Source organism: Trichosurus vulpecula, chromosome 3 (assembly GCF_011100635.1).
Source record: "Trichosurus vulpecula isolate mTriVul1 chromosome 3, mTriVul1.pri, whole genome shotgun sequence".
NCBI classification, from domain to species: Eukaryota; Metazoa; Chordata; class Mammalia; order Diprotodontia; family Phalangeridae; genus Trichosurus; species Trichosurus vulpecula.
Window position 1 is genome coordinate 154,131,816 of NC_050575.1, and position 144,179 is coordinate 154,275,994.

The following is a 144,179-nucleotide window of genomic DNA, read 5'->3' on the forward strand; positions in this document are numbered from 1 at the left end:
AAGACTCATGATAGAAAAATTTATCCACATCCAGAGAAAGAATTATGGAGTCTGAATGCAGATTGAGGCATACTATTTGCTTTCTCTTGACTATTATGTAAATAGGTTTAATGTGAAGGTATATGTAGAGCCTATATCAGATTACATGCCTACTTGGGGGGAAGGCAGGGAGGAGAAAAAGGGGGAGAAAATTTGTAACTCAAAAACTTGTGGAATTGAGTGTTGTAAACTAAAAATAAAAAATGTAATTAAAAATAAGCTAATGAAGAGTTACTAACTACATAAGAGAACCACTCACCAACCAAGGAGTGGGAAAGCTATGGCCTTGAAGCCACATGTGGCCCTCTAAGTCCTCACATGTGGTCTTTTGACTGAATGCAAACTTCACAGGACAAATCCCCATAGTAAAAGTATTTGTTCTGTAAAACTTGGACTCAGTCAAAATGCCACACCCAAGAAACTAGAAGGCCATATGTGGCCTCAAGGTCACAGGTTCTCCACCCCTGCATCAACTGGTATGCAGCATACTATCACTGCAAACACTTGTTGATACTGACAAAAAGAAGGAAATAGTTAATGCACTATGTAATAATTTATGTAATTTGACATTTTTTTTCAATGAAACTTGAGGGAAAAAATTGAAAGACCCCTGGGGCACTTCCTTTTTTGATCAAAGAATTACCATGGAGAATGGCATGACCACTGCCTACTGGTGGATTCTAGAAAATTGATCAAAATATTTTATTGGGCCATTCCATGGACAGGTGGTGATAACCATCAGGATATCATTTCTGGGACCAGAATTCCAAATGTCCCTTTTAAAAGCACCAGAGTGTCTAACCAGCTAATTAGAACTTAGACTGGAGCTAGATACACTAGTCGTAATGCAATATTCTAAGGTTTGGAAAGACACTTCAGTGAAGAGAACACTACACATTGAAAATTGTTAGATATGATCAGCTAAATCTAGGGAGAAAAATTTTTACATGTATGGAAATATTTTATCCCAGTCTCCCCAAATCCCTAACCAAGGAATCAGAGAAGATAATTGGCATGGACAAGTGATAAGCTACACACTAGTTTAGTGCCAGGTGATTTGGCATTGGAAGGAGTTCTGCCTCTAGCTAAAAGAGTAAAGGAATTGACAGATATTGGCCTCAGTCATACAGCAATCTATGCATTCCCAAGGGAGAGAAAACTGTCTCCTATGTGGTTATATTTATCTTACATGGTTGGCCACTCCTGGGAAGAACTTTTGACATAATCTATATTTTGTTCTGGTGGATGGACTTAAGGAATAACTATGCTGACTATCTTGCTTTTAAGGATGTGTCAGAAAAGGTCTCCAAATCCTCAAATTCCTTTGTATCCTTGGGTATGTAGGAGCAGAAACTTGGCACTAGTCTCAGGTATCTTGTACACTGGACTGCTCCCATGTCCCTAAGATAGAAAACAGTCCACAGCAAAACAGTGGTGGTGGTAGACCTCTGCACCGAGTAGGTCCAATTGATGTTAGCAAAGACATACGAAGTGGTTACTACTTCTTGAAAAATGAGAAATTACTTCCATTGGTGGGGAGTATCCCATGCCATTGAGTTGAACCAAGGCCTGGCTTCCATTACAAAAGTGACAGAATTCTTGGTAATGCTGAAAATCAATGAGTAGTTTTATGCAGATACTACCCTATCTAGGCAAGATAAGCTCATGAATTGTACCCAAAAATATGCTTTGTAAGAATTCATTTTATAGCTGGATAGAAATGCTGAATAGAAATCAGGGTAAAGACAGAACAGGAATTATACCTGGTTGGCTAACTGACATGTGCTATTCTAGTTATGGTAGCCATGGCATTAGAATTCAAAAAATGTATCTTTAAGCAAGGAATCAGCTGTAGTGGAACTTCAGAAGTAAATTAAAATTTACTTAAATAGAAATAAAAATAGACAAGGAAACTGTTTGATAGCAAAAGAATGAAACTTGGTGAAACCTAGCTTGGATGATCAAGATAGTAATGGCTAACACACCTGGTTTTGAGTGGAAGCAGTATAAACTATTCTTCTGTTCCCTCTCCAACCTCTGCTTTGTAGAGAAAGTGTCATCATGCTAGGGATTGATTATTTACTGTTTTGGACCAAGATGGACTATTCTAGGTAGAGGAAGAGAAAAAAATAAGTAATAAAGAACAAAGATTGCTACTGCTAGGAGATAAAGTTGGAATCAAGACAGAGAAAGCTCAGCATAAATATACCATAATGACCTTAAGGCTTAATGTACATGTGTGGTATGGCATCTTGCTCCTACACTATAGTATGTGGGTAGGGGGCTTTTTGGCAAAGCATAGTGATGATATAGGGATAGCCTGCATAGGATGATGACTGGTCATCATAGAGAAGGAGAACGTAATAAGTTCTGTACAATCTCTGGACAGTTGAATTACATTGTGAGAAAGAACAGTTCTGTAACTAAGACAAGCCACCTAGAAAAATAAAGCAACCTAGATGTGCCAATGCCAATCAAGCCAGATAGTATAACCCCAGGGATTTAACCTTTTTATTTCCAGATCTCCTATTCTGATTGGTGAATGCCTCATAGGGCCCAACATATCAGGCCAGCTCTAGCCATGGTTCATTTTACTCTCTAGCCATCTACTCAACAGATACCTTGCTGCTGCTTGTATACCTTCCACAGTATGCTTCCTTCTCCTGTCAAATTCTGTAGCCAGGAGAAATGCCAAGAGCAGAACAGAGGTCTGTACGCAACATTTATAGATCCGACCAAGGACTTTGATACTATTAGTCCTGAGGACTTGTGGAAAATTATGTCAAAATTTGGTTGTCTGGAGAAGTTCATCAGCATTGTATGTCAATTTCATGATGGCTTGCTTGCCCACGTTCTGGATAATGGACAATGCTCTTTTGCTTTCCCAGTCACCAGTGGAATGAAATAAGACTGTGTGCTTGCTCCCATTCTTTTTTTAGCCGTGTTGTCAAATGATTTCAATGAGGATGAACACGGCATCAAGGTCAGCTACCACACTAATGGTGAATTTTTCAACTTGAAAAGGCTACAAGCCAAGACCAAAGTGGAAAGAGCGTTTGTGCATGGTTTTCTGTTAGCAGATGATTGTGCACTCAATGTAGTCTCTGAAGATGAGATGAAACAAAGTATGGATTAATTCTCTGTAACCCTAGTTGAATTAATATTACCATTATTTCTGGAAAGATGTGTCATTTTATTCACCTATGCCTCCACTCATCACTCTTGTTACTTTCCAAACCAAAAGACTTCTCCCTTGCCACCATCGCCCCTTTATTTATGTAGTATTAACATGGAAACTTCTTGGGGGGTGTAGCCAAGATGGCCGCGTGAAGGCAGCGTCTTACCGGAGCTCTCTCACAAGGTCTGTCAGATTCCTATAAAAAATTGAATTTGAGCAGAATTGAGAGAGTCAGAAACCACGAGCAGTCTGCGTGGGGCAAATTTCCAAGCTGGGAGAGTCTGAAAGGCCGGAGGCACGAACCTGTAAGCTTGGAGAGTGCTCGGTGCGGAGCTGCTCCAGACCAAGGTGGAAGCGACTGGCCGGGAAATCCACGTGGGAGACGGGCTGGGAGAAAGCTGGGCGCCCGAAACCGGCGGAGATCCCCGGGCCTCCCAACATAGGACGGCAGTCTGTGGAAGCGACAAGAGGCAGCGCGCCACCCATGAAACATCGTCTCCAGAAGTTTTCAGCCCAAACGTATTAAACGCGGCTTCTTGAACTTCTGGGAGTTCTTAATGTCCAGGTAAACAGCTCTAATCCATCCCCTCCCCACCCAGAGAATCCCTCAGGGAAAAAAAAAAGAACGCTGGAACTGAGCAGAAACTAGTGGGGCTTCAGTGGTCAAATAGCAGAAGTTCATTAGTCCCATAGGGGCAGAGTCGGCAGGGGTCAACGCCAGGAGCCCAGACGTAACCTTGCTCCCCCAGGGGAAGTGCCAGACACCAGCTCAAACAATAAACAGCTGAGACCATTGCTGAAAAGCAAGTGCTGGAGAGCACCCATAGGGAGTGAGACATCAGGGAGCCAGACCCCTACCCCGCACCTCAGGAAAATGAAGGTTATAATTCTAGACTCACAACCCCCAGAATAAGAAAGCTGGGACAGAAAGCCCTGAGGCCCACAGATAGAAATTCGTTGTAAAGCCAGCAAAAGGCAAACTAACATGAAGAAGAACACAAAAAACCTGAGGACAATAGATTCTTTTTATGGAGACAGGAAGCATCAAAATACAAATATGCAAGAGGAAAGTAATGATATTCTAGATACATCAGATACCTCAAAAGGTAATATGAACTGGTCTCCAGCCCAAAAAGCCCTGCTGGAAGAGCTAAAAGAGGATTTTAAAAACCAAACTAGGGAGCTAAAAGAAAATATGGAAAAAATGGAAAAAAAATTCACTGATGAAAGATTGGCGAAAAGGATATGGAGATTCAGAATCTAGAGAGAGAAAAGGACACCCTGAGAGGCAAAATCAACCAATTGGAAAAGGAGACTCAAAAGCAAAATGTAAACACTAACTCATTAAAAATTAGACTTGAGCAAGTGGAAGCTAATGAATCTATGAGGCACCAAGAAGTAATAAAACAAAACGTAAAGAATGAAAAAATAGAAAAAAGTGTGAAATAGCTGATTGGCAAAACAACTGACCTGGAAAATAGATCCAGGAGAGACAATTTGAGAGTTATTGGTCTACTGGAAATCCACGATGAAAAAAAGAGCCTTGACAATATCTTCGAAGAAATTATCAAAGACAACTGCCCAGAGGTCCTAGAACCAGAGGGCAAAATAGTCATTGAAAGAATTCATTGATCACCCCCTGAAAGAGATCCCAAACTGAAAACACCAAGAAATATTATAGCCAAATTTCAGAGCTATAAACTCAAGGAGAAAATACTGCAAGCAGCCAAAAAGAAGCAATTCAAATATCGTGGAACTACAGTCAGGATCACGCAAGATCTCTCAGCTTCCACATTAAAAGACAGGAGAAATTGGAATATGATATTCCGAAGGGCAAAGGGGCTGGGACTACAACAAAGGATCAACTACCCACCAAAACTAAGCATAATTTTCCAGGCAAGGTGATGGACATTCAATGAAATAAGGGAATTTCAGACCTTCCTGATGAAAAGGCCAGAACTCAATGGAAAATTTGATCTCCAAAAACAAAACGCAAGAGAGACATAAAAAGGTAACCAGGGGGAAAAACCCCACAAACCTTATTAACCAATAAGGGCAGGTTGTTTACATCTTTATGTGGGATTATATCATCTTATGTATGTTTCATATATATATATATATATATATATATATATATATATATATAATATATATATACATATACATATATAAGTCATTCTTGTGAATGGTACAGCTATTATGACAAATGAAAGGGATATACATAGGTTGTGAATGCCTGTATAAATTAACTGATGTAAAGATATAAAATATAAATAAGAGATATAAGGGGAGGGCTATGAGGGAAGCGGTAAGGAGGTAGTAGAAAAGGGTAAATTACACCAAATGAAGTGGCACAAAAACATATTATAGTAGAGGGAAAGAAGGGAGGGAGAAGAGCAGTATTTGAGCTTTACTGTCATCTGATCTAGTTCAAGAAGGGAATAACATACTCTGATAAGTTTAGAAATCTAACTTGTCCTACGGAAAGTGGGAGGGTAAGGGGGGTAAAAGGGAGGGGGGTGGTCAGAAGGAAGAGGAGAAGTAGCAAGTGGGTAATGGTAAAATAAGGGAGGGGAATAAAGAGGGAGGGGTAACTGAGGAAAGCAGTGGTCAAAAGCAAAACTTTGTTGAGGAGGAGAAGGGGAAAGGGAGAAATGAAAGCATAAACAGGGGAAATTAGGATGGAGAAAAAGACACAGATAGAAATCATAACACTGAACGTGCAGGGGATGAACATTCTCACAAAACATGGAAACTTCTTTAGGGCAGGGACTATGGCTATGATCAGATATATTCACATCTATTAATGGGTATGGCTTTACTTTTGTATTTTTGTCCCTAATGCTTGGCTTGTAGGAAGCACTTAATAAATGCTTTTTAATTATTTCATTCATTAATTTCTTAAAGTCTAGATATATCCATTAAATTGTAACCTCAAAACTCTAAGGTATGTAGCAAAGGCCATGACTCAAACTGGGCATAGGGGCAACTAGGTGGCACATTGGAGATTGCATGGGTCCTAGAGTCAGGAGGACTGAGTGAAAAGCTGACTTCAGACACTTGATACTTACTAGCTGTGTGATGCTGGTCAAGTCACTTAACCCCAATTGCCTCGTAAAAGTAAAAGTAAGACCTGGGCATGAAGGATAATAGCTTTATTTCAGGGAAGGACTTATTCATCTAATTCCCAAGACTAAGACACTCACACAAGTAGCAAAAATTTCAAGTAAAGTGGATTTTATTTAGTATAATCCAAAGCCATCTTCTCCCACTAAAAGCATTCAGAAGTGAAAGTAATCTTAGGCTCTTCATGGCCCCCAGTGCTTACGTTTTGTCTCCATCCCTTCATCAGGCTGATCTATGGCTGTTTCTGTTTCCCCCCACCCCCTGCACCTCCATGCTGAGAAGCTCTCTAATCACCAAAAAGCCAGACATCCTTGCCAAGTAAAACCAAAAATCCTTGCCATTGAGGTCTACTGAGGCTTCCTTACTATCTGGTGGCAGACCTCCCCAGATTAAAGCTCAATGTGTTTCCTCTTCACCCCAACTGGCTCCTTTGACATGACCTTAGTCCAAAATTCCACTTCTTTCTCCTTCAGCTTATTGGCTGCTTTGGGGGCGATGTTAATTTGGAGGTAGCCTTCATTCTGATCATAGGCAGGCCACTTTGGTAATCCTTCTCCATTAGGGTTTCTGAAAAAAATAATCAATATTTTAAAAATAAAAATAATCATTGAATCAGCAGTAGTGGTTACAAAAAGGAGAGGGAGATACCTACTAAACATAGTGAAGAAAAATCACCAGTAATTCCCCTCTGTTACTAGTCTTACCCAGTCTTAGCAAAGTTGACCCAGTATTTCATCACAGTCCTGCTAAGTTTCTTCTCTTCCTCTGGTGAGCCCCCTGAAAATGACAATTAAAGATATTAGAATGTGTATATAATATTTTTAGTAACAAAATTATGAGGAATATACTCAGTGCCCATCTCATGCTCCTTTCACACCCATTCCTACTTGTGAGCTCTCCCATCACTCCTGCACTTTACAATGTCACATACATCCTTGTGTGTCCTCCCCAGGTGATGCTGTGACCCAATACCTCTCTACTTTTTACCTTTATTCACTAATCCTACGAGGAGTTTACTTTCCTTTTCTGTAGAGGTAACGTTAAGAAACAATCAAGTAATACCTAACAAGTGCTGGTCCATGGGCATATATATTCAGAGAGGAAGCACTAACTATAAAGGAATTAAACTCTAATGGCGGGATTTCAGGCATAAGCAATAGCTTTGTGGGAGAGAAATTTTGAAGAGGATAATTACTACTAAATAAATAGTATATAGATCATAAAATTTTACTTATTGGAACCATCTACCCCTTTGACCAACAGTCAAAGGGCTAAACTTGAGGACCTAAAGGGCCACATGTGGCCTTGAGGCTGCAGGTTCCCCACCCTTGGTGTAGATTCTTCCCTCTATTTTACAGTTACGGAAGCTAAGGACTAAGTGACTTGTCCTAGGTAATACAGGTAATAAGTAGCAAAGCTTAGATTTTACTTATTTCTAGGTCTTCTGACACCAAATCCATTTCTCCTATGTTACCCCATTTTTAGGGTGGCATCTAAAGTCTAGGAATCCATTGCATTAAACATTCAACCTCAAAGCCTTTGCTGGGAGTAGCAATTAAAGTGTCAATGTGGTCTGCTTTCAGTTTTTATCTCAGAGTGGGTAATACAAAGAAATCCTCGGGAAGCCAAATAAGGGTGGTCAGAATCAACTGTGCTGTGCTTGAAAGAAAAGGGGCCTCCAGTGCATAGACCAGGAATGTGGAACCTGTGGCCTTCAGGCTACATGTGGCCTTCTAGATCCTTAACAAATCCTTTTGTTCTGTGCAATTTGGATTCAGTCGAAAGGCTATACCTAAGGATGTAGACAGCCACATGTGGCCTGAAGACCACCAATTCCCCTCACCTGGGATAGACCAAAGCCCCTAGATGGAAGGATTGCTGTTATGTGGCCATGATATAAATTAACCTTGAGGACACTGATTAACATTTTGATTCTGTGGTGCAGACTCCTCTAAAGTGCATTTTTGTTATGTTCATGTTAATATAAGGAACCTCTAAAGCAGGGAAAACATCAGTGAAAGCTAGGCCCCAGAAGCACAGCTATCTGAATGCTCCAGTAACAGAATACAATCCCATTTTTGTCTTTATCCCCAACTGTTTACTTTAGTGGCTGGAATGTAATAGGCCTCCACTAAATGCTTGTTGATTGATCAATTCTTCATGATATTCTTTCTCTGAGAATGCTCTCATAATCAGAATTGGAATTCAATGGACTTCAGATGAAAGGCACCTAATCCAATCCATCCTCAACAGGAATCCCTTCTACAACATTCCCTACAAGTGGCCAGTCAGCCTTTGCTTTGTTGTTGTCGTCGTTTCATTTGTACCCAGCTCTTTATGATTCTATTTGGGGTTTTCTTGGCAAATATACGGGAATGATTTGCCATTTCTTTCTCCAGCTCATTTTTCAGATGAGGAAACTGAGGCAAACAGAGTTAAGTGACTTGTCCAGTGTCATACAGCTAGTAAGTGTCTGAGGTGGGATTTGAATTCAGGACTTCATGACTCCAGAGCCAGTGCTCACCTACTGCATCATCTAGCTGCCCTGAGCATTTGATCTCACGAAATAGAAGGACACTTTGGGACATTTCTAATCATTAGGAAATCTTCCTTACACCAAACTGCAGTCCATCTCTCTACAATTTCCCTTCACAGCCTCTAAGTTTACACAAGCAGAAGAAGGTAAATCCTTCTTCAAATACTTGAAAAAGTTGCTATACCCTGTAAAGTCTTCTCCTCTTCAGGTTAGATATTCTGCTTCTTTCCTTCAACCATCCTCATATGACAAAACCTAAATGCCCCTAACTCTCCTGGCTCTTTTTCCCTGGTTGTTCTCCTGCTTGTCAATGTCTTTCAAAAATATGGTACCAGGACCTGAGCACAATAAGCCACATACCATTCAGAACAAAGAACACTATAATAATACTATCATCTCACTTATCCTGTGCACTATGCTTCCATTAATTTATCCCCAGATGCCACTTACTCCTTGTGGCAAGAAGAAACCCTTGTTCAGTGATGACACATAAGGCTTAGGATAGATTGTCCGCTGAGATGAGCTGAGGGTGGGGCGTGCGGAGCCAAAAGACCTTCATTCTAATTCTGGCTTTGCCACTAAATTTAGGGAATGCATTTCTTTTCTCAGGGCCTGTTTCCTTATGTGGAAGGAATGGCTAATAACCATTCCCATTTAAGAAACTCTAGTTGCTCTCCAAGATCAACACAAAAATCCTTTGTTTGGCATTTAAAGGCCTTCATTGCTTAGCCAATCCCTGTCTTTCCAGTCTCCTTTATACCTAAATTTCCACCCCTTCCCCCGTTTTCTCTGTGATCCAGTGACACTGGCCTCTTTGCTGTTCCTTGCACAAGACCTTCCATCTCCCATCAGTGTATTTTCATTGACTGTCCCCTCCATAAGTGGAATTCTCACCCTCTTATTAACTGCCTTGGCCTCACTGGCTTCCTTCAAGTCTCAGCTAAAATTCTACGTTCTGAAAGAGGTCTTTCCTGGTCCTCCTTATTCTTAGTGCCTTCTCTCTGAGATGATTATCTCTAATTTACCTTGTCTATCTATCTATCTAGTTTGTACTTATTTACATATTGTTTTTCCCATTAAACAGTGAGCTTAAGAGAAGGGGCCATCTTTTGCTAACTTTGCATCATTCCTTCTCCATGCACCTCTCAGTGATTAGCACAGTGCTTGGCACATAGTAGGTACTTAACAAATTCTTATTGACTTGACTTAATTTTCTGCTTCATAGGAGATGTTATGAAGAGCAAGTGAGATAGCTGGTAAATTAAAAGGGTTAAGTAATTGTTAAAGTTAAATATTATTTTCCAAATAACCAGGAAGTAATGTTCTGACAAGTTTTTTGTAGCAAGACGAGATCAATCACCTTTCAAAAATGGAGCCCCAAAGACAGAGAAAATTTCATCCCCATGGTCTGCCTTCACTGTTTCTGGTTTCAGGTTGGTTGAGAAGCTTGGCCGATGTTGAAATTCATACATATACGTTGGTGCACCTGATGCTGAAAGAAAGAATAGAAAACTCAGTATAACAGGTTTTCTACCTCAGATGTACTTGCTTACAGGGGAGTCCCTGGGCCCCTCTTGGGAAATATGAAAGAATTTTGCTCTGAGTTAGTTTAATTAATTGGGAACCCTAGGTTGTGGGTATGTAAGAGACCTAGAGGAGCTGACAGAGATATGCAGAGTGATGGCTGGCACTGAAAACTATGTACTTTTCCTAATGTCAAAGACTATCTTCAGTTCACTAAGAGATCTGCAATCTTGTTCAGAGAATTTTAGGTGTCTAGGACCTTAGATGATCATCTAGTTGACTCTTCCCCTCATCTCTATCAGATTGTTCCTTATTCCTAGGCAAATGTAACGTTATTCTACCCCTAGATGAATGAAAGATACACAGAAGTTCAGCACTGAAACAAACCTCAGGAGCTTTCTAGTCCACCCCACACCTGAAAAAAAATTCCACAACAGCCTAACCAACAAGTGAGCAACCATCATCCGCTTGAAGACATCCTGTGAGGGGTAAGCCAGTACTTTTGATGGCAGGCCATTTATTCCACTTATTGATACCTCTCCTTGGTAAGTAGTTTTTCTTTAAATTAAACCTAACTTTGTCTTTTTGTAACTAACCCCTCACTCTCACCTCTTCCCTTTGTAGATTAACAGAACAAACCTAATCATTGCCCCTCCCCCCACAAGATACCCCTTTAAGTACTTGGAGAGAGCTATCATGTCCTTCCTGAACCTTTTCTTCCCCATGATAAAATCAACAGTTCTTGTAAGTGATTTTCATATAGTTAAGACTTTATTTGTTTCACAATGTTCATTGCTATTCCCAGAACACCCTCCAATTTATTAATATCATTCCAAAATGTGGCATCCAGAAGTGAAAAAAAATACTCCACATATGGCATGACCAGGGTTGAGTAAAATGGAACTAAATATTTGTTATCTTTCTTTTTCTAGATTCCATTGATTCACTATCCCAACATTCTCATTTCTCCTTAAGCCCCCCACCCTCTCGTCTGAAGACCTTGACTCTTGCTTTACTGAAAAATATTGACAATCGTCCCTTCTCCATTTCTTAAGTTCACATCATTTGAGTATCTCCTTCAAATTCTCCTTCACTGTGGTCTCAGTTGAAGGAGTGGCTCTTCTTGCCAAGGCAAATTCCTTTATCTTATTAATTCCACCTTCTCCTAGTTTCTCCAGCAAATTGCCCCCACTTTTATCCCCACTCTCATCTTCCAACATGCCGATGTCTCCTCCATCTTTAAAAATGAAAATCTCACATGATCTGATCCTTCCCAGTAGCTATCATCCTGTATCTATCTACCCCTTCATGGCTAAAGTCCTTGAGAAAGAAGACTATGATTAATGCCTCCATTTCCCTTCCTTTCATTCTCTTTGAAAACTTGTACAGTCTGGCTACCAACCTCATAATTCAACTGAAACTGCCCTCTACAAAGTTATGAATGTTCTCTTAACTTCTTACGAGAACTGGTCTTTTCTCATTCCTGATCTTCCTTGTTGTCTTTATAGCATTTGACACTGATGATTGCCTTCTCTTCCTGGATAATATCTTCTCAAGTTTTTTGTGACACTGCTCTCTCCTAGTTCTCAGTATCTGATTGTTCCTTGTTATTCTTCTATGGTGGTCATATTTGCTAGCGATGTGGTCCTGGGCAAGTAACTGTAATATTGGATCCTGGAGTTAATTGGAGGTTACTGCAGTTTACTGAATAGGGAAATTATCTAGTAAAAACTAAATTCTAGGTAGGACAAGCAGAAAATATAACAAAAACAACATATTAGGACATAAAGATGATATGAAAATAAAATGTATCTATGATCTGTTTAAAAAATCTAGAATTTTCAATGAATCAAAACAAACTCATGGGTTCAGAGTCTGAAATTCTAGTTTGGCTTATCTAGGCCAAACATTGTCCTGTGCTCACAAATTGTTCCTCTCTCATCCCCATACATTTTGTATATACATACATACATATATGTGTATGTATGTATGTATATGTATATATATACAAAAATATGTATATGTGTATATATACATATATATATATATACATATATACACATATATATGTGTGTATATATATAAAATTTTTTATGTAATCCCTGGGCTTTAGGCAGGTTGGACTCCAAGTATTTTATATTATTTGAAGATATTTTAAATAAAATTTCTCTTTCTATCTCCTGCTGCTGTTTTTGTTGGTAGTATATCGAAATGCAGTTGATTTGTGTGGGTTTATTTTATAATTTGAAACTTTGCTGAAGGTGTTAATTGTTTCAACTAGGTTTTTCATTTTTTTTAGTTAATTCTCTAGGGTTCTGTAAATATACCATCATGTCATCTGCAAAGAATCATAACTTTGTCTCTTCGTTGCCTGCTTTTATTCCTTCAATTTCTTTTTTTTACTCTTATTTCTATATATAGGATTTCACAATACTGAAGAATAATGGTGATAACGGACTTCCTTGCTTCACTCCTGTAATCTTACTGGAAGAGCTTCAAGTTCATTCTTGTTATAGACAATGCTTGCATTTAGATAGACACTACTTATCATTTTAAGAAAGGTTTCATTGATTCCTATGTTTTCTAGTGTTTTTTTTAAATAGGAATGGGTATTGTATTTTGTCAGTCTTTTTCTCTGTGTATTGATAAAATCATATGACTTTTGCTGCTTTCATTATTGATATAGCAATTTACGTCAATAGTTTTCTGAATACTGAACCAGCCCTGCATCCTTGATATAAATTCCATTTGTTCATAGTACATGCATAATCTTTGTAACACATTGCTACAATCTCTTTCCTAGTATTTTATTTAATATTTCTGCTTCAATATTTATTAAGGAAATTGGTCTATAATTTTCTTTCTCTGTCTTGGCTCTCCTTGGTTTAGATATCAAAACCATATTTGTGTCATAAGGAGAATTTGTAGGGTTCCTTCTTTGCTTTTTTTTTTTCCCAAGTAGTTTATATTGCATTGTGAGTAATTGTTCCTTAAAAGTTAAGGAGAATTCACTTATATATCCATCTATTCCTGGGTATTGATGGCTGGTTCAATTTCTTTTTTTTTTAAGGTAGGGTTTTTAAGATAGCGTTATTTAAATATTCTATTTTCTCTTTCATTAATCTGGCCAGTGTGTGTGTGTGTGTGTGTGTGTGTGTGTGTGTGTGTGTGTGTGTGTGTGTATATACATATATATATATATACAAACACACATACATATATGTACAAATGTATGTATATATACATATGCGTATATATGCACATATATATGCAGACATATATGTATATATATACACATATATGTGCATATATGTTAAATATTTATCCATTTCACATAGATTGTCAGTTTACTAGCATATAATTGGGCAAACAAATCTTAATAATTGCTTTAACTCATCTCCTTTTGTGGTGTATTTACTCTTTTCGTCATTGATAGTAGTGATTTGATTTTCTTTCTTTTTAAAAAATATCAAATTAACCAGTTTATTGATTTAATTTTTTAATAAGCCCAATTTTTAGTTTTATTTATTCATTCTTTTTCTACTTTAAATTTTATTAATCTATTTTCAACATTTCCATTTTGGTGTTTAATTGAGAAATTTTAATTTGTTCTTTTTCTATTTTTTTTTAGTTGCATTCATTTACCTTCTCTTTTCTCTTTTATTGATGTTATTTAGAGACATAAATTTTCCCCTAATTACTGCTGTGACTGCATCACAGAAATTTTGGAATTTTTTCTCATTGTTGTCATTCTCTTTAATGAAATTGTTGATTGCATCTATGATTTGTTTTTTGACCCACTCATTCTTTTTTTTTAATTTTTAATTTTATTATTTATTTAATATTTTAGTTTTCAACATTGATTTCCACAAGATTTTGAATTGCAAATTTTCTCCCCATTTCTACCCTCTGCCCCACTCCAAGATGGCATATGTTCTGATTGCCCATTCCCAGTCACCCCTCATTCTATCACCCCACTGTCCCCCCCCATGCCCTTTCCACTTACTATCTTATAGGGCAGGATAGATTTCTATGCCACAATTACCTATATATCTTATTTCTCAATCGCAAGTAAAAACAACTTTTTCTTTTGAGCATCTGATTTTAAAACTTTGAGTTCCAAATTCTCTCCCCTCCACCCTTCCCACCCACCCTCCCTAAGAAGGCAAGCAATTCAACATAGGCCACACATATATCATTTTGGAAAAAACACTCCCTCAATATTCATGTTGTGAAAGATTAACTGTATTTCCCTCCATCCTATCCTATCCCCATTTGTTCAATTTTCTCCCTTGATCCTGTCCCTTTTCCAAAGAGTTTGCTTTTGATTACCTCCTCCCCCTATCTGCCCTCCCTTCTATCATTCCCCATTTTTTATCCCCTTCCCCATACTTTCCTGTGGGGTAAGATGTTACGGGCCGAGTTAGATCCCAGCCCTACCCTCCTCTGACCCCCACGCCCAGGGGCCTGCTGAGATAAACTCAGGGCTCTGAGATATGGGTGGAGCCAGGAGGAGGGGTCTTGCCTTTGTTGCCTCCCTAGCAATTCCAGGTCTTTGCCCGGACCTGCTTAAGCACATGGAACTTCCAGCTCTCTGGGCTTGCCGGAGCAAATGGAACTTCCGGTTCTTTGTCTGGACTGCCTGACCGCAGGGAGCTTCGGGTTAGCTTGGGAAGAGGAGGGGAGGAGAGTAGGTGGAGTCGGGGCAGTCCTAGTACCCAGGTGTCTTGATTTTACCTGTTCTTTCACCCACGTAACCAAAGGATGTACCTATGTCACTAAAGATATAAAAATGCTGCTTGCTGAAATAAAAATCGGAGTCATTCACCAACTTTCGGCTCCTGAAACAACATATTATTGGATTCTGGTCTATAATCCATTCTGTTATCTATTTCCATTTAATGGGTGAGTTCATCCCATTCACATTCATGGTTATGATTGCTAAGCGTGCATTTCCTTCTATCCTATTTTCTTCTGTTTATCTTTCTCTCTCTTTTTATCCTGTCACTCTTCTAAAGTCTGTTTTGTTTCTGACCACTGTCTTCTTTTATCTCCCTCTTATTAATTCTATTTTTTCTTATCCCCTTCCTCTTCTATTTCTCTGCTGGGTAAGATAAATTTCTAGTACCATGTGTGTGTGTGTATGTGTGTGTGTGTGTGTGTGTGTGTGTGTGTGTGTATCTTTATCTATACACATATAGATATACATATATATGCATATATGTGTGTATATGCCTGAATGTTTGTGTATATACACATACATTCACACATAATCCCTTTTTTTAACCAATTTAGGTGTGAGGTTCAAGTTTGGGCTGCCTTCCCCCACTTTCTCCTTCACTGTAAAAGCACTTCCTTGTGCAACTCTACTGAGATTTTTTTTCCCATTCTGTATATCTTTCTTTCTTTTACCAGGGAATCTATCCTTCCCATCTATACCTTTTATTTTTTACATAATCTCAATGCCATTTACTCAGTCCTTTACCCTCTTTCTATGTAGAATCCTTTTAACTGTCCCAATAATGGTAAAAGTCTTAGAGGATACATGTATCATCTTCCTATCTAAAAAGTAAGCAGTTTAGCCCTATTCATTGCCTTATGATTTCTCTTTCATGTTTATCTTTATATGCTTCTCTTGAGTCTTATATTGAACTTTCAAATTTTCTGTTCCACTCTGATCTTTTCATCAGGAATGCTTGAAAGTCATCTATTTCATTAAATATCCATTTTTTACTTGAAGGATTATACTCAGTTTTTCTGGGTAAGTTATTCTTGCTTGTAATCTCAACTTTTTTGCCTTCCAGGACATCATATTCCAAATCCTCTGCTCCTTTGATGTGGTAGATTTTAAATCTTATATGATCCTGCCTATGGCTTCACAGTGTTTGAATGGTTTCTTTCTTGCTACTTGAAATAGTATTTATTTGATCTGGAAGCTCTGGAATTTGGTTATAATTTTCTTGGAAGTTTTAATTTTTGGATCTCTTTCATGTGATGATTGGTAGATTTTTTTCAATTTCTCTTTTACCCTCTTGTTTTAGGATTTCAAGACTTTTTTCCTTGATAATTTCTTGAAATGTGATGTCTGGGATCTTTCTTTAATGACTTTCAGATAGTTCACTAATTCTTAAATTATCTCCTCTCAATCTATTTTCCAGGTCAGTTGTTTTTCCAAAGAGATATTTCACCTTTTCTTCTATTTTTTTCATTCTTTTAGCTTTGTTTTAAAATTGTTTCTTGATGTCTCATGGAGTTATTGACTGAGATTTTATGCCTCTTTTTCCATTTGACCAATTCTGCTTTTTAAGGAGTTATTTTCATCAGAGAATTTTCATAGCTCTTTTTCACTTGTCCAATTCTATTTGTTTAAGATATTATTTTCTTTAAGTTATTTTTGTGCCTCGTTTACCAAGATGTTAATTGTTCATAATTTTTTAATTTGTTCTAATTTCATTACTTACTTATTTTCTATCACTCTTATTAGATTTTGATTTTTTTTTAGTTTTTTTTTTCCAGGAATTCTTATTGGGCCTGTGTCCAATTTACATTTTTTTCCTCTGAAGCTTTGCTTATAGCTATTTTGATTTCATTGTGTCTTCTAAATTTGTGTCTTGATCTTCCCTGTAACCTTAGTATCTTTTTATAGTCAAGTTATTTCTTGTTATTGTTGTTTGTTCCTTTTTCCACTTTATTTCTTGATTTGGAACTTTATGTTAATGTTGGATACTATTCTTGGCATTAGAGTAGGGAGGGGCTCTGTTTCAAGATTCAGGCTTTTTCCCACTAATGTTTTCAGAGCTAGTTATGGAATTTGGGAAATTTGGTGCTCATAAAGTAGCATGATCTGGGGATAGGTGGGGTAACTGCTGTCTTGGTCTATACCCTAGTTCTTGCCCAGCAATGGCCCCTGATTCCTTGGGATTGCAATAAATACTGATCCTCAGGAAGACTCCATCCTTGGGACCAGAAATGATAGTTTGTTAGGGTCCCTGATCTCTTGGGGCCCCCAATCCCTCAGCTAAAAATGTTCCTGTCTGCCCTTAAACCCTGGCCCAGAAGTGGGTATGAGCAATGAAGTTGCCAAGCAATGTCTGGTCCTGCATCTTGTGCTAGAACAAGGGTACTCTGTAATCTCTTACCATTTGTATGGTCCCCTTACCATCTCAGGCACAGGAGCTCCCAAAGCTGCTGTTGCTTCTGTCTCCACTACCTAGTCCCACCACTAATGTTGCATCCACATGGTCTCCAGGCCAACCTCCTCCCCCATTTCACAGACCTCTCATTCCAATCTCATATGTTGTCTTGGTATGGAAAAATGTCTCACTCTGACCTTTTTTGGCTCTGTCCCTCTATAATTCAATCTGAGTTGTTATTTTAAAGTTGGAGTGGAATATTCACAGAACTCTGCTGAGTGCTTTTCTGCTCCATCATCTTGATTCTCTGCCTCTGAAAGTCCTGATGCTCTTTTTTTACCCAAAAAGCAGTCTCCTATTTATTCTGTCTCTGGCTAGAATTTGGGCTACCATACTGAGTATTCAACCATGTCTAATCATTGAGATGAATAATGTTGACTCCTTGCTGTTACTTAGGAACTCACCCATATGAAAACGAGCCACCCTCACAGATGGAATTCCAAACATCAAGTCTCCTATCAAGTTTATAAACAGGTCTTTCCTTTTGATAGGATCATTTGTCATTCCAAGATATTCCTTAGTTAAAATAGGCGTAAGGTCTTTGGGGATTTTCTGAAATGATAAACAAAGAAGTAAAGGAGGAGAGATAATTGTCTTTTCATCCATTCATTTATTAAATGGTATGCATTACATAAGATTGTACCAATTAACACCTTTTCACCACAACATCATTATATCATAACCCACCTGCACAATAAAGTTATGATACTTTGGTATAGTATCATTTAGCCAATAGCTATTTGTAACACTGCCACTGAACTAAATATCCTTTGGCATATTGTTTCACCTAATATTATGTTTCTGTAGAAACATTTATAAATTTTAGGTGAGGGAACCCTATTCTTAGCACTTAAGTGATAAGTCTCTGTGTTATGAATGTTAGAAGGTATAGAGGTGAGTAAAACAGAATTCCTGTCCTTAAAGAAATTACAGTCAAACATATAAGATGGCAAGTATATAAGAGAGATATGAACAGTGTGATATGGGGCTCCTTCAGAGAAGGGTTAGAGTACTTCCATCTTAGAGGGAGAAAAGGATTAGAGAAGGCTTCATTAATTCACTACATGGCCTCTACCTTATAGTGAGGAAAATCATGCTAAATATTTCTATTTCTTAAGCAAAGGAGGGAAATACAAAGCTTTTACTTTTTAGTAAAATGCTGCCTCTTTGAGTGATTTTTTTCCTGCTTTAGGATTAGAGGCATAATAGTGCATTGAAAAGTATGCAGAATTAAGAATCAGAATACCTTGATTTAAATCCTGGCATGATATATATAATGTTAGGGAAATCAATTCCCTCCTCTGGGCCTCTGATTCTCCTGCCTTTAAAATAAAAGCATTGAACCCGATGGTCTCTAATGCCCCTTGAATAGTTGGATTTTATGTTTTAAGATTCTATATCCTTTCTAGCTCTGGCATTCCAAGGTCTAAGTTCCCTCCCAGCTCTGACATTATAGAATTCTACATGTCTTACAACAAGTGGGTAGGAGCTCCATAGCAGTGCTGTTGCTGTTTCTTGGTCTGGTATGCCTTCGGAGAGAGGGAACTGCATCAACTGCACAAAATAGTCATTTCACATAAAAAAAATGGTTAACATATGAAATAAAGCAGCATTTTCTGAAACAAACAAACAAGGAAAGTATTCCTTTTATTTTGATTCATGTTGAGTTAATCAATGAATTTACCTGGCTTATTAAGCATCATAGGAAATATCTAAAGTGGAAATTAGGAAAATATTCTTTGAAAGTATGAAAAAAGCAAGTGCCCCCTTCTACCCAGCCAATAAGCACATCCATTTATATGAAGATCCCTATGGTGCCCAAATAATCAGAAAATATGAGGCTTCTAGTTTCTTGATCATTAGGGTTTCCTTAGGGAACTAGGTAAGGGGGAAAACTGAACCTGAAGTCCTTTTAGCAATGCCTCTAGAAGTTTCCCATATGCCATTTGTTATTCCAGAAATTCTGGCATTGGAGTTTCCTTTAGATTATAAGATTGTCCTCTAGGAGAATGTAAATAACACTGAGAAATTTAATAAAATGAACTAGTTACTTCTTATTAGCAGTCATTTAAATTTGGGAGGATAATTTCAATAAAGGATTTAGAGCTGGAAGTTACCTTTAAGATCTTCTAGTTCAATGACCTCATTTTAAATAATGCATATACCCCTGTTTAGACTTCAACAAGAAGGAAAATCATTAAAGGCAGAGACACTGAAATGTAAAGAAAAGGACTTTCAGGTGTAAAGGTAACATTCTAAAACTTGGATAGGATGGGAGGTGAAGATAGAATGTGAAGAAGCCATCAAGATGGCAAATTTGCACTTAGAGCACAGAACACTTCCAAAGTTCTTTTATCAGCATTTCATCTGCATGAGATCTAACAGGACTCTGTGAAGTATAATGTGGCTGACCATAAGTAAAGGCAGAGCTCCTTACTGAGAGAAGCCATCTGTTAATCAGAGAAAATGGTCAACCAGAAATGAGTAGACCTCTGTACCTTCTGCCTGGAGGTTGCAAAACTAAGAGCCAAAGTTCTGAAGGAATCAAAGGAAGAGACTTCTGTCAATCCTAGGCTGAGGATTGTGGTCCTTTATGAAAGGAGAACTGTAAAACTTCAGCTGAGAAAAGTGTTGTAACAGAGCCTGAGATTATTGAAGATTGCAAATGTCTAGCAAAAAGCAATCCCAGGGAATATTTAAGGTGGAATACATACAACAGAACCAAACTCTGGGAAGAGTACAGTGGCCTAGGGATTTGCGTTATCCAGACCAGTAGTAGCTGATATTTTATTTACTTACACTGGTGAGTAAATAAAGCATATGTATAAAAATATACAATGCTTGAGGAGGGCACTAACCCCTGGGGAAGTGAGGAAAAAACAGATTGAAGGATGTAGCATTTGAGTAAGAGTCTTTAAGGAAGCTGGGGTCCTTAGAGGTAGAGATGACTAGGGAGAGACAGGAATAAGTAAAACTTTTCAAAGGCACAGAGACAAGAGATGGAATGTTATGCAAGAGAGATAGCAAATTTGGCTTGAGTGTAGAGTGTGTAGAGAATAGTGGGTAGCTAACTTGAAAAGATATGTTGAGCCAGAGTATGAAGGATATAAAATGCTCTAGGAGTTTTTATTTAATCTCAAAGCCACTGGGAAGTCATTGAAACTTGTCAAATAGGGAAATGACATGGTTAGGTCTGCACTTTATAAATATCAATTTGGCAGCTTTGAGGAAGATGGATTAGAAAAGAGAAAAATCTGGATATAGGGAGACCAATCAGGAGGCTATTACATTAGAGTCTAGGACAGACCTGCACAACTTGGCAGTAGGTAGGGTCCAAAATTAAAATAGGCTAAATTTCTTCAGGCTGCAGATAGGTTTTTAGCAGCTCATTTTCTGAGTAAGGTATAATTAATAATTTATTTTGCAAACAAACCATGTTTTTTAAAAAAGGGAAATTTCAATTAATATCAATTAATAACATTTATTACTTAAGATTTTTATTTATCATGAAATTATTCTTCTCAGACTAAAGACAGATTGGTGATGGTTGGTTGCCATGGGTCATGTGACAAACAGGTGAGCATGCACAGTGGCAACCCACCCACTAAGTTACATTATGGGCACAAAAATGACTAGCGGAAGGTGGGTTAAGCAGGGCATGAACAAAGCACTTGTTACATTTTTACTTCCTCTTATATCCTCTCCATTTTTCATGGTCTGCCCAAAATCCTTTGGTGGACCGCAAGTGGTCTGTGGGCTGTATATTATGCAGGCCTGGTCTAGGCAATAGAGTGGTTATGATATCAGTAAGGAGAGATTCTCATGGGAGAACTGTTGGAGAGACTTGAGGCTTGTTATCTTTATCCCTTGGATAAGGGAAGTAAGAGTGAAGAGTCAAGGATGACTCTTAGGTTTTTGATTTATAGGATTGGAAGAATTGTGGTTCTCTTATCAGTGATAGAGGATGAGTGAGTTTAGGGGAAAAGATATAGCTCTGTTTTAGATATGTCAGATTTGAGATGCATATGGGACATTCAGATGCAGATGTATATCAGCCAGTTGAAGATGTTGGATTGTAGTTCAGGAGAGAGGTGAGGGCTGGATATGTGGACTCAGGAGTTGTCTGTAGAGAAATTATAGTTAAATGCATGGGAACTGATAGGATTGCCATGAGTACTGAAAGAAAAGAAGAAGAAAAAACAGTACTAGGATATACCCATGCAGTAGGGCAGGTGATGGATAATGAATCTGTGAAAATAAATAAGAAAGATCAGTTCAACAGGCAGTCCAATGTCACACACACACACACACACACACACACACACACACACACACACACACAAACACACATAATGGGTTGGGGAAAGATATCCAGAAAAAGAGGATTCAGTGGCATCATATTCTACAGAGAGGCCAAAAAATGTAAGTTGCCTTTTGGCTCTAACTCTGAAATACTCTGATCTTTCCCAACTCTTAAAAGGGAATGAATGGAAAAGATAATGAGCTCACTGGATAACTGATTGTTTGTCTGTGTTGGGGGCAGGCAACAGGGCATAACACAAAATAGGAAAAGACATAGGTTTTAATCCCAGTTATGCCACTAACTCACCACTCAATTTTAACATGTGTAAAATAAGAGATTTAGATTAGATGGACTCCAAAGTTTCTTCCAGATTTAATATTCTATTTTATGAGTGAGTGCCAAATACCAGGTTGGCCTTTCCAATGATTTTACTGCTACCTAGAGCAGCTAGTGAAAAATGAAGTTTTATGTTGGGGTGAGGGTAGAGGTGGGGATTGTAATTAGCTCAGAACCAAAAGCAGGTTATCTCTTGATAAAGCTATAGACTCTTTTTCCAGCTTAACTACAAGGAAGTCCTGGTCCCACAGTCTGCGGAAGGAGAAGGAAAAAATGCAATGTTCTCACAGTTGGAAGAAGCCAGCCAAATTCATGATTGTTGATTCCTATGATATGGGGAACACGATTGAACTTCTTTTCAGCCAGGAGCTCTTCAGGACTTTTTGGGAAAAATACTCCATCAATGATTCCAGGTAGGAAAGAAATTTTCTGGAAGAAGATTAAAAAAATAACATCAACTTTCCCTTAGTAGAAGGGAATAAAAATATATGACTTATTATGACTGTGAACTATAACCCAGGTGTTGCTATGTTCTCTATATCCAAGAGTAAGATCAGCAAGGAACAGGATGTACAGCTTTCCTCTGGGCTTCTGAAACACAAGGTTATCTGAAGGCTAGTGTAATTATGGCATAATTAAAGAGAGATACCCAAGGGAAAATTGTTAGGGAGGCAGACTTCTTGAGACTTGTTCACTGATTAGACAAGGGGAGTAAGAGTGAAGAGACAAGGATTACTCTTAGGTTTTGAATTTATGGGATTAGAAAATTGGTAGTTCTCTCATCACTAACAGGATATGTCTCTGACTCACAAATACTCAGTTCATCAGTGAGCTAATTACTTTTATTAAAACCATTTTCAGCACAAAGGCACATTTGGAAAAAATAAATTGGATTAAAATATCAAAATATATTTTTCTGAATTTAAAAACAACCCAAAAGAGCATTTCCATATACAAAGTAGAATTTTTAAAAGGATCATATGTTAAAATGTAAGTTTCTACTACATACAAATTGATTTAAAATTTTTTAACTCATTATTTTCAAAGCTACCTCTTTGAACTTCCTCTTTGCATGTGATTCTATTTTATTCTTTTTCTTTTTTTTTTGCAATACTATCACTAATTCCCCTTTTTCCCCAAATAAAAAGGAAAAAATCATTATAAGAAATAAACAGGAAAGGAAAACAAATCTATGTATTTGACATGTGCAAAAAATAAATGCTTCATTCTGCACCTTGGTTCTATTATCTCTGATAAGAAGTAAGTAGAATGTCTCATCATCATTGCTATGTACTTTTGTTATCATTGATAAGATCTCAAGTATTTTTCCAAGTCAGTTCATTTAACTCTACATATGTTTGTACAAGTCTCCTAAGACTTCCCCGAAACTATTTCATAATGTATTATGAAACAATAATATTCCATAATTTGTTCAGCCATTCCCTAATGTTCTTTTTCTTTGATCCTTAAAAAAAAAAAAACATGTAACTTACACAAGTAATTATTAAGCACTCATGTGCCAGGCACTGTGCTATGCTCTAAGAGTACATATACAAACAGAAAGATGGTCCTTGTCTTCAAGGAGCTTACACTATTTTTTCCATATTTTTATTATTTATTTAATATTTTAGTTTTTAACATTGATTTCCACAAGATTTTAAATTACAAATTTTCTCACCATTTCTACCCTCCCCCCCACTCCAAGATGGCATATATTCTATTTGCTCTGTTCCCCTATCTGCCCTCCCTTCTGTCACTCCACTTCCCCCCATCCCCTATCCCCTTTCCCCTTTCTTTCTTATAGGGCAAGATGGATTTCTATACCCCATTGCCTCTGTAGCTTATTTCCCAGTTGCATGTAAAAACAACTTTTTTTTTGAAAACCTGTTTTTAGAACTTTGAGTTCCAAATTTTCTCCATTCTTCCCTCCCCATCCACCCTCCTTGAGAAGGCAAGCAATTCAACATAGGTTGCACATGTGTCATTATGCAAAACAGTTCCATAATAGTCATGTTCTGAAAGACTAACTACATTTCCCTCCATCCTATCCTTTCCTCCTTTATTCAATTTTTTTCCCTTGACCCTGTCCCTTTCAAAAGTGTTTGCTTTTTATTACCTCCTCACCCAATCTGCCCTCGCTTCTATCATCCCCCCTCTCATCCCCTTCTCCCCTACTTTCCTATAGGGTAAGGTACCCAACTGAGTGTGTATGTTATTCCCTCTTTAAGTCAAATCCAATGGGAGGATGACAGCAAGATTCACTCAATCCCTTTAACCTGCCCCCTCTTCCCTTCCAACAGAACTGCTTTTTCTTCCCACTTTTATGTGAGATAATTACTCCATTCTATCTCTCCCTTTCTCTTTCACCAAATATATTCCTCTTTCACTCCTTAATTTAATTTAATTTTTTTAGATATCATGCCTTCATATTCAACTCACCGTGTGCCCTCTGAATATATATATGTGTGTGTGTGTGTGTATTCTCTTCAACTACCTTAATAATGAGAAAGATCTCATGAATCATACACATCATCTTTCCATCTAGGAATGTAAACAAAATGGTTCAATTTTAGTAAGTCCCTTATGATTTCTCTTTCCTGCTTACCTTTTCATGCTTCTCTTGATTCTTGAGTTTGAAAGTCAAATTTTCTTTTCTTTTCATCAAGAAAACTTGAAAGTCCTCTATTTTATTGAAAATCCATATTTTGCTTTGGAGTATTATACTCAGTTTTTCTGGGTAGTTGATTCTTGGTTTTAATCCTAGCTCCTTGGACCTCCTTAATATCACATTCCAAGCCTTTTGATCCCTTAATGTAGAAGCTGCTAGATCCTGTGTTATCCTGATTGTTTTTCCACAATACTCAAATTGTATATTTCTGTCTGCTTTCAATATTTTCTCCTTGACCTGGGAACTCTGGAATGTGGCTACAATATTCCTAGGAGTTTTCTTTTGGGGATCTTTCTCAAAAGCCAATCGGTGGATTCTTCCAATTTCTATTTTACACTCTTTTTCTAGAATATCAGGGCAGTTCTCCTTCATGATTTCTTGAAACACGATGTCCAGGCTCTTTTTTTGATCATGGCTTTCAGGTAGTCCAATAATTTTTAAATTATCTCTCCTGGATCTATTCCCAGGTGAGTGGTCTTTCCAATGAGATATTTCACATTGTCTTCCATTTTTTCATTCTTTTGGTTCTGTTTTATAGTATCTTGATTTCTCATACAGTCACTAGCTTCCACTTGCTCCAATATCATTTTTAAGGTGTTATTTTCTTCAGTAGTCTTTTGGACCTCCTTTTCCATTTGGCTAATTTTACCTTTTAAGGCATTCTTCTCTTCATAGGCTTTTTGGAGCTCTTTTGACATTTGGGTTAGTCCATGTTTAAGGTGTTATTTTCTTCAGTATTTTGGGGGATCTCCTTTAGCAAGTCATTGACTTGTTTTTCATGATTTTCTTGCATCTCTCTCATTTCTCTTTGCAATTTTTCCTGTACTTCTCTTACTTGCTTTTCCAAATGGCTTTTGAGCTCTTCCATGGCCTGAGACCAATTCATATGTTTCTTGGAGGCTTTTGAGGTAGGCTCTTTGATTTTGTTGACTTCTGGCTGTATGTTTTGGTCTTCTTTGTCACCAAAAAAGATTCTATAGTCTGAGTCTGAGACTGAGTCCTTTTTTCCTGCCTGCTCATCTTCCCAGACAACTACTTAACCCTTGACCTTTTTGTCAGTGTATGACGGCCTTCAGAGTGGCAAATACTTTGTCCCAAGCTTTGGGGGCCTCAAGCTCCTGTTTTCAGAGATACTTCTACTCCTCTGACACTGCAAGGTCTGCCACAACAGGGCTCCTCCTCCTCTAAGAACTGCCAACCAGGACTGCAACTCAGATTGAAGTAGGGCAAAGCAAGAGAACCCTGCCTCTTTGCCAGCAAAGCACTCCCTGTACTCCTGTTCTGATCCATGTCTTGATTCCTCCCACCTGGTGGGCCAGGGACTCTGGAAGCAGCCTCTGCTGGAGTTTTTGAAGCAGCCCCAGGAGCTTTCTGCTGCCACTGCCTCCACTGCACCACCTCTGCTGCCCCCAGGGCTGGGGCTGGACTGTGTACTTCTCTCATCCAGGTCCAGCAGTTTTCCCACTAACCTGCTCTCTTGTTTTTGGCATATGTGGGTTGAGAAGTCTCATAATTGCCACAGCTCAGTGATTCATGGCCCTTTGGTCTGCTCTGCCCTACTCCTGGTCTTGTCTGTCCTAGTGCAGCCCATGCTGGGTTGTGCTTTGCTCCCAACACAGTGTGATAGACCCTTCCAGTGACCATCCAGGCTGTCTTGGGCTAGAGACTTGTTGCTCTCTGTTATTTAATGGGTTCTGCAGTTCTAGAATTTTTTCAGAGCCAATTTTTTTACAGGAGAGGGATATGTGGGAGAGCTTAAATGAGCCCCTGCTGTTTTCCAGCCACCATCTTGGCTCTGCCCCCCCCCCCCAAACAAGGACCTTACATTCCAATGGAAGAAGATAACAAATATAAGTTGAGGCTAAAGGGAGGGGAAAGGAAGGGAGTAGGAATGAAGAGTCCCAGAGCAGAGGCATTGTAGAGAGTCTGAGAGAATAAGTACAGCCTAGAGAGAAATTAAGACATGGCTGTCCTGGGCCTCCTCCTTAAAATGGAAATTCTGTGAGGAACCTGTCAATCAGAGGGAGAGGAAGGTTATGGGTACTTCCAGTGTGTGAAGTCCAGCAGTGGTGGAGATACACTTCTAAGGTAAAGAGGTTTTTTAATAGGAGAGTCTTGGAGTGTCAGGAGTACAGCCTGGAGAAGGTATCTATTTGGGGGTATAGGACTAGTAGTAGTAGCCCTGAGTAAAAAGCATAGGTGCAGTTTAGTGGTTTAGCAGGTATAGTTCCAAACTGATTTATAAAATATCTAGACCAATTGAAAGTTTCACCAAAAATGTAGTAGAGTATCCATCTTCCCCCAGACCCTCCAATGTTGTCATTGTCTTTTTCTGTCATCTTTGCCAATCTGATAGAAATAAGGTAGATCCTCAAGGTTATTTTAATTCTCCTGGCAAAAATAATGTTTTTAAAGATAGGGCATAAAAACAAATCTCTTAGGGTTGGGTTGGCTGTGCAGGATGATGGTCATCTTAGTGTTCAGTGTTTCTCAGATAAAGGTTATCTTTTTCTCATCTTTCCAACATGAAATCAAACCCAGAAAGTCTTTGCTGACTGCCTACACAGAGCTCTCCTTCTTCTAAACATGTATAGCACTGCGTTAGATATGAAAAGAATATTGAATTCGGATCCAGACCCAGATTCTCATTATGGCTCCAATATATCTTAGTCATGTGACTGTGAGCAAGTCACTTATAGTCTAAAGCCAACCCTACTTTCCTTAATTATAAGATAGATACTTCCAACTGCCTACCTCATTGAATTGAGAAGTCAAAATTTAAAAACAAAAGGGGCCTGAATCAAATTAAAATGTAGTTAGGAAATATTTAATAAAATAAATAAAAATACAATAGAACATGGATAATGTTTGGGATTATGCACACACACATGCACATACATATGTATATGTTATATATATATGTACATACATATATAATATGATATATATATACATATATAATCCCATTAACAATATACAGTCAATCCTCAACTTTCACAGGGTTACATTCCAAGACAATGGTGTAGAAGTCATAAACACTAATGTTGATACAATAAATTTATGGGAAATAGGGAGTTAGGCTCCTGGGACCACCAAAAACTATATTTTTTTTGCTAGAGATTGCTGAAAATACACTTTTCTACATGCAACTCTTTCTAATAAAACATAAATTTTGATAAAATTCATTTTTTTCTCACACAGTAACCATGAAATAACCTGTAAAATTCAGTACGCAGAATGAAATTGGTAACATGAAAAACATTTTTTCTCATTAGTAATTCCCTAGAATTCTGTGGCCCTTTGTGCTGACATCTAAATAAAAACAAAACAAAACATTGATTTCAAACAATATTCACTTTTCATAACACATGAGGTCCATAATACCATAAAACTGTACAATAAATAAAATTCTTGGAATAAAACATTTTAAATCAGAATGTTATCTTTCATTGTGTCAGATAGTGATGTGAGACTGTGGTATTGTATACTGTACTACTGTAAACCTCTCTACCTTGACTGCCCTCTGAAAACCAAGGGTGAGGTTGCTGGGACCTCAGTCACTGCTGTTGGAAGACATTGAGACTTCCAAAGTCTCGATATTACCTAAGAGCCTAAGGACTTGCATTACACTTTGGGACAAAAGTGCAGCACAAAACTTGAATTTTAAAGGCAGACAATGAAAATATTCAATGAATGAACGGGAAGCTTTTTACAATGGTAGTGTGAGCAAGAACAGTGAAATGCCTAGTAGGATACCAGTTGTTCCACAAACCTACACATGTCATGCCTCTCTTTTTTTTTCCTCTACTTCACATGGTTTTGAATGTTAAAATGAGGCTACTAATAAAAGCACACTGATGCTTGAAGTTGCAAAAGTTAAACATGTTAATATTAAGGATTTACTCAGTGTGTATAGGTGTGTGTGTGTGTGTGTGTGTGTGTGTTTGTGTGTGTGTGTGTATGCATTATATAGTAGAGAGGACATTTCCTCCCCCAGAAGTGACCTAGATCAATACAATCCTAAGTCTAGTTTCTTTCTGTGTCTCCACCACCCAGCTCAGGACTTTTATTTGTGTTTACTAAATGAGTTTTTAACTATAAATTGATAAGAAAGAGTTTGGAGTCACAAAGAGACAGTCACAGCAAATGGTTTTGCAAAAGGCCCTGAGTTAATACTTGGTCCAAAGCAAAGTAGTTCTGTAGCAGTTACAAGTATTCACCTCACAACATGGTTGGGGATTAACAAAGAATTGATTGTCTGAAGACTTTGCTTTATCTCTGAGAACTTCTGAAAGGATTCATCAGCCCAGCTCAGGTGTTTCCCTAGAGGCCACTATGAAAGCCAACCACAGCCTCAGGAAAGGGCATTTTTAGCAGTGGCTAATTGTATGTGTGTTGGGGAGGAGACAAGGTAAGAGAGGAAGATATGCTGGTACTGGAGAAATGGGATTGAAATAATTCCATTCATACTGGGCTTCCTCCTATCTTTAATCAGCACTTGAAGGAGCCAAGATTTAAAACCCATAATTAAGAAAACAAAGATGCTTTTTTACCTCCAATGGGTCTCCTAGGAAATCCAGGCCAAATAATCCCTGTGAAGACAAACAAAAAAGGTAGGTGAGAGAACTTCACAGTAAGAGCCCATCATACTACTTTACATGCTGATCAGGTTCCTTCTCTCAGTGTTCTTATGTGATTAACTGAACAGTTTCTGAGCCCCACCTTTCACACCAGGAGCAAAATGAAGCTGGGATAGTTACTGAGATAATGACAAGGGCTCTTGGAACAAAACTAGGAATCACCATAGGAACATCTGCAGCCTCTATTTCTTACCTGTCTTTTCTCCACATCCTAGGCTTCTGAAGGAGAAAACAGACCTATGAACAAGGGGTTTCTTTCTTCCTCCCTTCCTTCCTTCCTTCCTCCCTTCCTTCCTCCCTTTCTTTCTTTCTTTCTTTCTTTCTTTCTTTCTTTCTTTCTTTCTTTCACCTTATCCGTGAGCAGTCCTTCCCTGCCCTCCACCCATTCCCTTCCCCAGGATAGAAGCTGTGGAAATGAGAATGCATTGTTCATTTATATAACTCTGCAATCAAGGTTACTTTTGTATTTGGCCAAAACATTGGCAATGGGCCTGGAACTGATCTAGGACCAGCCTCTTCATTGCTGCTGCACAAACTAGCTGGGATTACTTAAGGAACTCTAGTTAGGACCCTCCTCTGCATCACTAGAATTTAGATTCTCCAGACTCCCACACAGCCCCTTACCAACTGAGCCCATATGCACAAAGCAGAGTATTGTTGTTATATCTAAGTTATGTTCTAAGCCCTGAAAACCACTTTGGCTTCAATTTCCCAAATGTATCTTGCTTAGGTTCTAAGGCTGTATTTTACACTGCCCGCATGGATTAAACCTGAATCAGATGACTTCAACTGAGTAGTCCAGAGAAATCCCTGGGAGATTGACTCATTTGGTGGAGAATTCAAGGGTTCAGGCCTCTCTTCCCTCAGGGATGGGGACAAGAGCTCAGTCCCTCCTCAGAGTCAAAGCATATACACACCATTGGCCCTGCCTTTGTCTTCTCCACAAAGAGATTCTCAGGCATATCTGACAATGTGGTTTCCTTGAGTGGGCAAGAACTCAAGAGCTCGTTTGGTCTAGTCCCTCAAGCAGGTGGACAAGACATTAAGTATGAATGCTTGGAAACCATTTCTCTGATCATGACTTAATCAGACAAAGTGAGTTGAAGGACTTTTATGTAAATATTTTTTTTTAAAACATGGCTATCTGTACTTCTATAGATGAGAATTTCACATTCATAGAGAACCATTCATTCTGCCTGAGAGAATTGAAGAGTCTGGAGGGATCATGGGCATTGGCAATGGAAGAAAATCCAAGGTCACCTACCATCTTCAGACCTACATCCAAGAGTTGCTCCTCTGACTTCTGTCGCATACAGTGAACCATGGTAGCTGAAGTGACTGTTTTGCACCCAGAAAAAGTGGCAACTTTCTGCAACAAGATATAACAGGGACAGTTTATACTATCACCCTATCCAGATAGGAAAGCTGTGCCTAAATCCATGTGTTGTTTGAACTGTGACAGTACAGTACAAAGGAAGGAACCCTACATTAGGAGCAGAGGAGCCCTAAACTAGAGAGTTGGGTAAGTCCACGTTGTCATCAATTGGCCCTGAAACCTTCAGCAGGTTACTTTTGAATGGGACGGATAATTGTGAAGACTTCACAGGGTATGTCTAAGGGAGTAGGAGAGGTTTGGGACTTGGCTTTGTGATTCTGTAAGGTCAGGGCCTGGAGCTGTGGGCATGCCCTTCCTCCTCTCTGTCAGATGTTAGTAGATAATGAACTTCCTGTGAGCTATTTGTTCTCTGCTCTAGGAATGTCTCCCCTCCCCATTTCTTCTCCTAGACTTTCATATGCCACCCCAGCAGTTGAGTTCCAATAGGGAAAACCTGAATGGACAGGATCAACCTTGGTCCTCTGTCTAGTTTTCATGCCTAGACTGTAAGCACACCTCCCAGACAATGGTGAGAAGGGATAGAGGTGGGTGGGAATCTTTTCATTAAGAGTATAAGTTAAGGCAGGTTCCCTTTTACCTTGCTTCCTCCATTATGGAGGTGTGCCCAAATCTTCAAGGTTTGTAAAACAAATTTACTTTGTTTCTCCTAAAGATGTCTCTCCTATTATTTGAAAATTCTGTCCCATACAGACTTGGAGGTCCCACCAAGATTTGCACTCTCCATGTGGGCAGGCATGGGATTCAGAGCTTAGCCAGCCTGCAGCACTGGAGACTTCTCCAACTAGCTGAGCACCTGAGGGCAGGGCTGGTCTTGCTGGAGATTCACAAACTCCGAGGAGAGGAACTAGGAGAAGCAAAGTAAAAAGGGGGAAATTTGAGTGCACTATGCACTGAGTGGAAATCTCGGCAGTGAAATTTTCAGTTGCCAAACAGTCATACACCATGCGACCCAGGGTAAGTCCTCAGTGTCCCCTGTCTGTGGGACCCAGGAGTGTCAACTGATGGATTTAAGGACACTGAGAAGACACTGGGGGACTGAGCTAAGATTGTGAGATCTTAGAGAAAACCAAGCCACCTGGCCCTGGAATGCCAGGGGATTGGAATTTGTGGGGTTACTAACCAGGAGATAAGGGTGACCTGTCTGGTGTAAATTGGTTGCAAATCTCAGTGCTTGGATAGCCCTGGTGTGCTGTACCAAAGAAGAAGGAATGGCCATAGAAGGAGATCTTAAAATATTTGACTCAGGTGGGGAAAATGGGTTTTTCCTGGTGCTTTGAGGAAAGGCACTACCCAGGAGGGAAAGAGATTTGTAAAAATTCTCTCTCTGGGTGGGGTAGGTTGATTTACATTTCAACGCATTTCACTGCTTCACGGAAAGGAGGCTTGTGACTGTAAGAGGAGATGTGGTGCAAGAAATGTATTTTTTTAATGTTGGAAGTGGGTCTGAATTCGAATTCTGAATTGTTCGTGTGAAATGTCTGTCTAACAAATGTTGTCTGTGTTTTTTTTTTTTGTGTGCTCTATGTTCAGGTAAAAATGTTTAACTCTAGGAGACTGAAATGGGCTCCTTTGGTATGAAAATTGTTAGATAAGGAATCAGAGCTGAAGCTGCCAGCCAGGAGGGCTGGGGCTCTGAATTAAGGGTTGGTTGGATTCTAAAGGGAAAAAAATCTGTGTATTTTGTATTAAGTCAGTCTATCTAACGTCAAGCAAGTGTTTAAACTGTAGAAGAGAAATAAAGAGGTCTGTATGAAAAATTGGATGACCACTTTAAAGAGGTTCAGTGGTTGGCTTAGGATGTGATTAAAAATTGTTGGTCATTTTAATGTTTTAAGGTAAAAAGAAAGCAGCTGGGAAAAGGAAAAGCTGGGTGAGTATACATTTTATTATTCACTTGAAATGTTCGAGGTAGTTTGGGTCAAGATTAGGGAAGAAAGATTGAAATTGGAATGCAGCGGGCAAAAAGTTTCAGGAAAAGTTGGGGAGAGATAGAAGCTAGAAGTAAAAGGATTTAGGTGGGGGTTGGTGCTCTTAGCTTCCCTGTACTCCTGGCCACACCTTTCCCCCACCCTCCACATTGAAAGACTGTGGGGAGCTGAAGCTAAAATAAACTTGTAACATGATTGGGAAATAGGGCTGATTAGTTAGTGATGAAAGGTTTTATTGAATCCAAGTATTGAGTATGAGAAAGATTTTGATTTGTATAATCATTAAGCTTTGCCCATGTAAGGTATGATTGAATTTTGGTTTCGCAGAGATTATATAAAATCATGATTCGAAGCCATATACTAGTGGCCAGGGATAGGAAATTAAGCTAGCCCCCTGAAAATTAGCATATCTAAAAGGGCTAGCTTCTTTGTTTTTAGAAAGGCAGGCTCCTTAGTTCTCAAGGGGCTGCCAGGCCCAAATGTAATACACCTTAGGGAGGAGTCTTTAGCAACTGAAAGGGATTTTTCTCCTCCATGTTATATGAGGCAGCAGGATGTAGGAGAAACTGAGAAAAATATTTTAGCTTGGTAGAAAGAATGAGTGGGGGAGTTGCAAACCCATGTGCTCTTAAGGCCCACTCCCTCTTATCTTTCTTATGAGTTGAGAAGGTTTTCTTTTTTTGTAAGAGAAGTGCCCGCATTCTTTCCCCCTCAAAATCCTTAGAATCCTTAAGCATTTTGTTAATTGCCAGTATGCATAAGATGAAGCTTGGAGAAAGCAGGATGCCAAATTTAAGTCTGGATGGTTCATAAAAGCAGATAATGATATGAAATAAAGTTTTTCTTTCTTTTATAAGTTCATTCATGTCCAGGAAAATATTCCTAATACTTGGGCCAGAAGTAGTGGGTGCTGAAGAATATACAGCTAAATAAATAAAGTGTATTTAAGATATTAATGTATTACTATATGTTATGCATGTATTTATATATTTATGTATTACTATAGAAATCCCAGAAGTAATAGGATCAACAATTCCTATATGTGCTAATCTGGAAACGCAATTGATGTCATCTGAAATTTATTGTTTCTGTATTTCTAAAATTCTCTTAGATTGTGAAATTTGAGAAGACCATTATGTGATTTTAATCTGAGTTTGATATATGTGAATTATGGAGGTGTGCCCAAATCTTGCAAGATTTGTAAAATAAATTTACTTTGTTTCTCCTAAAGATGTCTCTCCTATTATTTGAAAATTCTGTCCCATACACTTTCCTTTTCTGGAAGTCAGATTGCACTTCTATTAAATGAAGGGTTTGGGCTAGATGATCTCAAATGTCTAGATTCTAAGACTCTATGAATGGAGTCAAGGCTTTGAAATAAAGTATAATGCAAAGGTCTACCTCACTTCCTGCTGTGAAGCTGGAGTTATACAAACAATCCATTATGGATACTCCACTCTGAGAAATAGCCCGGTGGAAAAGGTTCTTGGTCAAAGGAGATAAAACCTAAAAGAAAAAAGAAAGGAAAAAAATTACATTTCAAGAACAGAGTCAGAGCTAGGATGGGGCTCTGTCCATGGGCACTGAAGTTCAGAGGGCACTGATAACTCTAAAATTCCTTTCCCTGCATTCAAAACAAACCAACCAAACAAACCAACCCCCAAACAACTAAGTTCAATACATATACAGCAAGAATAATTCATAAAAATGAGAAGCTACTATTTGATGACTGTTTCCTCCAGCTACCTTACCTCAGTTGAACTCTTTCCCAACCTAGGCCTATCCTGTTCCTGACCATACATTGGCAGTGGTTTCTGCAGCAGCTTTGAAATATTCCCAAGAATTATCCCCACCAGGTCCTTTTCTTCTAAGGAGACCCTCCCCTTCTCAAATGAATTTTTCTGAAATACTTGATTTGAGCAAATCCTGGGAAGGAGGCTAAATGAGAGATTTCCTAGGAGTAGCTCTTCCCCAATTAGATCGAATAATAAAAATAAAGAAGCACAAAAGGCAAAAACAAAAATGTTCAATGACAGTAACAGGGAAAGTAAAGGGCCTCAACAAAAATTCTTAGGGAAAGATAACTGGAGACTAGTTTATCAGCCTCTGATTTCTCCTGGCTTCCTTGTTCCTAGACTTCCCTCATTTTACAACCTGGATGCTAGCCCAGAGTAGAGAACTGCCACACCCATAGATGTGGCAGTTTTAGTCGGTGACTTTGGAGTTAATCCTTTGGCAGTCTACCAAGAGTATTGGTGATCCTAGGGCAGGTGGAAGCTGCCATTCTGGTCCTGGGCTTTCCCACAGCTAAATGTCTTATCCTTAATAAGCTCTTACTATAGTACAAGAAGAAACACAGAGCTAGTAGAAGGAATGAGAAAGAAGTGAAGAAGTTATCCAGTTACAGAGACTTTCCAAGCACCTTTTTCAGCATTGTCCTGGGGGCCCCTCTTATTGGCCCTTTCAAGATCGTTCCTGGGAATCACATGTAAGTCTGAAAAAAGATATGTGTAGAGAGGATAGTAAAAACCAGAAGAGTGAAACTGGTAAAGGGGATGAATAGTGTTCCTTCTGTGGTGTCCCAAAACTTGTTAACTTCCCTTTCTGAGGGAAAGAGACCTCATCCATTTCTTGTAGCTTGAAAGAATAGAGAATATAGAGGGCTAGGCCAGAGGATAACAATGCTGTATCTACATGATGGAAAGCATTGGTTTACTAAGGGGCACACTCTCATCAAGGACATGATTGAAAAATCAGCCCAGTGGTTAATGAAAAAAAAAACTTGTTGAATATGAGAGGTAAATATTAGAAAAAAGGGAGAAAAAGAGCAAGTATTTCGCAACGAAGGAAACTGAGTAAATAACTACGCGAGCAATGTAAAAGTATTAAAGCAACTGTTTAAGAAGCTCACAAATGACAGTTGAACCACTCAAAGAACAAAATGAAAATATAATAGAAATAAGGACAAAAATTAGAGATGTAGAGAAAGAAATCAGTGAGCCCAATCAAAGACAGGAGTGTTAAGAACAAAAGTGAGACATTTTCCCTACAGTATGTTCTTTGAAAAAGAAAATGAAAAGGAATTGGAAAACAAAAATGAAAGAGAAGGAAAAATAATGGAATGAAAACTTTTTTTTTAATCTGGAAAAAAAAAACCACAAGCATTCTACAAACCAGGAATACTGAACATAAGGATAGATATATAAAGAAACAAACTGAAAATCATAGGTTTTCCAGAAAAACAAACACACAGAGAAAGAAAACCTGAAAGCCTGAATATAATTCACTCAATCATTCATAAATATTGGAAGGAGACAGAAAAGTACACATCAAGAGAACCCATAGAGCGCTAATAAAAATACCCCCAACCAACTCTAATCAGGAAATCTTACAATCAAATTTTAGAACTAACATTAATAACTTTTGTATGCAGTATGGTAAAAATGCTTTACATTCCTAGAATAATCAGAATAGCACAAGATTAATCTACGATTATAGGAAATTACAAGAAAAACTGATAGATGATATTGGGAAGAACAAAGAAAATCTGTTGACATCCCCAAAATGGTATATCTTGCAAAGATGAATCTCAATTAAAAAAATCATTCAGTAAAAGGAAAAGAATAAAATTCTTTCCTTCAAAGGAGTACCAAAGTGAGCTAAATATTTTACATGTGAACTGAGCAAACAACAAAGTTAAATACTTTCCTATAATAATGAAAGATTAAGAAATGAAGTGTTTGTTTTCAAGAAACTAGGGCTAGACAAGAATGTGAAAGTAGGTGGGGCAGGTGCTTTAATTATTTGATTTAATTTTTAAAAAGTATCATCTGAGATGCAGGGAAAATGAAACAAGAATATTACATAATGAAGAATAAAAGGTATAATGAGAAAAACAAAAAAAAAGAATAAGTGGAATGAGTATGATGTGAATACAAAACAGTACCCTATGGGTTAAGAAGAATGTTAAGGGTTAGTTTTCCCATACTTTATGAAGCCCCTCCTGAGTTTCATCCCATAATTTGAAAGAGTCCTAAGGTCCTTTCCCCCCTTATCTTGAAATACTATGAACTTCTCCTTAACTTGTATCAAAAACATTGCTCTCATCTCCCTTATCCTGTGTCCCCCTGTACTATCCTTAATCTTTAACTTGTACCCCCTCACCCTGTCCTTAATCTTTAACCATAAAAACCTAAGATTCTTGTCACAAAATTCCCCGTTATCCTGTCCTTAATCTTTAAACACCACAAAATCCTAAAATTACATCCTCATCCTGAACAGGCTGTATAGCTTTCTATCTATATAAACCTAGTCTCCCCCAAATATCAATATCTTTTACTCAGCCCTGTGGCTACCTTAAATAAAGCTCCCTTTTGCTAAAAGAGGAGTCTAAGTGAATTCTTTCACTGTTCTCCCAAATCTGACCTCAATAAATGAATTAAAATTTCAGGGGAAAAATAACATCTCCTTGTTCTAAATGAATATTAAAGGTGGTGAAATAATATAGAAGAAAATGTTTTGACTGTGGAGAGAGAATGGTTAATGACCAATCAGGATTCAAGAGGAGAGATGGAAGATACACTTTGAGTTCCCATTCTCTCAACCATTCATATCATAGAAAACTAAGGATACCTGGCAGTTTTTTGCATACAAGCAACACATTGAAAACAAATACAGAGTAAAATTAAGGGGAAGAAAAAAATCTTTTATGCTTCAGCAAACACTAAAAAAGTAGGAGTTGAAATTGTGGTCTCAAATAAGATAACAACAAAATTTAAAATCAGGAGTGATAAATAGTGAAATAACCTCATACTTGGTCAATGCAGATAAAGCCTGATAGAGGAGTAGTATGACTTCAGAGCAAATACATAACAAGGGTGTGGTGAATATAGCTTTGTTCCAGGGCACCAAAATTCAGAGAGTGCCCATAGCACTTATACTCTTTCATTAACATAGCCTCCATAAATAATGAAAACAATGAAAAGTAACAATTTTCTCTGTCTCCCTCCTGACTGTTTTCCTCTCTCTGTCTCTATCTCTCTCCCTCTCTTTTTCTCTCTGTCTCTCTGCCTCTCTTTTCTCCCTCTTTTCTCTCTCTGTCTCTCTTTCTTTATCTATCTCTGTCTGTCTTTCTCTCTGTCTCTCCGTCTCTGGTAGCTTCTAGGTATTCTGTTTCTGTTGAGCTTTGTTGCCTATCTTCTGGACTCATCTCTGCAATGCTATACAAGCCATATCATAACCTACTAATTAAATCCAGGAAAAGCTGTTCAATACAACTTTTATAACCTATCTACTGGGGAAGAGATCTTTGGTTTCTGTTAAAGATAGCTGTCTAATTTAGGGTTAGATCTGTAACAGCTGAGCATTCTGATGAATTCTAGTCTGAACAAAAGTTAAGCTAAAAAGGTAAATTCCTTGTTTTCCACCTACCTAGCTTGTATTCCTACCTTTATAGTACACATCTATAAGCAGGCTTTGCATAGGAAGATACAGTAAAAGAGATTAAGGAGTGATCACATGAGTAGGAGGAAAACCAGGAGAGAGTAGTGTCATATAAACATAGAGAGAGAGTATCATGAAAAAGATAATTAACAGTATCAAAGGCTGCTGAGATATCAAGAAGGATGAAGACCGAGAACAGGCCATTCGATTTGCAATTAATATATTATTGTTAACCTTGGAAAGAGGAGTTTCAGTTGAACGATAAAATAAAAAGCCAAATTGCAAAGATAGACAGGGATCACAGAAGAAGTAGAGGCATTTATTCCAAATGGCCTCCTGGAGGAATTAGCCACAAAAGTGAGAAGAGATAAGAGATGATAGCTAGCTGTGATGGACAGATCAAATGAAGGATTTTTGAGGATAGGGTAGGCATAAGGGTGTTTGTAGACAGAAGGCAAACACCACTAGACATAAAAGATGGAAGATTAGTGAATTGAGATAATAAAGGGTGCAATCTGCTGGAAACATTGAAATGGAATTGGATCATGTATTCAAGTAGAAGGGTTTCCTCGACCATGAGAAAGGGCCACTTCTTTAGGTGAGATGGGGTGAAGGAAGAGCTGCAGAAGGCATCTGAATGATGAGATGAGAAAGAGGGGATAAGAGGAAGCCCTTAGTGAATGGTCTTAATTATTTCAGTGAAATATGAGGTAATGTTCTCAACTGAGAGGGTGAGGGGAAGGGGAGGCATCAGATGAACCAGGAGGGATCAAAAGATTTGGAAAAGCCACTATATTGAGTAGGATAATGAGTCAATTAGGGAAGTATAAAATGATCACCTTACTACATTGAAGTCCTCATTGAGTTTGTGAAACATAAATTTCTAATGGACTCTGTTGGCACAATTTTAGCAATAGTACCTAAATTAATTTATATACTTGATATTATCCAATCAAATCGCCAAGGGCACAGTTTGGTAGAGTTAGAGATAATAATAACAAAATTCATGCAATAGAGAAGAATTCTAGCCAGTCTAAACCATTTGAACGTGTGAGTCTGTCTGGTTGTCAGTCAGTCTGGTAAAGCTTATGGATTCCTTCTCAGAATCATGTTTATAAATACAATAAGATGCATGGATAGTATAAGAAAAATTGATTCTATTGAAATCCAGAAATCAAAGTGTTTAAAAAAAAACCCCAACAAAACAAGTCCATAAACTCCATGTTAAGAACTTTTGGTTTAGGTACAGGGGTGGGGAACTTGTGGCCTTGAGGCCATATGTGGCCTTCTAGGTCCTTGGGTGAGGCATTTTGACTGAGTCAAATTTTACACAACAAATCCTTTTACTAAGGGGATTTGTTCTGTGAAATTTAGATTCAGTCAAAGGGCCTTACTTGAGGACCTAGAGGGCATGTGACCTTGAGGACATAGGCTCCTCACCACTAGCCAATGTTAGGGGAAATCATGAGAAAGAGAACAAATGAATAGGAAATATTACCAGAACTCAAACTATACAAAGTGCTCCAGAAGTCTTAGTTCAGCTTTAAGTTACTAAAGCTTGATAAGCTTACCTGCTTAAGCCTCTTTAAGCTTTAATAGCTTAAAACCACTCAGAGTTTTGAATACCCTCCACTGTAAAACAGTAGTCTTTCGAACTATTTGATACTATTTTAAAAAATCAAAAAGAAAAGGGGACAACTGGAACAAAGTAGAAAATCAAGACTCAGAAGCAAACAAAAATAGCATCCTTGTGTTTGATTAACCCAACAATAAAAGTTACTTCAGGGAAAGACTCTCTTTTTGACAAGAACTGCCCAGAAAATTGAAAAGAAATTTGGCAGAAATTGAGTTTAGATCAGCAACTTCTACTATATATCATAATATGCACATAATGGAGATAAAAGCCAAACATAAAATGTCATCACACACGCGCACACACACACACACACACACACACACACACACACACAAAGAAGAGAATAAGACTATGAACAGTAGAGTTAAAATTAAAAGAATTATTAGCTAAATTAGGGGTAGAGAAGATCATGAAAGAAAAAAATAGGCCATGATGACTACATAATTTTTTAAGTTATACAAATAATATAAATAAAAATATGATTGGGGGCGGAGCCAAGATGGCAGCTGAAAAGCAGGTACTAGTGTGAGCTCCCCAGCAAGTCCCTCCAAAAACCTATAAAAATGGCTCTGAACCAATTCTAGAACTGCAGAACCCACAAAAGAGCAGAGGGAAGGAGGGCTCCAGCCCAGGACAGCCTGGATGATCTCTGGGTGAGGTCTATCTTGCACAGAGCTTGGAGCTGAGTAGAGCAGAGCCCAGTGTGGGCAGCGCGGACCAACCAGACCAGGAGCCAGGCGGAGCCTGCCCTAGCGCCTGAATCAGTGAGCTGCAGCAGTTACCAGACTTCTCAACCCACAAACACCAAAGACAACAGAGAAGGTTAGTGGAAAAAGCTGTGGGAGTGGAAGGAGTTCACGGTTCAGCTACTGCCCCAGGGCAGAGGTGAGGCAGCTACAGAAGTACAGCTGCAGTTGCTTCTGGCCCCAGGCCCACCTGGTGGGAGGAATTAAGTGGTGGATAAGAGCAGGAGTGAAGAGCCTGCTGAAGATCTAAGTTGAGTCCGGGTTGGGGGCTCTTGGGGAAGGAGGAGTGCTGGTGTGGCAGAGCTGGTGCATAGAACTCTTTAGTCTACAAACAGTCATATGCAGCAGAAAAACACAAGGGTCAAGTTAGTTGGTTGGGAATATGGCCAGGCAGCAAAAACACACCCAGATTCAGTCTCAGACTTTGGAATCTTTCTTGGTGACAAAGAAGACCAAAATATACAGCCAGAAGAAGTCAACAAAGTCAAGGAGCCTACAACAAAAGCCTCCAAGAAAAACATGAACTGGTCTCAGGCCATGGAAGAGCTCAAAAAGGATTTGGAAAAGCAAGTTAGAAAAGTAGAGGAAAAATTGGGAAGAGAAATGAGAAGGATGTGAGAAAACCATGAAAAACAAGTCAATGACTTGCTAAAGGAGACCCAAAAAATGCTGAAAAATACACTGAAGAAAACAACACCTTAAAAAAATAGACTAACTCAAATGGCAAAAGAGCTCCAAAAAGCCAATGAGGAGAAGAATGCCTTGAAAGGCAGAATCAGCCAAATGGAAAAGGAAGTCCAAAAGACCACTGAAGAAAACACTACCTTAAAATTAGATTTGAGCAAGTGGAAGCTAGTGACCCTATGAGAAATAAAGATATTATAAAACAGAACCAAAAGAATGAATAAATGGAAGACAATATAAAATATCTCATTGGAAAAACTACTGACCTGGGAAATAGATGCGGGAGAGATAATTTAAAAATTATTGGATTACCTAAAAGCCACGAGCAATAAAAGAGCCAAGATATCATCTTTCAAGAAATTATAAAGGAGGGAGAACTGCCCTGATATTCTAGAGCCACAGGACAAAATAGAAATTGAAAGAATCCACGGATCACCTCTTCAAATAAATCCCAAAATAAAATCTCCTAGGAATATTGTCGCCAAATTCCAGAGTTTCCAGGTCACGGAGAAAATACTGCAATCAGACAGAAAGAAACAATTTGAGTATTGTGGAAACACAATCAGAATAACTCAAGATCTAGCAGCTTCTACATTAAGAGATCGAAGGGCTTGGAATACAATATTCCGGAGGTCAATGGAGCTAGGATTAAAACCAAGAATCACCTACCCAGCAAAACTGAGTATCATGCTCCAAGGCAAAATATGGACTTTCAATAAAATAGAGGACTTTCAAGCTTTCTCAGTGAAAAGATCAGAGCTGAATAGAAAATTTGACTTTCAAACACAAGAATCAAGAGCAGCATGAAAAGGTAATCAAGAAACAGAAATTGCAAGGGACTTACTAAAGTTGAACTGTTTTGTTTACATTCCTACATGGACAGATGATGTGTATGATTCATGAGACCTCAGTATTAGGGTAGCTGAAGGGAATATTCATATATATATATATATATATATATATATATATACATATACACATATATATGTGTTTATGTGTATATATATATGTTTATGTATATATATGTATATGGGAGTGTGTATGTATGGAGAGAGAGAGAGAGAGAGAGAGAGAGATAGAGAGAGAGAGAGAGAGGGAGAGAGAGAGAGAGTGGGCACAGGGTGAGTTAAAGATGAAGGGAAGATATCTAAAAGAAATAAAATAAAATTAAGGGATGAGAGAGGAATATATTGAGAGAGGGAGATAGGAAGAGACAGAATGGGGTAAATTATCTCACATAAAAGTCACAAGAAAAAGCAGTTCTGTAGGAAGGGAAGAGAAGTCAGGTGAGGGGGAATGAGTGAATCTTGCTCTCATCAGATTTGACCTGAGGAGGGAATACCATACATACTCAATTGGGTAACTTACTGCACAGGAAAAAAGGAGGAAGAAGAAGATAAAAAAGGGGGGATGATAGAAGGGAGGGCAGATGGGGGTCAAGGTAATCAAAAACAAACACTTTCGAAAGGGGACAGGGTCAAGGGAGAAAATTCAATAAAGGGGTATAGGTTAGGAAGGAGCAAAATACAGTGAGTCTTCCACAACATGAGTATTGTGGAAGGGTTATACATAATGATACACATGTGGCCTATGTTGAATTGCTTGACTTGTTAGGGAGGGTGGGTGGGAAGGGAAGAGGGGAGGGAATTTGGAACTCAACATTTTAAAAACAGATGTTCAAATAAAATAAAGTTTTTGCATGCAACTAGAGAATAAGATACACAGGCAATGGGGTGTAGAAATTTATCTTGCCCTACAGGAAAGAAAGGGAAAAGGGGATGGGAGGGGAGTGGGGTGACAGATGGGAGGGCTGACTGGGGAGCAGAGCAACCAGAATATATGCCATCTTGTAGTGGGGGGGAGGGTAGAAATGGGGAGAAAATTTGTAATTCAAACTCTTGTGAAAATCAATGCTTAAAACTAAATATATTAAATAAAAAATAAAAATGGAAAAAAAGAAAGTATGATTAGGAGAGAAATGAGAGAGTGGGGAAATATGTACTTTAAGCATCACTGATAACGAATTTTAAATCAAAGATATTTAGGGAGTTAATAAAAATATAAAGAGGTATTACCCAACAGAAATGTATGTGAACAATCTTCAAAATAACTGAAAACCAATCAATCCATCAATAAGCATTTATTAAGTACCACAAACCTTAGAGGTAAGGGCTGGACTTGAGCAATACAAAGGAAAAAGTTAAATAGTCCCCACCCTCAAGAAGCTTAACAGGAAAGACAATGAACACATATATTGGTGCATATAAAACACATACGAAGCAGATACAACGTAATCTATGTGGAGAGAGAGCTAACATGGGGGATCAGGAAAGGCCTCATGCAGAAAGTGATGCTTTTAATGAATCTTGCTAACAAATATAGATTGTAAAAGGCAAGCCAACATAAGAAGAGGGAGAGTTCCAGGCATGGGGGACAGTCAGTACAAAGGCACAGAGATGGGTGATGGACTGAATCACTAATAACAAGAGAAATATAAAATTACAACAGTGAGCAGACCTGAAACCATAAAGACTGAAAAGATTAAGAAAAGTGGCATCAACATTGGAAATATAGATATGGGAAATACTATACTAATGCTAATATATTTTTGGTGGAGATGTGAAAAGGTCCAGCCATTCCTGATACCAATTTTGAATTATGTAAGAAAACTATCTATATCCTTTGATCCAGACTTTTCTTTAGTGGTCATATAGCCCTAACTGAAATCAAAGACAGAAACAAAAGCCTAGAATGTACCAAAAAAAATTCATAGCATCACTTTGTGGTGGCAAAAAGTCAGGAACAAAGTGCCAGCTGACTGGTGGAAGAAAGGAAAACAAAAACAAAAAAAGATGAACTATGGTATATGGATGTAATAGAATATTGCTGTGTAGTAAGAAATTGCAAAAATTAACAATTCAAAGAAACATAGGAAGAAATATAGGAACTAGTGTACAAAGGAATAAGAACTTTCTTGTGGGACTTATACCTCGCATGAGATCTCTAGACTAAAAAGTTGTTTCAACAATCTGGCTAGCAGCTGCTGTGGGAGATGTAAAATCAACAACAACTAGCTCACAAAACACTGCAAAAGGCCAGGTTCTTTTGATCTGCTTTACTAAGGAAAGCAATGTTAAGGGGTTAACAAGCTTACTTTAATTCAGCATACAAATACTATTCATTTAGGTCAGGGATAAAATCCAGCACCCTGAACTTCAGAGCAAATACAAACAAATTACAAACATCTACTTACAGGCTGAATACAATTCATAGTTACCAACATCTAAGTTCTGCCTGCGATGTCATAACAAGGGCTGGTCCACAGTCACACTTGCCACCACTGCTATGGGTCAGAGCTTCAAAAAAGAGAAAGCCAACCCATGGTTTTATGTCTTTTTCAGGGTCAAGGGTGAGTCACACGTGAGACTCACCCATGTGACCTAAAATCATCACAAAGATGCGACTTATACCCATGTGGTCTAAAAGCCTCTGATGTCCCAAATATATCTCTCAAACCCATGTAAACTAGGCTTTCCCTTGAGACAAGGAGGTCATCAAGGAGTCCTAATTAAATCAAGGAAACAAAGGCCAAACTCTTCAAGGGCACTTGGTTGAACTAAGTGCTAAGAGCCCAATTTGATTGCAAACACAAAAGTATGGATAGTTTGGGGTTACTTTCTTGGCATAATTCCAAATTCCTTTCCCGAATGGGTGGACCATAGCTCTATCAAGAGTAAATCAATGTACCTGTCTTGCTTACCACCTTAGTGATAGGGAAGGAGAGGAAGAGAATTTGGAAGTCAAAATTTAAAAAAAAATGAATGTTAAAATTATTTTTAGGGGGCGGAGCCAAGATGGCCGCATGAAGGCAGCCTCTTACCGGAGCTCTCTCACAAGGTCTGTCAGATTCCCATAAAAAAGTGAATTTGAGCAGATTTGAGAGAGTCAGAAACCGCGAGCAGTCTGCGTGGGGCAAATTTCCGAGCCGGGAGAGTCTGAAAGGCCAGAGGAACGAACCTGCAGGTGCGGAGAGTGCTCGGTGCGGAGCTGCTCCAGACCAAGGCGGAAGCGGCCGGCTGGGAAATCCACGTGGGAGACGAGCTGGGAGAAAGCTGGGCGCCCGAAACCGGCGGAGATCCCCAGGACTCCCAACACAGGACGGCAGTCTCTGGGAGCGACGAGAGGCAGCGCAACACCAACAGCCGCGAAAACACCCAGTTCTGACGCTTGCAAAAACCAGGATCTCGGCCTCTTGAACTTCCGGAAGACTCAATGGCTAGGTAAGCGGCTCTAACCCCTCCCCCCCTCACCCAGAGAATTCCTCGGAAAAAAAAAAAAAAACTGAAACAGAGGAGAGAGTAGCGGGGCTTCACAGGACAAATACTAGAAGCTCATTAGTCCCAGAGGGGAAGAGTCGGCAGGGGGCCAAGCCAGGAGCCCAGACGTAACCTTGCTCACCCAGGGGAAGCGCCAGTCATCAGCTCAAACAACAAACAGCTGAGACCATTGCTGAAAAGCAAGTGCTGGAGAGCTCCCATAGGGAGTGAGACGCCAGGGAGCCAGACCCCTCCCCCACACCTCAGGAAACTGAAGGTTATAATTTTAGACTCACAACCCCCAGAATAAGAAAGCTGGGACAGAAAGCCCTGAGACTCACAGATAGAAATTCGTTCTAACGCCAGCAAAAGGCAATCCAACATGAAGAAGAACACAAAAAAACCGAGGACAATAGATTCTTTTTATGGAGACAGGCAGGATCAAAATATCGACTTAGAAGAAGATAGCAATGACACGGTAGATACATCAGATACCTCAAAAGCTAATATGATCTGGTCTCCAGCCCAAAAAGCACTGCTGGAAGAGCTAAAAGAGGATTTTAAAAACCAAATTAGGGAGCTAAAAGAAAATATGGAAAAAAGGGAGAAAAAATCCACTGACGAAATCAAGTCCCTAAAGAATAAGATTGGCGAAATGGCTATGGAGATTCAGAATCTAGAGAGAGAAAAGGACACCCTGAGAGGTGAAATCAACCAATTGAAAATGGAGGCTCAAAAGCAAAATGTAAACACTAACTCATTTAAAATTAGACTTGAGCAAGTGGAAGCTAATGAATCTATGAGGCATCAAGAAGTAATAAAACAAAATGTAAAGAATGAAAAAATAGAAAAAAAATGTGAAATATCTGATTGGCAAAACAACTGACCTGGAAAATAGATCCAGGAGAGACAATTTGAGAGTTATTGGTCTACCGGAAATCCACGATGAAAAAAGGAGCCTTGACAGTATCTTCGAAGAAATTATCAAAGACAACTGCCCAGAGGTCCTAGAACCAGAGGGCAAAATAGTCATTGAAAGAATTCACCGATCACCCCCTGAAAGAGATCCCAAACTGAAAACACCAAGAAATATTATAGCCAAATTTCAGAGCTATAAACTTAAGGAGAAAATACTGCAAGCAGCCAAAAAGAAGCAATTCAAATATCGTGGAACTACAGTCAGGATCACGCAGGATCTCTCAGCTTCCACATTAAAAGACAGGAGAAATTGGAATATGATATTCCGAAGGGCAAAGGAGTTGGGACTACAACCAAGGATCAACTACCCAGCAAAACTAAGCATAATTTTCCAGGCAAGGCGATGGACATTCAATGAAATAAGGGAATTCCAGACCTTCCTGATGAAAAGGCCAGAACTCAATGGAAAATTTGATCTCCAAATACAAACCTCAAGAGAGACATAAAAAGGTAACCGGGGGAAAAACCCCACAAACTTCATTAACCAATAAGCTTAGGTTGTTTACATCTCTATGTGGGATTATATCATCTTATGTATGTTTTTTATGTATATATATATATATATACATATACATATATAAGTCATTCTTGTGAATGGTACAACTATTGTGACAAATGAAAGGGATATACATAGGTTGTGAATGCCTGTATAAATTAACTGATGTAAAGATATAAAATATAAATAAGAGATATAAAGGGAGGGCTATGAGGGAAGTGGTAAGAAGGTTGTAGAAAAGGGTAAATTACACCAAAGGAAGTGGCAAAAAAACATATTATAGTAGAGGGAAAGAAGGGAGGGAGAAGAGCAGTATTTGAGCTTTACTGTCATCTGATCTAGTTCAAGAAGGGAATAACATACTCTGATAAGTTTAGAAATCTAACTTGTCCTACGGGAAGTGGGAGGGAAAGGGGGGAAAAAGGGAGGGGGGAGGGCAGAAGGAAGAGGAGAAGTAGCAAGTAGGTAACGGTTAGATAAGGGAGGGGAATAAAGAGGGAGGGTTAACTGAGGAAAGCAGCGGTCAAAAGCAAAACTTTGTTGGGGAGGAGAAGGGGAAAGGGAGAAATAAAAGCATAAACAGGGGGAATTAGGATGGAGAAAAAGACACAGATAGAAATCATAACCCTGAACGTGCAGGGGATGAACATTCTCACAAAACAGAAGCAGATAGCAGAATGGATTAAAAACCATAATCCTACAATATGCTGTTTACAAGAAACACATCTGAAACAGGGGGATACACATAGGGTTAAGGTAAAAGGCTGGAGTAAAATATATTGTGCCTCAGCTAAAGTAAAAAAAGCAGGTGTAGCAATCCTAATCTCAGACAAAGCAAAAGTAAAGATAGATCTAATTAGAAGAGATAAGGAAGGACATTATATCCTGCTAAAAGGCACCATAAACAATGAAGCAATATCATTGCTTAACATATATGCACCAAGTGGTAAGGCATACAAATTCTTAGAGGAGAGGTTAAGGGAGTTACAGGAAGAAATAGACAGCAAAACTATAATATTGGGAGACCTCAACCTCCCCCTTTCTGAACTTGATAAATCTAACCTCAAAATAAATAAGAAAAAAGTTAAGGAGGTAAACAGAATTTTAGAAAAGGCACATATGATAGACCTCTGGAGAAAACTGAATGGGGATAAAAAGGAATATACTTTCTTCTCAAAAGTACATGGCACATACTCAAAAATTGACCATGTACTTGGGCATAAAAACCTCACAATCCAGTGCAGAAAAGCAGAAGTAGTCAATGCATCCTTTTCAGATCATGATGCAATAAGAATCATTTTTAATAAAGCACCATGGAAAAATAAGCTAAAAACTAATTGGAAACTAAATAATTTAATTCTAAAGAGTGAGTGGGCCAAAGATCAAATCAGAGAAACAATCAATAATTTCATTCAAGAGAATGACAATAATGAAACAACATACCAAAACTTATGGGATGCAGCAAAAGCTGTTCTTAGGTGAAGTTTTATATCTCTAAATGCCTACATGAATAAAATAGGGAAAGAGGAGATCAATGATATGGGCATACAGCTGAAAAAGCTAGAAAAAGAGCAAATTGAAAACCCCCAATTAAATACCAAATTAGAAATACTGAAAATCAAAGGAGAGATTAATAAAATTGAAACCAAGAAAACTATTGAATTAATAAATAAAACAAAGAGCTGGTTTTATGAAAAAACCAATAAAATTGATAAACCTTTGGCCAATTTGATTAAAAAAAAGAAAGAAGAAAATCAAATTACCAGTATAAAAAATGAAAAGGGTGAGGTCACCTCTAATGAAGAGGAAATCAAAACAATAATTAGGAATTATTTTGCCCAACTGTATGCCCATAAATTTGACAACCTTAGAGATATGGATGAATATCTACAAAAACATAAACTGCCCAGACTAACAGAGAAGGAAGTGAAATTTCTTAATGACCCCATATCAGAAAAAGAAATTGAGCAGGCCATCAACGAACTCCCTAGGAAAAAATCTCCAGGGCCAGATGGTTTTACATGTGAATTCTATCAAACATTTAAAGAACAACTAATTCCAATACTTTGCAGACTATTCGGGAAAATAGGGGAAGAAGGAGTCCTACCAAATTCTTTTTATGACACAAATATGGTACTAATACCTAAACCAGGTAGAGTTAAAACAGAGAAAGAAAATTATAGACCAATTTCTCTAATGAATATTGATGCAAAAATTTTAAATAAAATATTAGCAAAAAGATTGCAGCAACTCATTACGAGAATAATACACCATGACCAGGTAGGATTTATTCCAGGAATGCAAGGCTGGTTCAATATTAGGAAAACTATTAGCATAATTGATCATATCAACAACAAAACTAGCAAAAACCATATGATCATCTCAATAGACGCAGAAAAAGCCTTTGACAAAGTACAACACCCATTCCTATTAAAAACACTAGAAAGCATAGGAATAAGGGGAACCTTCCTCAAAATTATAAATAGCATCTACCTAAAACCATCAACAAGCATTATTTGTAATGGGGACAAACTAGATGCATTCCCAATAAGACCAGGGGTGAAACAAGGATGTCCATTATCACCCCTATTATTCAATTTGGTTCTAGAAACATTAGCTGTAGCAATAAGAGAAGAAAAAGAAATTGAAGGAATTAGAATAGGAAAAGAAGAAACTAAATTATCACTTTTTGCAGATGATATGATGATTTATCTAGAGAATCCTAGAGAATCAAGTACAAAACTACTTGAAATAATAAACAACTTTAGCAAAGTTGCAGGATATAAAATAAACCCACATAAATCCTCAGCATTCCTATACATTACTGACAAAGCCCAACAGCAAGAGATAGAAAGAGAAATTCCATTCAAAGTTACTGAAGGCACTATAAAATATTTGGGAGTCTATTTGCCAAGACAAACCCAGGGCCTATATGAACATAACTACGAAACACTTTTCACGCGAATAAAATCAGATCTAAATAAATGGAGAAATATCAGTTGCTCATGGTTAGGCCGAGCTAATATAATAAAAATGACAATTCTACCTAAATTAATCTATCTATTCAGTGCCATACCAATCGAACTACCAAAATTTTTTTTTACTGAGCTGGACAAAATAATAACAAAATTCATTTGGAAAAACAAGAGGTCTAGAGTATCTAGGATATTAATGAAAAGACATGCTAGGGATGGTGGTTTAGCCACACCAGATATTAAACTGTACTACACAGCAGCAGTCATCAAAACTGCCTGGTACTGGTTAAGAAACAGGGGTGTGGATCAGTGGTATAGAATAGGTACACAAGTAGGTGAAATCAACAAGTTTAGCAATCTACTCTTTGATAAACCCAAAGAAGCCAGTTTCTGGGCTAATAATTCACTATTTCACAAAAACTGTTGGGAAAATTGGAAAATGGTAGGGCAAAAACTGGGCATAGACCAATATCTTACACCATATACCAAAATAAAGTCAAAATGGGTTCATGATTTAGGAGTAAAAGTTGATACTCTAAGTAATTTGGGAAAGCAAGGAATAGTTTACTTATCAGATTTGTGGAAAAGTAAAGAATTCATGACCCAACAAGAGATAGAGAGCATTACAAAATGCAAAGTGGATAATTTTGATTATGTCAAATTGAAATGTTTTTGTACAAAAAAAGCCAATGCAACAAGAATTAGGAGGGAAGCAGAAAATTGGGAGAAAATCTTTGCAACTAGTATCTCTGATAAAGGCCTCATTTCTAAAATATACAGGGAGCTAAGCCAAATATATAGGAATACAAGCCATTCCCCAATTGAGAAATGGTCAAAGGATATGAACAGGCAGTTTTCAGAGGAAGAAATTAAAGCTATCTACAGGCATATGGAAAAATGCTCTGGATCGCTGCTGATTAGAGAAATGCAAATCAAAACAACTCTTAGATACCACATCTCTCCTGTCAGATTGGCTAAAATAACAAATCAGGAGAATGATAAATGCTGGAAAGGATGTGGGGAAATTGGAACATTGTTGCATTGCTGGTGGAGTTGCGAGCTGATCCAGCCATTTTGGAGGGCGGTGTGGAACTATGCCCAAAGGGCTATAGAAATGTTCATACCCTTTGACCCAGTAATACCACTTCTAGGGTTGTATCCCAAAGAATCACGCAAGCGGGAAAAGGACCCATATGTACAAGAATATTTATAGCAGCTCTCTTTGTGGTAGCCAAGAATTGGAAAGCAAAGGGATGCCCATCAATTGGGGAATGGCTGAACAAGCTGTGGTATATGAAGGTGATGGAATACTATTGTGCCATAAGAAATGGGGATGATGCAGACTTCATAACAACCTGGAAAAACCTACACGACATAATGCTGAGTGAGCGGAGCAGAGCCAGGAGAACGTTGTGCACAGCCACAGATATGTGGATTCCGTGAGGACCAACCCTGACATACTGCGCTTCTCTCAGCAACCTAAAGGGGCAAGGACAACTCCAGGGGACTCACGATGGAGAATGCTATCTTCATTCAGAGAAAGAACTGCGAAGTTTGAATACAGACTGAGGCACACTACTACATGCTCGCCTTTTCTGCTTCCCTTTTGTTTTTGGTTTTGGGTTTTTTTTTTGGTTTTTTTTTGGTTCTGTTTCTTCTTTTCTCATGATTCATTCCATTGGTCAAAATTCTTCTCCACGACTTGACTAGAGCATAAATTAATTCAATGCGAAGTTATACATGACAGTTATATGAGACTTCATGCCGTCTTGGGGAGGGAGGGGGGAGGGAGGGGAGAAAAACTGGAACTCAAAACTATGTAGAACCGTGTGTGGTAAACTAAAAATAAATTAAAAAAAAATAATAAAAAAAAATTATTTTTACATGTAATCAGGAAAATATTATTTGAGAAAAAAATATCTTTCCTTATACAATGTGTGATGAGGAAAAGGAACTGGGAAGATTGTCTTTATCCAGCAAATGCCCTTGCCATTCCCACCACCTCCATTGCCAGGCTCAACTTAGAGAAGGACAGAAAAATGGAAAGACAAGAGAAAGAAGAGAAAGAGCCAAGAGGCAGAAAGGAGATAAAAGAGGAGACAAAAGAGAAAACAAGAAGCAACAACAACAATAACAACAAAGAAAATAGAGGAGAAAAAACCTTTTTTATGCCCCCCCCCCCAACTTTTCAAATGTTACCTTGACAATGAAGCCTTTTTAATCTTTCAATTCAGTCAATAGCCTTCCCCTCCCCTTGTACCTCATTGAACTCTTTATTTAGAACCTTTTCGATACACTTAAATGCGATATTCTATATTGTAGGCATCTATGTTTGGGTCTTTCTCCTCTATTCAAGCGTAGCATCCATAAGTTAAATAAATTTTACATTTTTCCCATTACCTCAGTCCTATATACACAGTAGTCACATAAGTGTTTGTTGAATAAATGAGAAAAGGGAAAATAGGTAGTTAAGAGGAAAATAGGAGAGAAGGGATAGGAAAGACCTCACTCCTTGACCAAATAGTCCCTAACCATGGCATAGTACTCTTGAAAGCTCACCAATGATGAAACACTGACACTTCCTGCTGACTCCCCAAAGATGGTGACTGAGCCTGGATCGCCTCCAAAATTGGCGATGTTCTTCTGGACCCACTGGAGTGCAGCCACTTGATCTAAGTAACCCCAGTTTCCCCGGGCATGTTCATCTCCAGTGCTGCAAGGGAGAGGGGGCAACAGGTATACAATGAATTGAAAAGACAGAGAAAGGATTTCAGAGAAACAGCCACAAATCCAGAGAAGGGCCAATAACCATCCAGATAGGACAAACTTATGATATCAGAAATAGTGAGTAATGCTGAGCTTTTCCTTCTAGTGAATCCAGGTCATTTCCCCACTTTTTTTTTAACATATCTACCATATGTGTAAGTCCTGTTCCCTTACTAGCTGTGAGACCTTTGGTAAGTTATTTAGCCTTTGTCTACCTCAGTTTACTTAATTGTAAATAGAGGGAGATAATAGCATTTAGGTTATAGGAAAGATAAAAATCAAATGAGATAACACTTGTAAAAAGCACTTAGCACAGTGCCTGGCCCTTAGTAGATGATTAATAAATGTTTCTTCCTTCCTTTTCTCCCCTTCTATTCCCTTCATTATATGTAAATTTGTTGAGCACAGGGAATATGTGCTTGATTTCCAGTTAACTTCCTACCCACATTGCCCTCTGAGGGCTCTATCAAGATTGTTAACTGAATCCCCTAAAAGGGTGAATATGAAATCTCTACTTCTTTGATGCTCATCTCTTTGTAATCTCTCACCATACCATGCTGAGGCACATAACTCGCATGAGGAACATGACGCTTTGCCTTACTTAGCAAACATCTGGGGCAGGGAGCATATTTTTTCTTTTTGCTGCGTGTGTGTGTATGAAGGGTGAGTATGAGGAGCAATAAGAGAATAACTTGTCCTCCTTTTGGGGAGCACCATAAGCATGCCTTGGCATCTCAAAGCTTCTCTCTTCATGGTGCTCTTCTCCGAAGACTGCTATTCCCCCAGCTCCCTCGGGGTGAAAGCTAGTGATGGTTCTCTTTGCATAACTACACTCAAAGTTAGAGCATTCTCTTAAACACCACTATTGCCCTCCACAGACACAGTGATTTTTGCTCAAGTGAAATGATTCTTACTGGCTCAGAACATGCCTTTTTCTGATGTTGTTTCCATGCCCAAAATGCCTTCTTCTGACCTTTCTGCTCATGTTTCAGATTCTCCAGGAAACCTCTCTTTACTACTCCAATCCAGTGATTTCTCTCTCATTTGAACACCTATAACTCTGGAGCACTGGACTTGGAGTCAGAAGGTCCTAGTTCGTTTAATAACCTATATCTAATAGCTTTGGGCAAGCTGCTTAACTTCTCTGGGCCTCAGTTTCCTTATCCAGAAAATGACAGGGTTGTAGTTGATGACTTCTAAGGTCCTTGTCAGGGATATGACCCCACCTAGCACAAATTTCCTTGTACTGTTAACTTAATTTTTCAAGTGCATCTCATTTTCCCAGGTAAGCGGTGATATGGATATGCCCAAAATTTTTATAGCTGCTTCAGGGCCTAGCACAGAGCTAGATATGAACCTTGTATCTGGTACTTAGATTTCAATATGTCAAAAGGGCAGCTAGGTGGCACAGTGGATAGAGGGTCTGGCCTGGAGTCAGGAAGACTCTTCCTGAGTTCAAATCCACTCTCAGAGACTTACTAGCTGTGTGACCCTGGGCAAGTCACTTAACCCTGTTTGCCTCAGTTTCCTAATCTGTAAAATGAGCTGGAGAAGGAAGAGGCAAAACACTCTAATACCTTTGCCAAGAAAACCCCAAATGGGGTCACAAAGAGTCAAACATGACTGAAGTGATTGAACTGCAAATGTCAAAAGAGCTATGATTTCTACTAACACAGATTACAACTCCTCCACACTTTAATCTTAACTTGAATCTTCACTTGATATCCAACAATAGTGATTATCCTCTCTGAATTTAGTTAAACAACAGCTTGATAGGACCTTCCAGAATTTATATTACACTAGCATTCAAGTAAAAAAATGATTTGTTAAGCAAATACTTCAGGCAGAGATAAACTTTTATTAAGCACCTACTACACTCCAATGTCCTCCCCCAAAAAGTACCTTTTGCTTATTTTGTATTTATTCTGTACATAGATACGTTTTCTCCTACAATAGAATGTCTCCTCCTCTGGGGCAGAGGCTGTTTTGTTTTGTCTTTGTGTCCTCAGGACCTAGCATTGACCTAATAAATACTTATTAATTGATCAATTAATGAATAGCAGGTATTCAATGTAAAACCCTTAATTCAATGATAGTAACTGGTACTCCATACTACATCTCACCAATTTTAAGATGATAAGATTATAAATTTAGGGCTCAAGGACCTTAGAGGCCATTTAATCTGACTACCTCATTTTACATGAGCTAAATAAGCCTAGAGGAGTTAAGTGATTTGCTGAGGGAGTAAATGACTGAGGGAGAATTTGAACTCAGATCCTCCCCAAATTCAATGTTCTTTCTTCACTACTTGATTTCTGAGATAACAGTGACCCTGGCAATAGTTGGATGCTGATAATATGATAGATGTGATGCTACAGTCTGTGACATTAAGACTAAATTAGAAAAGAAGCCAAACAGGACCCATGTGTAGGCCATGTCCCGAAAAAGCACATGGACACATAAAAATGGTCTCTACCAGGATGAGTTCCCCATACTCATGTGTCAAGGTGATGTGGATGCAAATAGTGCCCTAAGAGTTAAAAATAATATTAAGGGTTGACTTTGTGAAGCTCCTAGTTTATTCTCTAACCTGAAGGAGTCCTAAAGTCTCTTCCCCTTATTTTGAAGTACCATAAAGCATCACCCTTATCCTGGACTACAAAATTCCTTGACTCCCTCACCCTGGGTCATAAATTTCCCCCTGTCTCCCTTATCCTTTCCTTACAAAAACAAACTCCTATTCTCTCTGTAAATTGTTAGTCCTTCTTCCAGGACTATCCAGCTTTTTTTGCATCAATAAAGCTCCCAGAGGCTGCAGAGAAGGTCTAAGCAAATTCTTTCACGCCTGAACTAGCTCTAACAACTCTAAACCTTGTCAAAGGGTTTTTGGAGAGTAGTTTCCATGGGAGAATCACAGAATTCCTGATTTGGATAGTGTCTAGTGCAGGTTTATACTGTTCAGTGTTATTTAAGGTGAGTTCTTGAATGGAAGATCTTACCTAAAGAATCCAAAGATTCCCAGGCGATACTGAATGGCCACCACTACGACATTCTCAAGAGCTGAGAGGGCCAGCCCATCATAGGTTGATGCAGCACCCACCAAAAGACCCCCTCCATGGATCCACACCATCACCTGGGTAAGTAAGGAAGAATCACATTGTTTATAGGAGCCCAGAGTTGAGAAAGCTCTCAAGAAGTCAGTTATTCTAGCCCTACTTTCAGAGATATGAAGTAATATCTAAATCACTCAGGCCAAGTGATGTACTCAAAGGTTCACAGTCTTAGAATTGAAAAGGCAGTTTGTCCAACCCCCTCATTTTACAGATAACATAACTGATGCCCTGACAGGTTAAATGACTTACCTGAAGTCACAAAGGTGGCTTTGATTTAAACCTAAATCTCTTGTCTACCAATCTTGTATTATTTCCATTGTCTCCCTCCCAGTGATATCTAGGGAGTCAGTACTGTGTAGTAGAATGGCATAGGTCTAGGAACTAGGAGACTTGGATTCTAGTCCTAGTACTTCCACTAGTTTATTGTAAGAACTTAGACAAATTCCCTTCCCTTTACAAGCCTCATTTTATATCAAAAAGAAAATGAGAATGTTGTACTAAGTAATCAGTGTTTTTATCAGCTCAGACATTCAGATTCTGAGTGTCCTGTGGTTGATAGATGGAACCAAATATGTGCTGGTAAATGTTTCCTTAAATGAAAAAAAAAATGTACACATTATGCTCTCAACTTTAGTTTGTTTGATTAACATTTTTTCCATCACTTGGATCTAGACAATCAACAAAACAGTCAAGTTCTGCTTTGTAGCATTTGTGGATTTCTGAAGTGTATAAAAATGAACAATTGGCTCATACTAGCCAGTCTGAGCAGGCTCCAGCATACTCAGGGATGGAAGGAAGGAAGAAATACCTCCCAGAAGTATTCTACCATAGCCCTGAACCAGTTTGTTCTCTGGGAGCTCTAGTATAAGATTATGCAGAGCAAAAAACAGAGACAAATAATACAGACCTTACCTCTATGGGCCTAATTTATTGGGAACAAGAACCACTGGTGATGAAGGAAAATAGAAAGTAATCCTGATCTTTCCATTCAAGTTTGATAAAAAAAAATGTGATGTTTAAAAAGTTCAAGAGACATAATTTCTGGGTAATTTAATCATTTTTAAAATAATGCCAGAATATTTATTAATAAAAGGATGGTCATTTGGCCATCTCTCCCTCAGATCAAAGACAGTCATGTCAGTGGGCTCATGGCTCACCTCTCTGGAAGATGGGTGCTCCTGAGGGTGACAATCAACTCTGATTGGTTAACAAATAATGAAAGGTGGACTTTACAGAGAAGTGAGCTCACTCCAATAAGAGGCTGAGAGTGACATCATGTCACTCTTGGCCAGAAAGACTATCCCTATATCCAGACCATGCCCAGCCTTGGGCAATCTAGACAAAGAATCTGTACCTCCCACCCAAGCCTGAACTAATTAGGTAGAGTAGCAACACCCAGAATGAAGAGAATGTTAATCCTATCTTGAGAGATTGGACAAGGAAATAGGACAGGGAAATAAAGTTGGGTTCTCCCCAATTTTAACAATGGTCTTCTAATAGGAGAGAGAAATAATAATTTCTCTGAGAAAATAGTGATGTTTGCCTTGGAGAAGACTTGGGGGAGGTGAGACTAGATAGCTGTTATCAATTATATGAAGGGTTGGCATGCCAATAAAATAAAATAAAGTAAAACAAACTTGTTATGTGTATACCCAGAAGACAGAACCAGAAACAATGATTGGAAATTACAGAGAAACAGATTCTAGCTCAATGTCAGAAAAAAAAATTTCCTATGAATTTGATTTCCCTAAAATGTGAATGGGCTGCTTCAGTTAATCTTTCATTTTTCCTCACTGGAGATCTTCAAGCAGTTGTTTGTTTACAGTTTTTTCAGGTATGTTATAGAGGAGTGGCATAGGTTGGTTAGATGATCTCTGAGTTATTTCTAGCTCAGAAATTTTATAATTAAGCTAGAGAACCTCTAGATGATGATGACCATGGAGGAGAAAGGCCTCAAAACTAGGTCCTATAAGAGTTAATTGGATGAAAAGAAGATATCTAACTTGGAGAAGATTCAGGTAGAATATGCTAACTGTTTTCATGTATATAAAAGAATGGAATAGGCTTATTAGTCCTCAAGAACAGAACTAGAACCAGAGAGCAAAACTTTAAAGGAGGCAAGTTTGGTCTCAAGACAAGGAGCAAGCTTCTAACAATTAGAGCTCTCCAACAATATGCTGGACCTTATGGAACACTGAAGTGCTGGGTATTATCTTAAGCAAAACAATTTTGATCTGTATCTCATATATGAGGAGTCAAGGGTTTTCCAACATTCCAAATTAAATAGGAAGCAGGGAGGTAGAAATATCATGGTTCAGGGCTATTCAGGCAACTATCTTCCATACTAAGAATTGGATTCAAGGCTGGTTCCAAGCTACTCTTTTCAGCTTCTAGGAGAAGCCATATACCCCTATATGCCCAGGTGATGCTATTTCCATTCTCGGAGTTGTACAAATCAAAAACAATTAAAGAAGGAGAACAAATTTAGACCTGAAAGGGACCGTAAAGATCATCCAATTCAAGCCCATAATTTTACAGATGAAGAAACTGAGGCCAAGAGAAATTATCTTTAAGAAAGTACTACAGAATACTTTCCAAAATCACTCAGAATTCTTTTAAGTTATCTATGCTACTCTTCCTCTTTCTCACTGATGTGGGTCATTGACAATTCTGGGGGAAGGAAGGAGTTGCTAATCTAATGCAGGAGCCTTAAACAGAACCAGGAGACCAGGTCTGAAGTATTGGTGGAGGAAATGAAAATATGTCCCATGGAGCATATATGACTTAGGATAAGGGTGGGAGTATAATAGCTGTCTTCAAGCATTTAACAACCCATCGTGTGGAATAGATGGAACATAATGTACAGATAGAGAACTGGCCTTCAAGTTAGGAAGATCTGGGTCCAGGTCCTGCCTTTGATATTCTGGTTGTGTGACTCTAGGCAAGCTAAGTCAAAGAGAAAATGATGACCAACAGAGGTAAAGAAAGATACTTTACCTGTAGATTCTCTACACCAGAGGTGTTAAACACTTCAGCTGGACTGAACCAGATTAAAATACAATTGGAAATATTTAACAAGATAACTATAGATACCATAGAACGTAACGTTAACTTTAGGGCAGCTGGTTGGTTCAGTGGCCTGCAGTCAGAAGACTTATCATCCTGAGTTCAAATCTGGCCTCAGAAACTTACTAAATGTGTGACCCTGGGCTAAACTTAATTTAACTCTGTTTGCTTCAGTTTCCTCATCTGTAAAGTGAATTGGAGAAGGAAATGGCAAACCACTCCTTGCTGAAAAAATCCCGAACAGGTTCATGGAGAATCCAATATGACTGAAATGACTGAACAACTATAAAATGTTAATATGTGGTTTTCTAAGTCAATATATGGCCTATACAGATCCTTATGTATGTTTTAGTCCTATTTTCTGAGTTTAACACCACTGTTCTATGCCAAAGCAATCATAATTCTAGTCTTTATCCTTTATTCTATGACAGAGAGGTTAGACTTTTTTCTGTTTTGTCAGAGAAAGCACAACTCATGATATTGGTGAAGGATTACTGAGAGACTTGGCTGCCTCAAGAGGTGGTGGGTTCCTCCTCAATGGAAGATTTTAAATAGAGCCTAGATGACCACATGTTAGAGCTGTAGAAAAAATACTTGTTCAGTCATGTTTTTGTTTTGTTTTGTTTTTGGAGGGGGGAAGGCAGGGCAATTGGGATTAAGTGACTTGCCCAAGGTCACACAGCTAGTAAGTGTATCAAGTGTCTGAGGTCGGATTTGAGCTCAGGTCCTCCTGACTCCAGGGCCAGTGCTCTACTCACTGCGCCACCTAGCTGCCTCCTCAGTCACATTTTTGACTTGATGTTTCATGGGGTACCAGTCAACTCTGAGATTCTATGATATTGTCAGAGTTTCACATCTTCCAGCTGGCAATAAGCAATGATGATGGTGATGATGATGATGATGATGATGATGATGATGATGGTGGTGGCGATGATGATGATGGCAGGTAGGTGACTCACTATACAGAGCACTAAGCCTGGAGTCAGGAAGATCTCAGTTCAAATTTGTTCTCAAACACTTCCTAACTGTGAGACCCTGGACAAGTCACTTAATCTGTTTGTTTTAGTTTTCTCATCTGCAAAATGGTGATAATGATAGCACCTCCCTCCTGGATTTGTTGTGAGGTTTAAATGAGATAATGATTATAAAGTTCTTAGCCTGGTGCCTGCCACTTAGTAAGTGCTATATACGTGTTAGCTATAATAATAACAATAAAAGTTAATATTTACATAGCACTTACCACATTCCAGGCATTGTGCTAAGTTCTGGGAGTATAAAGAAGGGCCATTCTCAAGGAGTTCACAGTCTAATGGATGAGACATGTAAACAGTAATGTATAAACAAGCTATGTGCAGTATAAATTGGAAATGATCAGCAGAAGGAAGTCACTAGAATTAAAGGGGATTGGAAAAGCCTTCCTGTAGAAGGTCAGATTTTACTTGGGACTTGAAGGAAGCCAGGAGACAGAGATGAGGAGGGAGAGCATTTTAGACATGAGGGACAGCTAGTGAACATGCCAGGGGCTGAGAGATGGAGGCCATTGTCTCTGGATCTCAGAGTGAGGGCGGTGGGGTATAAGGTATGATGAAACTGGAAAGGTATCTGTGTGGGGGAGATTATAAAGGGCTTTAAATGGAAAACAGAGGATTTTATATTTGACCGCAGAAGTGATAGAGAGTCATTGGAGTTTATTGTGTAGAGAAATGACACGGTCACTTCTGTGCTTTAGGAAAATCATTTTGCAGCTGAATGGAACATGAAATGGAGTGGGGAGAGACTTGTGACAAGAAGACCAATCAGCAGGCCATGAGTCTACTGCAATAGACTGGGTGTGAAATGATGAGGGCCTTTTCCAGTTTTAGAGGAGAAAAGGGACCTTATGTAAGAAGCGTTGCAAAGTAAAATTGACAAGTCTTAGCAACAGATTGATTATGGGGGATTAGGGGTAGAATAAGGCACCAAGGATGGCACCTAGATTGCAAACCTGAGTGACTAAGAGGATGGTGGTACCCTTGAAAGTAATATGGAAGTTGGGGAGAAGAGTGGTTTTGGGGGCCACAATAATGGATTCGGTTTTGTATATGTTGAGTTTAAGATATCTATGGGATGTCCATTTCAAGATGCCTGAAAATTGGAGATACTATTAACCAGTTGTGTGATCTTTGGACACTCTCTGGACCTCAGTTTCCTTCTCTGTAGAGGGGAAAATAACATTTGTCCCTAGGGTTGAATGAAATAATGTGGATGGAAAGAATTTTGCGAATATAAGGTATGTGTATGTTTTACTCTCACTTACCACTGTGAGTTTCCTATCACCCACCCAGGATATAATTTTAAATAAAGAAAATTGAGGTGAAGAGAGAATAGCTAAGGATCTTTAAAAAGCCATATAGCCTGACTGCTGAGAACCAAGGGGTAAGTCAGCACGCTAAGCCCCTGTGGAAGGGGGCCCTTTCTCTATCCCCTTTTACGGTAGATGCATGTAAAGACAATAAACCACCAACACCAAAGTCACAGCCTCCTTACAGGTAACTTGGTCTTCTTTGACAGGTCAGCAGGGGTATAAATGTTTAGATATAGACAGTCTTCAGACATTTTCAAGGAAATTTTTTCTTCCCGGTTGGTAAAAAGGTCAGAGAGTAATTGTCCAGAAACTAGGCCCTGGGAACACCTGTGCAATGAAACATGACAAAAACGTCATTTGTTTTCAACATCATAGATATGGAACACCAAGAGACCTTAGAGATCATCCAGCTCAACCACTTCATTTTACAGGTGGGTAAATTAAGGTCCAGAGAACACAATTGGCATCCAATAAGTGCTCCTTGGTTAACAAACTGATTGCCAAGTGCATACAAAAAAGTGGCACAGCAGGGACTCCTGGTTTCTGACTCTAAATTCAGTGCTCTTTTCTACAGTCCCACAAAAGCAGCACCTCTGGGAAATTTTACTTGAGGGTATAGACTCAAAGATCACAGATCATAATGGGTTTGGAGCTGGAAGGAACCTTAGAGGCCATCTAGTCCAACCCCTTCATTTTACAGTTGAGGAAATTGAAGCCTAAAGAGGCTAAGTGACTTGTCTAAAGTCACACAGGTTGGAGCAGAGCCAGGATGTTAACCAAGAGTCTTTGACTCCTCTGCCAATTCCTTCTCTGAATTTCTTAATGGAAAGGCTCACTATGATTTGGTTTTAAATGATTTATTTTTTTAAGTTTATAATACGGACTACTTACTTTTAATGTGTCCTTGGGCAGGCCACTCCCTGTCTAGAAACCATTTCTTTCCCTCTGGACCATGAAGGGTTTATATTAGATGATTTCTAATGTCTCTTCCAAATCTAACATTCTATAGACCACTTAGGTTTAGGGACATCGGAATGGTAAGGCTAAAGAGGATTGTAGTGAGAGAGAGGGCCCAAAGACTTTTGGTTCCTTTGGGAAATGTTGAGATATGTCCAGGGCCAGCCAAGAGCATATGTAGTAAAAAGAAGTGTTCATGCCCTTTTACTCCCCATTTTGACTTAGTATCCTCCCAATACCCTTGAACTGCCCCTAATTCCTTGGGGATCTGGAATGTCTCTCCCAGGTGCAACTTGTGCTCTGTAGATGCTGGTGATCAAAGATCAGACCCACCTCCTGCTGACTAAATAACCTCATTTGAAGAGATCAGCAATAATAGAAATTTTATGGCTCAGGAGCAGTCCTGGCATGAGGAAAGAATAGAGGTAAAGGTCATTTGCCATTGTACTTGGCAGTGTTCCCCTTCAGTAGAGAAAATTTCCACATACAAAAGAGGTGAGGGGCAATGCCTTCTAATTCCATGAAGAAAACAAACTGAAGAGCTCTTAGGAATACTAGTGTACTTGGCTGCAGTGCCCCTATCTGTTCATTTGGCTGCCACACCCCAGGGCAGCCTGATCATTTCACAGCTTTAGGGAAACCCACTGTGCAGTCCTGATAGCTTCCCCTACAAGAGACCCTCCAATCCCTGACGGGGCTTAAGCTCTGGGATGAGCAGGTTAAAGGAACAGCAGTGTTTCTCATCAAGTAAAGCAGAGGGTCCTGGCACAAAGTAAATATCATTCAAGGGCAATGGCATGATTCTCCATGTTCTCTTAACTTCTCCCATCCTCAGAAGAATCTGGAGACTGATGGCTTACATGGGTGGGTAAGTAGTGGTGCTCTTCACATAGTCCCAGGGCTCTGCAGGCTGTGGTGGAGTAAATCTCAGGGGTCCAAGAGGAGCTTTGGCAAAAGGGACACCCAGGAAAACATTGACAGTTTTGTCAAATCCTTGTAGGTTCTCAAGTTTGCCTTGGACTTTTCCATACTGAGTGTCCACAACAGGTGTTGAGGACTGTTGCCCTGTGAAAGAATGAGAGAGAGAGAGAGAGAGAGAGAGAGAGAGAGAGAGAGAGAGAGAGAGAGAGAGAGAGAGGTGATTGGATTGGAGAGGTAATATGGTAGAGTGAAAAAATCACTAGACCATGGCTCAGGAAACCTTAGTGCTAGTCCCAAGTCCATTTTTCACGAACCACATGACCTTGGGCAAGTAACTTAATCTCATTGGGTCTCTTTTTCTTCCCATATAAGAACAATATTATACTAATAATTCACACTTCTTTAGTACTTTCTAGTTTATAAAGCATCTTCCACAGCCTTGGAGTCAGGTAGCATAATTATCTCCATTTTGCATATGGAGAAACTGAAAATTCTAAAGGTTAAGTGATTTGCCCAAGGTCACATAGCAGGATAATATCTTCTAAAAACCAAAGCCTGTGCATTTTATACTCTGCCACAGTTTCCTTTACAATGATTGTTGATGGGAATGCATGAATTTTTTGGTATTTCTTCCCATGAAAACTGCATTTCTTCAGTTAATATTTAACAAGGACCTACTATGTGCTGGAAGTTGAGGATTACACAGAAGAAGAAGACCCAGTCACCTTCCTCAATGACCTTATAAGGTACTAGGAGAGATGACATACATAAACAAAATCATTGAGGATGTGTGATTTTCCCAGCTAGGGAACTACCAGGTGGAGCTCCCTCTATTACTCATTTAGGTAAGCCCTAGGATCTAATTTGAGGTACACAGAGGCCAGGTGATATGAATAGGACCACAAAGCTAGTAATTATCAAAGGCAGAGTTTGACCCTAGGTTTTCCAAGCTATAAATGTGTCATTCTCTCCATCATGACACATTGCCTCTGTGTACACAACTAATTAATACAAAATAAAATGAAATATACAAAGAAAGATAGGAACAAAGTGCCTCAGGAATACAAATGAGAGAAATTATTTCTAGCTGGGAGCTTCAGAGAAAGCTGTTGGTGGTACCACATCCTCCTAGTCACTTAGGCACTCCAGAGTTATTTGATTCCTCTCTCCCTTCAGTACCCATGTTAATTAATCCACAAGATCTGTTAGTTCTTGGTAGTGGTTAGATATTTTTATAAAAATATGGGTAAAATACTCTATAGAGAAAAAGCCCCATGAGAGCAGCAACTATGCACCTCCCTCAACACCTTGTATCTCAGCATGAAGAAGACTCATTATGAATGTTTATTAAATTAGGCCTACTTTTTAGAACTGACTTCCCCCATACAACTAGGCCTCCCCTTTTAGAACTTGGCATGTCCTTCTGAAGGACTTCAAAAAGAGAGGAAAAATAAACTTATAAGTGATTATACACAGTCACTTGTGAGCAAGAGGGGCATCTTAGTGGATTGAGGGGAACATGCCAAACGCAACCTTGGTGGAGGGAAAAGTGCTTAGTTGGGATTTTCTGACATTATCTAGAAGGCTAATAGAACATTTGGACAGCAGTCCAGAAGTCTTTGCCTTTGATCCGCGGAAGTTTTTGTACTTTGGGCTATAGAAATAGTTCTTAGGCAAAAATCTTGATTTAGTAAAACTTGTAGTCACACCTGGGATTAGGAACACAGATTTGTGGGGCCTAATTGAGGAGGTTGGGCCGAAGTATGGGATTAAATGAGGTGGCACAAGTTCCAGGTTGCCTGGCCAGTTGGCACCTTTCTGGCTACCTAAAATTGGTAGAAATGCTCCATTGGCATTGAGCCAAGCAAAAGTGATACAAGTGGGTATCAGAAGGTCTAAATTTAGTTAGAAGCCATGAGGATTGACTTGATATGGTCACTCAAGTAAAATGGGCTACAGCTTGGGTTGTCCTGTTGGGTCTTTACCAGCAGAGACCTGGGTCTGGAAGAAAGAAGCAAAAAATGGGCAGCCCTAGTAATAAGTGGCAAGGGCATACTAGATTGGACTATAGGACTCAGGTCCTCCTACAAGAAGTTTGCTACCTGAAATATCAAGTCTGTCAGTTCCTCATCCAGGCTCTAGTCTATACACTCTGCAATGATATGTACAGTAACACCAGTGCTATCAGGTTATCCTGTAGAGACCATTGCTACTGTTTGTATCTTTTAGTGACTCAAGAGATTCTTGAAGAACTTGGCTGTTTAGCTTTCATTCTGGAGAGATGGCTGAGTAATAACTTGAGAGAAACTGTGAGAACACAAAAAGAGAATAAAGGGCATTGCTTTTTTGGAGAGAACTGTTTTAACCATGATCTTGGTAAGAAGATGAAGAAAATTCTTAAAGGACCAGAGGATGTGGAATGGACCTGTGAATTTATTGATAGAAGATACTCCCAGATGAAGAATGGCTTTTTCTTACCAATTTAGTCTTAGAGCAGGGTTGTCCAACCTTAGGTTATCTTAGGGCCACATTAAAATAAAACAATTATTTGAGGGCTGCACTCAGAATAAAAAATACAGCACACTAATAGAAAATAGGGGAACACAGGTCATCAATATGACAGGCGAAAGCACGAAGCACGAAAGCAAACACAAAACAATAAAGTGACAACACAACAGTATGAAGGTAGGTGCATACTGAGTAGTCTTCATTGTACAGACGGAACATATCCCACAGATCAATTGATATGTTCCATCCATAATACTACTTGAAAACACCAAAGAAAATTTATATCCATGAAATTACTTATTAGTGAAGGAATTAAAAAAATCTAATACACATTCCATGCAAATTATTATTTTATTTTTTCACTTGTGAAAATTAAACCCACAGACTGGCTTCATAAAATATCACTGTGGACTACATGCTGCCATATTTTGGACAGCCCTGGTCTTAGAGAGTTGCCCAGAGCAAGGAGAGGATAGTAGTATCCTGAGGGAATTGAATCGCAGACTATGAACAGGATTGTGAAGTGTCCAAGTAGCTGATCAGGATAGATTTAGAATCTTAAGAGACCGTCCAGCTCAAATGCTTCATTTTATAGATGAGGAATCCAACGTCCAGAAAATATAATGGGCATCTAATAAGTACTTGTTGATGTACAGATTGTATGCAAATAAGTAGCATAGATGGACTCCTGATTTCTCTGACTCGAAATTCAATGCTCTTTTCTATTGTCTCACAGAGCAGCACCTCTAAGAAAGTAGTTGTATTTATGGTTAGAGGTGATTGACTGTGAACCTTCTCAGAACATTATTAAGCATTATAAAAATTATGCTTTTAAGTAATTATTTGTCACATTGTTTAAGATGTATAGCCAGTAGTTTTGATGTTTATTTAAGCCTAGAAGTTTGGAGGTTTTGAGAGATAGGGCATAGATAGATAGATAGTAGATAGATACAATGTTTTGGGGAAAATATGTTTCTTTAGCTTACTAAATGAATAACATTTACTGAATGGGGATGAGCTTTAAAGCAAACTGATTAGTTAATGAGAGTCTTCAATTTTAGTAATTATTAAGAAAATTCCCAAGCATACTTACAGATTAACTTAGAACTCAGGATAAGTATCAACTTGTAAGGAGGCAAATAGCAGGCTGAGAGGTGACACAATATATAGGTGGAATGTGGAAGAGTTTACCCCAAAATTCTGCTACACACAGGAGGAAGCTTTATGTCTGAGATTTATATATATATTTCTCTCCCATGCAAAAGTTCTCATAGATTCATAAATGCAAAGTTGCTGACAATCAATGCTGTCAATTGTTGATATTAACTTACTTTTTTACATTTTGATTGGTAATCGCTATAACTATTAGTTTATTCCTTATATAGATTCTTTAGATTTATTATTTTGATAAATTCTTTATTACATGTCATATGTTACATAGATTTCATGTTAAGTAATTGGTTAACCTTATTGGTTTGCTACTTATAACTTTTATATCACCTCTATTTTAAATTGGAATACGTGATGTTTAAAAAGTATTGTGATGTATTTATAAGGGAAATTCATTAAGGGTCCCCTAATTTTAGGAGAGATCTAGAAAATAACAACAGTGTTCTAAGAATATTTAAAAGAAAGGTAAGTAGCAAATAACAACGGTGATATAAGAATATTTAAAAGAAAGGTCAGTAGCATCACAAAAGTGGCAGACTCTGATTTAGGAAAGAGGGACACATTAATGAAGAGTCTTATAGGTCTGGCTTATGGACCTATAGGAAGTATAAGATTTTCTGAGCCTGATATCACATGATGGACTTATTCCTGAAAACCTGAGAAGTATTTGGGGAGTAACAAAATAGTAGGTCATCTATATGCTGCATTCATTGAATCTGGATTTGAAAGCAGAGGGGGAACTCTGTCTTCCTTTGTAAATGCATGTGAAATTCATGTTACAGAAATTCCTATGAGATAGGTAACTAACTACAAAACAGTTTCCATTCTTTCCTCCTTTGGGACTTAGAAGCTTAGTTCTGGGGGATGGTTTGGTGATCACTTTCAGCATAAATAATCAAGATCTTCTGGCCATTCCAGGGTTGAGAGAAGGGGACAGGCCATAATTAAGTCCCCACCAGGGGAAGGAATTGTAGCTAGTGACTGCATCAGGGTGTCAAGTGAGGGAAATTATGGGCACAGTATTGTAAAGGGAGCTTGGCACCTATCTACAATGAATTGTACACTCCAGACCCCATGATATTTCAATGATGGGAGTGACTTCATGTGGTACCACAAACAGAGGTTAAGGAAGAATGGCCCCTCTGTGGGGATATGTGGAGTGTGGCACTCAGATAATAAAACTGATCACTAGGACCTTCTAATCAGGGAGATGGCAATCCAATTTGACTAATCTCCCCAAGAGTTGAGGGGACCAGGACTAATGTATTTTGGTTCTGGAAGCTGGAGGAGAAATTTTCTTTCATTCTGCAAAGCAGAGTATGAAAAGACTAAGTGGCTAGACATGAATTGATTCTCCTCCTACAAGTATGTTGAACAAAAGCCGTAAAAAGGCAATATACGCTAATGAGAACTTAATCTGAAGGCTACCTTAAAAAATGGATAGAGACGCAGATTCCACATGTACCAGTTGGCCGTAAATTGCATTTTGCAAAAGAAATTTGACACTAAGATTCTGATGAAGAAAACTGGCTCGGGATGGTAGCCTGAGATAAAAAAAAAATTGGTGTTGGAGAAGCTAATGCCACTTTTGCTCTCAAAGGGAAAAAATAGAGCTATAGTCTATGCCAGGAGTTTTTCCTATCATATAAGCTAAGAACAGAACTTCCCAAATGTTGTTCCTATCAAGGATCATTCCATTTATAAATCCCCTAGATATAGTCCATGGAAAAGTGATGTTCTCTTCTCTGAACAAAGCCCTTGGTACAATGTTGATTCAAACTTGAACTTTAATGGTTTCTTTAGGTCATACAGGGGATAGAGCATTGGACTTGGAATCAGGTAGACTCATGTTCATGAGTTCAAATCTGGCCTCAGAGGCTTATTAGCTGGGTGACCCTGGGCAAGTCCCTTAACCCTGTTTACCTCACTTTTCTCGTCTGTAAAATGACCTGGAGAAGGAAATGGCAAACGACTCTAGTATCTTTGCCAAGAAAACCCCAAATACAGTCATGAACAGTAAGGCATGACCAAAAAGATCTCAAAAACAACACCAACTTACGAAGTTGATCTTTTCAAGCTATACTTGGTTCAAGTTTTTTTGTGATTTAAAGCTTTATTGATGTTCTATTTTTAGATTATAAACATTTATTTACACATTACTCTCACTTCATGAGAGGTTTCACAACAAAATAAAACAAGTAAAATGATTAATGGAGTGACCTCATCTGAAAGGACAGGTGACATTTCACATTGGTAGCATCTCTGCCTCTCTAAATTCATCACGTCTGTCAGGAGAGTATGTTTCATGTAGAATCATGAATGATCATTGAATGGATCATAGTTCTCATAGCTTTCAGAGTTGTTTACTTTGCACTGTTATATATATTTCTGCTGGTTCTGCTCATTTCCTTCATAAGTTCCTAAGAGTCCTCAAAATTGTTTATATTTTTATAATATTGATGTTATAATATAAATTTTTTTTGTCTGTGCTTCATCTGGCAACAGTTCACATAACCATTTCCATGTATTTTTGAGATAATTTATTTCCTCATTTCTTACAGTACAGTACTATTCCATCACATTTATATACTTATTTAGCAGTATAAACTGCTAAATTTAGCTAGTATAAACTTATTTAGCAGTTCTTCAGTTTATGGGCATCCCTATTGGTTGCTAGTTTTGGGTTTTTTTTTTGCCACAACAAAAAAGTGTCCTAATATTTGCATACATATAGGGCCTTTTCATCTTTCTTTGATCTCTTTTGTGTGTAGGTCTAGAGGTAGTATAGCTGGGTCAAAGGGCATGAACTGCTCAGTAACTTTTGGAGATAATTCCAAATTGCTTTCCAGAATGCTTGTTCCATTCACAGCTTCACCAACAGTGCATCAATATTCTAGTTTTGCACAGCTCTTTGTTCATTTTACTCATATTTTTTTCATTTTAATAATTAACTATTTTCATAATTTTTACTTTATTTCAATTGAGGAAAAACTGAAGTTAAATTAAAATTGCAAACTAGTTCCTCTGAGACTTTGAATGGCAAGAGAACCAGTACCAAAGTATGCCACCAATCAAGGATGAAAGCCTGGCTGCCAAGTTTGCCAGGTACATTGATCTTCACTTGTACTTACCTACAAGTTGTCTATGTCAATTCTATCATTTCATGGCATCAATATTAATTCAAGTTATGACATTAGCTGGTCCAATACCCATAATAGATAGTATTAAACAGTCATAACTAGTATGGAGTGAATGGGGATTTGTCCCAGGGCACCAACGTGGTTTGGGAGAAAGGGAGTGGGGTTCATCTTCCTCCATAGAGTAACTTCTATCCCCGTCCCACTAGACTCTATCCATAATGTACAACCACCTAATACCCTTAGGATCCTAACACCATGAATCCCTTCTCCTGGGATTCTCCCATTGGCCCTTCTCCCCCAACACACTCTGGGAGTCAAATCTCCCACTGAGGATGAACTGTCTTCTCTTTCACCTCCCTCCCATCCCCACATACCTCAGATAGCCTTTCTGTTTATACCATAGGAAAATAAAGATCCCTTGTTATAGCCATTGTGTATACTATAAATTGTTTTCAACCCCATGAGATGCTGCAGAATATTGCCTCTGAAGATGATGGCACCCCCTTCCCAGTCCATGTAGTGCAATATTAGGTTCATGGTCTGAGCCCTAGTAGGTATAATCTCATCTTAAATTCCTTCAAAGGAGACCTCAGAAACTCAGAATGAGCTTTTAAAGTAGTGTTTATTCAATTTGCTGCCCCCCTCTTTCCTGGCAGGCTGGAGGTACCTACCTCACTGAGGGAGTCTGAAGAGCTGAACATATTATTCTTCTGTGGCATCAGCCTTAACAGCCAGCTATACAGTGAGGGAAGGGATGAAAAGGCAAAGAGGGAGTACATAGGATGGCAATAATGATTTGACCAACATCATTTACCTGCTTCCTCATATCAAAATGACAGCCAGGTTCCATAAATATCCTCTTTTGAGTTCTTATTCCAGAAATAAAAGAATAATAGGACTATGTAACCGTACAAGAAGAATGGGAACACTAAGTCTGAGGGAACCCACCTTTACTAAAAGCACAGAAGGTGTAGTCTCTATCCCAGCTGGATACAACTTGCTTTTTTTGTCTGGCCTAGCAACTTAGAAAGAATTACAAACCAATTTTGAAAAAGCCAGGGGAATTAATAACTTCATGAAAATGCATTTATTAAGTACTTACTGTGTGACAGGCACCGCAGATAAAAATACAAAAGTGAAATAGTCCCTTAAGGAATGGACATTCTTTTAAAACATTTTATTATTATCTTTTCTTTTTACATAACTTACATTTCCCACTAATCCTTCCTCCTTCCCCTCTCAGAAGGGGAATCACTACCTTTGTGGTACAGAATTTATAAAAACAACCAAAATTATTTCAGACAAAATAAAGGAATAAATAGAAAGAATATGATATTTTATACAGTGTTCCATTCCTTGGGTCCTTCACTTTTTCAAAGAAATTGGAGAGATGTATTTTCATAGCTATACTCTGGGACCAAACTTGTTATTATAATTTCATAGAATTAAGTTTCAGATACGGGTGGGGCTAGCTTAGAAAATTATCCCACCTCACTTAAAGTTAATGACCGGATAGCAGGGTGTGGTGGTGCATTCTTATAATTCATGTTACTAGGGAAGGCTGAGGTAAGTGGATCATTGGAACTTGTAGGGGAATTCTGAGATGCAGCAGGGCTAAAACTGATTGGATGTCCATACTAAGTCTGGCACCAATATAGGAAGTCCCAAAGAGGAAGGGGCCACCTGGTTGCCTTAGGAAAGACAAACCAGCTCAGGACTAAGAGAACAGCTTGAAATTCCTAGGCATTTCTATGCCTTCTATTCACTCAGCCAGCAGCTGGCATAAATGGCCACTGCACTTCCATCTTGGATTTGTAAGGAAGGTTCAGTATCAAAAAAGGTGACAATTTGCTACTTCTAATGCCTTAACTATATGAGAGTATATATTGATTGATCACTAGATGTGAACAAGGTCTGACACCTCTGTTGAATCAATAAATTAAAAGTCATTGGATGAACTGGAGTGATATTACATAGGAACTCTATTTGTTTGGTTGAAAAACATTGTTATACCTTGTGGGGCTTGTTATAAAATCACTGAGATAGCTAGAATTGGGATTGGAATGTCTGCTGATGGATTGGAAAAAGTAGAGACCTCAACAGATGAGCTAGAAAGAATTAGCAGCACAGGGACAACAAATAAGAAGAAAAAGAAATAGTAGGATTAAATCTTGACAGAGAAAGGAGAAATCAAAGAGGGCTATTGGTCCTACAGGCATTTTGGAGAAGATTTGTTTTTATAAAGCATCTTTTGAATCCACTTCCTCAAGGACTGAAGGACATTCTAAGAAAAGTTCTACTTTTTCCCAATTTTATCCATTTGGTGCCTGTCTATAATATGCTCTATTTACTTCTTTACCCGAATGTTGCATATGAATTTTGTCTCAACAATAAAGAAACTAAGGGTTAGCTAGAGAGAGCAAAATAACCAAACCCCAACACTAAATGTTAGAAATTTTCCTAGCCAGGGATTGTGCAATTGTCATTGTACTCCTGGTTTTTCCTTTAATATAAGTTCCTTTAACCAGCAGAGAGGAGAACAATACCAACCTGAAGGGGCATTATGCTGCCCCTAGTATACATTGTAACTGATTATGGCTGATTAGATCTCTGGAGACAAAGGGAAGAAGGGAGGGAAGGTTGAAAGAACAGAGATGACTATCTTTGGTCTCCAGCAATAACACCCCCCACAGTGATAGCCACGTCTACTGCTATTACAAGCACATTGTGTTCCAGATCTTACATTATATAAATTCGTACAAATCTTGGTATGTTTCAAGGGAAACTCCATGTATTCATGGAGCTAAATTCATAGAAAGAGACAGCAAATATACTGAAATGGTTACTAGAGTATTGAATTTTATTTTGGGGAGTCACAGGGATGAGGAGTTAAAGGGATGATTCTATAGGGCTCCACTGTTACCATCTTTCCAGAAGCAACATTAGCATTAATTTTATTTCTTTTTCAGAACAAAAAGTAAAAACAAAGTGGGTAAGGGTGTAAGAGGAAAGGCTGTTGGGAGTAGGATATATGTTGGGTACCAGTACAGATTGAAAGATATCCAGATGGATATAAAGAATGGTCATGGTCAACCAGGGTGGGAGACATAGTCTAGTCTGGCTGGTACTATTCTAGGCATGTTGAGCAGAGATAAGGGGAAGGAGGCAGTAGAAAGGCAGATTTGCCAATATACAAATATTTTAAAGATGAATGTATTAAAATATGGTCTTGGGCCAGCTAGATACGGTCAGTTAGATGATATTTAACTTATTTTCTAATAAAGCAGTTGGCAATACCCCTACTAAATGAGAAGATGAATAAATTGTCCAGATAGTATGGTTCAGATCCAGGGGACAGGAAAAAAAATAGGAGTAGGCCCAAGCTAGAATTTCCTAACAACTCAAAGCTATCCAAATATTGAATTGTTTGTCTTGAGAGAGGCAATGAGTTCCTTATAATAGGAGTAAAATCCATGGTTCCAAGGTCATCTTTTGGAAGCACAGAGGCATGAGGAAAATGCCAGAGAAAAAACTACTCCTTATCCTGGGACTAAAGTTCATGTTTTGGATTTTCTGTTTGCAAGTCATTCTTATTGGCTCTCTCTAACTTTCTGGACTTTAGAAATATGCAGTCTTGTTCAGGTGGAGGAGCCAAGATGCAGGCTGGAAAGCAGGGACTTGCTTAAGCTGCCCTCCAAATCCCTCCAAACACCTATAAAAATGTCTCTGAACAAATTCTAGAGCTGCAGAACCCACAAAATAGTGGAGGGAAACAGATATCCAGCCCAAGAGAGCCTGGATGGTTGCCGAGAAGGGTCTCTCGGGTGGTGCTGAGAGCTGAGGGCTGGCCCTTGGGCCGGACCAGGCCAGGCCAGGCCAGACGACACCCTGAGTCAGCCAGCCAGAACAGGCCTTGGGGCCATGAAACAGTGAGCTGTGGCAGTTGCCAGACTTCTCAACCCACAAAACCCAAAGAGTCAGTTGGGGGAAACCGTGGGATCAAGTTCAGAGTTGTCAGGCTGCCTACTCTGGGGGTTGAGGAAGTGGTGCAACGGTGGCCATAGCAGCAGCAGGAAGCTGCTGAGGCTGCCCCTAAAGCACCAGCATCAGTAGCTTCCCGAGTCCCTGGCTTACACTGTGGGAGGAATCTAGCAGCAGATCAGAGCAGGAGTACGAGGAGAGCTTTGTGGGCACAAAGGCAGATTCTCTTGCTGTTCCCTGCTTGGATACGTATTGTGGTCCCAGTTAGCGGTTCTTGGGGCAGGAGGAGCACTGCTGGGACAGAGCCTGGGGTGACTGTGGAATAGAAGCAGCTCTGAAAAAAGCAGTGTTTGGACCCTAAAGCTTGGGACAAAGTACTCTCTACTCTACAAGCAGTCATATCCTGACAAAAAGCTCAAGGGTCAAGTAGTTGGCTGGGAACATGAACAGGTAGTGAAAATAACCTCAGACTCAAAATCAGACTCAAATTGAAACTGTAGAGTTCTTTTTTGGTGAAAAAGAAGACCAAAACATACAGCCAGAAGAAGTCAACAAAGTCATGGAGCTTACATCAAAAGCTTCCAAGAAAAATATGAATTGGACTCAGGCCATGGAAGAGCTCAAAAAGAATTTGGAAAAGCAAGTAAGAGAAGTAGAGGAAAAATTGGGATGAGAAATGAGGGTGATGAAAGAAAACCATGAAAAACAAGTCAATGACTTGCTAAAGGAGACCCAAAAAATACTGAAGAAAATAACACCTTAAAAAATAGACTAACCCAAATGTCAAAAAAGCTCCAAAAAGCCAATGAGGAGAAGAATGCCTTGAAAAGCAGAATTAGCCAAATGGAAAAGGAGGTCCAAAAGACCACTGAAGAAAATACCAACTTAAAACTTAGATTGGAGCAAGTGGAAGCTAGTGACTGTATGAGAAAACAAGATATTATAAAACAGAACCAAAGGAATGAAAAAATGGAAGATGATGTGAAATATCTCATTCAAAACACTGGTGACCTGGAGAATAGATCCAGGAGAGACAATTTAAATATTATTTGCCTACCTGAAAGCCATGATTAAAAAAAAAGAGCCTAGATATCAACTTTCAAGATATTATCAAGGAGAACTGCCCTTATATTCTAGAGCCAGAGGGTAAAATAGAAATTGAAAGAATCCACTGATTGCCTCTTGAAAAAGATCCCAAAAAGAAGACTCCTAGGAATATTGTCACCAAATTCCAGAGTTTCCAGATCAAGGAGAAAATACTGCAAGAAGCCAGAAAGAAACAATTTGAAAATTGTGGAAACATAATCAGGATAATACAAGATCTAGCAGCTTCTACACTAAGGGATCAAAGGGCTTGGAATATGATATTCCAGAGATCAAAGGAGCTAGGATTAAAACCAAGAATCACCTACCCAGCTAAACTGAGTATAATTCTCCAATGCAAAATATGGATTTTCAATACAATAGAGGAATTTCAAGCTTTCTCAATAAAAAGACCAGAGCTGAATAGAAAATTTGACTTTCAAACACAAGAATCAAGGGAAGCATGAAAAGGTACAAGAAAGAGAATTCATAAGGGACTTACTAAAGTTGAACTGTTATGTTTAAATTCCTACATGGAAAGATGATGCGTATAATTCATGAGACCTTTCTCAGTTTTAGGGGAGTTGAAGGGAATATAGACAGAGGGTACAGAGTGAGTTGAATATGAAGGGATGATATCTAAAAAAATGAAATAAATTTAAGGGATGAGAGGTACATATTGAAAGAGGGAGAAAGGGAGAGATTGAATGGGATTAATTATCTCACATAAAAGTCGCAAGAAAAAGCAGTTCTGTTGGAAGGGAAGAAGGGGCAGGTGAGGGGGAATGACTGAATCTTACTCTCATCAGATTTGACCTGAGGAGGAATAACATACACACTTAATTGTGTATCTTACTCCACAGGAAAGTAAGGGTAAAGGAATAAAAAAGGGGGGATGATAGAAGGGAGGGCCGATAGGGGGAGGTAATCAAAAGTAAACACCTTTGTAAAGGGACAGGGTGAAGGGAGAAAACCGAATAAAGGGGGGCAGGATAGGATGGAAGGAAATATAATTAGCCTTTCACAACATGAGCATTGCGGAAGTGTTTTACACACTGATACATGTGTGATCTATATTGAGTTGCTTGCCTTCCCTGGGAGGGTGGGTGGGAATGGAAAATGGAAGAGAATTTGCAACTCAAAGTTTTAAAAGAAGATGCTTCAAAAATTTGTTTTTTTGCATGCAACTAGGAAACACCATATATAGGGGATAGGGCATAGAAATCTATCCTGTCCTACAAGAAAGTAAGAGGAAAGGGGATGGGGGAGAGTGTGGTGAAAGAGGGGAGGGCTGACTCAGGAATGAAGCTATCAGAATATATGCCATCTTGGAGTGCGGGGGGAGGGTAGAAATGGGGAGAAGATTTGTAACTTAAAATCTTGTGAAATCTATGTTGAAAACTAAAATATTAAATTAAAAATAGAATATTAAAAAAATGCTTCTTCAATATATAAACTATATCAAATGGGAGGGAAGGGAGGCATAGAATTTAGAACTCAAAACTTTTAAGAAAAGGTTTTAAAATTGTTTTTACATGTAATTAGGGAAAAGACAATATTATATTTAAAACACAAGCCAATAAATAAATGGATGATTAAAAAACAACAACAACAAAATGAAATATGCAATGCTCCTCTCTGTCTTAACTTATTTCCATGAATTTGGCCTATTGTCTGCCTAGATCCTCAATAACTTCTAGTCCTTTCTTGCCAAGTTTTGCCTCCTTGTTACTTACAACACAGTGTGACAAAGGCATTTCAAGTTTTATATTTCAAGATCACCACCGTGGAGAAACAGAGAAGAAAAGAAATATTCATCCTCCTAAGGAAAGGAACTAATAATTGGTCACTATAATTACTTTCAGAAGCTCTATTTATCATTTTAGGTCTTAAAGAACTGTGTAAATAACTTAGCCTAATAAGGCCAAACCATAGGTATCCTTTAGGACATTTCTATCAGGCATAATTAAAAAACACTCTTTGTGTGTATCCATACAACAGGAATCATGGGGGCAAAGCTGGTCTACTCTTCTAACAATCAGGAAAAAAAAATTGGAAAGCTGTCTGATGAATAGAACCAGCATTTAAAATAGATGCCTTTGAATGAGAGCTTATACCTATTTTTCTTCCTATTCTTATTCCTCTCTTTGAAATTCTATTTCAGAGGAATACAAGTGCTCTCTTCATTTCTGTAAAGAGTATCTAAACTGGGAAAAAAAGAAAGCTTCCTTGATCCCACAGGAAGAAGTCACAGAATCACAGAATTTGAGAGTTGAAAAGAATCTCAGAGGCCATCTAGGTCAACTTATGGTTAAGAGGAATGTCTACTGTCACATAACTGAAAAATGGCCACCCTGTCTGTATCTAAAGATCTTTAATGAGGTGGAAGCCACTACTGCCTAAGGCAACCCATTCCACTAATGGATAATTCTAACTGTTAAGAAGTTTTTCCAAACATTGAGATCAAAATCTCCTCTTTGCAGCTTCTGTCCATTGCTACTGACTTGATGCCTTTTCTGCATGACACCCCTTCACATATTTGAACACAATTGCCATGTATTTTTTTCCTTCTCCCATCCCCAATTCTCCTGCAGATAAAACATTCTTTCGAGCAATCATAAAATGACATAGACTCAAGGTCCTCATGATCTCAGTTGCCCTCCTTTGGTCCTTTTCCACCATAAAAATGTTCCTCTTAAAGTGCATTACCTAGAACTGAACACAGAACTCTAGATATGGGATAATTATAAGGACTTTCAGCTAAGATGGCTGAATGGTAGATCACACACAAACACAGTTCTCCTGCTCTTCCTTCAGTAATTGTTTAAAAAGAGAGCCAGATTGAATAACAAACAAAGAATTCAAAGAGAAACATCAGTTTTTTTCTTCATTCTCCCCTCCCCAGCCCCAACCTAGTGCTACACAAAAAAAGTGAGAGAGCATAGATACTAGAAGGAGTATCTTGACAAATAAATCAGTAAGAGAATGGGTAAGCAGACCTGAAACTTTCCTAAAGGAGAGCTGAAGAAAGAATCCTAAGGTAGAACCCATTACTTTGAGTATGGGAGCTCCAAAGGAGACAGAAGATGAAATGCTCTGCCATACAAGAGTGAAGGAGGGGGCAAAGTCTGGTCCTGGCACTATTTCAGTTTAGGAAATAAAGTTTGAAAAATAATTAAGAATAAGAAAGCATTACTGATAAAGAAATCTTATAGGCTAGAGATGTTCCTGAAACAAAGCCATATGAAGAGAATAACTCCATAACATCTATAAGCAAATACTGAATAAAAATCACAAACTTGACATACAGTCTACTGAAGTTTATGGAATAAACATAGTGTATATAAAATGATCATATAATAAAATGAAAGCTCCAGAGGAAAGAATGGGAAAGGAGATGAGAGTTCTGAGGGAAATAATTAGAAGGGAAATAAAGAGAAATTCATTAAAAGCAACAAAGAATTGGATAGGGAGAGAAGTGTTAAGTATGTATTTTAGCACAGTGGCTAAAACTCTGACATTGATCCACACTGCCAAAGAGCAATGGTCCCAATATATTGCATTATCTTGCTACTATTTTTTTAAATCAATGGATTGCTTTAACGGAGTAGGACTCCTAGTGATAGTACTGTTGTTGGAAATAAACAAAGACTATTAGAAAAAAAGTAATTTAAGTAAACAGGATTTAAAGTGATGCCATTTGTATTTTTAAATTATTGCCTTGCTAAAACACATATGCTGTGTAATAAGATAAAATTTTAGAAGAAGAAAAAAAGTTTGACTGAGGCATAGATGGGGGAAGAGAACAGAAGTAGTGGACGGGAAGTACAATCCATAAAATTTAAATCACCAGTATTGAGCATATCTCTCTCAAAATGCTCTCTTGATTGAAGAAAGGGCACATGAAAAAGATGGAAGGGTGAAATAAGGGAAAAGTATATAAGGAAAAGAGAAAAGAAAATGAACAATTAACAAGTATGACTCTATGTGAATGAGATAAATTCAGCCATAAAATAGAGGAGGGTAGTAAAGTGGATTAGAAAACAGAATCTCCAAATACTGGATACATCCAAAAATACTGTGTTTATGAGAAACACACTTAAAACAAAAATTATGCTGGAATATTAATATAAGCATCTAGAAAAAAATCTACCATGCTTCTAGTACACTCAAAAGGTCAATGGTATGATCTTAGACAAGACAATAGTAAGAATAGAGTTAATTAAAAGAAATAAATAGGGAAACCACATTATGACTAAAAGTACCATAGATAATAAATTACTCAATACCTGTGCATCAAATAGCATACCATCTAAAAATATTTAAAAGGAAAATTTAATCAATTTGTAGGAAAATAAAACTTTTAAACCACAATGATTGAGGATCTCAAAGGTATTCTCTTAGGCTTAGACAAATCTAAGAACAACAGGAAATAAGTCAAGGCCCTAAATAGAATTTTAGAAATACTAGGTATGATAGATCTCTGGCAGCTATTGAATAGGAACAGAAATGAGTATACATATTTACCTGTGTGTGGCATTAAAAAAAACCTGACCATATATTAGCTCATGGGAGCTTTATAAAATTATTTTTAATTATGTTTGGTGATCTGTCCACTCGTCTACAAATAAAATCTCAACACATTTCCAAGATTTCCCTTGGTTCTAACTTAATAAACATAAATCACAGAACTATAGAGTTTATAGCTGGAAGGGACTGAAGAGATTATCTCACCTAATCATTTTTTTTACAAAGGAAGATGGTCTGAACTAGAGACTAATATGAGCATAAAATGAACACCCTAGTCTTTTGACTTGCTGCTCTTCATCTTACTAAATTTAAGAGATTTCTTGTCTTGGTCAGAAGATTTCTCACAATCAATCTCCTTCCAGCCAAAACTGAATTATTCCCTTCAATATTAGCTATTTTAATTTATTCCTTGAGGACCTGATAGGCTCACTCACTGTTAGAGCAGTAAGACATCGTGTTCATTATGTAGTCATTAGTCATATTTTTTATTATTATCTAATGATCTAGTTCAGGGGTGAACCTTTTGATGTCATGAACCTCTTATGTAGTTTGGTGAGCTTATGGACCTCTGTTAAGAATAATGTTTTTAAATAGGTAAACTGAAATACATAGAATTACAAAGGAAAGCAATTATATTGAAACAAAGATGTAATTGTTTTTGTATTCAGGTTCATACACCTCTTAAATCTATACATAGACTCCTGGGGTCTCTAGACCCCAGGTTGAAGAACCCCTGTTCTAGTCGAACTCCTTCCTTTCATAATCACTTAGTACACATATTTTTTTCTCAGATTATCAGTGGGATAAATGGTTCTTTTGAACTACAGTCTAGCAGGGACCTGCACACCTAGGTGTTCCCTCTATGATCGCCAACTCCATGTGAACAAATATACAAAGTGAACTGAATCATCCAAGTGATACTCAATATATCCACATAATGGAAAATTACAAGATCTAGAATCTACATAAGGTATGGGTTTGCCATCTCATTTACATTCCTAATCTAGCATGAAAGTTTTTACCTCTTTTGTATTATTAAGCCTGTTCGTAAATACCTACTGCCACCTCCAACTCTGAACTCTGATCACTCCCCAGAAAATGTTTTTGCATATTATCTAGAGCTTATCAATCAGCAGAGGGAATCTCTTCACCACTTATGAATAGCTCACTCTGCTCCCCCATGCCTCTCATACTTCCTACCTATTGAAACCTATTATTTGCTGTGAGCCTCTAGAGTACCCACCCTTGGGCACCTTAATGATCCTATGACTCTACCTTTATTTGCCATACTGATCAAGACTGTTTCAACCTTCAGCTTTAGCACAGACAGGTATTTTTGCTTATGAGAAAGGTATAACTTTGCAACAAAACCTCTAGAATAACAATGTAAAGTTATACTGGACCAGACACTTAACTGTGTCTTTTACTGATTCTGCCGTTGACTAACTTGATGATCTTGAACAAATCATTTCCCCTTTCTCGGGCTCAGTTTCATTCATTGGATGACAGGGTTGACCTAGATGATCTCTAAGGTCCCTCTCAAATTTCAGTATTCTCTGATTTGGACTATCCAAATGATTTGGACAAATGAACAAAATACTGGTATTTAAATTTTCTAGCTATTTTAGAAAGTATTTTTTCTTTTCTCTTTTCTCTGCCATTAATGAGTTGCCTATTTCCCATTGCTTCTGTGCTTGAGATTCCATTAATTTTTTTTAAAGTAGAGACTCGTTTGTTTTTAAGAGGCTCACTTTCTCAGATACTTATTCTGGCTTATCTCAAACAGCACCTTGACCTCCTTAAGTAGGACACCAATCAGCCTAGAAAGAAGTGGCCCACAGTGTCAGCTTTCTCACGCAACTAACTACTACCTTAATAAAATCTCTTCCAGTAGAAAGTCATATAAAGGAAAGTTTCAAGCTGTATCAGGAAAAACAAAACAAACCCCAAAGACATAAAATTTAAAAACCCCAAGCCCAGTCCTCAGTTTTCTACAAAGATAACACTACATCTTTCTTAGATTTATAATTGTTCTTGGTTAGAAATTAAAAGAAAAGAAAAACAAAATAAAATGACCCTTACCCTGCACAGAAATAGCAGCAAGAGAGCAGAGGACCAGGGAAAGCAGCCACATCTCGTTGGGAGCACTGTGTTTCCAACTGCTTGGTTCAGGTATCTGAGCTGTCCTGCAGGGCTCCCTGTGCTGTGAGCTGCACAGGGCTTAGCTGACTAGCTGGCTGGCTGGCTGACTGACAGATCTATAGCCCAAATGGGCAAAAGTCAAATCAGTTAAAAATTATTTACTTTTTTTTTTCCAAAGATATTGGTGAGAGCCAGGGTTGGTTGGTTGAAACTCTACCCACAAATAACTTCCCTTCTTCATTTGTGTGGCTCTAGTCCCAAAAATACTCAGATTACAGTCTCAACACCCACATCAGTACACAATGGCAGGGTTATATAACTATGCACTATAAACCTGAAAACTAGTCTGGATTTTTGATCGTTCTCTGTGGCTCAGCATGAGAGTCAGCAGGGTCTGGAGGAAAAACAGTAAACTAGGAAAAGTCTAGGGCTGATTCCCATGCCCATGTACACTTCCTGTCTGCATGACTTTATGTTATATGAACTCATGAAAAGTGAAGTGAGGAGTGGGACATTTTTCTGTGCAATAACAGCAATGTTTCAATGATGATCAACTTAAAAGATTTGGCTACTCTGATGAATGAAATGATCCAAGACTCTTCCAAAGAGCCCATGATGAAAAAAAATGCTATTTAGAACAAGAGAGAACTACTGAACTTTGAGTGCAAATTGAAGTATAATATTCTCTCTTCATTTTTTGCCTTTTTGTTATATGTTTAATATTTAAAGATATTTTACATGATTTTACACATATAATCAGTGTCATTTTGCTTGCCTTCTCAGTGTTTGGGATAGTAATGGAAGGAAGAAAATTTGTAACTAAAAATTTAAAAAGAAAAGAATACCAAAAATAATAAATATGCAATTTATTTTAAAAAAGCAAATCTCAAGAAATAAACAAAAAAGAAAACAACTTATTGATACGGTAAATATATGAAAGTGAAGAAAGATGTGAAAGAAGAGAATCAAAAAACAATCATGTTGTAAGAAAAGATAATCTCCATATATGTAAAACATGTGGATTTTGAAAGCAGGTTGGGTAGAAAGAACTTAAGGATTTGAGATCTCCAAAAATCACATTTCAAGTGGGAAGAAACTGAAAACCATAATGAAGAAAGATAATACAAGAAATTTTATAGAACTGAACACAGAAGACAAAGGAGCAATTGAGAAAAATCCACATATTGATTTCAGGAAAAGAAAACAAAGAATGCTACAAACTCAAAAGACACCACAATATGAATATGAATAGCTCAAAACTATTTTGCACTTACAAGACACCACAGCAGGTAAAGAAATAATGTGTTGGACCAACTGTCAGGAAAGGCACAGGTGAAATCCAGTCTCAGTCACTTGCTAGTTCTGTTGTACTTGGCAGGTTAATTAACCTTGGCCTCATTTTCTTCATCTTATCTAGAAAAATGTTTAATCCTTTGAATGTGAAAAGCTGGCATTTGAGGATTGCCTAGGGCAAAAAAGTACTTTGCACTGCACTTAATTTCCCTAACAGAAATACCTCATTGACCATTTCCTAAGCCTCTTCTTTCCTACTCTACACTAAGATATTTAATTGTTGAACATGACTCAGAGTTTTGAAACACCTCCTATAGATCAAAGTCTAGAGCCCAGTTGATAATTCATTATCTTATTTGCTATTGTGTTTTATAATCAATATTTTTTGCTCTGCTCCACAAACATGAGAGGAAGAGCTACATTCTTTGACCAGAGTTCTTGTAAAACTGTGGGTCATTCCTTTTCTCTCCTTACTACTTAGAATCATAAAATGTGTAGCTAAGAGGTCCTGAATGAAAGAATGACAGAGTTGAAAGTGACCCCACAAGCCATCTAATTCACCCCAACATGAATATGAATACTGATAACAATATTCCAAACAAGTGATAATTCAGAGTCTTCTCTTTTTTTAATTTAATATTTTTAGTTTTCAGCACTGATTTTCACAAGAGTATGAATTACAAATTTTCTACCCATTTCTAGCCTCCCCCCCACTCCAAGCTGGCATATATTCTGATTGCCTCGTTCCCCGGTCAGCCCTCCCTTCTGTCACCCCACTACCCCATCCCCTTTTCTCTTACTTTCTTCTAGGGCAAGAGAGATTCCTATAACCCCATTGCCTGTATATCTTGTTTCCTAGTTTCATGCAAAAACTTTTTTTTTTGAACATCTGCTTTCAAAACTTTGAATTCCAAATTCTCTCCCCTTTTCCCTCCCCACCCACCCTCCCTAAGAAGGAAAGCAATTCAACATAGGCCACATATCATTAGGCAAAACTCTTCCACAATACTCATGCTGTGAAAGACTAATATTTTGCTCCCTCCTATCCTATTCCCCTTTATTCAATTTTCTCCCTTGACCCTGTCCCTTTTCAAAAGTGTTGGCTTTTGATTACCTCCTCCCCCTATTTGTCCTCCTTTCTATCATACCCCCTTTTTATTTCACTCCTTCTTTCTTTTGGGTTAAGATACCCAATTGAGTGTGTATGTTATTCCCTTGTCAAGTCAAATCCTAGGAGAGCAAGATTCAATCATTCCCCTTCACCTGCCACCTCTTACCTTCCATTTTACTCCTTCCTATCCTATCCTATCCCCCTTTATTCAGTTTTCTCCCTTGATCCTGTTCCTTTTCAAAAGTGTTTGCTTTTGGTTACCTCCTCCCCCTATCTGCCCTCCCTTCTATCATACCCCCTTTTAATCTCGTTCCTCTTTCTTTCCTGTGGGGTAAGATACCCAATTTAGTGTCTATGTTATTCCCTCCCCAGGTCAAATCTAATGAGAGGAAGATTCACTCATTCTCCCTCACCTGCCCCCTCTTCCCTCCCAAAAGAATTGTTATTTCTTGCCACTTTTATGTGAGGTAATTTACCCCATTTTATCTCTCCCTTTCTCCCTCCTCAATATATTCCTCTCTCATCCCTTAATTTGATTTTATTTTTTTAGATATCAACCCTTCATTTTCAACTCACCCTGTGTTCTCTCTCTCTGTCTCTCTGTCTCTCTCTCTCTCTCTCTCTCTCTCTATATATATATATATATATATACATATATATATATATATATATACACATATATGTATATATCCCCTTCAGCTACCCCAATACTGAGTTCTCATGAATTATACACATCATCTTTCCATGTAGGAATGTAAACCAAACAGTCCAACTTAATAGCTTAAGGTAGTAAGTCCCTTGTGATTTCTCTTTCTTGTTTACCTTTTCATGCTTCTCTTGATTTTTGTGTTTGAAAGTCAATTTTTGTATTCAGCTCTGGTCTTTTCATGGACAAAGGAGATCAATGAATTTGGCATGCAACTGAAAAAGCTAGAAAAAGAAGAAATGGAAAATTCACAATTAAATACTAAATTAGGAATAGTGATAATCAAAGGAGAGATTAATAAAATTGAAATCAAGAAAACCATTAAATTAATAAAACCAAGAGGGTGTTTTATGAAAAAACCAATAAAATTGATAAACCTTTGGTCAATTGGATTAAAAAAAAAGAAAGAAAACCAAATTACCAGTATCAAAAATGAAAAGGGTCAATTGACCTCCAATGAAAAGGAAATTTGAACAATAATTAGGGATTATTTTGCCCAGTTGTATGACCACAAATTTGACAACCTTAGGGAAATGGATGAATATTTACAAAAATACAAATTGCCCAGTTTAACAGAAGAGGAAATAAATTACCTAAATAACCCCATCTCAGGCAAAAAAAATGAACAAGCCATCAATAAACTCCATAGGAAAAATTCTCCAGGGCGAGATGGCTTTACATGTGAATTTTATCAAACATTTAAAGAACTATTAATTCCCATACCTTGTAGACTATTTGGGAAAAATATGTGAAGGAGTCTCACCAAATTCTTTTTGTGACAGAAATATAGTACTAATACTTAAACCAGAAAGAGTCAAAACAGAGAAAGAAAATTATAGACCAATTTCACTAATGAATATTGATACAAATACTTTGGATAAAATATTAGCAAAAAGACTGCAGCAACTTATCAGGAGAATAATGCACTATGAACAGATAGGATTTATTCCAGGAATGTAAGGCTGGTTCAGTATTAGGAAATCTATCATCATAATTGATCATATCAATAACAAAACTAGAAGAAACCATATGATTAACTCAATAGATACAGAAAAAGCTTTTGACAAAACACAGAAAGCATAGGAATAAATGGAACCTTCCTTAAAATTATAAATAGCATCTACCTAAAACTATCAGTAAGCATTATATGTAATGGAGATAAGCTAGATGAATTCCCAAAAACATCCAGGGTGAAACAAGTATGCCCATTATCACTGCTACTATTCAATTTGGTACTAGAAATGTTAACTGTAGCATTAAGAGAAGATAAAGAAATTCAAGGAATTAGAATAGGAAAAGAAGAAAATAAGTTATCACTCTTTGCAGATGGTATGATAATTTACTTAGAGAATCCTAGAGAATCAAGTGAAAAACTACTTGGAATAAGAAAAAAATACTTCAGGGATTTTGCAAGATATAAAATTAACCCACATAAATGCTTGCCATTTCTATACATTACCAACAAAATCCAACAGAAAGAGATAGAGAAATTCCATTTAAAGTTACTGTAGACACTATAAAATATTTGGGAGTCTACCTGCCAAGAGAAACCCAGGGCTTATGTGAACATAATTATGAAACACTTTTCCCACAAATAAATTCAGATCTAAATAACTACAATAACATCAGTTGCTAGTGGTTAGGCTGAGCTAATATAATGAAATGACAATTTTACCTAAATTAATTTACTTATTCAGTTCCAAAGCAATCACTCTACCAAAAATTATTTTATAGAGCTGGATAAAATAATAAAAAAAAATCATCTGGAAGAACAAAAGGTACAGAATATCAAGGGAATTAATGGAAAGAAATGCTAGGGAAGGTGGCCTAGCCATACCAGATATCAAACTGTACTATAAAGTAGCAGTCCTCAAAACTACCTGGTACTGCCTAACAAACAGAGTGCTAGGATCAGTGGAATAGTTTAGGTACACCAGATGCAGCAGTCAGTGACTATAGCAATCTAATATTTGATAAACCCAAAGGATCCAGCTTCTGAGCTAAGAATTCACTATTCCACAAAAACTGTTGGGGAAAATGGTATGGCAGGAACTGGGTATAGACCATTATCTTATGCCGTATACCAAAATAAATTCAAAATGGGCTCATGATTTAGAAATAAAGGCTGATACTATAAGCAATTTGGGAGAGCATGAAATACTTTACCTGTCAGATTTATGGGAAAGGGAAGAATTCATGACACAACAAGAGATAGAGAGCATTACAAAAGGCAAAATGGATAATTTTGATTATGTTACACTTAAAAGTTTTTGCATAAAAAAGCCAATGTAAAAAAGATTAGAAGGGAAGCAGAAAATTGGGAGAAAATCTTTACAACCAGTGCCTCTGATACAGGCCTCACATCTAAAATATACAAATTTACAAGAATAAAAGTCATTCCCCAATTGAGAAATGGTCAAAGGATATGAACAGGCAGTTTTCAGGAGAAGAAATTAAAGATATCTATAGGAATATGAAAAAATGCTCTAAAACACTATGGATTAAAGAAATGCAAATCAAAACAGCTCTTAAGTACCACATCTCTCCTGTCAGATTGGCTAACATGATAAAGCAGGAAAATAATAAATACTGGAAAGGATTTGGAAAAAATGGAACATTAATGCATTACTGATGGAGTTGTGAACAGTTCCAGCCATTCTACAGATCAATTTGGAACTATGCCCAAAGGGCTATAAAATGTTCTTACCCTTTGTCCCAGCAATATCACTCCTAGTGTTATATCCCAAAGAGATCACACAAGTGAAAAGGGATCCATATGTACTCTTTTTGTGGTAGCAAAGAATTGGAAATCAAGGGATGCCCATCAATTGGGGAATGGCTGAACAAGTTGTGGTATATGAATATAATGGAATACTATTGTGTTACAAGAAATGGGGAAGATATGGACTTCATAATAACCTGGAAAGACCTGAATGATATGATGCTGAGTGAAAGGAGTAGAACCAGGAGAACACTGTATACAACCACATACATATTGATTCTATGATAACTTACTTTAATATACTTGGCTCTTTTCTGCAATACAAGGCTCAAAGATAGCTCCAAAGGACTCATGATGGAAAAAGCTATCTACATTCAGAGAAAGAAGTATGGAGTCTGAACGCAGATTGAGGCAAATTATTTTCTCTCTTTATTTCTCTTCTTTTTTGGTTTTGTTACTTCTCTCTTATGATTCATTCCATTGGTCATAATTCTTATTTACAACTTGTCTATTGTGTAAATATGTTTAATGCAAAGATATATGTAGAATCCATATGAGACTACATGACGTCTTGGGTGGGAGGCGCAGGGGAATGAAGGGAAGAAAATTTGAAACTGAAGAACATGTAGAACTTAATGTTGTAAACTAAAAATAAAAACTCTAATATAAAAAACAAAAGAATAACCTGAATCTAATCTGGCCCAAGGAGCTTTTATTACACAAATATGTATGTTTGTAAGACACTGGCCTATGCACCAGGGATTCAAAGAGACAATGAAGGGCAAAACTGAGATGGAAGAGAAAATGCTGGAAGTAGTCTGAGCTCTTCTGTTTCTTTGAAACAATGTTAAATCAATAATCTAAATAAACTCTGTAGCAACATAACCCACAGAAAGATGTGGTGAAACAATTTTCCAGACCAAGATAACTTGGAAGGACTGCAGGAAAGGTCTGTCATGCTTGCGTAAAAGGGCAGTGCAGCCCAACATAAACAATGTCTAGGCAAGCCAGCAGGAGGTTCTTAGTCATAGCACAGATCAGCATTCAAGGCCCTACCATACTTGTTCAGCAGGGCAGCAGCACAGCAGGCCAACTGTGAGGTCTCCAACTCCAGTGCAGCATGGAAACTGTCAGTCTCAAAACCTCCAGCAAACAGGTACAATTAGGCCAGTCATTCCAGAACAGGAAGGAAAGTCTCCTGCCCTACAGGCCTTAGTGTAGAAAGCCAGTCACCAGGCTTTTGGTCCCCAGTGCAAGAAACTTTGCACAGTGACCCCTGTACGCCAAGAGCAGAACTCAACTTTAAAAGTTATGAAATGGGTTGAAAAATGAGCAAAAAAAGAGCCTTGAATGTAGAAAGCTACTATGGTGACAGGAAAGATCAAAACATAAACTCAGTAGGCAGCAATGTCAAAATGCCTACATGTGAAGGCTCAAAGAAGAATATGAATTGATATCAAATGCAAAAGGTCCTCTTGGAAGACATAAAAAGGACTTTAAAACTCAGATAAGAGTTGCAGAATCAAGATGGCAGAATAAAGGCAGGGACTCACCAGAGCTCTCCCCCAAATACCTCCAAATCCCTTTAAAAATGACTCCAGATAAATTCTAGAGTAGCAGAACCTACACAAAGATGGAGTGAAACAAATTTCTAGTCTAAGACAACTTGGAAAGTCTGCATGAAAGGTTTGTTGTACCTGGGTGAAGGCGATGCACATTCCCACACAGGCCCCACCAGCACAGCCCCAGCTCTAACAAACCAGGAACAGGGCTTAGGAGTAACTGAATCAGCAGTAGCAGTGGCAGCTGCTATTTTTGGAGCTCTCAAACCACAGATAGTGAGGGGATGGAACAACTGTTCAGAAAGAGATTTCAGGGGTCCTTTTGCTAGCACTGAGGCAGGACTCTGTTTCTTTGCCCATATTCAGATGCAGGTGGCCACCCTGGGTTTCTGTCCCAGGGTGAGGATGAGCACCAACATAACAATGCTTATGGCAGCAGGGGAGAGTAGACCATCCTCACAATTCCAGGGAAGAAAAAAGTCCTTGTCATCACTCATACACTGGAGCACCTTAGATCATACCATCTTGGAAGAAGTGGGAACTTATAGGTCCCTAGAAAATCTCTGAAAACAGCTGCAGAAAACCCTTGAAGGTTTGGACAGTGCACCATCCACCCTGAAAGCAGAGCACGACATTAATAAAGAGTTAAACATCAACTAATAGGCTGGGAAAATGAGAAAACAAAGGAAAAAACTGAATATTGAAAGTTACTGTGGTGACAAGGAAGACAAAAACACAAACTTAGAAGAAGACAAAAAAAGTCAAAGCTTCCACATCTAGAGACTCCAAGGAAAATGTATAAATTGCTCTCAGGCCATGGAAGAGCTCAACAAGGATTTTAAAAATCAAGTAAGAGAGGTAGAGAAAAAATTGGTTAGAGAAATGAGAGTGATGAAAGAAAATCATGAAAAATGAGTCAACAGCTTGGTAAAGGAAACTGCAAAAATACTGAAGAAAATAATACCTTAAAAAACAGACTATGCTAAATGGTGAAAGAAGTCCCAGAAAGCCAGTGCTGAGAAGAATGCCTTAAAAAGAACTGGCCAAAAAGAAAAGGATATCCAAAAGCTCACTGAAGAAAATAATTCCTTAAAATGTTGAATGGAGGAAATGAAAGGTAATGACTTCATGAGAATTAAAAAAAATAAAGCAATGCAAAAGAATGAAAAAAATAGAAGACAATGAGAAATATCCCATTGGAAAAACAATGGACCTAAAAATAGATCCAAGAGAGATAATTTAAAAATTATTGGACTACCTGAAAGCCATGATCAAAAAAAGAGCCTAGACATCATCTTTCAAGAAATTATCAATAAAACTCTCCTGATATTCTAGAACTAGAGGGTAAAATAGAAATTGAAAGAATTCACTAATCACCTCCTGAAAGAGATTCCAAAATGAAAACCTCAAGGGATATTCAGAAGTTCACAGGTTAAGGAGAAAATATTGCAAGCAGCCAGAAACAAACAATTCAAGTATTGTAGAAACACAATCAGGATAATACAAGATTTAGCAGCTTCTACATTAAAGAATTAAAGAGCTTGGAATATGATATTTCAGAGGGCAAAGGAACTAGAATTACAACCAAGAATCACCTACCAAGCAAAACTGAGTATAATCCTTCAGGAAGAAAAAGATATTCAATATGATAGAGGGCTTTCATGTGTTTTTCATGAAAAGACCAGAGGTGAATAGAAAATTTGACTTTCAAGTACAAAACTCAAGAGAATCATAACAAGGTAAACAGGAAAGGGAAATAATAAAAAACTTAATAAGGTTCAAATATTTACATTCCTACATGGGAAGATGGTATTTCTAACACATAAAACTTTCTCAATTTTAAGGTAGTTAGAAGTTATCTGGACAGAGGGCACAGGTGTGAGTTGAATCTGAAAGGATGAAATCTAAAAAATAAGATTAATGGTTGGGATAGGAATATTCTTGGAGAAAGCAGAAGGGAGAGGCAGAATGGGGTATTCTATCTCATATGAAAGAGTCAAGAAAAAGCTTTTACAATGGAGGGTTGGAGGGGGGAGGGAAGGGAGACTGAGTGAACCTTACTCTCATCAGAATTGGATCAAAGAAGGAATAACATACACACTCAATTTGGTACAGAAATCTATCTCATACTATAAAGTATGAGGGGAAGGGGTGGAGGGGTAATGATAGAAAAGAGGGCAAATTGGATGAGTGGGTAGTCAGAAGCAGTACACTTTTGAGGAGGGACAGGTTGGAAGGAGGAAGAGAATAGAATAAATGGGAGGATGGGATGGAAGGAAATACACTCACCAATAGTAACTGTAAAAAACAAAAAAAGTTGAAGTAGGTTTCTCTGATAAATAAGAACCATCCTCCAATTGGAAAATGATCAAAAGATATGATCAGTTTTTAGATGAAGTAATCAAAGCTCTCTATAGCCATATGAAAAAAAAAAATACTCTAACTCACTGTTGGCTGGAGAAATGCAAATTAAAATAATTCTGAAGTAATACCTCATACCTATTAGATTGGCTAATAGGACAGAAAAGATAAATGAAAAATGTTGGAGGAGATGTCAGAAAATGAAACTTTAATGCATTATGGGTGGAGTTGTGAACTGATTTAATCACTCCATAGAGCAATTGGGAATTATGCCCAAAGGGCTATAAAAGTATGCATAGTATTTGATCTAGCAATAGCACTATTAGGTCTGTATATCAAAAGAGATAAACAAACAAACAAACAAAAAAATACAAAAGAAAAGGTCCTATATGTACAAAAATATTTATAGCTGCTATTTTCTGGATGCAAAGAATTAGAAGCTGAGGGGAAGCCCACCAACTGGTGAATGGCTGAAGAAGTTGTGGTATATGATTATGATAGAATATATTGTACTATAAGAAATGATGAGCAGGATCTCTCAGAATAACCTGGAAAGATTTGTATGGACTGATGCAAAGTGTACTATGTACATTGTACTATGCACAAAGTAACAGCAGTATTGTAAGATGATCAGCTGTGAATGATTTTGCTATTCTCAGAAATACAATGATCCAAGACAACTCTGAAGGACTTAAAATTTTTAAAAATGCTGTGCATCTCCAGAGAAACAACTCATGGCATCTGAATACAGACTGAAGCATACTGTTTTTACTTTATTTTTATTGAGTTTTTTTAATGTATGTTTTCTTTCACAACATGATTATTATGGATATGTTTTGCATGACTACACATATATACTCTATATGGAATTGCTTGCATTCTCAATGAGGTATAGGGTGAGAAAGGAGGAAGGGAGAGAATTTTTAAAAATAAATGTTAATTTTTTTTTTACATGTAACTGGGGAAAAATACTAAATAAAAGCTAAAAAAGAAAAAAAATCAACTAAGCAAAGTAGAAGAAATTGGGAAAAGAATGAGAGTGATTCAAGAGAATTCTGAAAAAAGAGTTAACAGCTTGGAAGAAGAAAACAAGTCATTAAAAGTGCAATTGGCCAAATGGAAAAGGAAGTGCAAAAATCCATAAAAGGAAACCACTCCTTAAAAAGTAGAATTCACCCAATGGAAAATTAGGTACAAAAGGTAACTGAAGAAAATTCTTTCAAAATTAGAATTAGGCAAGTGGAAGCTAATGATTCTATGGGACATCAAGAATCAATGAAATGAGATGAAAAGAATGGAAAAAAAAGCAAGAAGAAAATATAAAATACTTCATTGAAAAAACAACTGACCTGGAAATATATGAAGGAGAGATAATTTCAGAATCATTGGACTACCTGAAAGCCATAATAATAAAAAAAGAGCCAGGACATGTGAGAAATAATTCATTTGGACACCTACTTTATTCTCATCAGTATTCACCAATATGATGTGATTCCATAGAGGTTGTGATTATAAATTCTATATATTCAGCCCCAGAATTGTGAGCTGCAGACGGTAAGATTGTAAGATTGCTTAATCATAGGAAGCTAGCTAGAGGCCCTTCACCTTTGTTTTTCCTTGTCATGGTGACAAGCCCAATGTGGCAGAAGTGACTCAATCACATGGAAAGTCTACCAACTTATTTTTGTACTTCCAGAACATTCTCTTTTGTCCTTCATGAGCAGGTGACCATCTTATGACCACTTCCTCAGTGGAGATGCCACATGCTTCACCTAACCTATGACTGCTCCACCCCACTCCCCTGGCCAATATGTCCTTTTATTAATTAAGATTTATTTTTAGTTTACAACACTCAGTTCTGCATGCTTCTGAGTTTCAGATTGTCTTCCCCCCCTCCCCGCCTCCCTTCCCAAGAAGGCAAGGAACCTGATATATCTTCTACACATAACTTCCCATTGAACTTATTTACACAATAGTCAAGTTGTAAAGAAGAATTATGACCAATGGAATGAATCAGGAGAAAGAAGAAACAAAGTCAAAAAAAGAAAGCAAAAAGAAAAGAGAAAAAGAAAAAAAAATGGAAAAAAAAGGAGAGCAAACAGTGTGCCTCAATCTGCATTCAGACTCCATAGTTCTTTCTCTGGATGTAGATAGCTCTCTCCCTCATGAGTCTTTTGGAGTTGTCTTTGAACCTTGTATTGCTGAGAAGAGCCAGGTCTATCAAGGTTAGTCATCACAGAATCAATATGTCTGCTGGTTCTGCTCCGCTCACTCAGCATTGTATCATGTAGGTTTTTCCAGGTTATTATGAAGTCCGTATCTTCCCCATTTCTTATAACACAATAGTATTCCATTACATTCATATACCACAACTTGTTCAGCCATTCCCCAACTGATGGGCATCCCCTTGATTTCCAATTCTTTACTACTACAAAAAGAGCCTCCATAAATATTTTTGTACATATGGGTCCTTTTCCCACTAGAGTGATCTCTTTGGGATACAACCCTAGAAGTGGTATTGCTGGGTCAAAGGGTATGATCATTTTTATAGCCCTTTGAGCATAGTTCCAAATTGATCTTCAGAATATGCTGGATCAGTTCAAAACTCTACCAGCAGTGTAACAGTGTTCCAGTTTTTTCCCATCCTCTCCAGTATTTATTATTTTCCTGTTTTGTCATTTTAGCCAATCTGACAGGAAACATGTGGTACCTAAGAGTTGTTTTGATTTGCATTTCTCTAATCAGTAGTGATTTCAAACATTTTTTCATACGCCTATAGGTATCTTTAATTTCTTCTGAAAACTGCCTGTTCATATCCTCTGACCAGTTCTCAATTGGAGAATGACTTGTTCTTTCAACAATCTTACTAGCAGCTGTTGTGGGGGTGAAAGACCAACACAAGCCCAAATACAAGAATGCTGCCAAAGCCCGTGTTCTTTTGATCTGCTTTACTAAAGAAAGCAATGTTAAGGGGTTGGCAATCTCACTTTATCCGGTGTACAAATACCATTCACTTAGTTCAGGGGAAAAAGGCAGCACCCTGAACTTCAGAGCAAATACAAATACAAAAATACATTAGAAACAGACCAAATTACAATTCATAGTTACCAAAAAGCATAAATAATTGAGTTCATGAGCTGGGGAGCTCGACAAGGGCTGGCCCAGAGTCACGCCCCACTCTTCCTGTGGCTCAGAGCTCTGACAAAGAGAAACCCAACCCCCAACATGCGACTCACCCATGTGACCTAAAATCATCACAAAGAGGTGACAAACTCATGTGGTCTAAAAGCCTCTGATGTCCCAAACATACCACTCAAATCCATGTAAACTAGGCCCTCCCCTGAGACAAGGAGGTCACCAAGGATTCCCAATCTAATCAAGGAAACAAAGGCCAAACTCTTCAAGGGCACTTGGTTGAACTGAGTGCTAAGAGCTGATTTTAATTGCCAACCCACTCGTCTTCCTATAAATTTGACTCAGTTCCCTGTATATTTTAGAGATGAGGCCTTTATCAGAGATACTAGTTGTAAAGATTTTCTCCCAATTTTCTGCTTCCCTCCTAATCTTTGTTGCATTGGCTTTTTTAGGCAAAAACATTTCAATTTAACATAATCAAAATTATCCATTTTGCATTTTGTATTGCTCTCTATCTCTTGTGTCATGAATTCTTTGCTTTTCCATAAATCTGATAGCTAAACTATTCCTTGCTCTCCTAAATTGCTTATAGTATCAGCCTTTATTCCTAAATCATGAACCCATTTTGACTTTATTTTGGTATATGATGTAAGATATTGGTATATGCCCAGTTTCTGCCCTACCATTTTCCAATTTGCCTAGCAGTTTTTGTGAAATAGTGAATTCTTAGCTCAGAAACTGGATTATTTGGGTTTATCAAAGTTTAGATTGCTATAGTCATTGACAACTGCGTCTTGTGAACCCAACCTATTCCACTGATCCTAGCACTCTGTTTGTTAGTCAGTACCAGGTAGTTTTGAGGACTGCTGCTTTATAGTACAGTTTGATATCTGGTATGGCTAGGCCACCTTCCCTAGCATTTCTTTTCATTAATTCCCTTGATATTCTAGACCTCTTGTTCTTCCAGATGAATTTTGTTATTATTTTTCCCATCTCTGTGAAACTGGTTTTTTTGGTAGTTTGATTGGTGTGGCACTGAATAAATAAATTAATTTAGGTAAAATTGTCATTTTTATTATATTAGCTTGATCTAACCATGAGCAACTGATATTTTTTTCCATTTTTTTAGATCTGACTTTATTTGTGTGAAAAGAGTTTAGTAATTATTTTCATATAGGCACTGAGTTTGTCTTGGCAGATAGACTCTCCAATATTTTATAGTGTCTACAGTAACTTTGAATGGAATTTTTCTTTCTATCTCTTGCTGTTGGGCTTTGTTAGTAATGTATAGGAATGCCAAGGATTTTTGTGGATTTATTTTATATCCTGCAACTTTGCTAAAGTTGTTTATTATTTCAAGTAATTTTTCACTTGATTCTCTAGGATTCTCTGAGAAAATCATCATATCATCTACAAAAGTGATGATTTATTTTCTTCTTTGCCTATTCTAATTCCTTCAATTTCTTTTTCTCTTCTTATTGCTACAACTAATGTTTCTAGTACCAAATTGAATAGTAGGGGTGATAATGGACATCCTTGTTTCACCCCTGATTTTATTGGGAATGCATCTAGCTTATCCCCATTACAAATAATGTTTGTTGATGGTTTTAGGTAGATGCTATTTATAATTTTAAGGAAGGCTCCATTTATTCCTTTGTTTTCTCATGTTTTTAATAGGAATGGGTGTTGTATTTTGTCAAAGGTTTTTTCTGCATTCACTGAGATGATCATATGGTTTCTGCCAGTTTTGTTGTTGATACTGTCAATTATGCTAATAGTTTTCTTAATATTGAACCAGCCTTGGATTCCTGGAATAAATCCTACCTGGTCGCAGTGTATCATTCTCTTGAAAAGTTGCTGCAATATTTTTCTAATATTTTATTAAAATTTTTGCATCGATATTCATTAGGTAAATTGATCTACAATTTTCTTTCTCTGATTTGACTCTTCGTGGTTTGGCTATTAGTACCATATTTGGGTCATAAAAAGAATTTGGTAGGACTCCTTTTTTACCTATTTTCCCAATTAGTATATACAGTATAGGAATTAATTGTTCTTTAAGTATGTGACAGAATTCACATGTAAAATCATGTGGCCCTGGAGATTTCTTCCTAGGGAGTTCATTGATTGCTTGCTCAATTTATTTTTCTGAGATGGGGTTTTTAAGGTATTTTACTTCCTCTCCTGCTAACCTGGGCAATTTAAAGTTTTGTAGATATTCATCCATATCTCTAAGGTTGTCAAATTTATGGGCATATAATTGGGCAAAATAATTCCTAATTTTTTTTAATTTCCTCTTCATTGGAGTTGAATTCACCCTTTCCATTTTTAATCAAATTGACCAAAGGTTTATCAATTTTATTGCTTTTTTCATAAAACTAGCTCTTAGTTTTATTTATTTATTTAATAGTTTTCTTCATTTCAATTTTATTAATCTCTCCTTTGATTTTCAGTACTTCTAATTTGGTATTTAATTGAGGATTTTCAATTTGTTCTTTTTCTAGATTTTTCAGTTGCATGCCCAATTCATTCATCTTCTTTTTCTCTATTTTATTCACTTCAGCATTTAGAGATATAAAACTTCACCTAAGACCTGCTTTTGATACATCCCACAAGTTTTGTTATGATGTCACATTATTGGCATTCCCTTGAATGAAGTTATTAATTGCTTCTATGATTTGTTCATTGGCCCTCTCATTCTTTCAAATTACATTATTTAGTTTACAATTAATTTTTAGCTTATTTTTCAGTGGTTCTTTATTAGAAATATTTTTTATTGCATAATGATCTGAAAAGGATGCTTTGACTACTTCTACCTTAGTGCACTAGATTGTGAGGATTTTATGCCCTATTACCTGGTCAATTTTTGAGTATGTGCCATGTACCGGTGAGAAAAAAGTATATTCCTTTTTATCCCCATTCAGTTTTCTCAGAAGTCTATCATATCTGCTTTTTCTAAAATTCTAATAGCCTCCTTACCTTCTTTCTTGTTTATTTTGAGGTTAGATTTATGAAATTCACAGAGGGGGATGTTGAGGTCTGTAATATCAATTGAGCTGGGACTTTCTTACTGTTTTAAAATAATTAATTAAGTGTCTTTGAGTCTTACTAGGTGCTGAGACCCAGGCCCAAACCCCAATGAGATGCTAAATCTATGTGGGTGTGAATTGGTAACCAAGGTGGGGCACCAGGTTGGGCTAACTAAGAGAGGGCCTAGTTTACGTATGAGTTTGAGTGATAGGTTTGGGACATCAGAGGCTCTTAGACCATGTGGGTTTAAGTCGCCTCTTTGTGATGATTTTAGGTCACATGGGTGAGTCGCATGTGTGACTCACCCTTGACCCTGAAATAGATATAAAACCAGGGGTTGGCTTTCTATTTTTTGGAGCTCTTACCCACAGCAGTGGTGGTGCGAGTGACTCTGGGCCAGCCCTGGTTGTGAGCTCCTGGGCTGAACCTAGATATTGGTAACTGTGAATCTGTATTTGGTCTGTCTGTTGATGTTTGTAATTTATTTAGGGCTCTCACTTTTGGTGGCTCACGGAGACTCTGGGCAGCTGTAGCTAAGAGCCCTCCAGCTTGTAAACTCGGATGCTGGGACTTTGTTAAACTCTGGTAACTATTGGGATTTGAATCAGACAAGGTCTGTCTGTTGATGTTTGTACTTTGTTTGTATTTTGCTCTGAAGTTCAGGGTGTTGGTTTTTTTCCCCTGAACTAAGTGATTGATATTTGTATGCTGAATTAAAGTAAGCTTGTCAATCCCTTAACGTTGCTTTTCTTACTAAAGCAGATAAAAGAACCTGCACTTTTGCAGTGTGCTGGTAGCATTCTTGTTGTTGGGCTTATGTTGGTCTTTCACCTCCACAACAGCTGCTAGCTGGATTGTTGAAACAAAGTCCCCTACTAGTATGGTTTTGCTGTCTATTTCTTCCTGTAACACCCTTAACTTCTCCTCTAAGAATTTGCATTCTATACTACTTGGTACATATGTGTTAAATAATGACATCGCTTCATTGTTTATGGTGCCTTTTAGCAGGATGTAGAGTCCTTCCTTATCTCTTCTAATTAAATCTATTTTTGCTTTTCCTTTGTCTGAGATTAGGATTGCTACCCCTGCTTTTATTTTTACTTTAGCTGAAGCACAACATATTCTACTCCAACCTTTCACTTTTACCCTGTGTGTATCCCCTGTTTCAAATGTGTTTCTTGTAAACAGCATTGTAGGATTATGGTTTTTAATCCATTCTGCTATCCACTTCTGTTTTATGGGAGAATTCATCCCATTCACATTCACAGTTATGATTGCAACCTGTCTTTTTCTCCATACTATTTCCCCCGTGTTTATGCTTTTATTTCTCCCTTCTCCCTTCCACTATTTAAAAGAGTTTTGCTTTTGACCACCACCTTCCTCAGTTTACCCCCCTCTTGATTCCTCTCCCTTATCTTACCCTTTTCCCCTTGCTATTTCTTCCATCCCTTCTGACCACCACCCTCATTTTTCCCCTTTCCCCTCCTACTGCCTTTAGGACAAGTGAGATTTCTATACTTATCAGGGCATGTTATTCCCTTCTAGAACCAAAGGCAATGAGAGTAAAGCTCAAATACTGCTCTTCTCCCTCCCTTCTTTCCCTCTACTACAATATGTTTTTGTGCCTCTTCATATGATGTAATTTAGCCTTTTCTACTATCTCCTTACCTCTAAATGCAGAATTAATTTTTTCTCATTATATTGGTTATTTTATACTGGTACCCACAGTCTATGAATGTCCCTTTCAATTGTCATAATAAGTATACCATTCTCAAGATTGACATATCTATATATAAAACATATATAAAACAAAATAATCCTATGTAAGGATGTGACTAATTAGCCTTATTGATTAACTAGGGGTTGTTTTTCCCCAGTTTACCTTTTTATTTCTCTCTTGAGTTTTGTATTTGGAGATCCAATTTTCCATTGAGCTCTGGGCTTTTCTTCAAGAAGGTCTGGAATTCCCTTATTTCATTGAATGTCCATCTCCTTGCCTGGAAAATTATGCTCAATTTTGCTGGGTAGTTGATTCTTGGTTGTATTCCAAGCTCCTTTGCATTTCAGAATATCATATTCCAATTTCTCCTGTCATTTAAGATAGAAGCTGAAGGATCCTGCATGATCCTGACTAGTTCTGTGATATTTGAATAGTTTCTTTCTAGCTGCTTGCAGTATTTTCTCCTTGACCTGGTAGTTTTGGAATTTGGCTGTAACATTTCTTGCTGTTTTCAATTTTGGATCGTTTTCAGGGGGTGATTGATGGATTCTTTCGATGATAATTTTACCCTCTGATTTTAGGACCTCTGGGAAATTTTCCTTAAGGATTTCATGGAAGATACTGTCTAGGCTCTTTTTTCATGGTAGCTTTCAAGTAGGGCAATAATTGTTAGTTCATCGCTCCTGGATCTGCTTTCCAGGTCAGTTGTTTTTCCAATCAGATATTACACATTTTCTTCTATTTTTTATCTCTTTAGATTTTGTTTGACTGATTGTTGATATCTCATAGAGTCATTAGCTTCTACTTGCCCAATTCTAATATTCAATGTTTTTTCTTCTTTTATCTTCTCTACCTCCTTTTCCATTTGGTTGATTTTACTTTTCAATGAGACATTTTCTCCATTTATATTCTGATTTTCCTTAACCATTTGACGAATTTTACCTTTTAAAGATTTGTTTTTCTCATTGAATTTTTTCCATTTTTTCATTTACCTCCCTAATTTATTTATTAAAGTCTTCCTCAAGTTTTTTTTTTTTTTCAGAAATGCTTTTTGGTCTGGAGACCAGTTCACTTTCCCTTTTGAGGCTTCGAGTGTGGGTGTAGTGTCCATGCTGTCCTCTTCTGAATTGGTATTTTGGTCTTCCATGTCTCCATAATACGAATCAATCATCTTTGGCTCTTAGCATGTTCTTTCATGGTGTTTTTTTTTCCTCCTGGCTTCAAAATTGTATCTCTGTTTCTGAGGCTCATATGGCTCTGTCCCAAGTTTTTTTGTGTTGGAATCTGTGGGTCTGCTCACTGGCTTTATGTTCCATGGTCTCTGGTTTCGTGAGGTGTGGAAGAGGGGTGATCTGGCTTCTGGGGGTGTCCTATTCCCTAGGACTGTTCTACAGAATGGGTGATCTCAGCTCTTGTCTGTGCTGGTGTCTGCTACTTCTTCTGGCTGTGCAAAGCCCTGTCTGGGTTCCTAGTGTTGACGTTTTTGTTAGCTGCACCCTCCTGGGGCTTAGTTACTCCCATTCTGCTGAGGTGAGGGCTGCTGGGACACCTCTCTTCCTGCAGTAGTCTCCTTCCACCACCACAGGAAGGGCCCTCTCCCCCACTTCTCTCACTACTGAAGCCCCTCTTCTGGCTCCTCTGTTTCTCCTGGGGTATTATTCTATGGGTTTATTCAAGGAAGGGCTAAGAGCCATTTTACCTGCACATCATGGCTCTTGGAAGTTCAAGAAGGCAAGTTTCAAATCTTTAGACTGTGGCTTGGAGGCCTCCAGGCTAGCTGCTCCCATGGCCACAGGCTTTGCGCTCTGCTCCAACAGATTCCTGTCCTGGGCTGAGAGGCCTGGGGCTCGATCGCAACTGTAGCCAGTACTTCCACCTTTGGCCTGTTCCTGCTCTGGAGTTTTGCTTGCCCAGTGCTCTCCCAGACCCCCGGGCTGTCTGGATTCCTCTGCTATTCCTGTTTGGTTTGGTCTGGTGCCGTTTTTTGTGTCCATTGCTCCTACCCCTCTCAGTCTCCTAGTGGCTTCTAACTCTCTCAAATCTGCTCAGATTCACTTTTTAGATGTATCTGATAGAATTTGTGAGAGAGCTCTGGTAGTTCCTACCTTTCACAGAGCCATCTTGGCTCTCCCCCTGACACCATATGTCATTTTTGATCCTCAAGAGCAAGGTCTATCAACCAATGGGATTCTGTATTTTACCATGCCTCTTTTGCATATTTTGATATTAAACTCTACAAATACAAGCAGGGGGGATTTCAAATTGTGAGGAATATAGGAGATCTTTTTCATTAAAGGGGACTATGGACTCTTTAATAAAGTGCCATTGACTCAGAGATGTGACTCAATCTCTTTTGTTGTAGGTTGGACAATTTTAATCCTCATGTTAATGGCACACTGAGATGGAACTGGTCATGCCTGGATGTCAAAATCTTTAGGCTGGCCCTTGCAAGGGAGCCCAAAAAGAAGTGCACACCAGGTTGAATTTTCACCAACAGCTCCTTCAAGGACACTGACCCTGGGAGGTTGGATTAATGTTGCTATCTGCACCCAAACTCTCTGAGCCAAGCTAAGTCTCTTCATGATTGATGAGTCTACCTTGATTTACCCTAAATTCATTTTCTTTAAGAAGTATCCTCAATTTGGCTAAGATAGACTGTTTGAATTTGTGACTAATCTGTCTAAATTTATAAGCTCCAGAACATTCACATTCTATTTTTATTAAAAACTATGTGGCTATAAGTTTAACTTTTTTTTCCACACAGGAAAACTCCCTTTTCTATACTTTTGTTAAGACCAGGGATTCAGCAGTGGAATTGTTAGTTCTTCATTTTCAGCCACCTAGCTGCTTTTAAAGCTTGCCGTTGGCAGGAATATAGTTTTTTTTGCCTTTAAATTCTTGTAACAAGGTGTAACTCAATCATTTTTGCCATCAGCAGAGAAATCTCTGAAATTGTTTGAGAGGGAACTTTTGGTGGGTCACAATGGGCAAGTAACCTATCAAGAGGACCTTATTACCAGTCCCTGGCTGGGTAGTGGTTGGGGGACTGAGTGTCTGATGCTACTCTGAGAGAGCAATAATTGAGGCCAGACTGATAGTCTTAAGGGAGAAATTCCTAACCTCAACATTATTCTGTCAAAGCTGTCACCATCCTTGGAGCAATTCTGCCCTCTTTTGTCCTGAGAAGAAAGCTCATTTTGGTTTGACAGATATGAGGAAATGAAATAGTTGTATTTGCTTAGTATTAAGTCAGTTATTGACAATCAGGGCTAAATTTTCAGGAATTTTTAAGGGAAAATAGGTATAAATTTTGCTGAATGTTCACTTATAAAGGACTTTTAGGCCCTAGTTGACTGATCTTAGGACCTTCGATGTTAAGCCCAGAAATTAAGAATTGGACATATTGTAGACTTTGCAAAACAAAGCCCTGAATATTACAGGGTTATCTGCAGGAAAGATGTCCTTATAGGCAGAACATTGGTTAGTAGATTACCTCTTTCAATTCATAATTAAGAGGGGTCATCTCTAGCACTTTTGGTTGTGGACCTTCTGAAATGGAATAAGCTGCAAGGTGGGTACCTCAGGGATCTAGTCAAATTCTTTCAGGAGAAGTTCCTTCCAATAGTGCCAACGCTGGTTGGGGATACTCACAGGAGAGATCGGGTCAGACATTACAGGAGAAAGGCATCCTATAGGATCCCCATTGAGACAAGGATGGACTCCCCATTGGGGGATGATTAAAGAAAGAACTATTAAGTTGTGTAAAGTTTGGCTTGATAATACTAAGAGCTTAGGGAATTGTTTTGGCCAAAACACAGAACTATTGATTACTTAGAAAGTTATGGAATTTTATGGAACAACCTTTCAAAACCAGCTTAGAACAAATGAAAAATTGATATTGCTAAGTTCTTCATCATTCTTGGTTTTTCTTACTAGGATTATACTTTAGCAAAAAGTCTAGAAGAATGGAGTTTTAACCAGGTCTTCTATTTGGGATTTGTTCTAAATACCAACTGAATTTTAAATGGGTGAACCCAATTGCTACAATAGGCTACAGCAATTTGTTTTGTTAATAAAGGACATGTTTTATTGGTAAGATTCTTTTTTAATGTAAAATGGTATCTATTTATTTAAAAAGTAAATTTATTTTTATTTTTAATATTCACTTCTATAAGATTTTGAGTTCTAAATTTTCTTCCTCTTCTTCCCCTACCCACTCCCAAAGACATTGTGCAAACTGATATAGTCTCTACATACACATTCATATTAAACCTATTTTCACATAAGTCATTTTGTAAAGAAGAATTAGAACCAGTGGGAGAAGCAATGAGGAAGATTAAGAAGAGAGAGACAAAGAGAGCAAATAGTATTTTTCAGTAGGCCACCATGCTTTGCATTTCTTTTCACTAATTCTCTTGATATTCTGAACCTTTTGTTCTTCCAGATGAATTTTGTTATTATTTTTCCTTGGTCTATAAAATATATTTTTATAGTTTCATTGGTGTGGCAGTAAATAAGTAAATTAGTTTAGGTAGAATTGTCATTTTTATTATTTTAGCTCAGACTACCCAAGACTGAGTGATAGCATTCCAATTATTTAGATCTGACTTGTATGAAAATTGTTTCGTAATTGTGTTCATATAGTTCCTGGGTTTGTCTTGGCAGGTAGAGTCTCAAATATTTTATAATGTCTACAGGAACTTTAAATGGAATTTCCCTTTCTACCTTTTACTGTTAGGCTTTGTTAGTAATATATAGAAAGGCAAATGATTTATGTGTTTTTTTAATATCCTGCAACTTTGCTGAAGTCATTTATTATTTGAAGTGTTTTTTTTACTTGATTCTCTAAGAAAACCATCATATCACCTGGAAAAATGATACCTTTGTTCCTTCTTTGCCTAGTCTAATTCCTTCAATTTCTTTTTCTTCTCTTAATGCTAAAGCTAACATTTTAGTAAAATATTGAATAACAGTGGTGGTAAAAGATATTCTTGTTTCACCCCTGATCTTGTTGGAAATGCTTCTAACTTATCCTTATTACATATAATGCTTGCTGATCATTTTGGATATGTGCTATTTATCATTTTAAGGCAGACTCCATTTATTCCTGTGATCTCTAGGGTTTTTAATAGGAATGGGTGTTGTATTTTGTCAAAAGCTTTTTATATCTATTGAGATAAGCATATGACTCCTGTTAGTTTTGTTGTTGATATGGTCAATTAGTATGATGTTTTCATTATATTATACCAGCCCTACATGCCTGGTATAAATTCTACCTGGTCATAGTGTATTATCTTCATAAGGGACTGTAATTTCTTTGCTAATATTGTATTTAAAATATTTGCTTCTCTATTCAATAGGGAAATTGGTCTATAATTTGCTTTCCCTATTTTGGCTCTTTCGAATTTGGGTATCAGTACCATATTTGTATCATAAAAAGAATTTGGTAGGACTCCTTCTTCACCTATTTTCCCAAATCATTTATGGAGTATTGAAATTAGTTGCTCTTTAAACGTTTGATAGAATCCACTTGTAAATCCCTCTGGCCCTGGAGATTTTTTCCTAGGGAGTACATTGATGGCTTGTTCAGTTTCTTTTTCTAAAATGGGGTTATGTATTTTATTTCTTCCTCTGTTAATCTGGTCAATTTTATTATTTTTAAATATTTTAAAAATATTTACCCTTTTCACTAAGATTATCAAATTTATTGGCATAAAGTTGGGGAAAATAGCACCTAAGTATTGTTTTGATTTCCTCTTCATCAGTGGTGAATTCACTCTTTTTATTTTTATACTGGTGATTTTCTTCTTTTTTTAAAATCAAATTAAGCAACAGTTTAGTAGTGCTTAGTTTTATTTATTTATTAGATCGATACTTTTCTCAATTTCAATTGGTTAATCTCTCCTTTGGTTTTCAGTGTTTCTAACTTGGTATTTATTAGGGATTTTTAAGTTGTTCTTTTTCTAGCTTTTTAATTTCATGCCCAATTCATTGATCTTCTCTTTTTCTATTTTATTCATGTAAGAATTTAGAGATATGGAATTTCCCCTAAGAAGTGCTTTGACCACATCCCATAAATTTTGGTATGTTGTCTCATCATTGCCCATAAATTTGGCAACCTTAGAGATATGGATGAATATCTACAAAAACATAAACTGCCCAGGCTAACAGAAAAGGAAGTGAAATTTCTTAATAACCCTTTACAAAGATTTTGACTCTTTTCATGATTTTTTTGTATCATTCTCATTTCTCTTCCACTTTTTTTCCCTATGTCTCTTACTTGATTTTAAAAATCCTTTTTGAGCTTTTCCATAGCTTGAGACCAATTCTTTTTTTTTCTTTGAGTCTTTGGATGTAGGACTTTTGACTTTGCTGTCTTCTTCTGAGTCTATATTTTGATCTTTCTTGTCACCATAGTTACTTTCTATAGTCAGAATATTTTTTTCAGTTGTTTGCTCATTTTTCTTCCTATCTCTGGACTTTTAACTCTTCACTAAATTGAGAATCTTCTTTTTGGGTGAAGGGTGCATGTCCTAAGATCAATTATTTGCAGTTGTTTTCAGAGATAATTCTAGGGACCAGTAAGTGTTTAGTTTTCTCAAGGTAGTATGATCTAAGGAGAGGTGTGTTTACTGCTTTCCTGTCTTTGCTCTGGCCTGTGAGCAACAGAAATATTTTTAATGCCCTGGAGCTGTGACAAAGGCCCTTGCTCCTCTGTGCCCAAAAGATGTGGTGTGCTAGTGCTCCTTCTTGCCCTGAGACTACTACCCAGGAATATGATCTAGATATGAGTATGGGCAAATCAACAGTTAGGCCCCCAGTGCCAGCAATGAGAATCCTGTAATCTCTTTCTGCCCAATTGTTTGACCCCCTTACCATCTGTAAGTTTAGAGTTTGGGAAGCAACCATTGCTGCTACTGATTCAGTCACTCCCAAGGCTTGCTCCTGATTTTCTGGGCCCTCATCTGTGCTTGTGCAGTCTGCAATGGATTGTGTTTATGCTCCCCTCTCACCCTAGTATGACATACCTTTCCTGCTGAACTGTTAAGCTGTCTTGGGCTGGAAAGCTGTTTCCTTTGGCTTCTGCCTTAGGTTTCTCATTTAGGTTCTGCCACTCCCAAACTTGTTTTAGGGCATTATATATATATAGGTGCTTGTAGGAGTTTGGGGGAGAGCTCAGACAAGTCCCTGCCTTCTCTCCACCATTTGGGCTCTGCAACCAGTCTAATTCATCTGCAAGTTAAGATATCACCTTCATGATGTAATTGGTCCTCTTTGAGAAAGAAAGAAAAACAACAGTGTGTGAATAATAGTATTGGCCCCACTGGCACCTAATTGTCCAGTTCCAGCTGGGTAATGCTTTTCCTTCCTTCCTTCCCTCCTCAACCTTTTCTCCCTTCTTTCCCTCTGGCTACTTAGGGAATGATACCCTTACCTGTGGGTGCTCTGCCAAAAGGAACATAAATTTTGATCATTGAAACCTAGCAAGTTATCTTGGGGTTTATAGGCTAGATTCTTTTTTTGTTCTTCATCCATACTTATTTATTCTATTATTAAAAAAAACTGGGTAAACCACCATCTCTAGCATGTCTTTTCATTAATATCCTAGATACTCTAGACCTCTTGTTTTTCCAAATGAATTTTGTTGTTATTTTGTCCAGCTCAGTAAAAAAATTTTTTGGTAGTTCGATTGGTATGGCACTGAATAGATAGATTAATTTAGGTAGAATTGTCATTTTTATTATATTAGCTCGGCCTAACCATGGGCAACTGATATTTCTCCATTTATTTAGATCTGATTTTATTTGCGTGAAAAGTGTTTCATAGTTATGTTCATATAGGCCCTGGGTTTGTCTTGGCAAATAGACTCCCAAATATTTTATAGTGCCTTCAGTAACTTTGAATGGAATTTCTCTTTCTATCTCTTGCTGTTGGACTTTGTCAGTAATGTATAGGAATGCTGAGGATTTATGTGGGTTTATTTTATATCCTGCAACTTTGCTAAAGTTGTTTATTATTTCAAGTAGTTTTTTACTTGATTCTCTAGGATTCTCTAGATAAATCATCATATCATCTGCAAAAAGTGATAATTTAGTTTCTTCTTTTCCTATTCTAATTCCTTCAATTTCTTTTTCTTCTCTTATTGCTACAGCTAATGTTTCTAGAACCAAATTGAATAATAGGGGTGATAATGGACATCCTTGTTTCACCCCTGATCTTATTGGGAATGCATCTAGTTTATCCCCATTACAAATAATGCTTGTTGATGGTTTTAGGTAGATGCTATTTATAATTTTGAGGAAGGTTCCACTTATTCCTATGCTTTCTAGTGTTTTTAATAGGAATGGGTGTTGTACTTTGTCAAAGGCTTTTTCTGCGTCTATTGAGATGATCATATGGTTTTTGCTAGTTTTGTTGTTGATATGGTCAATTATGCTAATAGTTTTCCTAATATTGAACCAGCCTTGCATTCCTGGAATAAATCCTACCTGGTCATGGTGTATTATTCTCGTAATGAGTTGCTGCAATCTTTTTGCTAATATTTTATTTAAAATTTTTGCATCAATATTCATTAGAGAAATTGGTCTATAATTTTCTTTCTCTGTTTTAACTCTACCTGGTTTGGGTATTAGTACCATATTTGTGTCATAAAAAGAATTTGGTAGGACTCCTTCTTCACCTATTTTCCCAAATAGTCTACAAAGTATTGGAATTAGTTGTTCTTTAAATGTTTGATAGAATTCACATGTAAAACCATCTGGCCCTGGAGATTTTTTCCTAGGGAGTTCGTTGATGGCCTGCTCAATTTCTTTTTCTGATGTGGGGTCATTAAGAAATTTCACTTCCTTCTCTGTTAGTCTGGGCAGTTTATGTTTTTGTAGATATTCATCCATATCTCTAAGGTTGTCAAATTTATGGGCATACAGTTGGGCAAAATAATTCCTAATTATTGTTTTGATTTCCTCTTCATTAGAGGTGACCTCACCCTTTTCATTTTTGATACTGGTAATTTGATTTTCTTCTTTCTTTTTTTTAATCAAATTGGCCAAAGGTTTGTCAATTTTATTGGTTTTTTCATAAAACCAGCTCTTTGTTTTATTTATTAATTCAATAGTTTTCTTGGTTTCAATTTTATTAATCTCTCCTTTGATTTTCAGTATTTCTAATTTGGTATTTAATTGGGGGTTTTCAATTTGCTCTTTTTCTAGCTTTTTCAGCTGTCTGCCCAGATCATTGATCTCCTCTTTCCCTATTTTATTCATGTAGGCATTTAGAGATATAAAACTTCCCCTAAGAACTGCTTTTGCTGCATCCCATAAGTTTTGGTATGTTGTTTCATTATTGTCATTCTCTTGAATGAAATTATTAATTGTTTCTCTGATTTGATCTTTGGCCCACTCACTCTTTAGAATTAAATTATTTAGTTTCCAATTAGTTTTTAGCTTATTTTTCCATGGTACTTTATTAAAAATGATTCTTATTGCATCATGATCTGAAAAGGATGCATTGACTACTTCTGCTTTTCTGCACTGGATTGTGAGGTTTTTATGCCCTAGTACATGGTCAATTTTTGAGTATGTGCCATGTACTTTTGAGAAGAAAGTATATTCCTTTTTATCCCCGTTCAGTTTTCTCCAGAGGTCTATCATATGTGCCTTTTCTAAAATTCTGTTTACCTCCTTAACTTTTTTCTTATTTATTTTGAGGTTAGATTTATCAAGTTCAGAAAGGGGGAGGTTGAGGTCTCCCAATATTATAGTTTTGCTGTCTATTTCTTCCTGTAACTCCCTTAACCTCTCCTCTAAGAATCTGTATGCCTTACCACTTGGTGCATATATGTTAAGCAACCTAAGGGGCAAGGACAACTCCAGGGGACTCACGATGGAGAATGCTATCTTCATTCAGAGAAAGAACTGCGAAGTTTGAATACAGACTGAGGCACACTACATGCTCGCCTTTTCTGCTTCTCTTTTGTTTTTGTTTTTGGGTTTTTTTTTTTTTTTTGGTTCTGTTTCTTTTTTCTCATGATTCATTCCATTGGTCAAAATTCTTCTCCACGACTTGACTAGAGCATAAATTAATTCAATGCGAAGTTATACATGACAGTTATATGAAACTTCATGCCGTCTTGGGGAGGGAGGGAGGAAGGAGGGGAGAAAAACTGGAACTCAAAACTATGTAGAACCATGTGTGGTAAACTAAAAATAAATAAAGAAAAAAAAATTTAAAAAAAAAATAAGTTCTATCTCCATGCCCAAAAAAAAAAAAAAAAACTGGGACAATTAATTCTCTTGCTCATTGTAGTTTCATTTAGGATCTCTTGAAATGCAATATTGGAAACCCAGGCTTTATGAAACCCATTGGGATTTAGATGTAGTTATTGGACCATGCTTTAAACCCAAATATCTGTGGCTCTCTCTGATTGGCCAACAATAGGTCACAGTCCAAGCCTCACTTGCTCAGTGTTTGGGCTTTGATGTCTCAGACTGAGTGTAAATAACAATTATTTCTGTTATGGCCAAAAAATCTGAAAGTCTTCCCCTTCCAGCTTGATTTGTTTTTGACTAGGTAAAAGAAGCCATATTTTGGCCTCATTTCTTACCTAGCCTTATTTGCTGAATGGGCATTGCCTAAGACAAACTAAGACCTGGGAAAGACCTTAGCTTAAAAAGAACAAGGTTTCTCAATGCCTCTATGACCATCTCCAGTTTTCCTTATCTATATCTTGTCACTGGATCCATATGCCTCTGGAGGAGAGAGTGAGGTTGGCAACTTTTCTTTTTTTTTTTTTTTAATAAATTTCTTTATTTATTTTTAGTTTACCACACATGGTTCTACATAGTTTTGAGTTCCAGTTTTTCTCCCCTCCCTCTCCCCTCCCTCCCCAAGATGGCATGAAGTATCATATAACTGTCATGTATAACTTTGCATTGAATTAATTTATGCACTAGTAAAGTCGTGGAGAAGAATTTTGACCAATGGAATGAATCATGAGAAAGAAGAAACAGAACCAAAAAAAAAAACCCAAAAACAAAAACAAAAGAGAAGCAGAAAAGGTGAGCATGTAGTGTGCCTCAGTCTGTATTCAAACTTCGCAGTTCTTTGTCTCAATGAAGATAGCATTCTCCATCGTGAGTCCCCTGGAGTTGTCCTTGCCCCTTAGGTTGCTGAGAAAAGTGCAGTATGTCAGGGTTGGTCCTCACAGAATCCATATATCTGTGGCTGTGCACAACGTTCTCCTGGCTCTGCTCCGCTCACTCAGCATTATGTCGTGTAGGTTTTTCCAGGTTGTTATGAAGTCTGCATCATCCCCATTTCTTATAGCACAATAGTATTCCATCACCTTCATATACCACAGCTTGTTCAGCCATTCCCCAATTGATGGGCATCCCTTTGATTTCCAATTCTTGGCTACCACAAAAAGAGCCGCTGTAAATATCCTTGTACATATGGGTCCTTTTCCCGCTTGTGTGATTTCTTTGGGATACAACCCTAGAAGTGGTATTGCTGGGTCAAAGGGTATGAACATTTCTATAGCCCTTTGGGCATAGTTCCAAACCACCCTCCAAAATGGCTGGATCAGCTCACAACTCCACCAGCAATGCAACAATGTTCCAATTTCCCCACATCCTTTCCAGCATTTATCATTCTCCTGATTTGTTATTTTAGCCAATCTGACAGGAGAGATGTGGTATCTAAGAGTTGTTTTGATTTGCATTTCTCTCATCAGTAGTGATTTCAAGCATTTTTCACATGCCTATAGATGTCTCTAATTTCTTCCTCTGAAAACTGCCTGTTCATATCTTTTGACCATTTCTCAACTGGGGAATGACTTGTATTTCTATATGTTTGGCTCAGTTCCCTGTGTATTTTAGAGATGAGGCCTTTATCAAAGACACTGGTTGTGAAGATATTCTCCCAATCTTCTGCTTCCCTCCTAATCTTTGTTGCATTGGAGTTTTTTATACAAAAACATTTCAATTTAACATAATCAAAATTATCCATTTTGCATTTTGTAATGTTCTCTATCTCTTGCTGTGTCATGAATTCTTTTCTTTTCCATAAATCTGGTAGGTAAACTACTACTTGCTCTCCCAAATTGCTTATAGTATCAGCCTTTATTCCTAAATCATGAACCCATTTTGACTGTATTTTGACATATGGTGTAAGATATTGGTCTATGCCCAGTTTCTGCCCTACTTTGAGTGCAGATCAAAGTATACTTTTTAAAACTTCCTTTATTTTCTTAAAAAAGATTTTGTATTTTCATTTGTATTTTGGCTAATGTGGAAATACATTTCATATGACTTCATATGCACAATTGCTATAAGTTGCTTGTCTTCTCAAGGAAGAGGGAATGGTGGGATGGAGGGAGAAAATTTGGAACTCAATAATTTTTAAAAAATGAATGCTAAAATTTTTACATGTAATTAGGAAATATTTAATGGAATAAATTTTTAAAATTAAAGTCTGTCCAGGGGACATATCAAATAAACATAAGTATAAAACTAAAAAATAGAGGGGAGAGAGTATACTAACAGGGAGGGATCAGTATTTAACATGAAACTTGAAGGGAGATATGGATACTAAAAGGTAAAGGTCAATATTTAATTCCCTTATGCCATTAAAGATTGACTGTTCAAAAGCACAGAAGTGGAGATAGAATAATAAGTTCAAGAACCTGGAATTAGATTGATTTATATGGAAGAGTAGGTACTTAGAGTGGAATGATATGAAATATTCATATAAAAGTAGGCCTAAGGTAAGATTGAGAAGGCCTTTAAACACCAAATTGAGAAGTTTGTACTTTATCCTACAAACCATAGTAAGTCAATGAAAGGTTCTTGAGCAATGTAACCTATCTCTTTGTGAGGCTTATTTTTGATGAGAAAGATGGCTTGTAGATGAGAGAGAAGTGAAGCTAGAAATGTAATGAATGGAATGGGATGGAAATGAAAGGAAGTAAAAGCTTACTCTGTATAAAACATTATGCTAAATCCAGGGGATTCATGTAGATGAGCAAGATAGTCCCTGCTCTAAGGAGCTCACATTTCCAATGGGGGAAAAACAAATACAGGAGATTTAAGCTGCAAGTAAGACAGAAATTCCTTGTGGTTCTTATCAGGAGCAGATGCTGACAGTTCTTTAGTGTCACTACTATTGGTGGAAACCTATCTGTTTCTTATGGTGAAGCATTTGACAGAGAGGTAATGAGTGAATGAACTGGACTGGTGGCCAGGGGAGGGACAAGAAGGAGATCAATGTTAAGAGATGTTTTATGGAAGCAAAATAAAGAGTACTTGGTCACTGATTGGGTGGGAGGGTTAGTAAAGGGAGAAGCTAGTATTAGGGATAATTTAGGGTTTGCAAGTCCAGATGAATGAAATGATGACAGTGACTCTGGGAGGTAAAGAATTTTGTTTTAGGCATGCTGAATTTAGGCCTAAAATAACATCAGACTATCCATCTCTATCCCAAGTCAACTCCATAGACCCTATTCTGTCTGTGATGGAAATATCAAAGGAGAGTTTGGAGGAAAGGCCATTTGGTCAGCTTATCCAAACATATCTAACTTCTTTGATTAAATTATCTGATATTCCTCCGCATTTTCTTTAGTTGTAGCTCTCCCCACATAAAGTTTCAAAAGAGGAGGACTTCCGGGGGCGGAGACAAGATGGCGGCTGGAAAGCAGTGAGCTCCCCGCCAAGTCCCTCCAAAAACCTATAAAAAATGGCTCTGAACCAATTCAAGAACTGTAGAACCCACAAAACAGCAGAGGGAATCAGGGCTCCAGCCCAGGACAGCCTGGATGGTCTCTGAGTGAGGTCTATCCCACATGGAGCTGGGAGCTGGGAGCTGGGAGTGGAGCAGAGCAGAGCCCAGTGTGAGCTGCTCAGACCAACCAGACCAGGAGCCAGCCGGAGTGGGCCCTAGCACCCTGAATCAGTGAGCCCCAGCAGTTACCAGACTTCTCAACCCACAAACACCAAAGACAGTGGAGAAGGGTACTGGGAAAAGCTGCAGGAGTGGAAGTTTGGCCACAGTTTGGCCACCCCCCCCCCGGGGCAGTGGAGGTGGGGCAGCCAAAGCTGCTGTTGCTTCTGGCCCTAGGCCCACCTGGTGGGAGGAATTAAGTGGCGGATCAGAGCAGGAGTGCAACAGCCTGCAGAAGATCTAAGCCCAGTCTGGACTGGGGGTTCTTGGGGAAGGAGTAGTGCGGCTCTGACAGAGCTGGCACCTCCCCCCCAAACATGGAACATAGAACTCGTTAGTCTACAAGCAGTCATACCCCACTGAAAAACTCAAGGGTCAAGTTAGTTGGTTGGGAATATAGCCAGGCAGCGAAACGCGCCCAGATTCAGTCTCAGACTTTGGATTCTTTCTTTGGTGACAACACAAAGAAGACCAAAACATGCAGCCTAAAGAAGACAACCAAGTCATAGAGCCTACAACAAAAGCCTCCAAGAAAAACATGAACTGGCCCCAGGAATCTAGTGACTTTATGAGAAATCAAAATACTATAAAACAGAACCAAAGGAATAAAAGCATGGAAGACAATGTGAAATATCTCATTGGAAAAACCACTGACCTGGAAAATAGATCCAGGAGAGATAATTTAAAAGTTATTGCACTACCTGAAAGCCATGATCAAAAAAAGAGCCTAGATACCATCTTTCAAGAAATTGTCAAAGAGAGAGAATTGCCCTGATATTCTAGAGCCACAGGGTAAAATAGAAATTGAAAGAATCCACAGAACACCTCCTGAAAATGATCCCCAAAAGAAAACTCCTAGAAATATTGTCACCAAATTCCAGAGATCCCAGATCAAGGAGAAAATACTGCAAGATATAATAAATAAATAAGAATGTTAAAAAAAGAAGGTAGAACCCCAAAGTTTAGATAAGTAGGAATTATTTAATTAATTAACCTTTTTTTTTTCATTTCTTTGGGTGTTAGATTTCAGTTTTTTCTCAGGATTTAGTGTTTCAGAAGCCTCTGCCTCATTTTTAAATGGATATACAGTGGATACTCTGAAATTTTATATTATCTGAATCAGATAGGTTTTTACTACCAAAGATAACAGTGAAATTATACTGATGCTACCCATGAATATATTTTCAAATCTGTTAGCAGATTTATTCTTGCTATATTTATTGCATGCAATTATTAATTTGCTAGTAGACTGTTTTGTGATAGTTTTAAAAGTTCCATGTTTGCTGTGTAAATTTCAACAAAATGATTGACTTGCAAAAAAGAAGATTAAGAGGGAAGTAGAAAACTGGGAAATAATTTTTACAGCTAGTGTCTCTGATAAAGGCCTCATTTCTAAAATTTATAGAGAACTGAGTCAAATTTGTAAGAATATATGTCATTCCCCAATTGAGAAATAGTCAAAGGATATGAACAGGTAGTTTTCCAAGGAAAAAATTAAAGCTATCCATAGTCATATTAAAAAAAATGCTCTAAATCACTATTGATTAGAGAGATGCAAATGGAAATAACTCTGAGGTACCACATCACACCTACCAGATTGGGTAACACGACAGAACAAGAAAGTGATAAAATATTGGAGAAGAGGTGGGAAATTTGGAACATTATTTCTTTTTATGTGGAACTATAAGTTGATACAACCATTCTGGAGAGAAATTTGGAAGTATGCCCCAAGGGCTATAAAAATGTGCATACCTTTTGACCAAGCAATATCACCCCTAGGGCTGTATCCCAAAGAGATCATAAAAATGGGAAAAGGACTCACATGTACAAAAATATTTATGCCAGCTTTTTTGTGGTCGCCAAGAAATAGAAATTGAGGGGATGCCCATCAATTGGGGAATGGATGAATAAGCTGTGGTATATGAATGTAATGGGGTACTATCATGCTACAAGAAGTGATGAGCAGGCAGACTTTGGGAAAATCTGGAAAGACTTATATGAACTGATGCTAAATGAAGTGAGCAGAGCAAGGAGAACATTGTATGCAGTAACAGCCATAGTATGTGAGGACTGATTTGGATAGATTTAACCTACTCAGCAATGCAAGAAAGTAAAACCTTTTCAAAACTCATGATGGAAAATGCCATCCACCTCCAGAGAAAGAACTATGGAGTCAGAATGCAAAGCAAAGCAGACTCCTTTCTCTTTTGTTTTGCTTTGTTTCTCATGGTTTCTGCTATTTATTTTGATTCTTCTATACAATATGACTAACATGAAAATGTGTTTAATAGGAATGTATGTGTAGAGCCCATACTGGATTGAGTGTCATCTTGGGAAAGGAGAGGGAAGCAAGTGGGAGAAAATTTAAAACTTAGGGAAGTGGATGTTAAAACCTGAAAGTAAATAAATTAAATACAAAGCAAAAAAACACATCTCAAGCAAGCAGTCACATGGCCTCTTCCTAAAGATATGTGTTGATGTAGAATCCAATCCCTCCTAAGGCAGCCCATGGATAGCTCTAATGACTAGAAAAACATGGAAAAAACTTGCACAAATGAATGAAGAGTGAAATTAGCAGAACCAAGAGAACATTGTTTAAAGTAACATCAATATTGTTTTAACAATAACTGAGTGAATAAGTCATTTTTAATATTATAAATATCCCCCCATACACAGACACAAACACAGACACACACACACACACAAACACAGACACACACACACACACACACACACCCCCTTACACACACACACACACACACACACACACACACACACACACACACACACACATATATACATATACATATATATATACATGGCTTCTTGGAGGCAGGGCTATCTTTCTCCTATGTTAGAATACACAGCACCCAGCACAGTATGTACTTACAAGTAGCAAGTACTTAATAAATGTTGATTAATTGAAAAAATCTGAAACAGAGAAAGTAAAGAAGAATTTTATTTATTTTTATTTTTGGAGGGTGGGTTTGGAGGGGAGAATGCAGGGCAATTGGGGTTAAATGACTTGCCCAAGGTCACACAGCTATTAAGTGTGTTAAGTATCTGAGGCCAGATTTGAACTCAGGTGCTCCTGATTCCAGGGCCAGTGCTCTCCTCACTGTACCACCTAGCTGCCCCAAGAAGAAGAATTTTATTTTATTTTATTTTATTTTATTTTTTGCAGGGGGGAAGGCAGGGCAATTGGGGTTAAGTGACTTGCCCAATGTCAGACAGCTAGTAAGTGTGTCAAGTGTCTGAGGCCAGATATGAATTCAGGTCCTCCTGACTCTAGGGCCAGTGCTCTACCCACTGCACCACCTAGATGCCCTAAGAAAAAGAATTTTAAAAGGAAAACGAGGAAGAAAGAAAGAAGAGGGAAAAGAATCGAGGAAGAAAATATGAAGAAGAAAGGGAGAATAGTAATCCTGAGTACAAATCATGTCACCCACAACTTGATGTAGTTTGTGATATAGTGTGTTTGATTCTCTAAGCAAGAGGCTTCAGAGGGTAGGATAGACAGCTGTTACAAGGCAGGCATAAGAGTAACTATATAGACTCTAGGGATTTCAGTTAGATTGTGAGCAAATGGGTTTCCCTGCTCTTTTTGTAGGCAAAATTCCATGGGAAAACAGATCTCCTTGGATGTAACACTTAAGAATCTCATTTTGTACTGTAACCCCAAACTTCTAGGCACTATTACAGAGAAAAACTGTCATATAATTCAAATATAAGAGCTAATAATAGTTATTTCAAAGGTTAATTTATCCCCACAACAACAACTAAAACTTTGGTATAAGTAGCAAGAATCACAAAAGAAATATTTTATTTAATACCAGCCAATCCAACTATACTCATTGATAGCTAATTCCTTGGAGAATCACGAGAACAAGAAAACATTACAGACTCTGGACCCCTTGTGGGTCAGGGTGTCAAAGCTGTTGAGCCCCTCACCCTCATATTCATGGTGTTGACATATGGCTTTTTTCATTTCTCCCTCGTACCATTCTGTCCCTGCATTTTTCTAATGAGAGCTCCTGAGAAACTAAAGCTAGACACCAATGCCAAGATGAAAATTTCTTCTCATCCAGGTCAACTGAGGCTTTTTTTTGAAGGCCAGGCAGTTGATCTATCCAGAGAATGTCTAAATATCATCTCTCCATTCTTCATGTCGTTCATTTGCAAAGAGTTCAGTGAAAAATGCCGCTTCCTTCTCCTTCAGCTTCTTGCCAATTTTGGAGGTGATGTTAATTTGTAGGTACTCTTCATCCTGATACTACTGAGGCCATTTCAACAGCCCTTCACTATTGGGGTTTCTGGAAATGTAACAATGTTTTTAATGATTTCCATTTAATTATAGGTAGCGGTCATGATAAAATTAAGGGAGGAGTGGGGAATCCACCAAATATGAAGACAAAAATTTTCTAGTATTGGGGCGTTATTAAGTTTCCCACTTGTCAATTAGCACTTCAAGACTCCACATAATACAATAAAGCAATGATTATGAAAAGTATTTTATGTTACAGAAAAAAGAAAAATAAATCAGTGGAACAGACTAGATAAGGAAGAATGACAAGCAAATGAACTCACTAACCCAGTATTTGATAAACTGAAAAATATAAATTACTTGGGTAAGAATGTCATATTTGAAGTCTGATGGAGTGGAGTGGGGGGGTTGGCTCTTTCTCCCATCTCCCAGATAATTCAATAAGATGTAATTAGAGATGACAACTAGTTAACATATTATGGGAACAGCCTGATGACCCATTTCCAAAGTGCAAACATGTGTCTTTGATTGAATTAGAAGAAGCAATCATTTACTGAACAAATATCCTTACAAGGCCCTTTAAAGGTTGAGGTGCTAATTCTGCAGTCCTTTATGCAAGAACCCAATCTTTGAGAGGTATTGACTGGGGACAGGAAGTCATTTCTCCATCCTTTCCATTTTGAACATAGTATCAAACAGGAGGGTTACTTGCCCAGAAGTAGAAACAAATGCAGCAGTTTTAGAGTTACTTGGAGAGAGTTTGAGGCTCAATTGAGGGAGTTAATGCACACAATCTCTAGATGTAAGCAGATCCAGAGAGACAGTCACTTATGTGATAGTACCTCTGAGAGGAAAAAAAAAAGATTTATGTGTGGATTCAAGAGAAATCTAGCCCTGACAATCAAAAGTAATTTGGCAGGGAAGAGTAGACCCTGGGACACCAATTCAGCAATATATCCAACAGAAATTCAGTGCCTAGGGAGAGAAATTTATGAGGACCCCAAATGAGAGAAAAACTGCTAACGCTTAATAATACTGGTTTAATGATCACCCCAGACCATATATTTCTCTATTTTTTTTATCATCATACTCTAAATTTGTGCTGACTCTCCATATATATGCCATATGCATTTTTGAAAGAGTATATCACAAGTTTATGACAATATTTTCTTTCTCAAATATCTCTGATAAATGTTTGATACATAGAAACCTAACACACATATATGACTAAAATTTATTCTCTAACAGATAAGTGGTCAAAGAATATGAATAGTGCTCAAAAAAGGTTGTAAATTATAAATAGTCAAATGAAAGTATTGTAAATCACTTACAATAAGAGAAATTCAAATCAATGCAGTTCTGATGTTTCAGTTCACATCCATAAAACTGACAAATATAACAAAAGAAGAGAATAGACAATGTTAGAGTGGTTGCAGAAGAAAAGGCAAGCTACAGCATTTTTGGTGGAACCGCAGATTACTCCACCCATTCTGGAAAACAATTTGGAATTATACAAATTAAGTCAGCAATACATTGTTATGCTATCACCCAAAGAGGCCATTACTAGCCATTTGACTCAAGTAGGTTAATGACAAAAAATGAAGATCCAAAAGGTCCAAAAATATTTATAGTAAGACATTTTGTAGTAGCAAAGAAGTGGTGGGAAAAGTCCATGTTCCAGCATAGATTGAAGAATGGCTAAATATGTTGAACATGAATGTAATGGAAGAGTATTTAGCTATAAGAAATAATGAATCTGATAGATATACAGAAGCATGAGAAAACATATACTGATGTAAACAGAGGAAGCAGAACCACTAAAAACAACTCTATAGTAATTACAAAAATGTAAACGGAAAGAATGATAAAGACTTAAAAATGAATGCTGTGACATTGAAATGGCCAAGCTTGGTCTCAAAGAAGAGATGTGAGAATTTACCCCGCCCCCTCTGCCCCTTTTCTTATTTTGCAGAGGTCAGGTATCAAGACAGGTGTTTCATCATTTAATGTCAGAGAAGGTTCATGAGTTGGTTAAATTTGGTGAATTGTTCTTTCCCCTCTTTTTTGATTCTTTATTATCAGAGAAAGCTCTTTGGGAGGGGAAGGAAGGAGGGATATATTGGGAAGAATAGATGATATAAAAACAAAAGATATCAATAAAATTTTTAAATATTTTCCTTTTCTATGTTACGAATCTCACCCATTCCAAGCAAAGTTGCCCCAATATCCCATCATCCTCCTACTAAGTTACTTCACCTCTTCTGAGAAACCATCTGAAAATGAGAATTATGGGTATTAGACTAGAACCAGAAGTTGTCAATGAACAGAACTGCAAAGTTATCTTCATTGCCCACTCTCTTTCTTTTCATGTCAGATTGCCCCTTGGGAGCTCTCTCTTCCTCCCAAACTTCTAGGTCTCTCATTTACACAGTGCTTCTTTCCTGTGTTTTGTTACCAGACAGCACCTTAACCTTAACAGTGTTTGACAAATATTGATCTCATGATTTATAAGATTTTAAAACTGGTAGCACTCATCTAGTTAGGCCTCTTTGCTTTACAGTTTGGGAAATTGAGAGCCGAAGAAGAATACATGAACTTCCCAAGATCATGTAAGTAACACAGTTAGGATTTGAACCCAAATTCTGAGACATTAAATCCATTCCTCTTGCCATAATATCAGGTTCTAGCTAGGCATCTACAACATGGGTATCAATAGTATTAGCATTCTACCTGAAGACTATTCATGGCACTCACAGTGGAAAAGGAAAATCTAAAGAAAAAAAATGGCCTCAGTTTTTTTTTTCTGAGTGTGAAATCCTTGGTAATACTTAGATAGCCCCATGAAGCCAATAGATTCTGACACACTTGAACAGAAAATTGGAGAAAAGTATAGAGGCCAAGGCTCTAAAATGGAAGCAGGTGAAACCACAAGGCCAAAGATTGAAACTCTAGAGCACTGATGGTTTTTTCTTATTTTAAAGGACAGAGACTTTTTGCTCTCCTAAACTTATTACCAACATCTCTTAAAGCAGGGCAGCCATTAAAGGAAATCAGATTCCTGGAGCAGAGCTGTCTTGAATGCTTATGGCATTATGCTCAAAATCAGAGAATTTGAGGGGCAGAAGGGACCTCAGATTTCCTGTAATCCAACTTATCCAAAACAAAAACATGATCTACCTTCCTTACAATTGGTCATCTGGACACTGCTTTAAGGCATTTGATGAAGAGCCACAAGTTTGTTCTAGTTCCAGTTCTAACATTAACCTAACTCAAGTCTATTCACTCTCTGCCCTTCAGTTTTCTCATTTATAATTTTGAGAAAATAAATCATGCTTTCTACCCCACATGAGTATTGTGAGGACCAAATGAGATAAAGGACAGGAAGGCATTTTGGTAATCTATAGGGGTTGAACACATGTAAGGACTAAAGGTTATTTTTCAGAAAAGGCCAGAAGGTAATATTTTTGTGAAGCTTATATAGCAAAGAAAGATTCATTACCTCTTAAAAGTGGAGATCCAAACATAAGGAAGTTATCATCTCCATGGTCTGCCTTCACAGTAGCTGGTTTTACATTTCTCCAAATACTTGGCTGATGCTGAAATTCATACAGGTATGTGGGTGCACCTGAAACTGAAAGGAAAGAAAGTGGTGGAAAATTCTAGAGTACTTTATCATACATGGAACTTCTGAAGTTCCTTTTGGAAAGTTAATAAAAAATGTTTTACTCTGTGACATTAAGCCATTTTAAGTATTTGGAAAGCTTAGGTCCAGGGTACATAATAGAACTGGAAGTGTCAATAGAGGCATGTAGAATAATGGCCCACATTGAATAATGTAGGTTATTTCTGAAGTTGTTATTTATCCCAGAGTAATCATTAAAAGCCTGTGACCTGCCTTAATGATATAGAATCTTAGATTTGGTTCTGAGCATTGAGGATATTTCTTCAGACTTATACATCTTGTAGAAATCCCCTTGGTGTCATCTCAACAAAGTCATCTAGTCAGTGCTCGATAAAGGCAGATTGACCTAATTTTTTTTTCCCACAACTGGTGTAATTTTGGGAAGGTCATGTAACCTCCTCTTTGGCTCTCAGCTTCCCAAATTATAAAGGGAAGGTGCTTGACTAGATCATGGGGGTTGGGGCGTGACTCTCCTGTGATCTAGAAAATATCAGCATATAATTTTGAGGCCTTCCCTTCCCACCAGAGAAGAATTTTGATTTTTTTTTCTTTTATGAGATGTTTATAGTACCTTGCTGTAAAATTTGGATTGATATTTTAAATCACTATACATACATTTGTGTTTTTCTGAGTTTCTAAACTTTTCCTGTGTCATCTGCATCTTCTGCAAAACTCTTCACAGTTCCCATTTAATTTCTTACGCCAACCCATGATATAGCAAAACTATGGTCGGGAAAGTTGTGATGTGGAACAGATAACTTTAAACCATATAGTCAATATTTATTAACCATGAATAAAGTTGGACTGCTGTATAGAGTGCTCCTCCTCCCCAGCTGACCAATGTCCCTAATGTAAGTTCAGCACTGCCCCTTTCTCACAGTCTGTTCCTATCTCCTCCATGATAAACTTCATGTCCTTGTACTATACATTTCTTTTGAGGAAATATTCAAGCAAGGATTTGAATTCATGTCTTCAAATCCCAAAACTCCTTTTATTATATAGGCAAGTGTCTACAACGTCTCTGGGTTGGGACTCTCCCAAGCAGTTAGCTAGCATCTTTGACTAAAAGTTGGAAGGGATATATCATGCTGTATCACCATCCTCCTCCTTTATATTTCTCAGAAACTTACCCCTGCAAAGCTGAGCCAAAATCACAGTTGGTATTCCAAACATCAAATCTCCTAGCATGTCCAGAAAAAGTCTTTTGTTTTGACAGGATCATCTGTCACTCCAAGATACTTCTGAGGTACCACAGGAGTAAGCTTTTGGGGGATTTCCTGAAATGGTCAATGAAGTAAGGAGAGAAACGTGGGTAACAATGGATTCATTCATTTCTACCATTTATACATCAATTCATCTCTCCATTGACTTCATATCCTACTAAAAGTTGCTCCACCTCATATCTTTCACAACATCCAAACATTGTAGATGCATTGTAAACAAGTCCATTCATAATGTTAGGAAATCATGTCATAAATTGTTCAAGCCAATAACTCATATGTAACATTGCTTATTATGCTAACTTAATCTGAAATGTCTCATTTAAAATCTTATTTTTGTGGAATACGCTATTGACATTGGGAAGAAGATGTCTCTTTTAAGGACTATTACTTTGTGCTGAGTCCCTGTGCTTGACATTTATCAGAATGGAGAGATGAAAAAGGCAGGTTTCCTACTACATGATGTGGTAAATAGGGAGTTGGACTTGGGGTCAGATCCTACTTCGGGAAACACACTGGCTTTGTGACTTTTCACAAGACACTTAGTGTCTACATGCTAAAGGCTCTTCTCTAAATCTGTAAGTTGCTGAGAATGTGCCACCCCTGAATTAGTAGAAGATTTTTCTTCATCTGGAATTTCCAATGAAATAAAAGGTCAAGTCCTACTCCCATCCTGCCCATCTAGAAGTTATATTCTAAGAGGGAGCTATAACAGCAATACGCAAGTATAACATAAAATTTATATGAATAAATACCTAAAATTCTATAAACAATATGCTATTTCTCTTCTTCTAAGATGGGCAAGAATACTTCCAAACTGAGTAGAGGTATTGGTTAGAGAAGATATGATGAATTCACTACATGAATTCTTTCACTCCTCTCACCTGCAAGGAAAAACCAGTGAAAGAATTCATGTAGTGAATTCATCATATCTTCTCTTCAGAGTAGGAGGGCCAAAACACTGAATGAAGCCTTTTCTCAGCTTAAGCAATGGGGAATTTCTGGTCTTGGAGAGAAAAGGAGAAGAACAAAAGATTCTGGGAAGAAACACAATGTTCTTACATGTGGAATAAGCCAGCCAAATTCATTGGTGAGTCCCATCATGAAGACAATGTCACAAAATTGTTTTCAGTACTGGAGCTCTTCCGGACTTTTGGGGAAAAATACTCCATCCACAATTGTAAATATGTAGATACACTGAACATCAAAGGAGAGATTAATAAAATTGAAATCAATAAAACTATTGAATTAATAAATGAAACCAAGAGCTGGTTTTATGAAAAAATGCATAAAATTGATAAACCTTTTGCAATGTGATTAAAAAAAGAAAAAAGAAAATCAAATTACCAGTATCAAAAATGAAAAAGGTGAACTCATCTCCAATGAAGAGGAAATTAAAACAAGAATTAGGAATTCTTTTTCCAAATTGTATACCCATAAATTTGACAACCTTAGGGATATGGATGAATATCTACAAAAATATAAATTGCCCAGGTGAACACAAGAGGAAGTAAAATTCCTAAATAACCCCATCTCAGGAAAAGAAATTGAGCAAACCATCAATGAACTCCCCAGGAAAACGCCTCCAGGGAGAGATGGTTTTACATGTGAATTCTTCCAAACATTTAAATAACAGTGAATTCCTATACGTTATAGACTATTTGATAGAGAGCATTAAAAATTGCAAAATGGATAATTTTGATTTTGTTAAATTGAATTTTTTTGTACAAAAAAAGCCAATGCAACCAAGATTAGGAGGCAAGCAGAAAATTGGGAGAAAATCTTTACAACTACTGTCTCTGATAAAGGCCTCATTTCTAAAATATACAGGAAACTGAGCCAAATATACAGGAATATAAGTCATTCCTCAATTGGGAAATGGTCAAAGGATGTGAACAGGCAGTTTTCAGAGGAAGAAATTAAAGATATCTATAGGCATATGAAAAAATGCTCGAAATCACTACTGATGAGAGAAATGCAAATCAAAACAACTTTTAGGTACCACATCTCTCCTGTCACATTGGTTGGAATGAGAAAATATTGAAATGATAAATGCTGGAGAGATTGTGGGAAAATTGGAATACTGTTACATTGCTGATGGAATTGGGAACTGATCCAGCCATTTTGGAGAGCAATTTGGAAGTATGCCCAAAGGGCTTTAAAATGTTCATACCCTTTGACCCAGCAATACCACTTCCAGGGTTGGATCCCAAAGAGATCACACAAGTGGGAAAAGGACCCATATTTACAAAAATATTTATACTGGCTCTTTTTGTGGTAGCTAAGAATTGGAAATCAAAGGGATGCCCATCAATTGGGGAATGGCTGAACAAGCTGTGGTATGTGAAGGTAACGGAATACTATTGTGCTATAAGAAATGGGGATGATACGGACTTCATAGCAACATGGAAAAACCTACATGATATAATGCTGAGTGAGCAGAGCAGAGCCAGGAGAATATTATGCACAACCACAGATATGTGGATTCTGTGAGGACTAACCCTGACAGACTTTGCTCTTCTCAGTAAAACAAGGTGCAAAGGCAACTCCAAGAGAGTCATGATGGAGAATGCTATATACATCCAGAGATAGAACTATGAAGTATGAATGCAGATTGAGACACACTTCATCCTCACCTTTTTCCCCTTTTTTTCTCTCTTTTGTTTTTGTTTTTGTTTTTTTTTTGGGGGGGTTCTGTTTCTTCTTTCTCATGATTCATTCCATCGGTCATAATTCTTGCCCGCAATTTGACTAGTGTGTAAATTAATTCAATGAGTAGTTGTACATGGAAGTTATGTGGGATTCCATGGAGTCTTGGTGAGGCAGAGGGGTAGGGAAGAAAATCTGGAACCAAAATTATGTAGAACCAAGTGTTGTAAACCAAAAATTTAAAAAATAAATAATTTTTTAAAAAAAGAAGTGAAAGAAGGATGTCCATTAGCACATTTATTATTTAATTTGGTACTAGAAATGTTAGCCTTAGCAATAAGAGAAGAAAAAGAAATTGAAGGAATTAGAATAGGTAAAAAAGAAACTAAGTTATCTCTCTTTGCAGATGCCATGATGAATTACTTAGAGTATCAAGTAAAAAAAAAAAACCTACTTGGGGGGGGGGAGGGGGCGGAGCCAAGATGGCAGCTGGTAAGCAGGGAATAGCTTGAGCTCTATACCGAGTCCCTCCAAAAACTTATAAAAAATGGCTCTGAACCAATTCTAGAATGGCAGAACCCACAAAACAGCAGAGGAAAGCAGGGCTCCAGCCCAGGACAGCCTGGATGGTCTCTGGGTGAGGTCTATCCCACACGGAGTTTGGGAACGGAGCGGAGCAGAGCCCAGCCTGAGCGGCGTGGACCAACAAGACCAGGAACCAGGCAGAGCATGCCCTAGTGCCCTGAACGAGTGAGCTGTGGCAGTTATGAGACTTCTCAACCCACAAACACCAAAGAGTGCTGAGAAGGTTAGTAGGAAAACCTGCGGAAGTGGAAGGAGTTCGTGGTTTGGCTTCCAGCCCCGGGGGCAGCGGAGGTGGGGCAGCTACGGCTGTTGCTGCTTCCGGCTCCAGGCCCACCTGGTAGGAGGAATTAAGTGGTGGATCAGAGCAGGGGTGCACAGCCTGCCGAAGATCTAAGCCCAGTTCGGGTTGGGGGTTGGGGAAGGAGCAGTGCTGGTGTGGCAGAGCTGGCACCTCCCCCCCAAACGTGGAACATAGAACTCTGTAGTCTACAAGCAGTCATACTGCACTGAAAAACTCAAAGGTCAAGTTAGCTGGATGGGAATATGGCCAGGCAGCGAAAACGCACCAAGATTCAGTCTCAGACTTTGCATTCTTTATTTGCTGACAAAGACCAAAACATACAGACAGAAGAAATTAATAAAGTCAACTAGCCTACAACAGAAACTTCCAAGAAAAACATGAACTGGTCCCAGGCCATGGAAGAGCTCAAAAAGGATTTGTAAAAGCAAGTTAGAGAAGTAGAGAAAAATTGGGAAGAGAAATGAGAAGAATGTGAGAAAACCATGAAAAACAAGTCAATGACCTGCTAAAGGAGACCCAAAAAAATACTGAAAAATACACTGAAGAAAACAACACCTTAAAAAACAGACTAACTCAAATGGCAAAAGAGCTCCAAAAAGCCAATGAGGAGAAGAATGCCTTGAAAGGCAGAATTAGCCAAATGGAAAAGGAGGTTCAAAAGACCACTGAAGAAAATACTACTTTAAAAATTAGATTGGAGCAAGTGGAAGCTAGTGACTTTATGAGAAATCAAGATATTATAAAACAGAACCAAAGGAATGAAAAAATGGAAGACAATGTCAAATATCTCATTGGAAAAACCACTGACCTGGAAAATAGATGCAGGAGAGATAATTTAAAAATTATTGGACTACCTGAAAGCCATGATCCAAAAAAGAGCCTAGATATCTTCTTTCAAGAAATTATCAAGGAGAACTGCCCTGATATTCTAGAGCCACAGGGCAAAATAGAAACTGAAAGAATCCATCGATTGCCTCCTCAAATAGATCCCAAAAAGAAATCTCCCAGGAATATTGTCGCCAAATTCCAGAGCTCCCAGATCAAGGAGAAAATACTGCAAGCAGCCAGAAAGAAACAATTTGAGTATTGTGGAAACATAATCAGAATAATCCAAGATCTGGCAGCCTCTACATTAAGAGATCGAAGGGCTTGGAATACGATATTCCGGAGGTCAATGGAGCTAGAGTTAAAACCTAGAATCACCTACCCAGCAAAACTGAGTATCATGCTCCATGGCAAAATATGGATTTTCAATAAAATAGAGGACTTTCAAGCTTTCTCAGTGAAAAGACCAGAACTGAATAGAAAATTTGACTTTCAAACACAAGAATCAAGAGAAGCATGAAAAGGTAATCAAGAAAAAGAACAAGAAAAAGAAATTGAAAGGAACTTACTAAAGGTGAACTGTTTTATTGAGATTCCTACATGGAAAGATGACGAGTATGATTCATGAGACCTCAGTATTAGGGTAGCTGAAGGGAATACGCATACATATATGTTTATGTATATATATGGGTGTATGTGTATTTATGTATATGTCTATGTGTGTGTGTGTATATATATATATATATATATATATATATATAGAGAGAGAGAGAGAGAGAGAGAGAGAGAGAGAGGACACAGGGTGAGTTGAAGATGAAGGGAAGATATCTAAAAGAAATAAAATCAAATTAAGGGATGAAAGAGGAACATACTGAGAGAGGGAGATAAGGAAAGATAGAATGGGGTGGATTATCTCGCATAAAGGTGGCAAGAGGAAGCAGTTCTGTGGGAGGAGGGGAGAGGGTGGATGAGGGGGAAATGAGTGATCATTGCTCTCATCAGATTTGGCCTAAGGAGGGAATACCATACATACCCAATGGGGAATCATCTTACCCCACAGGAAAGAAGAGGGAAGAAGATAAAAATAAAAGGGGGGGGGGATGATGGAGGGGAGGGCTGATGGGGGTGGAGGTAGTCAAAAGCAAACACTTTGGAAGGGGGACAGGGTCATGGGAGAAAATTCAATAAAGGGTGATGGGTTGGGAAGGAGCAAAATATAGTTGGTCTTTCACAACATGAGTATTGTGGAAGGGTTATACATAATGATACACATGTGGCCTATGTTGAATTGCTTGAGTTCTTAGGGAGGGTGGGTGGGAAGGGAAGGGAAGGGGGGAGAGAATTTGGAACTCAAAGTTTGAAAAACAGATGTTCAAAAAGTAACAAAAATGTTTTTGCATGCAACTAGAAAATAAGATACACAGACAATGGGGTGTAGAAATTTATCTTGCCCTACAAGAAAGGAAGGGAAAAGGGGATGGGAGGGAGTGGGGTGACAGAGGGGAGTGCTGACTGGGGAACAGGGCAACTGGAATTTACGCCATCTTGGAGTGGGTGGGAGGGTAGAAATGGGGAGAAAATTTGTAATTCAAACTCTTGTGAAAATCAATGCTGAAAACTAAATATGTTAAATAAATTACAAAAAATTAAAAAAAACCTACTTGAAATAATACCTACATTGAGCAAAGTTGCAGGATAGAAAATAAAGCCACATTAATCCTCAGCATTCCTATATATTGCCAACAAAGCTCAACAAAAAGAGATAGAAAGAGAAATTCCATTTAAAGTTACTGTAGACACTATAAAATATTTGGAAGTGTATCTGCCAAGACAAAGCCAGGACTTATATGAACAGAATTCAAAAAGCTTTTCACACAATTAAAGTCAGATCTAAATAAATGGAAAAACATCAATTACTCATGGTTACGCCAAGTTAATATAATAAAAATGAGAATTTTACCTATATTTGCTTATTTATTGCCATACAAATCAAACTACCAAAATTTTGTTTTATAGAGGTGATTAAAATAACAAAATTCATCAGAAAGAACAAAAGATGCAGAATGTCAAAGGAATTAGTGAAAAGAAATGTACTAGGGAAGGTGGCCTAGCCATACTAGATATTAAACTGTGTTATAAATCAGCAATCATCAACACTACTTGGTACTGGCTAAGAAAGAGAGTGATGGATCAGTGGAATAGATCAGGTTCACAACATGCAGTAGGAAATGACTATAGCAATCTATTCTTTGATAAGCCCAAAAAGTCCAGCTTCTGGGTTAAGAATTCACTATTTCACAAAAACTGCCAGGAAAACTGGAAAATAATATGGCAGAAATAGGGCATAGGCCAACATCTTACACCATATGCTAAAATAAAGTAAAACAGGTTCATGATTTAGATATAAGGGCTGATACTTTAAGCAGCTTGGGAGAGCAAGGAGTAGTATACCTGTCAGATTTATGAAGAAGGGAAGAATTTATGACCAAACAAGAGATACAGAGTGTTGCAAAATGCAAAATAGATGATTTTGATTATGTTAACTTGAAAAGTTTTTGTAGAAACAAAACCAATGCCACAAAGATTAGGAGGGAAGCAGCAAACTGGGAAAGAATTTTTTTACAACCAGTGTCTCTGATAAAGGCTTCATCTCTAAAATATACAGGGAATTGAGTCAAATTTATAGGAATGCAAGTCATTCCCCAATTGAAAAATGGTCAAAGGATATGAACAGAGAGTTTTCAGAGGAAGGAATTAAAGATTTCTATAGTCATATGAAAAAATGCTCTAAATCACTATTGATTAGAGAAATGCAAATTAAAACAACTTCTAAGTACCACATATCTCTCCTGCCAGATTGGCTAACATGACAAAACAGGAAAATGATAAACGCTGGAGAAGATGTGGGAAAATAGGAACACTTACATTGTTGCTGGAGTTGTGAACTGATGCAGCCATTCTGGAGAGCAATTTGGAACTATGCCCAAAGGGCTATACAAACTTCCATACCCTTCGGCACAGCAATTACACTTCTAGGGCTGTATCCCAAAGAGCTCACACAAGTGGGAAAGGGACCGTATGTATAAAAATATTTATAGCAGCTCTTTTTGTGGTAGCAAAGATTTGGAAATCCCCATCAATTGGGGAATGGCTAAACAAATTGTGGTATATGCATGTAATGGAATGCTATTGTGTTATAAGAAATGAGGAGCAGACAAACTTCATAATAACCTGGAAAGATTTATGTGATATGATGCTGAGTGAGGGGAGCAGAACGAGGAGAACTTTATATGCGATTATAGACGCATATTATCTGTGATCACTAACTTTGATAGACTTGGCTCTTCTGAGCAATACAAAGTTCTAAGACAGCTCCAAAAACTCATGATAGAAAAAGCTATCCACATCCAGAGAAAGAATTATGGAGTCTGAATGCAGACTGAGGCATACCATTTCCTTTCTCTTGACTATTGTGTAAATAAGTTTAATGTGAATGTATATGTATAACTTACATCAGATTATGTGCCTACTTCGGGGGAAGGCAGGGAGGAGAAAGAGGGGGAGAAAATTTGTAACTCAAAAACTTGCTGAACTGAGTGTTGTAAACTAAAAATGAAAAAAATTAATTAAAAAAACCTAATGAATAGTTACTAACTACATAAGAGAACCACTCACCAACCAAGGAGTGGGAAAGCTATGGCCTTGAAGCCACATGTGGCCCTCTAGGTACTCACGTGTGGTCTTTTGACTGAATCCAAACTTCGCAGGACAAATCCCCTTAGTAAAAGGATTTGTTCTGTAACACTTGGACTCAGTCAAAATGCCACACCCAAGAAACTAGAAGGCCATATGTGGCCTCAAGGTCACAGGTTCTCCACCCCTGCATCAACTGGTATGCAGCATACTATCACTGCAAACACTTGTTGGTACTGACAAAAAGAGGAAATAGTTAATTCACTATGTAATAATTTATGTAATTTGATATTTTTTCAATGAAACTTGAGGGAAAAAATTGAAAGACCCCTGGGGCACCTCCTTTTTTGATTGAAGAATTAGCATTGGGACTGGTGTGACCACCGCCTACTGGTGAATTTTAGATAATTGATCAAAATATTTTATTGGGCCATTCCATGGACAGGTGGTGATAACCATCAGGATATCATATGTGGGACCAGAATTCCAAATGTCCCTTTTACAAGCACCAATTAGAGTGTCTAACCAGCTAATTAGAACTTAGACTGGAACTAGATACACTAGTCCTAATGCAATATTCTAAGGTTTGGAAAGACACTTCAGTGAAGAAAACACTACACATTGAAAATTGTTAGATATGATCAGCTACATCTAGGGAGAAAAATTTTTACCATGTATGGAAATATTTTATCCCAGTCTCTCCAAATCCCTAACCAAGGAATCAGAGAAGATAACTGGCATGGACAAGTGATAAGCTAGAGACTAGTTTAGTGCCAGGTGATTTGGCATTGGAAGGAGCTCTGCCTCTAGCTCAGAGAGTAAAGGAATTGACAGTTATTGGCCTCAGTCATACAGCAATCTATGCATTCCCAAGGGAAAGAAAACTGTCTCCTATGTGGTTATATTTATCTTACATGGTTGGCCACTCCAGGGAAGAACTTTTGACATAGTCTATATTTTGTTCTGGTGGATGGACTTAAAGAATAGCTATGCTGACTATATTGCTTTTAAGGATGTGTCAGAAATGATCTTCAAATCCTCAAATTCCTTTGTATCTTCAGGTATGTAGGAGCAGCAACCTGGCATCAGTCTCAAGTATCTTGTACACTGGCCTGCTCCCATGTCCCTAAGGTAGAAAACAGTCCACAACAAAACAGTGGTGGTGGTAGAACTCTGAACCAAGTAGGTCCAATTGATGTCAACAAAGACATATGAAGTGGTTATTATTTCTTGAGAAATGAGGAATTGCTTCCATTGGTGGGGAGTATCCCATGCCATTGAGTTGAACCAAGGCCTGGCTTCCATTACAAAAAAGGGACCGAATTCTTGGTAATGCTGAAAATCAATGAGTAGTTTTATGCAGCTACCACCCAACATTCATCTAGGCAAGATGAGCTCATGAATTGTACCCAAAAATATGCTCTGTAAGAATTCATTTTATAGCTGGATAGAGATGCTAAATAGAAATCGGGGTAAAGACAGAACAGGAATTATACCTGGTTGGCTAAGTGAAATATGTTATTCTGGTTATGGTAGCCATGGCACTAGAATTCAAAAAAGTATCTTTAAGCAAGGAATCAGCTGTAGTGGAACTTCAGAAGTAAATTAAAATTTACTTAAATAGAAATAAAAATAGGCAAGGAAACTGTTTGATAGCAAAAGAATGAAACTTGGTGAAATCTAGCTTGGATGATCATGATAGTAGTGGCTAACACACCTGGTTTTGAGTGGCAGTGGTATAAAATATTCTTCTATTCCCTCTCCAACCTCTGCTTTGTAGAGAAAGTGTCATCATGCTAGGGATTGATTATTTACTGTTTTGGACCAAGATAGACCATTCTAGATAGAGGAAGAGAAAAAAAAAGTAATAAAGAACAAAGATTGCTACTGCTAGGAGATAAAGTTGGAATCGAGACAGAGAAGACTGAGCATAAATATACCATAATGACCTTAAGGCTTATTGTACATGTGTGGTATGTCATCTTGCTCCTACACTATAGTATGTGGGTAGGGGGCTTTTTGGCAAAGCATAGTGATGATATAGGGATAGCCTGCATAGGATGATGACTTTGGTCATCATAGAGAAGGAGAATGTAATAAGTTCTGCACAATCACTGGACAGTTGAATTAGATCGTGAGAAAGAACATTTCTGTAACTAAGACAAGTCACCTAGAATAATAAAGCAACCTAGATGTGCCAATGCCAATCAAGCCAGATAGCATAACTCCAAGGATTTAACCTTTTTATTTCCAGATCTCCTATTCTGATTGGTGAATGCCTCATAGGGCCCACTATATCAGGCCAGCTCTAGCCATGGTTCATTTTACTCTCTAGCCATCTGCTCAACAGATACCTTGTTGCTGCTGATATACCTTCCACAATATCCTTCCTTCTCTTGTCTAATTCTGTAGCCAGGAGAAATGCCAAGAGCAGAACAGAGGTCTGTACACAACATTTATAGATCCGACCAAGGACTTTGATGCTGTTAGTCCTGAGGACTTATGGAAAATTATGTCAAAATTTGGTTGCCTGGAGAAGTTCATCAGCATTGTATGTCAATTTCATGATGGCTTGCTTGCCCAGGTTCTGGATAACGGACAATACTCTCTTACTTTCCCAGTCACCAGTGGAGTGAAATAAGACTGTGTGCTTGCTCCCATTCTTTTTTTAGCCGTGTTGTCAAATGATTTCAATGAGGATGAACATGGCATCAAGGTCAGCTACCCCACTGATGGTGAATTTTTCAACTTGGAAAGGCTACAAGCCAAGACCAAAGTGGAAAGAGTGTTTGTGCATGGTTTTCTGTTAGCAGATGATTGTGCACTCAATGTAGCTTCTGAAGATGAGATGAAACAAAGTATGGATCAATTCTCTGTAACCATAGTTGAATCAATACTACAATTATTTTTGGAAAGATGTGTCATTCTATTCACCTATGACTCCACTCATCACTCTTGTTACTTTCCAAACCAAAATACTCCTCCCTGGCCACCATCCCCCTTTATTTATGTAGCATTAATATGGAAATTTCTTTACGGCAGGGACTATGACTATGATCAGATGTATTCACATCTATTAATGAGTATGGCTTTACTTTTGTATTTTTATCCCTAATGTTTGGCTTGTAGGAAGCACTTAATAAATGCCTTTTAATTATTTCATTCATTAGTTTCTTAAAGTCTAGATATATGCATTAAATTGTAACCTCGAACCTGTAAAGTATATAGCAAACGCCATGACTCTAACTGGGCATAGGGGCAACTAGGTGGCACAGTGCAGAGAGCATGGGTCCTAGAGTCAGGAGGACTGAGTGAAAATCTGACTTCAGACACTTACTACTTACTAACTGTGTGACTCTGGTCAAGTCATTTAACCCCAATTACCTCGTAAAAGAAAAAAGTAAGACCTGGGCATGAAGGATAATAGCTTTATTTCAGTGAAGGACTTATTCATCTAATTCCCAAGACCAAGACACTGACACAAGTAGCAAGAATTTCAAGTAAAGTGGATTTTATTTAGTATAATCCAAAGCCAACTTCTCCACTAAAAGCATTCAGAAGAGAAAGTAATCTTAGGCTCTTCATGGCCCCCAGTGCTTAAGTTTTGTCTCCATCCATTCATCAGGCTGATCTATGGCTGTTTCTGTTTTTCTTCCTCCACCTCCATGCTAAGAAGCTCTCTAATTACCAAAAGGCCAGACATCCTTGCCAAGTAAAACCAAAAACCTTGCCATTGAGGTCTACTGAAGCTTCTTTACTATCTGATGGCAGACCTCCCCAGATTAAAGCTCAATGTGTTCTGTCTTCACCCCAACTGGCTCCTTTGACATGACCTTAGTCCAAAGTTCCACTTCTTTCTCCTTCAGCTTATTGGCTGCTTTGGGGGTGATGTTAATTTGGAGGTAGCCTTCATTCTGATCATAGGCAGGCCACTTTGGCAATCCTTCTCCATTAGGGTTTCTGAAAAAAAAATCAGTATTTTAAAAATAAAAATAATCATTGAATCAGCAGTAGTGGTTACAAAAAGGAGAGGGAGATACCTACTAAACATAGTGAAGAAAAATCACCAGTAATTCCCCTCTGTTACCAGTCTTACCCAGTCTTAGCAAAGTTGACCCAGTATTTCATCACAGTTCTGCTAAGTTTCTTCTCTTCCTCTGGTGAGCCTCCTGAAAATGACAATTGAAGATTTTAGAATGTGACTATAATATTTTTAGTAAGAAAATTACTACGTATATACTCAGTGCCCATCTCATGCTCCTTTCACACCCATTCCTACTTGTGAGCTCTCCCATCACTCCTGCACTTTACAATGTCACATACATCCTTGTGTGTCCTCCTCAGGTGATGCTCTGACCCAATACCTCTCTATTTTTTACCTTTATTCACTAATCCTATGAGGATTTTACCTTCCTTTTCTGTAGAGGTAATGTCAAGAAACAATCAAATAGTACCTAACAAGTGCTGGTCCGTGGGCATATATATTCAGAGAGGAAGCACTAACTAAAAAGGAATTAAACTCTAATGATGGGATTTCAGGCATAAGCAATAGCTTAGTAGGAGAGAGATTTTGAAGAGGATAATTAATACTAAATAAATAGTATATGGATCATAAAATTTTACTTATAGGAACCATCTACCCCTTTGACCAACAGTCAAAGGGCTAAACTTGAGGACCTAAAAGGCCACATGTGGCCTTGAGGCTGCAGGTTCTCCACCCTTGGTGCAGACTTATCCCTTTATTTTACAGATACAGAAGCTAAGGACTAAGTGACTTGTCCTAGGTAATACAGATGATAAGTAACAAAGCTTAGATTTTACTTATTTCTAGGTCTTCTGACACCAAATACATTTCTTCTATATTACCCCATTTTTAGCTTGGCATCTAAAGTCTAGGAATCCACTGTATTAAACATTCAACCTCAAGGCCTTTGCTGGGAGTGGCAGTTAAAATGTCAATGTGGTCTGCTTTCAGTTTTTATCTCAGAGTGGGTAACAGAAAGAAATCCTCGGGAAGTCAAATAAAGGTGGCTAGAATCAACTGTGCTGTGCTTGGAAGAAAATGAGCATCCAGTGCATACACCAGGAATGTGGAACCTGTGGCCTTGTAGATCCTTAACAAACACTTTTGTTTTGTGCAATTTGAATTCAGTCAAAAGGCTACACCTAAGGATGTAGATAGCCACATGTGGCCTGAAGACCACCAATTCCCCTCCCCTGGCATAGACCAAAGCCCCTAGATGGAAGGATTGCTGTTATGTGGCCATGATATAAATTAACCTTGAGGACACTGATTAACATTTTGATTTTGTGGTACAGACTCCTCTAAAGTACATCTTTGCTATGTTCATGTTATTATAAGGAACCTCTAAAGTAGGGCAAAGAATCAGAGAAAGCTAGGCCCCAGAAGCTAGGCTCCCTGAATGCTCCAGTGTCGGAATACAATCCCATTTTTGTCTTTATCCCCAACTGTTTACTTCAGTGGCTGGAATGTATTAGGCCTCCAATAAATGCCTGTTGGTTGATCAATTCTTCATGATATTCTTTTTCTGAGAATGCTCTCATAATCAGAATTGGAATTCGATGGACTTCAGATGAAGGGCACCTAATCCAACCCATCCTCAACAGGAATCCCTTCTACAATGTTCCTAACAAGTAGCTAATCAGCGCTTACTTTTTGTTGTCATCGTTTCATTTGTGTCCACCTCTTTATGATTCTATTTGGGGTTTTCTTGGCAAATATACTGGAATGATTTGCTATTTCTTTCTCCAGCTGTTTTGCAGATAAGGAAACTGAGGCAAATAGAGTTAAGTGACTGGTCCACTGTCACACAGCTAGTAAGTGTCTGAGGCTGGATTTGAATTCAGGTCCTCCTGACTCCAGAGCCAGTGCTCACGTAGTGCACCATGTAGCTGCCCTCAGCCTTGGATCTCATGAAATAGAAGGACACTTTGGGACATTTCTAATCATTAGGAAATCTTCCTTACATCAAACTGAAGTCCATCTCTCTACAACTTCCCTTCACGGCTTCTAAGTTTACACAAGCAGAAGAAGGTAAATCCTTCTTCAAGTACTTGAAAAAGCTGTTATGCCCTGTAAAGTCTTCTCCTCTTCAGGTTAGATATCCTGCTTGTTTCCTTCAACCATCCTCATATGACAAAATCTAAATGCAACTAACTCTCCTGGCTCTTTTTCCCTGGTTGTTCTCCAGCTTGTCAGTGTCTTTCAAAAATATGGTACCAGGACCTGAGCACAATAAGCCAGATACCATTCCGAACAAAGAACACTATAATAATACTATCATTTCAATAATTCTGTGCACTATGATTCCATTAATTTATCCCCAGATGCCATTTACTCCTTGTGACAATAAGAAACCCTTGTTCAGTGATGACACATAAGACTTAGGATAGATTGTCTGGTGAAATGAGCTGAGGATGGGGAGTGCGGAGTCAAAAGACCTTCATTCTAATTCTGGCTTTGCCACTAAATTTAGGGAATGCATTTCTTTTCTCAGGGCCTGTTTCCTTATGTGGAAGGAATGGCTAATAACCATTCCCATTTAAGAAACTCTAGTTGCTCTCCAAGATCAATATAAAAATCCTTTGTTTGGCATTTAAAGGCCTTCATCGCTTAGCCAATCCCTACCTTTCCAGTCTCCTTTATACCTAAATTTCCACTCCCTGCCCCTTTTGCTCTGTGATCCAGTGACACTGGCCTCTTTGCTGTTCCTTGCACAAGACCTTCCATCTCCCATCAGTGTATTTTTATTTATTGTCCCCTCCATAAGTGGAATTCTCACCCTCTTGATAACTGCCTTGGCCCCACTGGCTTCCTTCAAGTCTCAGCTAAAATTTTACTTTCTGAAAGAAGTCTTTCCTTGTCCTCCTTATTCTTAGTGCCTTCTCTCTGAGATGATTATCTCTAATTTACCTTGTCTATCTATTTATCTATCTAGTTTGTACTTAATTATTTACATATTGTTTCTCCCATTAAACAACGAGCTTAAGAGAAGGGGCCATCTGTTGCTGACTTTGCATCATTCCTTCTCCATGCACCTCTCAGTGATTAGCACAGTGCCTGGCACGTAGTAGGTACTTAACAAATTCTTATTGACTTATCTTGATTTTTTGCTTCATAGGAGATGTTATGAACATCAAGTGAGATAGCTGGTAAATTAAAAGGGTTAAGTAATTCTTAAAGTTAAATATTGCTTTCCAAATAACCAGGAAGTAATGTTTTGACAAGTTTTTTGTAGCAAGCTGAGATCAATCACCTTTCAGAAATGGAGCCCCAAAGACAGAGAGAATTTCATCCCCATGGTCTGCCTTCACTGTCTCTGGTTTCAGGTTGGTTGAGAAGCTTGGCCGATGTTGAAATTCATACATGTACGTGGGTGCACCTGATGCTGAAAGAAAGAATAGAAAACTCAGTATATCAGGTTTTCTACCTCAGATGTACTTACTTACAAGGGAGTCCCTAAGGCCGTCTTGGGAAATATGAAAGAATTTTGTTCTGAGTTCTTAAGTTAGTTTAATTAATTGGGGACCCTAAGTTCTGGGTACATAAGAGACCTAGAGGATCTGACAGAGATATGCAGAGTGATGGCTGGCACTGATAGCCATGTGCTTTTCCTAATGTGAAAGACTATCTTCAATTCACTAAGAGATCTACAATTTTGTTCAGAGAATTTTAGGTGTCTAGGACCTTAGGTGGTCATCTAGTCGACTCTCCCCTCATCTCTATCAGATGGTTCCTTATTCCTAGGCAAATGTAACATTATTCTACCCCTAGATGAATGAAAGATACACAGAAGTTCAGCTCTGAAAGAAACCTCAGGAGCTTCTAGTCCACTCCATGGCTGAAAAAAAAATCCCACAACAGCCTAACCCACAAGTGAGGAGCCATCATCCACTTGAAGACCTGTGAGGGGCAAGCCACTATTTTTCATGGCAGGCCATTTATTCCACTTATTGATACCTCTTATTGGTAAGTAGTTTTTCTTTACATTAAACCTAACTTTATCGTTTTGTAACTAACCCCTCACTCTCACCTCTTCCCTTTGTAGATTAACAGAATAAACCTAATCATTGCCCCTCCCCCAACAAGATAACCCTTTAAGTACTTGGAGAGAGCTATCATGTCCTTCCTGAACGTTTTCTTCCCCATGATAAAATCACCAGTTCTTGTAACTGATTATAGTTAAGTAGTAACTGATTATAGTTAAGATTTGATTTGTTGCACAATGTTCATTGCTATTCCTAGAACACTCTCCAATTTATTAATATCATTCCAAATTCTGGCATCCAGAAATGAAAAAATAATACTCCACATATGGTATGACTAGGGTAGATGTTGTTATCTTTCTTTTTCTAGATTCCATTGATTCACTATCCCACCATTTTCATCTCTCCTTAAGCCCCCCACCCTCTCATTTGAAGACCTTGACTCTTGCGTTACTGAAAAATATTGACAATAATCAGCAAGAGCTCCTCTCTTCTCCATTTCTTAAGTTTACTGAATAGGGAAATTATCTAGTCAAAACTAAATTCCAGGTAGGACAAGCAGAAAATATAACAAAAGCAACATATTAGGATGTAAAGATGATATGAAAATAAAATGTATCTATACTTTTTAAAAAATCTAGAATTTTCAATGAATCAAAATAAACTCAGGGGTTCGGAGTATGAAATTCTAGTTTGGCTTATCTAGGCCAAACATTGTCCTGTGCTCACAAATAGTTCCTCTCCCCTACATTTTGTGTGTATATATACATACATATAATATATATATATATGTATATGTATATATATACATACATACTAGTATGTATGTATGCGCATATGTATATACATATATACATATGTGTGTTAATATATATGTGTGTGTGTGTGTATATATGTATATATATGTATGTATGTCTACAACTTTATGTAATCCCTGGGCTTTTGCCAGGTTGGACCCCAAGTATTTTATATTATTTGAAGATATTTTAAAAGAAATTTCTCTTTCTATCTCCTGCTGCTGGTTTTGTTGGTAGTATATAGAAATGCAATTGATTTGTGTGGGTTTATTTTATACCTTGAAACTTTGCTGAAGGTGTTAATTGTTTCAACTAGGATTTTCATTTGTTTTTAATTCTCTAGGGTTCTCTAAATATACCATCATATCATCTGCAAAGAGTCCTGACTTTGTTTCTTCATTGCCTGCTTTTATTCCTTCAAATTCTTTTTTTACTCTTATTTCTACATACAGGATTTCACAATACTGAAGAATAATGGTGATAATGGACTTACTTGCTTCACTCCTGTAATCTTATTGGAAAGGATTCAAGTTCAGTCTTGTTAGAGACAATGCTTGCATTTAGATAGACACTACTTATCATTTTGAGAAAGATTTTATTGATTCCTATGTTTTCTAGTATTTTTTAAAATAGGAACGGGTATTGTTTTTTGTCAAAATGTTTTTCTCTGTGTATTGATATAATCATATGACTTTTGTTGCTTTCATTATTGATATAGCAAATTAGGTCAATAGTTTTCTTAATATAGAACCAGCCCTGCATCCTTGATATAAATTCCATTTGTTCATAGTACATGCATAATCTTCGTGATACATTGCTACAATCTCTTTACTAGGGTTTTATTTAATATTTTTGCATCAATATTTATTAAGGAAATTGGTCTATAATTTTCTTTCTCTGTTTTGGCTCTCCTTGGTTTAGATATCAAAACCATATTTGTGTCATGAAAGGAATTTGTTAGGATTCTTTCTTTACTTCTTTTTTTCCCAAGTAGTTTATATGGTATTGTGATTAAGTGTTCCTTAAAAGTTTAGAAGAATTCACTTGTATATCCATCTATTCCTGGGTATTGATGGCTGGTTCAATTTCTTTTTATTTTGGTAGGGTTTTTAATATAGCATTATTTAAATATTCCATTTTGTCTTCCATTAATCTGGCCAGTATATATATACACACATATAAATGTGTGTATCTCTGTATATACATATGAATGTATATATGCACAGGTATATATAAACATATATGTATATATGTACACATATATGTGTGTATATATGTTAAATATTTATCCATTTCACTTAGATTGTCAGTTTACTAGCATATAATTGGTCAAATAAATTCTAATAATTGTTTTAATTCATCTCCTTTGGTGGTGTATTTACCCTTTTCATCATTGATAGTGGTGATTTAGATTTCTTTCTTTTTAAAAAAAATCAAATTAACCAATTTATTGATTTCATTTTTTAATAAACCCAATTTTTAGTTTTATTTATAAATTCTTTATATCTACTTTAAATTTTATTAATCTCTTATTTTCAACATCTACATTTTGGTGTTTAATTGGGAAATTTTAATTTGTTCTTTTTCTATTTTTTTAGTTGCATTCATTTTCTTCTCTTTCTCTGATTTTTTTTCTTTTTATTTCATTCTTTTAAAATTTATTTATTTAATTGATTTAGTTGTCAGCATTGATTTGCACAAGAGTTTGAATTACAAATTTTCTCCCCATTTCTACCCTCCCCCCTACTCCAAGATGGCGTATATTCTGGTTCCCTTTTCCCCAGTCAGCCCTCCCTTCTGTCACCCCACTCCCCTCCCATCCCATTTTCCCTTCCTTTCTTGTAGGGCTAGATAAATTTCTACGCCCCATTGCCTATGTATCTTATTTTCTAGTTGCATGCAAAAGCTTTTTTTTTTTGTTTTTGAACATCTGTTTTTAAAATCTTTGAGTTCCAAATTCTCTCTGCTCTTCCTTTCCCACCCACCCTCCCTAAGAAGTCAAGCAATTCAACATAGGCCACATGTGCATCATTATGTATAACCCTTCCACAATTCTCATGTTGTGAAAGACTAACTATATTTTGCTGCTTCCTAACCTATCCCCCTTTATTGAATTTTCTCCCTTGACCCTGTCCCCTTTTGAAAGTGTTTGTTTTTGATTACCTCCACCCCTATCAGTCCTCCCCTCCATCATCCCCCCTTTATCATATACTTCTCTCTTCTTCCCTGTGGCGTAAGATACCCAATTGAGTATGTATGGTATTCCCTCCTCAGGTCAAACCTGACCAAAGCAAGATTCAATCATGCCCCCCCTCACTTGCCCTCCCCGTCCTCCTACAGAACCGCTTCCTCTTCCCACCTCTATGCGGGATAATCCACACCATTCTGTCTCTCCCTATCTCCCTCTCTCAACATATTCCTCTCTCATCCTTTAATTTGATTTTATTTCTTTTAGATAACTTCCCTTCATCTTCATTTCACCCTCTGTCCTCTCTCTCTCTCTCTCTCTTTATATAAATATATATACACACACATCCATATATACATACATACACATTCACTTACATATATACATGTACATAAACATATATATATATATGTATATATATATATATATATATATATATATATATATATATATATATATATATGCATATTCCCTTCAGCTACCCTAAAACTGAGGTCTCATGAATCATACACATCATCTTTCCATGTAGGAATATAAACAAAACAGTTCAACTTTAGTAAGTCCCTTGGAATTTCTTTTTCTTCTTCTTTTTCTTGATTACCTTTTCATGCTGCTCTTGACCCTTGTGTTTGAAAGTCAAATTTTCTATTCAGCTCTGGTTTTTTAATTAGAAAGCTTGAAAGTCCTCTATTTTATTATAAATCCATATTTTATCTTGGAGCATGATACTCAGTTTTGCTGGGTAGGTGATTCTTGGTTTTAATCCTAGCTCAATTGACCTCCGGAATATCGTATTCCAAGCCCTTCCATCTCTTAAGGTAGAAGCTACCAGATCTTGGATTATTCTGATTATGTTTCCACAATACTCAAATTGTTTCTTTCTGACTGCTTGCAATATTTTCTCCTTGATCTGGGAGCTCTGCAATTTGGCAACAATATTCCTAGGAGATTTCTTTTTGGGGTCTCTTTGAAAAGGTGATCAGTGGATTCTTTCAATTTCTATTTTGCCCTGTTGCCCTAGAATAACCGGGCAGTTCTCCTTGATAAGTTCTTGGAAGATGATATCTAGGCTCTTTTTTGATCATGGCTTTCAGGTAGTCCAATAATTTTTAAATTATCTCTCCTGCATCTATTTTCCAGGTCAGTGGTTTTTCCAATGAGATATTTCACATTGTCTTCCATTTTTTTATTCCATTGGTTCTGTTTTATAATATCTTGATTTCTCATAAGGTCACTAACTTCCACTTGCTCCAATCTCATTTTTAAGGTAGTATTATCCTCAGTGGTCTTTTGGAGCTCCTTTTCTATTTGGCTAATTCTGCCTTTCAAGGCATTCTTCTCCTCATTGACTTTTTGGAGCTCTTTTACCATTTGAGTTAGTCTATTTTTTAAGATGTTGTTTTCTTCAGTATATTTTTCAGTATTTTTTGGGTCTCCTTTAGCAAGTCATTGACTTCTTTTTTCATGATTTTCTCGCATCCTTCTCATTTCTCTTCCCAATTTTTCCTCTACTTCTCTTACTTGCTTTTCCAAATCCTTTTTGAGCTCTTCCATGGCCTGGGACCAGTTCATGTTTTTCTTGGAGGCTTTTGTTGTAGACTCTTTGACTTTGTTAACTTCTTCTGTCTGCATGTTTTGGTCTTCTTTGTCACCAAAGAAAGAATCCAAAGTCTGAGACTGAATCTGGGTGCATTTTCACTGCCTGGCCATATTCCCAACCAACCAACTTGACGCTTGAGTTTTTCAGCATGGTATGACTGCTTGTAGACTAAAAAGTTCTATGTTCCATGCTTGTGGTGATGCGCCAGCTCTGCCACACTAGCGCTCCTCCTTCCCCAAGAACCCCCAACCTGGACTGGACTTAGATCTTCAGCAGGCTCTTCACTCCTGCTCTGACTTGCCACTTAATTCCTCCCACCAGGTGGGCCAGGGTCTGGAAGCAACTGCAGCTGTACTTCTGTAGCTGCCCCACCTCCGCTGCCCCCTGGGCTGGTAGCCAAACCACGAACTCCTTCCACTCCTGCAGCTTTTCCCACTAACCTTCTCTGTTGTCTTTGGTGTTTGTGGGTTGAGAAGTCTGGTAACTGCTGCAGCTCACTGATTCAGGGCACTAGGGCATGCTCCACCCGGCTCCTGTTCTGGTTGGTCTGGGCTGCCCATGCTGGACTCTGCTCTGCTCCCAGGTCCGTGTGGGATAGACCTCACCCAGAGACCATCCAGGATATCCTGGGCTAGAGCCCTGCTTCCCTCTGCTGTTTTGTGGGTTTCGCAGTTCTAGAATTGGTTCAGTGGCTTTTTGGAGGTCTTTTGGTATTTCGGTTATTCTATTTTTTAAGGTGTTATCTTCTTCAGTATTTTTTTCAGTCTCCTTTAGCAAGTCCTTGACTTGTTTTTCATGGTTTTCTTGCATCTCTCTCATTTCTCTTCCCAATTTTTCCTCTACTTCTCTAACTTGCTTTTCCTAATTCTTTTTGAGCTCTTCCATGGCCTGAGACCAATTCATGTTTTTCTTGGAGCTTTTGATATAGGCTC

General features: G+C 37.8%; 2 protein-coding genes across 3 annotated transcripts in view; both read right to left on the reverse strand.

Moving 5' to 3' along the window:
* Window positions 1-6,433: 6,433 nt before the first annotated feature.
* On the reverse strand, window positions 6,434-81,977 carry LOC118841847 (liver carboxylesterase 1-like). Its single transcript, XM_036749512.1, has 14 exons — window positions 81,802-81,977; window positions 63,247-63,451; window positions 61,612-61,756; window positions 55,906-56,039; window positions 52,700-52,853; window positions 34,269-34,373; window positions 30,808-30,912; window positions 29,457-29,495; window positions 22,524-22,664; window positions 19,070-19,150; window positions 18,001-18,148; window positions 10,240-10,371; window positions 7,048-7,120; window positions 6,434-6,910 (listed from the first exon to the last, which is right to left on the reverse strand). The coding sequence occupies exons 1-14, from the start codon at window positions 81,851-81,853 to the stop codon at window positions 6,733-6,735; spliced, it is 1,692 nt and encodes a 563-aa protein (XP_036605407.1). The 5' UTR covers window positions 81,854-81,977; the 3' UTR covers window positions 6,434-6,732.
* Window positions 81,978-134,147: 52,170 nt separating this feature from the next.
* Window positions 134,148-144,179, reverse strand: part of LOC118841848 (liver carboxylesterase 1-like) — a 113,298-nt gene continuing 103,266 nt past the window's right edge. For both annotated transcript variants that reach the window (XM_036749514.1, XM_036749513.1), the window contains exons 12-14: window positions 137,933-138,064; window positions 134,752-134,824; window positions 134,148-134,615 (exon numbers count right to left, since the gene is read on the reverse strand). In XM_036749514.1, the coding sequence (XP_036605409.1) occupies window positions 134,438-134,615; window positions 134,752-134,824; window positions 137,933-138,064 (383 nt within the window). In that variant the 3' untranslated portion in view covers window positions 134,148-134,437. The remainder of the gene's footprint in view (window positions 134,616-134,751; window positions 134,825-137,932; window positions 138,065-144,179) is intronic.

Excerpts from the sequence above, each read along its gene's own strand:
- LOC118841847 (XM_036749512.1), bottom strand. The coding sequence starts at position 81,853 with ATGTGGCTGCTTTCCCTGGTCCTCTGCTCTCTTGCTGCTATTTCTGTG. Across the intron at positions 30,913-34,268 it reads GCTTCACAGCAGGAAGTGAG|AAAGTTGCCACTTTTTCTGG; the intron begins GTAGACCTTTGC and ends ATCTTGTTGCAG. Across the intron at positions 10,372-18,000 it reads GGTGGCTCGTTTTCATATGG|CATCAGGTGCACCAACGTAT; the intron begins GTGAGTTCCTAA and ends TCTTTCTTTCAG.